This window comes from Mastigoproctus giganteus, chromosome 1 (genome assembly GCF_048544385.1).
Source record: "Mastigoproctus giganteus isolate SK-2022 chromosome 1, ASM4854438v1, whole genome shotgun sequence".
In the NCBI taxonomy this organism is placed as follows: domain Eukaryota; kingdom Metazoa; phylum Arthropoda; class Arachnida; order Uropygi; family Thelyphonidae; genus Mastigoproctus; species Mastigoproctus giganteus.
In genome coordinates, this window is record NC_143575.1 from 237,832,460 (window position 1) to 237,976,638 (window position 144,179).

General features: G+C 37.1%; 2 protein-coding genes across 2 annotated transcripts; one reads left to right on the plus strand and one right to left on the minus strand.

Annotated features, from left to right (window-relative positions):
- Positions 1-3,900: 3,900 nt before the first annotated feature.
- Csp (Cysteine string protein) lies at positions 3,901-98,981 on the minus strand. Its single transcript, XM_090385075.1, has 6 exons — positions 98,879-98,981; positions 56,362-56,443; positions 50,356-50,412; positions 38,988-39,140; positions 22,277-22,408; positions 3,901-4,846 (listed from the first exon to the last, which is right to left on the minus strand). The coding sequence occupies exons 1-6, from the start codon at positions 98,902-98,904 to the stop codon at positions 4,661-4,663; spliced, it is 636 nt and encodes a 211-aa protein (XP_090241201.1). The 5' UTR covers positions 98,905-98,981; the 3' UTR covers positions 3,901-4,660.
- Positions 98,982-115,771: 16,790 nt separating this feature from the next.
- Positions 115,772-116,321, plus strand: Polr2H (DNA-directed RNA polymerases I, II, and III subunit Rpb8). The gene has a single exon (XM_090385088.1). The coding sequence runs from the start codon at positions 115,801-115,803 to the stop codon at positions 116,248-116,250; it is 450 nt and encodes a 149-aa protein (XP_090241214.1). The 5' UTR covers positions 115,772-115,800; the 3' UTR covers positions 116,251-116,321.
- Positions 116,322-144,179: the final 27,858 nt, after the last annotated feature.

The following is a 144,179-nucleotide window of genomic DNA, read 5'->3' on the forward strand; positions in this document are numbered from 1 at the left end:
CTAATAAGTTAAACTGCAGATAAATGAGAATTCATAATGAATGTTCTCACAAATTAATGAATTAAAGGTAGTGTTATACAGTTCTCAAACTTTTTTTTTTTTTTTTTTTTTTTTTGACTATTGAAACTCTTTTATAGACCTAAGTCTTCTGTGGAGCCCTTTTGGCTCCACAGAAGACTTAGGTCTATAAAAGAGCTCTATATGTTTGGGTTTATAAAAGAATTATAGTTCTACAGAAAATTTGGACAAATCCAATTTTCTGAAATACCCTGTAATATCTGTAAAAACAGTAAATATTAAAATTAATTAAGAACACCAATATATGAGGAAGAATTAAATACAAAATCAATGATAAAAAAATTTATGTTTGAACATTTCCGGAACCCCATCATTTGCAGAAAACACTGTGAAAACTACTGCTTTAGACAATTCTGAATCCTAGATATTTCTTAATCTGTATTAAATATTGTCAATATTCTCAAAAACCTTTATCTTAGACTTTTTTTCTATGTCATTTTCCCTCATTCTCTCTCTCTCTCTCTCTCTCTCTCTCTTAAAAAAAAAAAAAAAAAAAAAAAAATAAGATCAACCTATCCTCTACCCTCTATCTTAAAAAAACTCACGAAATTCCAACAAGCTCTCTTGCAGAACCTTTGTTTGAAAACCTATCGTATTATAGTGATGTCTGCAAATGACACTAAAACAGTGTGCATTTAACAGAACATTATGAACACCAAAATATTTCTAGTTCAGTTTTAACAATGTTGAATAGTAACTAAAATTAGAAGAAAAAAGCAAATCTAAGAACAATGATTTATTATATGATCAGACTGGAATGTGAATGATCAAACTACTTAATGAATGACCAGATTGTTCCTTGTGCAGCAAATTAAGTCAAATGTCTTTAAATTTTTAATAATATTTAATTTATTATTAATTTAATTATATGCACTTAAAATACTCCATAAAATTCCTTCTATGTATTTGAATACTATGATCTATCCTACAGAAAATTATATATATTCAACCTATGGTTTCATGAAGCAGATCTGCTCACATCTATTGTGTATGCCATTAAGATATTAGTAAATATTAAAATAACAAATATCCAAATTATACAACAAGTGCATGGCATGTGACTATAATATTTTAATAATTGTTAAATGAAAGAATTTCACAGACCAAAATTCACTGTCTAATACAGAAACTGGACAATGAAGCTGTAAACATATTTTTCTAAATTACAATAAATAACTAGAATCCTAAAAACCACACAATTCCATAATTTAAGAAAAATTTCCATCTTTTTCGCTTAAATGTTTAAGTGTAAGGCATGGAAAATGTACCATTTCTACTTATATTTTCAGATAAAAATAATTTTGCATTTCACTGAATATTACAAAGGATGTAAAAATATTAGAAATGTACCCATCAAATTAAATTATTAACAGTGATAATGTAATAAGAATTTTAAAAACTTTGCATTTAACTTTAATGAGATAAAACAAAATACTCAGAAATTATTATGAACAATAGTCTTATTGTTAAATGATCTTTTCAATATGGATTATACAAATCTTGTGGTGGATCACAAAAAATTTCAGGTATTATAAAAATACTTATGTATACACAAGTATTTTTTTTTATTTTGCCTGTTTATAGAAATATACAAGTACTATAATCTTTAAATTAAATAAAATTTATTTATAAAATATAAATTAGAATAAAATTCAATATTACTTGAATGGAAAACTTATCTCCCCTCTCCTCTCCTGACATTCAAAAAAAGCACAACCAGAAAATTTTCTATCATGTTAACTGAAATATTGTGATAGATAAATATTCAAATGAGATTTGGGCCAGCCATGACCAGAAGAAATGAGGTTATGGGTTTGAGCCTTCATGCTACCAAGAAAATTGCACAACCCATTGTGAATTGTAGCACCACAAAATCCTGGCTTAATTCTGTACATATACTGCCATAAAGAACATGTAAACTCTTCTGGCATTGGCTGTCATGAGAATAAGCAGAAATTATTATTTTTTTTATTATCATTTATTTATTTATATGACTGAAGATTATAGTAACACTTACATTTAATAATGTATTTATATTTTAACCACATCTTACATGAATCAATATGAATGAATGTATCACATACTTCAGAATTATGTAAGCTGTGTGTTCGCAGCTACAAAATACAGCAATATTCTTGTAAACTTCATCTATATAGGTAGCCGTGTTTTGAAGTATAAACAGAAAGTATTCATTCTTAATATAAATTCAAGCTTAAACAGAGAGAGAGAGAGAGAGAGAGAGAGAGAGAGAGAGAGAGAGAGAGAGAGAGAGAGAGAGAGTAGCAGCAGTGCAACTTTTCTTCGGAATGGGGGGGGGGGCACAGTGTCAAATTGCCCTGACCGGTGTGCTTTACTGGAAAAAACTTACAATATATAATTCCATGGCAGTATATAGTGGAATATGCTGTTTGCCATCCACTTGGAAAAATTTGGGTTCAAATCTCACTGCTAACCAGAAGAATTTATGAGGCTATTCTTACTATACATGTATTAGCTAATTGGTTTCAAGCAGAAGTGTAGGACTTTTCTCCCAGATTTCTTCTGAACTTTTCATCCTGTAAACAAGCAAGACACAAGGCAATCTTTTCATCATGACAACCAGCAAAACAGTAACAGGCTTGTTTGCCTGTCTGCCAGCAAACAGGCAAAACTAGCTTGTACAAAAACACATTATTGCACAAAAAAAAAAAAAACAGGGGGCAAAGCATATTCATCTCCCAGTGTTAAATACCTCTTAGGCTAAAAAAAAAAAAAAAAAAAAAAAAAAAAAAAAAATTAACAAACAGGACACATTATGTTTAACAGTACTTTAAATGCTTCTATAATTTAATTTTTAATGTACAAATACGATAGAATCATTCAATACATGCATTTGTATATAATTCAAAGTCCACTGAACACATTTACAACTGTAGCTGTCAAAAGAGGGCCACAAAACATCAGCAGGCCATTGGTTATGTGTAACTGCATTATGATATCTACTCTTTCAATGCGGATAACACTGTGCTTCAATTTGTGAGAAAAATAAGAAATAAATGCAAAGCAAACCCTAATTATTACTAAATTTCATGAAAGAATGTATATGGTATGTACTACTACTGCACAAAAATTGTTTATATAAATAATGTTCAAGAATTCCATGTTTCATTTCACAGCACATCTTATGATTACAATAATGTGAATTAATAAAACTAATATTTTTATACAACTAATGTAATGAACTTATAAGACTCTGATATATAATCAAAAAAATAGAATAAAATAAAAATGGAATGGCATTGTATTTGTTATCAATAAGACTACTAGATATATATATATATAAAAAATTATGCACACACCCAAATCTGGCTATAATACATTCAATGAAAATAAGCGCAGTCCAGTGCATTATTTAAATTCAAATTCCTTTATATTTAACAAAAATATAAATAAATAAAAAGTACATTGGTAAAAAAAAAGAATTGTTTACTCCCTCTTTAAAAAAATAGTTCTAGCCTTATCATTTTCAAATTATAGTCATGAAACAACTCAGAGTTAAAATATATATTTTCCTTTATTTTAAAATAATATAACTATTTATTCTCTTTTTAGATCCAGATAATCAGTCATATTCAAAGTGCTTCATCTCTATTACTTGTCATATTTTTGCTTTTACACAAGATAGCCATACACACATTATTAAATTATCTTTTTTTTTTTAAGACATGATTTACCATCCTAATATCTATAACAACTGTTGTTTTAATAATTCCAATATTAAAGTTAGGTGAAAACCTGTGTAGGTGACATAGTATTTAATGGGCATTTACAGAATAAAAAAGTACAGGAAATTTAACTTCATTCCACATTCAATTATAATTTTCCAATGTTAAGGTTGTTTTGTGAAATTCAGTTAAGTGTACCAAATTATATTCATTATAAACAGAAATATATTATTACATTTGGTACAGGTTTTGGCCTATGCAGTCATTTAAGAGGTAAACAGACTTGATAGTTTTGTGGCCTTCAACAAAAGGCATTTTATACCCTTACAAAATATATCCAAACAAAGGGGGAAAGGAGAGACTAACAAATAAAAAATCTCCTGAGTATTAAATATCAATTATAAAAATAAACCCTCTGAACCCTAATCAAAGGAAACTTTGGAACATTTTTGTTTCGGCTTGCAAAACTCTAGATAACTACCACAATTAACAATTCTAAACTAGTTATAATTAAAACATTATCAGTATAAACTACTTAGCACTATAAGAATGAAACTAAAATCTCATTCCAAATAAAGTTGCAATTCCATACAAATACACAGCTATTTCCTTGAGTCCCACACACAATACTGAAACATGTCTAGAAATCTCCCTTCAAAAGAACAATAATGCAACTGAAGTTTGCAAATACAAAGGACTAGGTAATCATACTTTATGAAGATAGAAGAATGTCATGTCTTTTTCAACCTTTTCTTAACATCTTGCTCTGCAAGAAATTAGAACTACCTTCCATCTCCACCAACAATGATTAATTCTTGATGTCAGAGAATAAACATGTTGGAGGGGGGGAGAAAGCTAGGATTACTGGAGGAAAAAAATTACTGATTTTGCAAAGGTGTAGTGTGCTCCGTCATATAAGTAACTCTTTGTGAAGTATTAAGCCCTGTGGTCTCAGTAACATTAGGGTCACCTGCAGCAGGCATTGGTATTGCAGCTGATTCAGAACCCTGTGGCTGAGATCTGACTGGGGATGAAGGATTACTTTCCTCACTGCTGTATTCTTCCTAAAGACAAAAATCAAAGCACACAGTAATTACTGAATTATAATTTTTTATTATATGAATTTTTCTGAATACTGAAGTACAACAATGCTCAGAGTGTCTTTTATTTTAAACCATTATCAAATATAAATCTTGAAAATAAAAATTCATCATGTAAAATTGATCATAAATACAGGGCAGATCAAAAGAAAGAGAACTGACTCCTGGTTGGCTGCTTTACTTGATTACTGCAAATGCAACTGAGGTAACAAATGCATTTCATATTTAAATTTTTGCAAAAAATTAAGAAAAGACAAGGAAAATCAGATTCTGGGTTATTTTTTACTCAAAAATCAACTTAAAAGCTGATTTTTTACAAAAATCAGCTTATGAGTTGATAAAACCTGATCAAGCTGATAAAAACTGCACACCCTGCCTGAGACTGGTTGCTATATGATTAGTGTAAAACTGTAGGAAAGGTTGTGTCATAGTATTCATTATCCCTTGCAAATTCAAGATTGGTTTCGAATAATATTCAAACCAGTCTTGAATATCCTGGATAATATCGTGGCTTAAGGGTTGTTTTTTTTTTTTTTCCTTTCATCTTTGCAAGCTTAGTATGAACCTAGGTAAAGACAGTGTTGCTTATCAGAATTATAAATAAACAATTTTGTATTTATTTTCCATTCTACATTTATAAAACTATTCATAATGTCAGAAAACTTCTAGCTTGGGGGGGGGGAATACACAGACTAATAGACTAACAGGAGCTGCTGGCAGAGATGAAAGTGACTCTTGCACTGCTTCTATTGGAATGAGCAGCAGCCTGGAAAACAAGGTGCGGGGGAGGGAGATTTCAGAGACTGCTGGGAGTCATCATGGAACAAGTAAATACATGGGCTGTGTAAGGGTTTGTTTGTTTCGGGATTTATTAGGCGCATCGGCAACTATGGCCATAGTGTGCCAAACTGCTGTGTTAGGGTAGCTAAGAATAAGACCAAGTACTTGTATACTTCCATATACACCAATGCTAGGAGTTTAGTAAATAAATTTGAGGTGTTGGCAAAAACATCAAAGGCAGACATTGTTGGGATATCGCAGACATGGTGTCACATAGACAAAGAACTGGAATTGGGGAGTACAATGTGTACAGAAAGGATAGACAGGATAGGAAGGGAGGAGGGTTTATGCTATTAGTTAAGAAACACGTGAAATCTAAGGAAGTGGAGCCAGTTGACATGGGTGGACTATGCAGTATTGAGTCAGTTTGGTGTGATAAAAGCACCGGGAAAGCAAAATTGAGAGTAGGAGTGTGCTATAGGTCTAATGACTCTGATGGGTATAATGTACAACTGTACAGAGAAATTAAGTGGGCTAGTAAATCAGACTGTCTTATAATGGGGAATTTTAATTTCCTAGCTATTGACTGGAACTTGTGGGTTGATCACTCGCACACTAGCAAGGCTTTTGCGGATTTATTGGATGATTGTTTTCTACAGCAGCATGTTCGGGAGGCAACCAGAGGAAGTAATACTCTTGATCTGATTATTAGATTAAAGAAATTTTACGTTGTTTTTCGCTCTACTTTTTTGCCGTACTACTGGCTGATGTTTTTTTTTTTTTTTTTAATTTTATTTTAAATATCAGATTTATTTTAATTATCAGATATAATTAGGCTTCATGTGGAGGATTTGCATTTGCTGCCTCTAATGATAGCTTTATATTTATTTATTTTTATTACTCTTGTCTAACTTTTATATTACATCATATAATTAGTGGCAGTAGTGGGTTGATATGCTAATAAGCAGCGCCTATGCCGCCATCTATTCTTTTCTTTCTATTATATAAGCTGGTTAAGCTTACATTATGTCAGTGGTGTGGCTCTGATCTAGAGTGCTGTCTGTTCTATAGATTATTTCTCGCTGCATAAGGACCACCGCCATGCAAATCCTCTGCATTGGTTGATCTATCGGAGAATGGTAGGGTGGTATGGTTCTTCGATATTTCCGCCTTTGCGATGGTTTGTATGACGATTGAAATGCAGCGATTCCATGACCATTATTGGCCTCGTGGTCCTCTGTCGATATGGGGCATGATGGTCAGTCTATCATTTCGATATTTTAATTTTTTGTAGTTTCTTTAACCCCCATTTTTGGTGATATTTCACGTCTTTTGGAACTGGTACCTTCTGGGGAGGAACCGCTAAATTATTTATAATTGGCATTAATTTAAAATTACATCGTTTTTATTAATTGGGTTTAATGACTAAATTATACAGGGGATTATCGACTACTTTTTTGTCTTATTATTACTCTTACTTTCCCTTCCCTGTTTGTTTATTTTATATTATTTTACGTTGTTTTTCGCTCTACTTTTTTGCCGTACTACTGGCTGATGTTTTTTTTTTTTTTTTTTTTTATTTTAAATATCAGATTTATTTTAATTATCAGATATAATTAGGCTTCATGTGGAGGATTTGCATTTGCTGCCTCTAATGATAGCTTTATATTTATTTATTTTTATTACTCTTGTCTAACTTTTATATTACATCATATATATATATATATATATATATATATATATATATATATATATATATATATATATATATATATATCAAAAAGCTACAAAAGAAGTGGTTAGAAATAAGAAAATAATAACATATTGTAATATAATGCACAAACCTTGGTGTTGTTATCAAGAGTCAACTACCAAAAGTGCAAGAAAATGTGGCAATACATAGAATTCTATTTCTGACAAATATTATGAAGTAAATAGTAATTAGATTTTGAATATAGAATTACAAATAAATCACGGTTAGGGAAGGAAACACTTAAGAAAGAAAATACTATTAATAACAAGCATGCAGTTCATAATTTACCCGACATAGGATCAAATAGAATAAGTAAAAATAAACGAAAAAATAATAAAAAGAACTCACTCTTTCCAAAGTCAAATATATATTTAAAAATATAGAAAATTATTAGTGCCTAAAGTAAAAAGACGAATATAACAACTTCATGCAGAGAAAACAAGAGGAATCAGTAAATTCTAGAGGAAACATAAATAACTTTGTTGTTAATGTGTAATTAAATTCATGATAAACATAAAAGCTAGAAAAGGAAGTAAAGAACAAACAAAGTAGCAAAATAAAGGATGATAAATTCTGTGAAGGAGAAAAAGTTAATAAAGAAGAGCATAGCTTTTTGTTACTCATTCATAAAACTAATGAACATGAGAAATAAAAAGAATATAGAAAAGTTAAAAAATAAAGGATATATTTATACACATTTTATATAATAATGATAAAGATGAGATGAGATGTAATGAAATACTGAAAGTCTTAGCAAACAAGAAAGGTATTAAAAATGAAAAATTAAAAATATTAAACTGGATTATGGATCTGGGATACTATAGAAATTGTAGAAAAAAACGGCAACCATAATGAAATATAGATAAAAATGTTATTATCAGTGTATTAGGCAGGGGAGCTGAATTGTCAGGTGTAATTACCATGGAAGAATTGAAAGCACCTGTATGCCAAAAAACAAATTACCTGAAATAAAATGCAATTAACATAAGCATAATTAATGTAAGTACCTAAAGCCGTGGGTCCTGGACTTTAACTACTTCTTTATGGGGTTGGCAGCAAAAACCGTAGGAGCCACTGCAATTTTATTTATTTTTTATTCTTTAATTCTTCCTTTTGGTCTCTGTCGGGTTGGCTATGATGTATACGTGTACTTTAATGTGTACATCATAACAGGTACAGAGACCTGGCTTATTGCAGTGGCTCCTATGATTTTCACTGCTGACCCCATGAAGAAGTAGTTAAAGTCCTGGGACCCATAGCTTTAGGTACTTATATTAATTATGCTTAAGTTAATTGCATTTTATTTCAGGTAATTTGTTTTTTGGCATACAGGTGCTCTCAATTCTTCCATGGTAATTACACCTGACAGTTCAGCTCCCCTACCTAATACACTGATAATAACATTTTTGTCTACACATTATATATATATATATATATATATATATATATATATATATATATATATATATATATATATATATATATATATAGTGCCTAAATTAAAATTAAAACAGAAAACCTCAACATTCTAAAGTATAAATCACTTTATCCATATGGGCTCAAAAACAAATTCAATGGACAATGTTTTAAAAGCAATAAGCATGACCAATGTGTTTACAAAATTTTCCAATTGGTGAAAAGACCAACATTAAGATACACACATATCAGAAATACAGTTAATAATACTGATAAAAAAAACTTGGAGTCCAAAGACAGGCAACTTGCATGGTGAGAATGGCACAAGGTAGACAGTATGAGGTAAGATTTCAATTATATGGGCTGCAGAGCTTAACAACCAGGCATTTTAGAGGGAACCTGCTGATTGAGGCTTATAAGACTCCAAGAGAGAGAGAGAGTTGGTAAAATGAATGGCTTTTCCAGAATTTCCAATGTTATAAAGAATTCCAAAACTAGTAGCCATAAACTGAAATTACAGGTGAAGAGGTTTAGACTAAATTTTTTTTTTATCTACTTTTTTTTTTAGTTAGTGAAGCAAAAGCCTGTGGCTTCCTTGCACTATATGGCAAATAATTAATAATGCACACAACTTTTAACAAAGTAACTTTTAATTTTTCCTTGCCCACAGATCAAATTTCTTTTCTGATTACATCTCTCCCAAATCCTCAATGATGTCTAAGTCATCATCATCATCATCAGCCATTTTCAATCCACTGCAGGATGAAGGCCTCTCCAGCAACTTTCCAGTTCCTTCTGTTTTGAGCACTGGCCATCCATTTACTACTCAAAAACTCATGAATTTCATCTATCCATCTCCGCCTTTGTCTTCCAGGTTTTCTTCTAGCTCCTCTTGGGTACCATTCTGTTATTTTCTTAGTCCATCTGTCGTCATGTTCGAGCTATGTGTCCTGCCCAAGACCATTTTAGTTCTTTAGTTTTGATAAGAATGTCCTTTACTTGAGTTTGCTGCCTAATCCATGTGTTTCTCTTCTTATCTAACAGTCTGATTCCCAATATAATTCGTTCCATTCTTCGCTGTGTAGTTCTTAGCTTCTCTTCCATTCTTTTGGTGAGTGCCCAAGTTTCACTTCCATAAGTCATGGTGGGGAGTATACATTGATTCATTATTTTACGTTTCAGACAAACTGGGATATTGCTCTTCAGTATGTGACTATATTTCCTGAATGCTATCCATCCAAAATTTATCCTTCTCTTGACTTCCAGCCATTTATCATTATTACAGCTAATAACTTGTCCCAGATAAGTATATGACTCCACCTTTTCAATTACTGCTCCATCAATAATTATTTCCCTTTCCGTGGCATACTTGTTCATCATTACTTTTGTTTTAGCCATATTCATCTTTAGTCCAAAATCCTTACTAACTGTGCATAACTGATTAAGATTTTCCTCTAATTCTTTGGGATCGTGGCTTATGACCACAATGTCATCTGCAAATCGTAAATGGTTTAGGTACTCTCCGTTCACATTGACTCCTTTCTGCGACCAGTCTAATCTTCTGAAAGCTTCCTCAAGGGCAGCAGTAAACAGCTTCGGAGATATTGTGTCTCCTTGTCGAACTCCTTTCTCGATTTTAAATTTGCTACTGTCTTTGTCTAGTCTAATAAAGGATGTAGCACTCTCATATATTTTCTTCAAAATTTTGATGTCTAAGTACACAGTCTTAACATTATGACCTAGTATAAAATCAACGAATTATGCATTTATAGTCAAAAAAATAATTCTACCATAACTTTACCTTTACAACAGTCAATCCAATTATTTTTTTCATTCTGGAGACACAGGAGATCTCCATTCAGAACACTGATATTTTGTCTGTGGGTAGTCTAAATAACACCACAGTTCATCTCCTATAACTATTGTTTTCCTAAATTAGGGATCGCTATCACAAAATTCAAGTAGTTCTGAAAGTTCAACTCTTGTTTCCACCAAATCTGCTGTTAAAAACTTGGGAACAAAGAAATTGTATAATCTTTTCATTTCAAAAATATCAGATATGATGGCTGGAAATTACTATGTGATATATTCCAACCCTGCAAGGTTACATCTTCAATCCTTATCTGACAACTGGCCCGAATTCTATATGGGAGACAAGTTTGTCATTTGTTGATGTGAAAGATCTCACACACCTTACATCATCTTCAATGATAATGGGCACAACAAAGAGCAAAATTTTATATTTTTGTTCCAGAAGAGTCATTCTAAGAAAAACAGTGATGCAAAATTACCATTAACATATAAAAACAAACTTTCACCTACCACAAAAATTTTAAATGTACTAAGTTATAAAATAAAATAAGTTTTTCTTATTCGACTGTTCAAATATTTTTTAACAAATTCAAACCTTGAACTTTTTGAGCCTACCCTGTACACACATACAGTGTGTGTGTGTGTGTGTGTGTGTGTGTGAGAGAGAGAGAGAGAGAGAGAGAGAGAGAGAGAGAGAGAGAGAGAGAGAGAGAGAGAGAGAGAGAGAGAGAGAGAGAGAGAGAGCGAGAGAGAGAGAGCGAGAGAGAGAGAGCGAGAGAGAGAGAGCGAGAGAGAGAGAGAGAGCGAGAGCGCGAGAGAGAGAGAGCGCGAGAGAGAGAGAGAGAGCGAGAAAGAGAGAGCGAGAAAGAGAGAGAGAGAGAGAGAGAGCGAGTCAAAAAGTTCACTCGCATATTAAATGCAACTAAGACTAGGATAGTACTTTGGCACTTTCAAAGTACTTTCTTTGAGCAGTAATGCCCTTTTGAAACTAAGTACAACTCTGATAGCAGCTCTCAAATGGCTCTAGAGCTGCATTACTACATCCCCCTTACCTGTTTGACCTCTCACTGTGGTGTCCCTCCCCACTAATAAATAAATGTTCATCTGTGGTGGGGGAGGGACATAAATGTACATTTTTGCTCGTAAATGTACATTTTTGGTGGGGGGAGGGACACCACAGTGAGAGGTCAAACAGGTAAGCAGGATGTAATAATACAGCAGGATTATGTTTAGTCAGCTTGCCAAAACTTTTTTTGATAGTGGAGAATTAGGTGCAAGTCATCACTGTTAATGAGCAACAGAAAAAACACCAAGTTTAGGCTTGTCCTGGGGGATGATTGATTCTAGGAATAATGGATTATCAGGTGGCATCTATTATCAGTATGTATCTGAAGTGAGGCACCACATGCAATATTTAAACTTTCTGCAAGTTAATATTAGTAGTGGCAAATGAAACAAGGAAGGAAGTTTTTTTATTGCAGCTTGTCTTGCAACCATCCTTCCAGAATTTAAATTTATGCCCAATTATGTGTATCATCCCAGAAAGGGTTGGGATGCAATGCACATTTAATTTACTCAATTTAAGGCCTTACACCTCAATCACATTTTCTCGCAGATGCCCAATTTCTAGATGCTACAAATTGCAGAAAAGTTTTTTATGGTAAAAATACCCTTTTGTGTCCTTGGCTAATCTCGTTGCTCTTCTCTGTGCCTGTTCCAATGGATCTAGTGGCTTCCAAACATGTTTTCAGTACTCAAGGTGCAGCATACTCATTGCCTTATACAATGGGACAACACTTTCTTGCAACTGCTGAAAAAATTTCTGTATATATCACTGACAGTACTCCATAAGCTGTCCTAGCTGTGTGACTACACTGCTCAGAAAAATTCATGTCAGTGTTCAATTACCCCACCAGGTATTTTCTTTCTCCACTAACATCAATGTAGTACCACCTAATTGGTATTTTAATATGGGAATACAGTACCTTTCATTTGTCAATGTTAAACTGTCTGCAACTTCTCAGCCCACCTAGAAAATTTTTTTAGGTTTGTTGCAGCATAATGCCATGACTGCTGTCATTAACCACACTGTCAACCTTCATATCACCTGCAAACTTGGACATTAAACTTGATATATTTTCATCAATATCATTAATAAATATTGAATACAATAAAGGGCAGAGCACTGAACTGTGAGAGTCTCTGCTTATAACAGTGGTCCACAAAGAGCAGTTACCATTAACAACCACTCACTGCCTTCCACCATATAACCATCTCTATATTCATAGCATTCAATCAGTGTCTAATCACTTGTCCCTAATGTCACACTACTCCTATTTCATGCAGAACAGTATCAAAAGCTTTGCTGAAATCTAAGTATATGTTAAATTTTTTTTTTTGTTTTTCTGTTGCCACAAAAGTCAATCAAATTGATCACACAAGAACTTCCCTTAATGATTCTGTGCTATGATTTCTGTATAACTGCAATCCTATCAAGATGATCCAGCATTACTTCTTTGATCACTAACTCCATAATTTTTCCTGGAACAGAAGTCAAGCCTACTGGTCTATAATTACTCACTTCTCTCTTTGATACCCCTGTATGAATAGAGAAGACATGTACATCTTCAAACTATACAGAACCTGTCCTGAATCAAGGGTGCTCTCAATTATCACATTGCACATGAGTTCAGTTTATTTAGTCATAATTAGGACTAAAAGTTTACATGCCTGTTTTGCCGCTTCATTTAATATAATCAGATATATTTCATTGCCCCAGGTGCCTTATTTATGTTTAATCTGAACAATTTCTCTTTGACTTTCCTTCAGTTATAGTTCCCTGCTGTAAGTTGGTATACTTCTGGTATGTCCATCCCTAACTCCTTCATATGTGAATGTAGATTCAAAATATTTATTCAGTTTGTTAGCAATTAGAACAGGAGCATCAACAGGTATGCCATTCATAGCTAGTGGACCACTGCAGTTCATTTCTCTCCTTCTCGTGTTTATTAAATATCACAAGTGGCTCTGGCTCATGAATTGTCTATCCGTTTCAATTTCTTCAGGCATATGAGTAGTTAAAGGTCTTCCAAAGTCATTGTCTGCTAAACTTTTTCTACCCTCATTTCATCTATGATGGCATTCAAACACAGTAGTATGAGATGGAGATTCCTCTCCATAAATGTGATATACCATTTCCATTTCAAAAGCAGATTTCACTAAAGAAAAATTTGATGTTTGTGGGATGTTCCAAGTTGGCATTTTCACACTCAAAATTATGATAAAATAAACATGTTTCAAACAGACAAACAAATGAAATACGTACTGAAAGAGTCACAAATTCTATGTATGTTCAGAGGACACTGAAGCTTGCAATTTTGACAATGGAAAACTGCTGTTTAACTGATCATTGCACTAAGCAGCCAGTCTAGGAACTTCTTAACTGTATTTAGATATAGATATGTATGCAGTTGACTTAGCATTATGTGTGGGGAAAGGCAAGTAGTCTGGGCTTTGGAGATGTCCTGGGACTTTCCAGTGATTCTGTTCTTTAAGACAACAGTATTTCAGGGAATCATAACCTCACTCACATTACAGCAAAAGAAAAATACTTTTAAAAGCAATGACAAAATTAACTCTAATCACACAGAATAGGTTCTGTCACCTTAACACTAAAATTGGAATTTTAATTTCTTGAGTGACATTTTATTGTCTGTTAAAATAAATTACAAAACATTCTTAGGTATAGCAACTAGTTTATTTGTATTTATATTAAATCAATATGTTGATCTTGATTTATATATAACTAAATATATCCTGACTTCCTGTATGTGTATTGATCTTTTGCAGATGAAAGGCCCTTCATAGTGAGAAGAGGCTGTGTGAGTAGAGTAAAGTAGTACAACATCAGCAACAGTGAAATTATGGGCAACTGTTTATCAGAAAACTTTCTAGCCTAAAGGCAAGTAAGGCTGTTGGAACTGATGGCATATACTTAGTAATTTTTAAGGAGGCAGCAAGAAAGACGGTGATATATACTGATGATAGATCAAAGGGTGATATATAGTGGCATTTTCCCAATCCTCTGGATTGGAGAAGTGCCAATGAATCATCAATACATAAAGGTGAACCTAAGACTGAAGTGGGAAACTCCAGACCAGTCAGTCAGTCTAGCCTCAGTGGTAGGAAAATTATGAAAGCAATACAATGATAAAGATTGTTATTGTTGTTATTTAGTTTTTTTTAGGAGCATTAGCAACTAAGGCTATATTGCTCCGGGAATATGCGGTGGTCATTCCCTGACCTTTCCGCACCCTCCGTATTTGGTGGTGACGGGCTCGAACCCCGGTCTAATCAAGAAGCGTGTGCTACGCACTGCTGCTCCTTCCCACCTGGCTACAGAGGCGCCATACAATGATAAAGAGTACAATACAGGGACTTATACATAGAAATAAAATTCTGAAGGATACACACCATTTAGTTAGGGAAAAATCAGGTATAACTAACCTGATTAGTTATTTTGACACAGTTATGCATAAGTTAGATGTAGGAAATAATATAAACATTGTTTATGTGGATTTTAGAAAGGCACTTCACTCAGTCCCCCTTGAGCAGTTACTGTATAAGCTGGAATATGATGGGATTACCAGTAAGGTTTTAAGATAGCTCATAGGGTGGCTGCAGAGCAGGAAGCAGAGGGTTATGATTAAGAGTTACACTTCCAATTTATCTAATGTTAGAAATGAGGTCCACAAAGGATCAGTTCTGGGACTACTGGAGTTTCTGATTTTCATAAAATACACTGACAAACAGTGACAAAGGCTGTGATGTCAAAATTTGTAGATGATGTGAAAATTGAGAGTGGTTAATGATCAGCACTGCAAAGCACTCTTTCAGGATAACTTGGATAGACTTCAAGGATGGTTAGAAAAGTGGTGGCTATATTTTAATGCAACAAAATTCAAGGTCTTACACTTGAGGAATAGCAACCACAAAATAATTTATACACTTGGCAGGTGGGTGGAGGAAGGAATTAAAAACAGTAGAGAAAGAAAGAAATTTGGGAATTACAATACAGGTGGACATGGAGTTCTCTAAGCAGTGTAAACAGTCAGCAAAGAAGGCCCACAATGTCCTATTGATTATTTATCAAACATTTGCTTGTAGAGATAGGGATATAAATATGTGAGTTACAGAACTTGGCAATCAGATATCAGATGGACCTGATTGAGGTCTATGAGGCTCTGAGAGGGAAGAGTAAAATGAATCTCACTCATAATCCCACTGCATAAAGCAACTGTAAAACTGCACTTGGAATACTGTGTTCCAAGTATGATGAACTTACAAAAAGACACTGAGCTTCTTGGAAGGGTCCAAAAATGGGCAACCTATTTGGTTGGTTGGTTTAATGGAAGTTTATTGGCACAAGGGCAACTAAGGCGAAATTGTGCCTGTCACAGTAATTCTGAAAATGATATATATATATATATTTTTTTTTTTTCATGTCAGATAAGTTCATATAAATGAATTTGTTTTAAAAAATTAAATAAATCGGATAAATTTGCGTCATCACTGAGAATATGGTTCATCTCTAATGAATTGTTTTGAGTTAAAACCGATTTAAAATTTGTTAGTCGAGCAGCATGATTGTAGGGACACTCGAGGAGAATGGTTTCACTGTAAGTAGGGCAGAACAATGACGACAGTGAGGAGGTTCATCCCCTGTCAACAAATGGAGGTGGGTCAGATAGGAATGGCCAATGCATGTCCTTGCAAGGACAACCTCTTCTCGTCTGTTTAATCGCGAACTAGATTTCCAGTATTGTGGCTTTTGCTTTATTTGGAAAAGTTTGTTATGGGTCTGTTGCTGCCATACTGATGTCCATTGGTTAATACATAACTGTTTTATGATGAGTTTACAGTCCATATAAGGAATCGAGGCAAGTGAAGACACTGGGTTGATTGGATTTTTTCTGCTTGATCTGCTTTTTCATTTCCCTGGATTCCAGCATGCCCGGGAATCCAGCAGAATCTTATGTCTGTGTTATGCTCTGTGAGATTAATTAACTCTGCTCTGATTTCTTTCAGGATAGGGTGAGAGTTCGGACATTTATGTTGTAAAGAGGTTACTGCACTCAAGGAATCAGTATAGATTATTATCTCTTCATTAGACCTGTTTTTGATGTGTTCAATAGCCATTTTTATTGCATGAAGTTCAGCGGTGTAAATACTGCAACTTGGGAAAATTTTTTGAGAGATTGCACAAGTGGGAAGAATTACTGCAGTGCCCACATCTGTATCGGATTTGGATCCATCAGTATATATTTGCAGATAGTGTTTGTTTGCTGATGCATGAGCTAAATGTAGCTGCTGTATATTTTCATTGTTCAGCGCCTGTTTTCCCCATTTTCGAAAAAAAGTCATCACATAAAGTTTTAAAAGTGGACCATGGAGGTTCTATTTCTCCGGTATCTTGGTGGATATTGTTGAGTGGGACACTCCAATACTGAGCAACATACTTCAATCTGATTCCAGCAGGTTTATTTTCATTTGGTTTATTCCTGTAGAAATTTATGAAAGACGGGTTAAAGAGGTAAGGACAGATAGGATGTGAGGGCATACTCCTAAGTTTTGCAGCGTACGTAAACAGCATCTGTCTCCTTAAGGATAATGGAGGTTCACGTGCGTCAATATATAGACTATGCACTGGAGATGTTCGGAAGGCACCTAGAGCTATTCTAAGTGCATTATGTTAAATGGTATTTAGGGACTGTAATGCTGACTTTCTAGCTGAGTCATATACAGGTGCACCATAGTCTAGTCTGGATCGGATTATGGTTTTATATAAGTGAAGAAGGGAATATCGGTCAGCTCCCCAGGATATTGCAGAAAGAACTCTAAGGATATTCATTTTTTCTAAACAAATAGTTTGTACATGCTGTATGTGTTTCAGGAAGTTTAATTTCTTGTCCAATATTAAACCTAGGAATTTAATATTGTCATTGACTGGAAAAGCATGATTTCCCAGGCGCAATTCAGGATCAGAGTGCAGTTTTCGTTTCTTACAGAAGTGTATAGCAAACGTTTTCTGAGGTGATAGTTGGTAGCCATTTTGTAACATCCATGATTGTGTTTTGTTTATTGAGAGTTGGAGTTTCCTTTCAATGGAGAACATATTTTGCGAGTGACTGGATACAGTGAGATCGTCAGCATAAAGATAAGTTTCTACTGAATTTGGGATGGCTGTTGTTAGAGTGTGTATTCTAACTGCGAAGAGTGTGGCACTGAGGACTGACCCTTGTGGGACTCCTTCCTCCTGTATGCAGATTTTTGAGAGTGAACTTTGGAAATGAACTTGAAACGTTCGATATTCGAGAAAGCTCTGAATTAATGCATGCCTTAGTCCTAGGGCATGTAAGTCACGAAGGATGCCATGATGCCACGTGGTTTCAAAAGCTTTCTCTATATCTAAGCTCACCATGACCAAATGTTCGTTCTTTATGAATGCATTTCGCACATTTGCCTCAGCCTTAATCATAAGATCTAGGGTAGACCTGTTTTTACGAAATCCAAACTGATCGTTGTTCATAGTAGTTTGAGTTTCAAGATACCAGGTGAGGCGACTGTGTACCATTTTTTCCAGTCTTACCCAGACAGCTAGTAAGTGAGATTGGTCTATAATTATGCGGGTCTGATTGGTCTTTTCCTGGTTTTGGAATGGGTAGAACAACAGAATGTCTCCAGGAAATAGGAAAATAATTTGCAACAAATATTCGATTGAAAAGTTTTAAGAGAGAGTAACGTGTGCCCTCATTTAGATTCTTTAACATTAGGTAGTATATGCCGTCTGGACCAGGTGCACTATTGGCTGAATTTTTTAAGGATTCTTCTAATTCATACATGGTTAGTGGTTTATTATAAGAGAGGACTGATTTCGTTCCAAAATTTATTTTATATTTTTCAGTTATCGTTTTGGCTTTTAGGAAAGTTTGATCATATGCGGTTGAGGCAGAATGGTGAGCAAAAGATTCCACGAGGATGTTTGCAATATCCTCTGGAAGGGTTATCTCCTGTCCTTTATAGACGATGATTGGGGAAGGAATTGATGGAAACTTACCAGTAAGGCATCTTATTTTCCGCCAGATTAGTCCTGCACTTGTGTCTTTAGTGACAGATGAAGCAAAACGAATCCAAGATTCCTTTTTTAGCTTTTTGCCGGGTGTAGCAGGCATGGGCTTTTAGTTTCTTGTATATAATGAGATTAGCAGTGGTTGGATTCTTTCGAGGTTGGATTCTTTCGAAACTGATTCCACGCCTTGTTCTTCTCTCTCTTAGCAGTGTTACATGCTGAATTCCACCAATAGTTTTTGTGTGTGAATCCTTTATTTGAAGTTCGAGGAATGGTAGTAGCAGCAGCTGTCAACATTTGTTCTGTGATATGTTTAACGGCGTTATCTATGGAGTGATGTTGGATAATATCATCCTCTAGTGTAATACTAGATGCATATTTATTCCAGTCAGCTTTTGAGAATTTCCATTCAGATCGACTGCTTACTGGTAAGTTTGTCCTTGTGCAGAGCTTACAGATTATAGGAAAATGATCACTATTTAATGGGTTCTCTTAGACTCTCCAATCGAAGTCTGGAAATAATGTGGGTGAGCATATCGACAGGTCTATAGCAGAGGTTGAGCCTGTTGGAAAATGGACATAGGTGTGGGAGCCTGTGTTAAGCAGAGTGAAATTATTCTTTACAAGAAAAGCCTCTATCGTGCGTCCCCGATTGTCTGTCTGCAAAGATCCCCATAACTGGTGATTGTTATTGTTATATTTGGTTTTTAGGAGCATTAGCAACTAAGGCCATATTGCTCCGGAGATATGCGGTGGTCATTCCCTGACCTTTCCTCATCCTCCGTATTTGGTGGGCACGGGCTCGAACCCCAGTCTAATCAAGAAGCGTGTACTACGCACTGCCGCTCCTGCCCACCTGGCTACGGAGACGCCATAACTGGTGATGCGCATTAAAATCGCCCAACAGGCAGAATGGAGAGGGTAGATGTAGGATAAGGTCATTTAGTTCAGTTATTGAGCAGTTCTGATTTGGTGAGATATATATTGATACAAGTGTAAGCGTTTTACCAAGAGCAAGGCGTACTGCAACAACTTCTAAAGTGGTTTGTAGGGGTATACTTCTGGAAAGGATTTTACTATCAATCAGTATAGCTACACCACCATGTGGAAAGATCCTGTCATGCCTGAATATTGTATAGTTTTTAACTGAAAGTGTCACTTGCGGAGAAAGATTCGTTTCTTGTAGACAGATGCCTACTGGATGATGCTGATTTATCAAATCGTGAATATCATCTATGTTGCTACGGAGGCCTCTACAATTCCATTGAATCAACCGATCCATTATTTAGTTTTTGAAGTAGGCGTTTCTGACTGTTTTTAGATCCAATCTGTTTATGGCGTTCCAATTTTATTTTATCTTTTCTCGGGAAAGTGGGTCGTGCAGTATCCATGCCTTCTTCAGCATGTATTCCTAAAACTGTTTCATTGTTTTGAATTTTGTCATCGATTTCCATATCTGCGGTTAGAATCTTTTGAGGTTTAATATTTCTCCTACTCTCAGTATCTGAGTGTGATGGAGTAATAGTTGGTGGTACAGTGACTGGGGTATTATTTGCTTGGTCTTTTACATGTTCTTTAGGGGACTCCAGTGGACTCGCTAGGGCAGCTCATGCCCAGTCGGAAATGGATGTAGCTGGTGGTATGGACACTTCAGTTTGAGTTCCTTCCGATTTGTGTTTTTGTGTTGCAGCTGCATATGTGAGTTTCGGTACTGAGAGTAAAACTTGTTTCCTTGCTTCTTGGTAAGTCACTTTGTTTTCTATTTTGTACTTTTGTATCTTCTTTCCAGGTTTCACAGATTTTCGAGTAAGCTGGATGGTTACCATTACAGTTTGGACATACTAATGTTTGTGTTGGGCAGTCTGTTTGTGTGTGTTCCTTAGATCCACAGTTGGAGCACACTGAAACCACTCTACACACTGTTTGAGCATGGCCAAATTTTTGGCACTTGAAGCACCTGAGAGGATTGGGGATATAAGGTCGAATATGGCAGTTCAGATATCCAACCTTAACTGTAGCTGGAAGGATTGGTGTAGAAAAGGTCAGTATAACACTGCGAGTGGGAACTAATTCACCGTCTTTCTTGATTTTAATTCGTTTTGCCTGTACAACTTTTTGGTCTTGTAGCTCTTGGACTAATTCCTCTTCGGTAACATTTATTAAGTCCCATTCAGACAGCACTCCTTTGGATGAATTTAAGGTGGAATGTGGAGTTACTGTGACAGGAAAATTCGCGAATTTTGAAATTCTTTGCAGGGCTTCAGAGTGCCTGTTATTCATTGTCTCTATAAGTAGATCTCCAGAGCGGAGTCTTTTCATCATTTTAGGTGGCCCAGCAGCATTCTCGAGACATTTCTGGATAAGAAATGGAGAAAGTGCACCTACTTGTTGACTTGTTTGAGAATGTATAATAAGAAACAGTGGTTTCCTTTTTGGATCCTTCTGTTCTTTGTTTCTTGGGATGGGAAGTGTCAAAGTCGGTTTGGTCTGTCCTTGAATAAGTTGAGGCATGAGGCTCAACAGATGGATTACGGACTTCGTGATCCATGTTAGCTCCTTTTAGCCCTTGGCAGAGAACCTTTTCTGACAAGGTTACCGGCCCCGACACGGGGAGGCAGGAGCAGTGCCGCTAGAGTGACCAAGCAGTGTAAGTTAGTTTGTTAGTTTTAAGGAAAAGAAAAGAAAGGTGGTTTTCCTTTCTTAAACTTACTTACAAATCGTAAGAATAAGTTAATGGTAAGTTACCTTAAATGGAAGAAAACTTTCGAAAATTAACAAGATCTATCGCACTGAGAAGACGCTCTGTAAATCGCTCAAAGAATCGCTCGATCACAATAACGCTTGGCACCCGGGGCCAACCTATTTGGTGAGATCTGCAAACAGGCACCAGTATGAGGAAGGACTCTGAATATTGAGTTACAGAGCTTGGCAACCAGATATCAGATGGACCTGATTGAGGTCTATAAGGCTCTGAGAGGGGAGGTAAAATGAATGAAAGTGAAATTTTTACTGTCATAAATGATTCCAGAAATACAGGCTATAAGTTCAAATTATAGGAAAAGAGATTTGAACAAGGCTACAGGAAATTTTCTTCTTTTAGTCAACAAGAGCTGCTAATTACTGAATAAGTTACCTCCAGGGGTAGTCGAAGCTGACAACTTGAGAAATTCAAAGGTCAGCTAGGTAGTTACATACATGAGTAGGGAAACACATAGGTTGCTTATTTTATTTCTTATTTTTATTATTTATTTTTTTTTGGCTAGTGAGGCAGCCAGTGGCTTCCTTGCACTATATGGTTAATACTAAAATGGTATCATTTAATCCTTGTCCACCTCTCTCTCTCTCTCTCTCTCTCTCTCTCTCTCTCTCCTCCCCACCCCCAAACAAAATATTACAATGCAGTACAATCATAATAACTTGTGTCTGAAATTTGCATAACACTGTATGTGTACATGAGTTCACCAAATAAACATAAACAGAAAAGGTAATACAAAAGGAGTCATACTTTTAAGTTGCAGTAATCTCCTGAATCTTCAGGAGGTCGAGGCTTACACTTTCCACAACAGAAGTTACAACAGCAACAGAAGCAGCAACAGAGGTAGCAACCAGTAATAATGCCACAGAAAATGAAAAGTGCCTAAAGAAACAAAAGAATCATTTTATTCAAATCATATTTAATTTTATTTAATTGAAATTTAAATCTGATTAAAATTAGATTTAATCATAAATAATCTCTGCAAAAGTCTCTCACTGAGAGCCCATTTACAAAACAGTAATATATTTTTGGTCAGTAATTTCTGGAAAGTGTAACTGACTCACTGACATTCACTTTTTATTATATAGGATGCAAACAATGTAGGATAAATCCAAACATTTATCTTTACAACTTTACTGCTATATTAAAAAATAAGTGCAAGGAAGCAGCATGTATTTTTCATTAAAATCATAACAAGGTAAGATATATGTATGATAGGGAAGGAACCATGCTAGTACATGCAAATGAAATTAAAGTATAATTGACACTTGACAACAGTAACCCAATGAATGAATTTTTAAATTTAATGCATTAAATTTCAATAGATGCAAGACATTGGGTATAATGTAAATTCTTATTAGGTGAGAAGTTCTCGATTGACTGATGGAACAGGAAACACAAAATAAATAAAATAGAATTTATTATAATTTGTACACAAAGAAATATGATGGGCTTTAAAATCCAATAAATAAATAAAAGAAAACATTTGGAACATTTATAGCTCTGGTTATCTTTATCAATAAGACACAATGTCTTAGATAATATACCAAATTTAGCAGATGTTTAATTTCCTAAATAAATTCAGCATTTTTCATTCATTTATATATATCATATGGAAATTATTACTAAGTTGGAATTTTAACAAGAATAATCTTCCTAATCTATGATAGCAAGAGTTGTAATTTATGATATTCAAAGTAGTTTGTCTAAATTTTAATGCTGTACTATAGAATATTTTTACAGAGTACTTGTTCATTTTTAAGTAAATATCATCTTAAATATCTCTTACATATAACTACAATTAATATGTGAGCCATGCCTTCCTGTGTCATGGTTAATACACAAGGTTCTCATAAAACTAGGGAAGTTGGCAGGGATTCAAGTGTCTAATGATATACAAGGAGGTATATTCCTAATTCAGGCCCCGCCATGAAACATCTCAAACTTCTATCACAATTACTTCTGGGTGTATTCACCCAGAAGAAGCGGTGATAGAAGTTTGAAAAAAACACCATGCATTATGTTGAAACAAATGCCATTCTGGGTACACACAGAAGTAGTTGATAGAAGGTCAAACGAAACACTAAAACGAAACGAGCTTTGGTGTAGGCAGAAAATGAAACTGGAGAATTAGAAACAAGCCAATTACGATAAGCAACGTTCTCTTGAACAGCCTTAGCACATTTATTGGAAAACCAAGGTTTAGATAAAGGACAAGATTTTAAAGTGGAGTGTGGGATAAAGGATTCCATTCCTGCAAGAATAATTTCACTGACATGATCTGAGCAAACGTTGACATCAGAAGTTTTGAAACAGTAATCTGACCAAGGAAAAGAAGAAAAGAAGTCTCACAGGTCATCCCATTTTTCATTCTTGTAATGCCAAACAACACAAGGTTGGGAATAGCCATGAGATAAAGGTTCCATTGGAGAAGAGACAATCACCAAGTTGTGATCTGAAGTGCCTAAAGGACCTTTCACTCCGACCGTGTACTTAGAAGGGCTGTTTGTGAGAAAAAGATCAAGTATTGGCTGTATGATTAGGATTGTCCAGTATTCTTGTAGGTAAATGAACAATCTGTGCAAGGTCATTAGTAATTACAAAAGCCTCAGCATCTCGACCAGCTGGGTCGGTGTGACTAGAAAACGGAAGCCAGCTGCAGTTGTGAATATTAAAATCACCGAGGAAAATTACCTCACTGTTAGGAAAGTTGGACTGGAGAAAGTCAAGTTGCAAAGAGAGGAAGTCAAAGAGCGGTCCAAGTGATTAGTGGAGTTGGGAGAACGGTAGAGACAACTAATGAATTTGACACAATGAGATAGAGCGATTTTAAGCCAGAGAAGATCAAAGAGAGGAGATTCCAAATTGCCAAGTCTCTGACAGGGAATATCGGAATGGACATATGCACAAGTATCACCTTTGAGGCGAAAGGAATCATACAGCCAATAATTTGGGCATCTGAGATGAGCAGTAGTTGAATCAACCGATAACTGAGATTCTGTCAAAAAAGTTCCTGGGGTTTGGCAGACTGCAAGTGGAAATGGACATTGTTGAGATTAGAATTGAGACCACGTATATTTGTAAAATGAATTAGGAAGTGCTCGGGAGGTTAGATCTTTTCGCAGATAAGCTTACTCTATTAGTTTGGCAATTCATTGTGTATTCAATAGTAAGAAAAAGTGAGTGGGACATGTTGTATGAAGTAATGAAATTTTTGGATATGGCGTATACATGGTAAGAATATACCCAGATCCTTGACATAACGTGGCCTCGACAATGCTCCCCGCATACGCACTACTCGGACTCCCTCCAGTCACTATCTGGCAGAGTAGATGTAGCAAGATTATACACTAGCTGAACCGGAAGCCTCCTAGAGAGTTAACAATAGGTTCAGTCCGGTGTACTAACTAGCGGCCGGCCTGCAAACACCGTTTTAGAGCTGTACCCTCGAAATGTAAGGAATATTGGATCTCGCCATGATGTTCATCATAACCTCAAAAGTCATCAATCATACTGCATGATGGAAGAGATAGGGAAGGGTTGACCGGAACTTAGCTCTAGAGACTAAACATGGGTTCCATCACTTCAAGCCTCCAATAAGCAAAGTGGTGGTATTGCACCGGTTGATGAGAGTCATCTACCACCTAGTACTACCTGGTAACATAGAGGGGCAGCATTCCTCCATGTGGTGTGGGCATCACACCTCAACCTCTGCTTATGTTGGTTCACACTGGGTGGTCACCCACCATATACTTGTGCATGGAGGTTATACCCAGGATTACTAACAGTCCCAGCATCGTGAAGGTGCAAGCAGAGGATTTAGCTGTCACAGACCGTCCGGACTTCGCCGAATTTGGGTCCACTTGACTTGAGTGTCACCCGAATATCAGTTCCATCAGCGTTTTAGACCCCCAGGTAGCAAGTACAGCTTGTCTGGCATATCTGAGAGAATGTCTGTGACAACATCAAGGACCAACATTTGGTGCTATCAAAGGAGACTGCCCTGGTTGAATAGAAGGAATTCACTTTGCAGGGGCACATATATGAACAGAAGGGGTGCAAGGGTTCTCTGAAGGGATTTTAAGGGCTCAGGGACTGTTAGTGGGAGTAGAGCATAGATATCAACCCTTTCTGGAGTGAGTTTTCGGGTAGCAGTCATCTCTGTGAGTTTCTTCATGGAGTTTTTAAAATTTGTAAAAATGAAAATTTTGTAAGTAAATGCTATTAAATATTAGTTCTAATTTTGAATTGGTTGTTCAAAACTAGGGTGAAACTGTCAAAAATCAAATTGGAATTTAAAAACATTACTTTTTTTTTCTTTTTATGTAAAAATATCTTCATCTAATTATATATCTCTTGATTCAATTTCATCAACTTGATATGAGTTTCAAAGAATTTGTCTTTGTTAGCTCAAATTGGAGAGCAAAAAAAAAAAAAAAGGTTTGCAGATGCAATCGCCACCTTTTAAAAGCTTTTTTCATGCTGCTATGTATTATAAACTGTGTCTATAATTACTTGAAAACACAGATAACAGATGGCACATAGACGCTCCTCAGGGCCCCCATGTGAAAAACATATATACAGGTCGACCATCACTAATCTGGCAATTGGGACCTGTGGGGGTGCCAGATCACCAGTGGTTATTTTAGCACATACAGTTTACCCAACAGCTAACCACCTCATCCTACCTTTAACATGTTGACTGCCAAGCTAGTTTAAGAAAAAAAATTAACCAGGGGCCAAAAAATATTTAGCAAATAATTTGATCAATAATTCAAAAATAAATATTGTAATGTCAGTGTCATTTTTTCGCTGTCGTTTTAATATTAAAAAAAAAAAAAAAAGTCTTTTTTTTATGTCGCATATGTGGCCGACATGGCCCAGTAGGTTACTTTATTTCTTGAGAAGCCGTGTGTTGGCTACATACGTGTGACGCTATTACGGCATACATATGAAGGTTGTTTGTGATTAGTTTACTGCATGTGCGGCAAGCGCTGCAATAAAACTAATTGCTATAAAATAAACTCTCAAACGTCACAATAAGTTTGTCAGTAATGTTGGAAGTTTTGTGAAAACAAGTTCGTTAGTGCACTTGTATTATCCATCATATACTGTGTTGTGTTTTTCCACAAGTGCACTGTAAAAAAAAAAATGAATAAATCTAAAAAGGAATGGCTAAAAGAAAATTACTAAAATAAGAGGAACTGAGAGAAATTGCTAGAAAGAATTTACAACTAAGCAGAGTTACACTTCTCACAGACACACCGCTGTTGAGTTTTTTCAGAAGTTCAACTTTATCTGTTATGGACAATGAACGGTGTTTACGCTTTACACCATGAGAGGTACTTCCTTTATGCACTGGAACCATGGCTGGGACTAAATGTGAGCAGGTTATAATAACAAATACAGAAAAACAAGTAGGAATGGCTTGCCAGTGTTTATCAGTTTGCGCCAACAGCTAGTGCTGCAAGCAACACCACCAAAACAGTAGTGACAAGTCGGTGCGTCGACCCGGGAAATTTGAAATTACGTTTGTGGAAATTATGTCCGAATTAGCAGTGGAACCGGATTACCGGTTTACTGAGGGTCGACCTGTGTATATATATATATACAAAGGGTACTAGGAAAGTTTTGCAATACAGCTTTGTTTATTTAATTTTTTCAAAGTAATTTCCTCTACATTCAATACACCTCTCCATTCTCCGAAACCAATCTTTAAACCAGTTCTGCCAAGTTTCACTAGGGAGTAAAGCACACTCGTAGTCCCAAGCCCGTAGAAGGTCCTCATCACTGGAAAACCGCCTCCCTTTTAGCTTCATTTTCACATGTGAGAACAGTGCAAAGTTGCAGGGAGCAAGGTCTGGACTGTAGAGAGGGTGCTCGAGAAGTTTCAGTCCTGTCGTGGTCAAATATTCGGTGCAGGCTTTGGCGCGGTGAGCTGCAGCATTATCGTGATGGAGGTACCAGGTGTCCATTCTTGACTTTGGCCGCAGGTTCTTCATAGATCCAATGACTTTAGGCAGGCATTGTTCAGTATACCACTTAGCTGTGACTGTCTTCTGCGTGTCCAAAACGACACGTTCCACAATTCCACTCGATTTGAAAAATACAGCTATCATTTTCTTCTTTACAGATCGGGATTTTCTGACAATTACGGGTGTGTCGTCATCATCAAAGACCCAAACTTTGTTTTGAGCCTTGGTCGGCAGATCGTAATAGTACAGCCAAGTCTCGTCACCTGTCACGATGTTGTTCACATACAGAGATTGTCCCTTATCAAACTTTTTTAACATCTCCCGGCACCAAGTCACACGTCGTGTTATCTGCTCTTCAGTCAGTTGATGCGGCACCCAGAGAGAACAAAGTTTCTTCACGTGCAAATGATCTTGCAGAATCGAACGAATTGCTGGTGCATTTAGGCCCAAAGTATCCTCTATCTGTTGATAGGTCACTCGCCTGTTTTCGTCAAGCATTTTCCTCACAGCAGTAACGTTTTCCTCCGTAACTGACGTTCGTGGCCTTCCTGGCCTCTCAGAATCCTCCAGAGTGAAATTTCCCGTTTGGAATTCTCTATACCACCTGAATATCGTTGTACGATGTGGACAATCATCATCTAGTGCAAGAGTCATTTCTTCTGAGCACTGGTCTATGGTTAAACCATGCACGAAATTATACCGCAAAACTGTCCTTATCTCATTTCGTGACCACGATGCCATCGCAAGCACTTTACACTCTCACTACTAATGAATAACTGAGCCCATCGACTTGGCGCGGCGGCTACTATGCACGTATGAACATGTCTCAACATGCAGCAACAAGCAGCTTCCTGTGATTCATTGTTGCGTCATATCGCAAAACTTTCCTAGTACCCTTTGTATATATATATATATATTTTTTTTTTTTTTTTTTAATTGTGGATTGTTACCGATTATTGGTGTTTTTCATATAAGTATTAGTCTTCATACAAATTTGTAATCAAGTTATCTTAGTTTGGTTATCTTCATTCCATATGGCCTATACATTTTGAGTTAAGATAAAAAGTATAATGCTAAATGATAATGATTTTTCATAACATTTTACTAATGAAAACATTTTATCTGTAGCAAGATAATTATTAAATCTTAATTCTGTATAAATTTATATAATAATACTAAATCTTAAAGACTGTACAAATTTATATAATACATAACATATTTGCTGAAGAGATCGATAAAAAATAAACTAGTAATATTCAAATAAATAAAAATGAAGTATTAATTAAAAAATTTAAGAAAATTAACCTAAAAATAGAAGAAATTAGGAAAATAAATAATATTAAAATTTAAAAAAAAAAATTTAAGAAAATGAACCTGAAAATATAAACTAAAATAGCAAAACTGGTATAGGTACAGACAGAAACGAGTAAGTATGAGGCATTACGTCGAAAAGGGCTGTCAATCCACTCAAAGCCCCCAATGAAGTAGGGGGATTGACGGCTACGTGGTGTAATGCAATACGTTATATTATTATATAAATTTGTACAGTCTTTAAGATTTAGTATTATTATATAAATTTATACAGAAATTAAGATTTAATAATTATCTTGCTACAGATAAAATGTTTTCATTAGTAAAATGTTATGAAAAATCATTATCATTTAGCATTATACTTTTTATCTTAACTCAAAATGTATAGGCCATATGGAATGAAGATAACCAAACTAGGATAACTTGATTACAAATTTGTATGAACACTAATACTTATATGAAAAACACCAATAATCGGTAACAATCTACGGTAATAAACGAATATATAGTGGCGCGTATAATGTACAATTGGCCTATGGAAAAATACAATGGCATTAACGCAGCACAGAAGAACACGCAAATCTAAAAGAATACATACATCTTAAACGTAATAACCACATTATATATATATATATATATATATACACACACACACACACACATAATCTGGGAAAAGTTATTGGTATGGGTCACTCACTAATCATTAAGTGACACATTATAACAATTTAAGTCATTAACCACTTCATGAATTATCCCGAGATATCACATTTTTAGTTTTAAAAGTTATTTGGAACTACACGAAATATCTCGGTATACAACAATACCCGAAGCAAACAATAATATCTCTAAATTTAGGACTGAAACGTATTTTCTCTGGCATTTATCTGGCTAATTTTGCATTATGCAGGTAATTCCGAGTTTTCTCAGGATTTTCTTATGCCTGGCAGCAAATGACTGAAAATAATTCACAAAAATACTATCAAAAAATATTTCGGCATCCTCTTGAACTTCCTCCCCATAAGCGACGCTTCCCTCGCCTGTCCATGTGGCGGCTGTGTGTAAGAATGTAGTTAGTTTGCGATTACTGCTTGTGCATTCCACTTTATTTTTAAATTTATTTATATAATCAGTAATGAAGACTTTTTCTGTGCCTTTCTTTTAGCTCAAGTGCTAATTTATTAAAAAAAAATCTGTATAATTTGTACACTTTTTGGCGTACACGAGATAACTCGGGATAGCCCAAATGGGTTAATTACTCCTATGTATTTTCTACGAAAAAATTAATGAAAAACAGAAAAAACTATATAATGAGTATTCACATGATGCATACTTTTAATCTGTAAAATAAAAAAGTTACTGATTTGGTATGGTTGTTAAAGATCATTTGGGGGGGCCCATTTAGCAATCTGAAAGCAGAATTTCTAATTTCACCTGGGCAAAGATGGGTTATGCTTGCTATCAAAAGCAGCCTGAATGCACTAAGACTGGGTCTGTGTGATGAGAAATAATAGTGGTAAAGGGAAATTGAAAATGTGTGTGGGGTGGGATGCTACAGGCCACATAAAGAGTCTCAGTATACAACTTAAATGAACAAGTAAGTCTGAGTACTTTATCAGCAATTGTTAACTTATCACTCATTAATGGAAAACTGAGGACTGGTAACTCGAACTGCGGAATAATTGTTTTGAATCAACTGGATGCCAGTAGATGGATGATGGATGAATCAACTGGATGACTGTAGCAATATGTTGGGATAAGCATAAGGGACATGAATTTCCTAAGGAACTTCTTGTACTCTAACAATCAGAATGCAGTATACAAGAGGGGAAAGTACAGTTGCATTATAGGGAACTTTCAAGACTTATCATCAAAATCAAGATTACTTCCTGAAGTGCACTGACTGCTGCATTTCAGGAAGTACTTTAAAAAGAAAAGTCAAAATGGATGTGGAAAGGGTATTAGCAAGTTTGATAGAATAGAAGGTAGTATGGGATGGTTGCAGAGTAATTCGTATTCATATAATAAGTATAGGATGATTTGTAACAAAAACCACAGATGGACTTATGCAAGTGAAACCAGAGTATGAGAAATCACTAACCAAGAGAACCAAGTATGGGAAACAAGGCATTTTATTCTTATGTAAATATGAAGAGCAGAAGAGTAAACAAGATAAAACTGGAGTCCAAGGGCAAACTGTGGCACCAGTATTTGCTTCGAACATTTGCAGATGACCAGTGACTGATCACTTGTGGACCTTTAATTATATAAGGTTGCAACAAAACCAAATACATAACAGGCTTCAGTACTTACAAGGGATAATCATGACAGTAAATCCATGGCATGAAGGCAAATAGCTATCCATAGCACAAAGGCCCAGTTAGGAGATTTGTGCCACGGAAACAGAATAATCAAAAATAATCTAACAGACAAGACTGGTGAACAAAGTAGATACTTTTTATCAATCTTCATAAGCAGAAATTTCCTTTTGGGCTGGGAGAAATTTTGCTAAAGTACCTGAGCATAGTAAGATAAACAGCTAGCTTGGGGAGATTCACAGACTAATAGATTAACAGTAGCCACTGGCAGAGGTGAAAGTGATTCTTGCATTGCTTCTATTGGAATGAGCAGCAGCCTGGAAAGTGAGGTGCTGCGGATTTCAAAGACTACTGGGAATAATCATGGAACAAGTAAACACATGGGTTGTGTTAGGGTAACTAAGAGTAAGAATAGGTGCAGGTATACTTGCATGTACACCACTGCTAGGAGTACAGGAGTATAGTAAATAAATTTAATGAATTTAAGGTGCTGGTGAAGATATCAAAGGTGGATATTGTCGGGATATCAGAGACATGATGTCACACAGAGATAAGGAATGCAGAATTGGAATTTGAGGAGTCCAAAGTGTACAGAAAGGATAGAAGGGGAGGAAGGGGTCATGCTGTTAGTTAAGAAACAAAATCTAAGGAAGTGCATCCAGTTGTGACATAAGCACTGGGAAATCAAAGTGAGAGTAGGAGTGTGTTATAGGCCTAATGACTCTGAAGACTACAAGAAACAACTGTACAGAGAAATAGAGTGGGCCAGTAAATCAGATTGTCTTATAATGGGGAATTTTAATTTCCCAGATAGAGACTGTAACTTGTAGGTAGGTCACTCTCACACTAACAAGACTTTTGTTGTGGATTTATTGGATTAATGTTTAATACAGCAGCATTTTCAAGAGGCAACCAGATGGAGTAATCAAGGGCAGTCCATCCCGAGGGTGCAAACGACGGACTGCACCCGGGTGCCAACATTCAAGGAGCGCCTGAAAACCTCAAACTTACATACACATATGAAAAAAATTTTAAAGGGAATGCCAAATTTCAATTGGCACTCGGGCACTACATACCCTAGGATTGGTTGGTTGGTTGGTTTTTAGGAGCATTAGCAACTAAGGCCATATTGCTCCGGGAAATGCGGTGGTCATTCTCTGACCTTTCCTCATCCTCCGTATTTGGTGGTGACGGGCTCGAACCCCGGTCTAATCAAGAAGTGTGTGCTATGCACTGCTGCTCCTTCCCACCTGGCTACGGAGGCGGCACCCATATCCTAGGAATATCCCTGGGAATAATACTCTTGATCTGATTATCAGTGATTGTTCATGCATTAAGAATCTGCAGATAAAGGAACCACTAGGTGGCAGTAATGTAGGATTTACTCAAAGATGTAACTACAATCAGGGATAAATGGAAGGTTATTTGCTTTCGTAAAGGTGACTACAGTGGCCTCAGACAGTTTTTAAATTCTATACAGCGGGACAAACTGATGTTTAGACAACAAATTCTAAATTGGAGGCATTCAAGGAATTAATCTTGGGAGCTACTAGGTTTTTCATACCAACTAAGAAATACTGTTCAAAGTTTAGACCAAAATGGATGTCAGATGAACTAATGAGACTCTTGGCAGAGAAGAACAATGCATTGGACACACAAATTATCAGGAAACACAGATGCCTATGATAGATATAAGATAGTCCGTAATCAAATCACAAAGGAGGTTATGCAAGCAAAGGCAGATTATGAGAAATCTTTGGCAAAGGATGCAAAGAAAAACAGTAAAGTCTTCTTTATTTATGCAAACTCTAGAAGGAAGGGGGGGATGAATCGGATTGGTCCATTTGATATTGATGGTTCAATTGTCAATGATTCTGCTCAGGTAGCTGACGAACTGAATGAGTATTTTGCATCTACATTCACACATGTGGAATTCTGTAGAGAAGTGTAGGTGAGAAGCTTATCAAACTCTAACAGGGAGTTAGAGTTTGATAAGGTTTCCTTGGGTGGATGGAATTCACCCAAGGAAAGTACCTCGGGTAGTAGCAGTAGTGGCATGTGATGCAAGAAAGCTTATGCAGCATTAGCCAAAAAAAAAAAAAAAAAAAAAAATTACAAAACAATTCTCTCTAAATGTTTGTCCAGTTCCTCCTTAAATTTATTTAACCTATCTACTTCCTCAATGACAGATGGAAGTTTGTTCCAGCAATTAACCACGTGCTGGCCAAAGGCAAATTTCCACACATCTATTCTACATCCGTCTTTCCTCAATTTGAATTTATGTCGCTTAGTCTGAACAAGTAGAAGAATCCCATCAGAATTCAGCGTGCTCAACCCACTCAAGGCCTTATACACCTCAATCAAATCACCTTGCAGGTGCTTAGTCTCCAGCCGCTGCAATTTGCACAACATAAGCCTCTCTTGGTAAAGGATCCCTTCATTCCCCTCACCAATCTTGTTGCCCTTCTCTGTACACGTTCAAGCAAATCTACATCCTTCTTAAAATGAGGCCTCCAGACCTGTATGCAATACTCAAGGTGTAGCCTGACCACTGTCTTATACAGAGGGATAATTGCCTCCTTTTCCCTGCTAGCATAATTCCTGTATATCATTGACAAAATCCCAGGACCTGCCCTGGCAGCCTGTCTGCCAGGGCAGGTCATGGGGTTTACTCCCAGGTCTTTTTAATTTTCTACCAACTTAAGTATAGTATCACACAGTTGGTATGTTTCTCTGGGGTTACTTCTACCCATATGCAGTACTTTGCATTTGTCAATGTTAAACTTCAGTTGCCACTTCTCAGCCCATCTGCCCAAATTTTCTAGATGCTGTTGCAGTAACACACTGCCATTACTGTCATTAACAACCATGCCAACCTTTGTATCATATGCTGCAAATTTCAACACAGCCTGATATACCTTCATCAATATCATTGATAAATATGGAAAACAACATTGGACCCAACACCGAACTCTGTGGTGAATTTCATGCACTAATAACATTAGTCCATGAAGAGCAGCACCCATTGATTACCACCCTCTGTCTTCTCCCACTCAACCATCCTTTTATCCATTGTAGCAACTTATCCTTAATACCATTCTGCTCCAATTTGTACACTAGTCTTCCATGCACAACAGTGTCAAAAGCTTTCCTGAAATCCAAGTATATGCTATCAAAATTATTTTTTTCATCCAGTTTCTTTGTAACCACATCATAATATCCTATCAAATTTGTCAGACAAGACTTTTCCTTAACAAACCCATGCTGTGTCTGAATTATTGCTGCAGTCTTGTCTAGATGATCCTGCAATGCATCTTTAACCAGTGACTCCATTATTTTACCCAGAACAGAAGTTAAACTAACTGGTCTGTAATTACTTGTGTCACCCTTCGATCCCCCTTTGTGAATTGGGGATACATTTGCACTTCTCCAGTCCGTGGGGACCTCCCCCGAGTCCAAGGATGCTCTCATGATTATGGCTAATGGTTTGCTTACTTCCTCTGCTGCCTCCTTTCATATAACTGGATAGATCCCATCCACCCCAGGTGCCTTTCTTATGTTTATCTTCAACAATTTCTCCTCCACTTTGCTCTCAGTTATTACAAAATCATTAAGCACCCTGCTACAATTTGATAACCTTCTTGCATTTTCAAACCTTAATAACTCCTCATGTGTGAATGTAGAGGCAAAATACTCATTCAGTTTGTTTGCTATCTGAGCAGGATCATCAACAGTCGAACTATCGATACCAAGTGGACCAATCAGATTCATCCCCTTCCTTTTAGAGTTTATATAAGTAAAGATATTGTTTTTCTTAGCATCCCTTGCCAAATATTTCTTGTAATCTGCCTTCGCCTGCCTATCCTCCTTTGTAACTTGATTACAGACTAGCTGATATCTGCCATCACGTGTTAATTTGTACAAATGTATCCCATGCATTTTTCTTCTCTGCCATATGTCTCATTAGTCCATCTGACATCCACTTAGGCCTGAACCTTGAACAATATTTCTTCGTTGGTATGTAAAGCTACGAAAGCAATAACCCTTCCCTTTACCCCTAATGGTAGTTACCTCTTTGAGTAAATCCCACTTTAGCACACTGTGATCACTGCCACCTAGTGGTTCATTTACCTGCAGATTCTTAATGCATGAAGAATCACTACTGATAATCAAATCAAGAGTATTACTCCCTCTAGTGCCTCCTGAACATGCTGATGTAGAAAACAATCATCCAATAAATCCACAAAAGCCTTGCTAGTGTGTTAGTGACCAGCCCCCAAATTCCAGTCCATATCTGGGAAATTAAAATCCCCCATTATAAGACTCTCTGATTTACTGGCCCACTCTATTTCCCCGTACAGTTTCTTATTATACTCATCAGAGTCATTAGGCCTATAGCACACTCCTACTCTCAATTTTGATCTCCCAATGCTTATGTCACACCAAACTGACTCAACACTGCACTGTCCAGCAATGTCGACTGGCTTCACTTCCTTCACTTCCTTACAGATTATATATAATCTGTAAAACTAAATCTATGTTTATTGATGTTTATATTCTATTATTAAGTGCAGATGTCATTATTTTTTTGAGTCCTCTTTCAGTCAGATGTTGTGGCGCCGAGAATATTGACATCTCCAATTGCGAAATTTGTTTGCCTGTTGTGCTGGCTCAATCACTGTGCTGTCATCCATTTATACTTCTTATAAACAATCTGAAAAAAATAACTGATGTTTATATTCAATAGTTAATGGCAGGCTGCTTTTTGTTTGTTTTTTTTTCCTGTTCTCAAGTTCAATGTAGAAACTGATGTGACTATCAGCATTTCTGATTATAAAATTTATTTTCCCATTGCACTGCCACCCATTTATACTTGATATAAATGACTTGAAAAACTCAGTTTATGTTTACTGATGTTAATATTCAATTGTTTACAGCAGGTAGCATTGTTTTTTTCAGTATAGAAGTCACAAAGTAACTTCTATACTGAAACATGCCGTCAAGATCTAACAAAGGACTTTTTGATGGAAAAATTGAGAAACATTACACCTTTCTGAAGAAATTAAGGTGAAAAAAAGAAAGGAAACTCTTACGAATAAGATGGTTTCCAAGTGTTCCATATGGTGTGAGTGGGTTTCAGTTTCACTAAATGAACTAAAGGAGTTTAGTTTTTTGGAATAATTATAAACATGGGACTAAATGAAAAAACTGAAATGATATAAATAATGGTCTGAAGAATACACAGAGAGAATTGTTTGTTTGTTATTTGGTTTTTAGGAGCATCAGCAACTAAGGCCATATTGCTCCAGGAATATGTAGTGGTCGTTCCCTGACCTTTCTGCATCCTCCGTATTTGGTGGTGATGGGCTTGAACCTCGGTCTAATCAAGAAGCGTGTGCCATGCACTGCTGCTCCTTCCCACCTGGCTACAGAGGCGGCCCCAGAGAGAATTAAATTTTTCAATAATGTATTTAGAAGGAATAGATTTCTGCAGATATTTTGGATGTTGCATCTCTGGCCACACACAAAAGGACAAACAAGGGATTCAACACAGAAGTTCTAAAGTGAAAAAAAAAGAAAAGAAAAAAACCATTGTTCATTATCTGGATGGAAGGTTTTGTGAATATTTTCTTCCAGGAAGGAATACTATATTAGGGCTTTTAAATTGTTTTGCCATGCTGTTTTATATATTGGCTCATGTAAACTTGAAAATAATTAATTTTTTAACATCACATTTCAACCAGTCATTTTTCTGATTGATAGAGCTGGACTGCATGGGGAAGACAGTGAAAAAAATGCTGAACTGCAAAGGGATAAGTAATATATTAAAAAGCCAATGAACTCATTCTTCCTCTTTGAAAGCTATTAAATAACATACTAAGCTATTTGTGCTTAGAATCATATGTCTTCTCTCTCTCTCTCTCTCTCTCTCTCTCTCTCGTAATCTTTTCTATACTTTGGGAACAAAACAAAAGAAGCTGCATACTGTTGCAGCATTGGAATAGTATGCAGTCGGCAATTTAAAGAGAAAGAACAAAAAGGGTGGGGTGTCAAATTTTACAAACTCTGGGTGGAAGGGTTGAATTATTTTTAGCACATACATAATGTGTTAATGCCAAAAAAGTTAGGAAAGCACTGATCTAAGCACCTGAATTGATTGGGATCAAAAACCCAACTTGTTTTGAAAAAAGCTGTTCCAAATTGGAGAAATATTTTTTTCCTTTACTAAAATATTATGCAGTTTTTTTCCTAAGAAGGGGTTCCTATATTAATAGGAAAGAAAATGCAACTGTGGATTGCATCTTTATCAACAAATGCTCAGGATTTCATTCTATAAAATATACTGTTATTTCCTGAAATGTAAGATGCAATATAATAACAGAGGTTATTATATTGTATTTTTATCAATTATAATTTAGAAAAGGGAAATTTAGAAAAGCGGACAATTTCATGAAACTCTGAAGAAAACAATTTGTAGATGCTGCAAACTTTTTGCCTCCCATGAAAAGTTTGATCCAAGAACCATGGGATAACATCACTGTAAACAATGTGGCATTCATTGGTGTAATATATTGTTTGTAAACAGCTCTCCTATGAAAACCCATCTTACAGACCACAGACAAACTTATAGACACTCACATGGATATCTAACAAACAATGTTCTCCAAGGATGCTACTCAATTTACTATTACCACTTTCTTGAAGGATCTGCAATTTCTACCTAGCAGGAATTTTTTTTTTTTTTCCCCCTATCTGGTCATTTGCACACACATCAAATTCAATGTTTCATCTCTTTCATTGTACTGGCTACAGATCACTGTGAGGTTCAAATGCAAGCAACAACAAATTACTTTGGCACTTGACAACCAAGACTCACTGGTAGATGCATATTCTATCATCAGAATAAAAGTGTGCTTACACTATCCAACAGAACATTTCCCCCCCCCCTCCAATACCAGTTTTCCTAGCAGAGAACTCTCATCATCGTGCATAAGTAATGATCACTGTGTGCCTATACAATGAATTCACTGTATGAAATAATACAATTTTGAACTGACCTGGAGATATGTGTTAATGTGATATGTGTTAATGAGATATGTGCTAAGCCTCTGGAATTTGTTGTAAATAATTGCTGTAATACGGCACCATTTATATTAAGACAGGTGCACAAACCACAGCCCATGGGCTGAACAAGGTTTTATCCAGATTATTTCATTATTTCATTCTGCAGTTCACCCTAAAATCTTCTGGCTTGAAGTAGCAAAAAAATAAAAGTTGACTTCCAGCATTATATATTTAATGAACAGTGAGAGAATAAATATTTCTTTAAGCGTTGGAAATGAAAAGGTTTGCGAGTAATTTTTAAAGAAACAGTAGCTGTGTTATAGAAGCATAACTTAAAATACATATCATGCATCTTCATTATCTCTTATGGATAAAACCATACAAATAAAATAGTACAATGTCAAATCAATCCTTTCTTTATAAAGCAAGCATAGTCTCACAAAATCCTCAACCCAGCCTTTTGACATAAAAGATTGAGGACCACTGCATTAAGGCATGTGAGCACTGTTTCTCATAGAATAATAATGTGGTCTATCTGTTTTCAATTCAAAACCACTGAACTCTGCTCCAAAATGTACTTAATAACAAAACAGTAGACTGGGATGGCTCATTTTGCAGAAATACAGGTTGAAGCTCTCCTAACACTTTTTTAACAAAATACAACACCAGTATTAGAAATCAAATATATTTTCATAATTCACTGCACTATATTATCTTTCCTATAATAAATTGAAAATATTCAACAAATATAAGAAAGACAGTTATGTTGTACAAAATGCAAAAGAGAACTCTTACCTTGCACCAGCCACTAGTAAGAACAAAATATGTGTTAACATTCTCTTCTCCAAACTGTTCGGCAATATAAAGTCCTAAGGATCCATAATTATCATATATATTTCTCTTTGTTAAGTCGCTAAGTATGCTGTGTGCTCGATTAATATCCTTGAACTAAAATGTATATGTAAACAGAACTCAGTTAATCAAAATGGAATCAACAAATTTTATATATATATATATATATATATATATATATATAAAGAATTTCTGATATTTTCAGTAAACAAACTTGAAAATTTTCAAAAATAAACACAATTACAGGCCATATTATAAAAATAAGTAATTTTATCTAATTACAGTTATTTGGTTTTTAGGAGAATTAGCAACTAAGGCCATATTGCTCCGCGGCTATGTGGTGGTCATTCCCTGACCTTTCCGCCTCCTCCGTATTTGGTGGTCACGGGCTCGAAACCCGGTCTAATCAAGAAGCGGGTGCTATGCACTGCTGCTCCTGCCCACCTGGCTACGGAGGCGCCATCTAATTACAACTGGAATTTTATTTAAATTTAATTTGAAATAAAATTCCAGCTTGAAAATTGTATGCATCCCTGCATTCAATTTTCAAATTATTTCAATGCTGGCACATTGAAATACTACACTGCCACCTTTCACTACTAATGAAATTAGATATTCTAAAGGCAAAATGCAGGGATGTTTTAAATTCAATTTTTATAGACAAAAGGTAGTGCCAGTTATTTTGTTAACTGATTAATTTCCAATAAATAAGGGTAAAAAAAAGTGTAAATTTGTGCTTTACATTTTCGTTTTTATAGCCTGTGGATAATTTTGCTCTGATTTCCGCATATTAAAATTGCCATTTAATATAATCAAAATTCAATTTGCAAACATGATCACAATAACTGGCACTCACTGTAATTATTTTAAGGCACCAGCATAAAAAAATAAAATAAATGCTGGCTTATTCAGATTTTCGACGCTCTACTGCATTAGAAAATAAAACAAGTTTTAATTAATTAAATGTGAATAATGCTAATAAAACCATGTCATCTGTTTTTAAGTGAATTTTACTGTTTAAAAAGTATTACATAAGGTAAGTTCAATGTTATAACAATGTTACCGCATCCGGGGTAGCCGATGCGCCAGCACTGGGGACCCAGGGTGCTGGTGTGAAGTGGATCACTGGCCACAGCAATAAGCTTACTACGCCAAAAAGGACAATTAACATTGGCGAATGGAATGTTCGAACGGGGCACCACGTTGGACAAAAGGAAATCATTGCCCAAGAACTACTTAGGCGCAAGATATCAATCGCGGCATTATCCGAATTAAGGCTCACCGGGTCTGGAACGATGATCATCCAACCACCAGCACCTAATGAAGCGGTTATGCTATTCTATTCTGGTGGTGAGAAACGAGAAGCAGGAGTGGGCTTTATGGTCGATGCTCAGGCCACCAGTAGTGTGATCGCTTTCCAACCAATATCGGACCGCCTGGCAGTCCTTACTGTCAAGGGCACCATCAAGACCCATATTATCTCCGCCTATGCGCCAACTGAGACTAGCCTGGACCCGACCAAGAATGACTTCTACAACCAGCTCCAACATACGCTGGATTCAATTCTGCAGACAGAAGTGATCATCCTCACAGGGGACTTTAATGCCCATATTGGCGTGGACAGATCTGGTTGGGAAACAACAATGGGCAAGTTTGGCCATGGGAAGATCAATGACAACGGCTTACGTTTGTTGTCCTTTGCCGCATCTAACAACCTGATCATTGGAAACAGCCATTTCCAGCACCCTCAAAAACATCAACTTACATGGCGAAATCCATCTGGCAAGGACTCAGCAATCCTGGACTACATTTTGATCAATGCCAGATTTCGCTCATCACTCATGGACGTTCGTGCCATGAGGGGACCTGATTGCGGATCTGATCACTACCTCATCCGGGCTAAGGTGCAGCTCAAATTACGGCATGCAAAAAGATCATCTCGGTCAGCCAAGCTGGACTGGAGGCAGCTAATGAATGCTGCCAACAAACAGGCATATCAGATCGCCCTATCCAACCGCTTCGAGATGCTGGCCGTGCCCGAGGATATAAATGAAGAAGAAAAGCAGATCTCTGATGCCATCCTGGAATGTGCCAAGCCCCTATGTCCACCTGCCCGACGTCGAACGCAACCATGGATATCAGATGAGTGCCTCGACCTCGTGGACAAACGGAAACAGGCAAAGTTGGTCGACTTTGAACAGTACCGGCAGCTAAACCGAGAAGTCCGACAAAGAATGACAGCAGAAAGAGAAGCATACTGGAACCAAGTGGCAGACGATCTTGAAGTGGCGGCATCCAAAAACGAGTACCGCACTCTCTACCGCACCCTCAGATGTCTGAGTGGAAAGACCAAATTGACTAGTGACAACATCAAGAATGCTAATGGGACCTTCGTGCGATCACCATCCGAACGCCTGCAACGGTGGAGTGAATTCTTCAAAGCTTTGTATAATCACGACCCACCTCAGGGACCGCCAGCAACAGCACTCTCGATCGACCCCCCTGAGGTCTCCATGGTCGATGTTGAGCCTTCAGTAGAAGAAGTGAAAGCAGCCATACAATCCCTGAAGCATGGCAGGGCACCAGGAGTGGACCAAGTCACCACAGAAGCGATCAAAGCCGGGGGAGATGTACTGCTTTGCCGACTACACTCACTCCTCAAAACCATCTGGTGCACTGAACAAATTCCGTTAACATGGAGGAAAGCCATTATCGTACCGATCCACAAGAAAGGTGATAACCGGGACTGCAAGAACTACCGTGGCATCAGCCTCCTTTCCATCATCGGAAAGGTCTTTATGAAGATCATCCAGTCAAGACTGCAAAAACATCGCGAGCAAACCAGTCGAGAAGAACAGGCAGGATTTAGACCCGGGCGAGGATGCTGTGATCAAATCTTTGCCATTCGTCAGCTGATGGAGGAGAGGATCCGGTGTGGACAGCGAACTGTCATTGTTTTCATTGACTTTAAGTCTGCTTTCGACTGTGTCCACCGGCCTGCCTTATGGAAACTACTAGAGGTTGAACATGTACCTCGAAAAGTCATCACACTCCTCCAAACTGCATACAACGGTTTAACCAGCCAGGTGCGCATCCAGAACGATTTATCAGAGGAATTTACCATCCAAACTGGAGTCCGCCAAGGGGATGTAGTCTCCCCGTTGCTTTTCAACATCGTGGTTGACGCCATTATGAGGCAAGCATTCAGAAACAGACAGGGCATACAATATGACAAGGATCACTATGTGACTGACCTGATGTTTGCTGATGATAGTGCTATCCTTGCCGGTAACGACGCTGAAGCCACGGACATCCTCTACGACATTGCCCGGCCATACGGTTTGAAGATCAATGCTGGTAAGACAAAGGCCCTGACAACAGATGGGTCGCAAGCCACCATCTATCTCGAAGGCGTCCAAGATCGAGCAAGTGCAGGACTTTAAATATCTTGGGTCGCTGGTCCAGGAGAAGAAAGTTGCATCCACCATGGAAATCCACAGCAGAATTGGACAGGCGGCCACTGCGTTCGCCTCGCTCAAATGGTGTCTGTGGAAGAGGACCAACATTTCCACAAAGACTAAAATCCGACTCTTCCGGACTTTGATCCTGCCCATTCTTCTTTACGGATCGGAAACATGGATTTGTCTCAAGTTAGATTTGAACAAACTTGAGGTATTCCAAATGCGATGCCTGCGGCAGATCTTGGGCATCTCTCTTCGCGACCGCATCACTAATGATACCATCCGCGCCAGATGCCAACAGCAACCAACCATTGCCGACCAAATCCAGAAGCGAAGGCTCAGATGGTTTGGCCACGTATGTAGAATGGGCACGAACAGAATACCATCCACACTCCTTTGGAGACAACGACCCACCCAATGGAGCATCCAACGGACCGCGCCTAGGAAAACGTGGGCCAAGCAAGTGGAAGATGACTTGAAGAGCCGACGTCTCGACCTTAACCAGGCCAGGACTGAAGCCATGGATCGTAAGGTATGGAAGAACATCACAGAGCAAGTCCGAAACCCTGCGGCACCTACAGCAGCATACTGGTTCCGTGGCCAACCGCCTCCCCCAGCTGCCAGCTAAGGACCAAAGAAGAAGAAGAAGAAGTTCAATTCCCACACGAAAGAACTACTTAACTAGTAATGTTTTTGGATTCCTTACCGTATCTCATCACCAGGTCTAATCAGGAAATATTTGGTAGCGCTATTCCTAACCTTATGATATAGAAGACCCATCCGAAAGTCCACTCTCCTATACTCTAAAAGAGGAACAGCCACCAAATTTTTCTTGGTTAGGCCTGATAACAGAATTCAAAAATGAATCTTGAAACATTGCCAGTTATTAAGTCAGTGGTTTTCAACCAGGGTGCTGCAACACCTTAGGGCACCACAACAACATTCCAGGGGTGCCGTGTAATTTGGATTTAAGTTGCTTAAACTAATTTTTTTAATTTATATATTTATTTCATTTTAAAAAGGCGTACGGTACTTTTTAATTTTGTGGTTATCTATAATTGATGTTTATTTAGTACCTCTATATAAAGAATAAAATTATATATATATATAATGTAATGTAAAAGTTAGGCAAAAGTAATAAAAATAAATAAATATGAATATTTTAATCATCAGATATATATATATATATATATATATATATATATATATATATATATATATATATAAGCAAAGTAATTATATATATATATATTCATTTTGCTTATACAGCAAACCCCCGCTATTCGCGGTATCTGTATTCGCGGTTTCGCGTATTCGCGATCGCCGATTTAATATAAAATGAAACCTTAAAAAAATGTGAATTTTAAAGCGCCGTGAATATTTTCCGCCATAAAAAACATGGGCGTGGCTAAAATTATCTTTCCCGGTCAAAACAGCGCTCAGTGGGTGGGGGAGAGGGGTGAAAAAATCGCGAGCGTGGATGTTTCTCGGTAATCCTTGTTCAGTATGTGTTAGTCATGGAAGGTTTCGTCGTTTACTTTTAATTTATATGCTTATAAACAATAAATTTATCAATTTATAAATTGATATGCTTCCAAAAGTGATAAATCTACCGTTTTGCAGTGTAAAACAGAGTTTTTCGAGTGTGTTAACGGAAGAAAGTGACTTTATTGTGGACAAGTTCTTTCTAACCCCTACAACCCTACAAAAATATGGCTACGAATAAAAAGAGAAATGTGAAAATATCAAAGAAGGTGATAACATTAGCGAATAAAATTGAGTTATTAGACAAAATTTCTAATGGTGAAAGTGTCTCCTCAGTGGAAAAACATTATAAAATCAATGAGTCAATGGTACAATCAATCAAGAAATCGGAAGAAAAAATCCGCCGTAGTGTTCGTGAAAACGCGCTAATTGCTTCAAAAATTTGCTCTGTAACTCGTGATGTTAAATTAGAAAAAATGGAAAAGGCTTTAAATCTGTGGATAGAAGACCGAACTCGAAATAAAATTCCGTTAAGTTCACTCATCATTCGCGAAAAGGCAAAACTCCTTTATCAACACTTTAGCGAAACTGGTGATAGCACTGGCGGGACGTTTTTTTTTGCTAGCAAAGGCGCTGGTTTGAAATTTCTAATAAATATTACATTTAATATTAAATTGTTTCTTATTTTCATTTCGATGCCATATGCTTGCATTTCACTATGTACATAGTCATAATATGAAGGTACATATAATACATACATAGACAAAATTTTAGACTAGTTTTTCTTATATATTTCATACTTTGGAATGGAACCCCTTTATTACTATAGGAGCCATAACTCAGTATTCGCGTTTTCGGTATTCGCGACATTTCTCAGGAACGTAACCCCCGCGAATAGCGGGGGTTTACTGTATATACATATAAGCAAAATAAGCAGAAAAGGAAAATAACACAAGTTATAGTATGTCTAATGTTCCAAAACATGCAGTGCAGTAGTAAAGGAAGCAAAAGGATATAAATAATGTGTGGTTTGTAAAATAGAGTGAGAGTCTGGGAAAATGGAAATGAAAAGTACACAAGGTACCTGAACTAAGAGAAGTTTAAGGGATAGTCGAAAATGGAAGTGAAGTAGTGGTTAAACAGGTGAAAGAATCTGAAAAACCTAGTACAAAAATGAACTGGGACTGAGGAAGCAAAAAATAATAATAATAAATAACAAATAAATAAATAACAAATTCAGATATGGGCAATTTTAGCAAGAGGTTGAATCAGGGGATGGCAAATATGCAAAATCTGAATATAGTAAAAACCGATACATAGTCAAGAGATTCATCAGGGGACTACTGACCATGTACCAGGCACTGCGTTTCCAAACTTGTCTGTAGTATTAGAAAAAGGGGAAGCAAATATGCAGCCTTTATCATAATATTAATAGACAAGGTAGTCTCTATGCACTGTAAAATTAAAGTTAATAATGTAAATTAAAATAAATACAAATTTACAAAAGTGTAATGTGAAATATAATACAAATGTGATGTGCAGAAGGGGTGAAAGGTTGTTAAATTAACATGGTAGAAAATTAAAATTCAGAGAAATTTGAAAGAAAAAGTGTAGACAAGCCAATGGTATAAGGAATGGTAAAATACTTGGGGAGGAAAAGATGGTCAAAAGAAGGCAAAAATAGCGATAGGATTGAGGATAGACGGAGCATTCGTATCGCCCTCGTATTACACTAATAGTTCTATGAACGGGAAAAAATAGAAAAAGAAAGTATAAAGATAAAAAGTGTAGAAAAAGTCATTAAAAATACTGGGCTTACTGGGTGTGTAAGGCCCAACCTTAAAGAAAGGGTTCTGGTATAAGCAAGCGTTAATAAAAATGGGTGTTAATACCACAGGCTTGCAGAGAGGAAGGGAAATCGAAACCAAAACTAAAAGTGACTCCAGGTAACTCCCACTTTTAGTTTCGGTTTCAAAAAAATAATATAGTGTTTGAAATTTTGAATATAGTAGATGAAAAAAAATTTATAATTTTTTCTTCTGCTATATTCAGATTTTGCATATTTGTCATCCCCTGATTCGACCTATTGCTAAAATTGCCCTCCCATATCTGAATACAGTAAACCCCCGCGAATAGTGGGGGGTTACGTTCCTGAGAACTGCCGTGAATACCGAAAACGCGAATACTGAGTTATGGCTCCCAAAGTCATAAAGGGGTTCCGTTCCAAAGTATAAAATATATAAGAAAAACTAGTCTAAAATTTTGTCTATATATGTCTTATATGTACCTTCATAATATGACTATGTACATAGACAGTACATAGTGAAATGCAAGCATATGGCATCGAAATGAAAATAAGAAACAATTTAATATTAAATGTAATATTTATTAGAAATTTCAAGCAAAGCTTTCAAACCAGTGCCTTTGCTAACTAAAAAACTTATCCCGTCAGTGCTATCCTGTTTTGCTAAAGTGTTGATAAAGGAGTTTTGCCTTTTCATGAATGATGAGTGAACTTAACGGAATTTTATTTTGAGTATGGTCTTCTATCCACAGATTTAAAGCTTTTACAATTTTTTCTAATTTAACATCACATGTTACAGAGCAAATTTTTTAAGCAATTAGCGCATTTTCACGGACACTACAGTGGATTTTTTCTTCATTGATCATACCGTTGACTCATTGATTTTATAATATTTTGCCACTGAGGAGACACTTTCACAATTAGAAATTTTGTCTAATAACTCAATTTTATTTGCTAATGTCATCACCTTCTTTGATATTTTCACATTTCCCTTGTTATTCGTAGCCATATTTTTGTACGGGTTAGAAAGAATTTGTCCACAATAAAGTCACTTTCTTCCGTTAACACACTCGAAAAAGTCTGTTTTACACTGCAAAACGGTAGATTTATCACTTTTGTAAGCATATCAAATTATAAATTGATAAATAATTTATTCAATTTATAAGCATATAAATTAAAAGCAAAAGATGAAACCTTCCATGACAAGCGCATAACACATACTGAACAAGGATTAGCGAGAAACATCCACACTCGCGATTTTGTCACCCTTCTCCCCTCCCCCACCCACCGAGCGCTGTTTTGACCAGGAAAGATAATTTTAGCCATGCTCATGTTTTTTTATGGCGGAAAATGTTCACAGCACTTTAAAATTCACATTTTTTTAGGTTTCATTTTATATTAAATCAGCGACCACGAATACGCGAAACCGCAAATACAGATACTGCGAATAGTGGGGGTTTACTGTATAGTGTTATTTACTTATTTGTTATTTATTATTATTATTTTTTGCTTCCTCAGTCCCAGTTAATTTTTGTACTAGGTTTTTCAAATTCTTTCGCCTGTTTAACCACTACTTCACTTCCATTTTCAACTATCCCTTAAACTTCTCTTAGTTCAGGCACCTTGTATACTTTTCTTTTCCATTTTCCCAGACTATCTATTTTACAAACCACACATTATATACATATATATATATATATATATACACACACACAGAGAGAGAATCGGATCTAACAGGCAGAAAATTGAGTAGGGGTGCCACAAAATAAAATAAATTACTTAGGGGGTGCCATTATTAAAAAAAGGTCAAAAACCACTGTATTAAGTAATTCTGTTATGTGGAGTTTCTAACTTATTTTATTTAATAGTTTTTATAAAATAATATTGACTTCACAAATCACAATGGTTTAATTAGTGTTATTCATTTTTAATTAATTCATGCTGAAGAACCTTTAAATGTTACATGGGCTTGGCACACCCAGGGTCCTCAGCTGGATATCATCATTCTTCTCTTTCTTGGTGATTTCCTTCTATCTCTCTCTCTCTCTCTCTCTCTCTCTCTCTCTCTCTCTCTCTCTCTCTCTCTCTCTCTCTCTCTCTCTCTCTCTCTCTCTCTCTCACACACACACACACACACTCAGAAATTTTTTTTTGGCTGGTGCAGCATAAGCCTCAGGCTTCCTTGCACCACATGGCTAATAATAATAATAATTAACACATTAAAACAAGCTTCACTGCAATTGCATCAGCTTTTGAAGGGGAGAGAGCCCACCCCCCCTTCAAAAGTTGTTTTTAAATTGCTCTACTTCAAACATATACCGTATTTCCCCATGTATAAGACGCACCTTAATTTTGGGGCCTGAAATTTGAAAAAAAAAAAATGTATTACATAAAGTTATTGAACTCATGTTTTATTCATCATAAAATTCATACAACTCATCACTGTCAAAACTCCCATCCATTAGCTTGTCCTCATCTGTGTCTGATGACGAATCACTGTCTTCATATATTGCCTCATCCTCAGTTCCATCTATGGCATTTGAAATGCCACACTTCTTAAATGACTTGACAATAATCTCAATCTTTATATATTATCCCACTATCTTTTCACCCAGGTACAAACTTCTCCTATAGTTGGTTTCTTCACTCTTCCTGCTGGTGTCAAATTGTCCCCAGAAGACTTCATCCATTGGTTCCATTTGTCTCTCATGTCAGCTTTGAAGGGTTTGTTAATGCTGATATCAAGTGGTTAGAGCTGGGATGTCAAGGTATGACGGCAAGTTTTGTTTTTTGCTCTGCAGCAATCTTCTTTGTATTTTTTGTTATGTGTGCCCTGAACTGATCAAGCACCAATAGGGCAGGTTTGCGTAAGAGCCCACCTGGTCTCCTGCTCCAAACTTTCTCAAACCAGATCTTCATCCCATCCTGATCCATCCAACCCTTGTCATGAACGTGGACAATCACTCCTCGAGGAATGTCTTCTTTTGGCATTGTTTTGCGTTTGAAAATCGGCATAGGAGGCAACTTGGTTCCGTTGGCACAACAAGCTAGAACAACCATATAATGGCTCTTTTCATGTCCACTTGTCTTCACAGTTACAGTTTTCATCCCCTTCTTATCAACAGTTCTGTTACTTGGGACATCAAACTGAAGGGGGACTTTGTCCATATTTGCAATCTGTCCCAACTGAAACTGATGTGTCTTCCGACATTAAATGACAAAATGATGAAATTCAAGGACCTTCTGCTCATAGCTTTCAGGCATCTTTTGGGCAAGTCTGGTGCGTGTACGCATGCTTAGTCCATTCCGTTTCATGAACCTGAAGCACAAATTCTGTCCTCCTTTGAAATCAGTAACTTCTTTTTCATCAGCAATTCTTCTTGCCTCATGCTGAACCATCTTTGTGGATACAGGAATTCCAATTGCCCTTTGCTCCTCAATCTATATCTTCAATTCCCTCTCTAAATTAGGCTATTTTGCTGACTTGCCTCTAATGGCCTTCTTCTGCAGTGGCGTTTTCAGTAGGGTTTCTTCATCCCCTAGCCAGTCTCGGATTGTTTTCTCAGTTGGAGGAGGAACAAACTTACGTTCAGCAGCACGATTTCCATTCACTTTTGCAAACTGGATCACTTTTAACTTGAATTCAGCACTGTACGAAAATCTTTTCTGAGCCATTTCTGGGCAGAACGTGGCAAAACGTAACCTAATATACCAGTAACAAGTGCGAAACAATGAGCGCAAAGACAACAAGCGTGAAAAAGCGGGAAATGCAAGTAAAAAAAAATCTACAACCACTGTATAAGATGCACCCAGTTTTTAGACCCCAAATTTTTTGAAAAAAGGTGTGTCTTATACATTGGGAAATACAGTAGATCCTTATTAAGCAAGAAATCACCACATCCAATGCAAGTTGCCTCAGTATAACACTAATTCCAATACTGAGATTAAAGAAAATGAGAAAAATAAGGACACTATAAACCTTCAAAACAAGTTGCCTCAATAATGCACAGCTTCAATGGGAGTGTTGTTTCTTTCAAGCAGTGCAACCTTTCTAAGAATATAGAAAAAAATTTTTCTATATTCTTATAGTAACCTTTAAAGAGGTGAGGTTATCTTGTCAAAGGGTTATACACATAAATAAATAAAATGCAGTATAAGAATAAAAATAAATTGTATTATTTTATATATGAGTTTAAAATTTTACGACAGAGTTACCTCAATCTATTTCCATAGAGTGACTTCTCTTCAAAACTCTCCAAAGGTTTTTCTTAGAAAGATTTTTACAAAATAAGGGGTTTTTTTCCTTTTTTTTTTGTAATGGCATGGGGTAGAGTGAAAGGGAGGAGAATAAAACTTAAAAAAATTAAAAATCGTAAAGATCAAGATAGAATTAAAAAAAAAAAAAAAAATTTTTTCTTAATTGAGAAACCCACACAAGTAATAAGTTCACACACTCAATAAAAGTATTAAGTAGATAATGAAATAAAACAAATCAAAATTAACAAGCAAATAAAAACCAAACTACAGAAAATTAGTTTTCACAGTTGACAAAAGAACTCACCTTCTCAGCAGCTGCAGGATCATCGGGATTTTTATCAGGATGGTACTTCAGTGCTAACTGTAAAAACAGTGTATAGTCAGTTTTATATATGATTCTAATATAAATATTTTATTCACCAAATCATTTTTTCTGTTTATAAAAATGAATTTCAAGAACTATCAACTAAAAGTATCAATAGCCATAGGAAATACAGTACAGCCCTTAATAAAATCATTTTTGATACTACTCCCTCTTTTATTCAATGAAATATCAAAGGTGGACTATGAAATTCCAAAGTGTAATTAGCAAAGAATCTGTAGAGTACTCCTTTTCTGCTGTATTACCACATTCAAATAATCAACTGAGGTGATTTGATTTGATTTTAATGGTGCAAAAATGATGAGAGTTATAATGTGCCAGAACAAAGTTAAAATTTCAAAAAAGATCAAGGTTATAGTAACCTTTAAAGAGATGAGGTTATCTTGTCAAAGGGTTATACACATAAATAAATAAAATGCAGTATAAGAATAAAAATAAATTGTATTATTTTTATATATGAGTTTAAAATTTTACAACAGAGTTACCTCAATCTATTTCCATAGAGTGACTTCTCTTAAAACTCTCCAAATCTGACATTTATTACGTTCGGTTTAAAATGATTAAAATTATATATACTTCATTAAAATATTTAAATGAGTTCAATCTTCTAAGCTCATAACTGATCAGATACCACCGGGATCATAGCTGAAGGCCTCCCACCTGACCCCAGACCTATCCAATCCATCATGAAACCTTGAGTGACTGAAGACATTGTGTCAAAGTTTAAAATAAATACCGCTAAAATCACGAAATACACTAAAATACAATGATGAATAATTTCATAAAACCAATGATGAATGATTTATTAAAAACTTTCCTTCCTTAAGGTACAAAACTTTTCAAAGTACTGTCGTGATCACAGGTAGGAAAAAAACTGCCTAATGCTAACTCTCTCTGACAACTATTTATTTTCGAGAGATTATTTGTTAACACACGTGTGCAAAGTTCCACAAATCCGAGATGAGAAATGATCGTCATACATTTATTATGTTATTTTATACTCTCATTTCTATAGTTTCTGCAATTAAAAGTTTTGTGTAATTATGCTGTACGTTTAAAATATGTTACAGAATTATATGACGTAGCATATAACATTCCAGGCGGCAACTGTGACTCCTCGTACATGGGAACGACAAGGTGTCTTTTGGAAATGCAACTTAAGCAGCATGCAGCGTCGGTTAGGGCTTGAGGGCCACGGCATCTGAATTAGACTTCTATTCGATAAACGAGGATCACGTTTTTTTTGTTTAAAGGCTAATTTTAAACGTACAGCATAATTACACAAAACTTTTATTTGCAGAAATTATAGAAATGAGAGTACAAAATAACGCAATAAACGTACGATGACCATTTCTCATTTCTGAGTTGTAGACTTTTGGCTCATGGTATTAACAAATAATCTCTCGAATATAAATAGTGTGTGTGTGGGGGGGGGGGGTAAGTTAGCATTAGCCAGTTTGTTTCCTACCTGAAAAGTTTTGTCCCTTTAAGGAAGGAAAGTTTTTAGTAAATCATTCATCATTGTTTTTATGAAATTATTCATCATCATATTTTCGTATATCACATGATTTTAGCAGCGTTTATTTTAGACTTTAACACAATGTCTTCAGTCACTTGAGGTTTTGTGGTGCATTGGATAGGTCTGGGGTCGGGTGGGGGCCTTCAGTTATGAACCCTAGGGATTTAATCGCGATATATAAGTAGCTTGAAGGTTTTAATTACTTTTGGGCATATATCTTTTGTATTTAGCTAAGGATATAACTAATTTAACATTGTAATTGTTACAGTACAGCATAACTTCATAGTGTATATCTCGTAATTGTTAACGTAAGAATTAGATAGCGTAATACGTACAGCTGCATTAGCTTAGCGCAGTATTGTAAATTAAATTTATCAACCTTATTCTTCTCATTGTTAATCAATTCAGTAGTATTTAAATGGAAATCATGCAAGCAACAAGCACAAAGTAGCAGGAGTGCTGTGGCTTGGGGAGAACCAAAGGGGATGATTCTCCAACACATCGCAGCCTAAAAAAATATGCAACTTGTGGGATGTTCATGGACTTTCAGGAACAGGGCACAATCTAGCCATGGAGGATGTCTTTATATGTGCTAGGTGTAGAGTGTCAAGAAATTAGGCACCAACTCGGTGTTCTGATGGGCATTTATAATAAGAGTTTGAAGAATAGGGTAGATGCCCTCAAAGGAATTAAAATGGGAGACCCATCAAGCTCTCAGCAGCAATCTTCTGGGCAGAATGTGCTGGTTCCACAGGAGCTAGTTATTGTGAGGGAGATAGGAAATATCTTAAGCAAAAAGGATAAGTGGACTATAACATTGAGGTTGTAGAACAGATATCAGATTTTAAGGGCACAAAGGGTGATACTGCTGTGCACATTGGCACTAATGATATTAAGAGTAGGAGATTGGCAGAATTACTTAACAAGTACAGGTAAATATTGAAAAAAAGCCACCAGTTAGGGTTGAATTTGAAAGTGCAATTCTGCCCAGACACAATAGGAGGGAGTAAATGATGACAGCCTTGTCAATCAATTTGGCCCTGGAGAGACTGTGCAAGGCTCAAGGGGTAGAATTTTTCTCAGTCTGGTCTGTGCTTGTTAACAGGAGAGATTGCTTTTACAGGGATGGGATACACTTAAATAGAAAGGGTGCAAGAATATTTGCTGATGCTATCGAGGCAGAGTTAGGTGGGTCGGAAAACTGCTAGCTTGGAGGAATACACGGACTAATAGATTAACAGTAGCCGTTGGCAGAGGTGAAAGTGATTCTTGCACTGCTTCTATTGAAATGCAATTGAGCAGCAGCCTGGAAAGAAAGGCAATAGGGATTACCAGGACTGCTGGGAGTCATAGTGGAACAAGTAAATACATTACATGGGCTGTGTTAGGGTAACTAAGAGTAGAAAAAGGTGCATGTATACTTGTGTGTACACCAATGCTAGGAATATAGTTAATAAATTTGATGAGCTTGAAGTGCTAGTCAAGACATCAAAGGCAGATATTGTTGAGATATCAGAGATGTGGTGTCACGCATACGTAAGCTATACAGAATTGGAATTTGGGGAGTACAATGTGTATAGAAAGGGAGATTTGTTTGTTTTTTTTGGTTTTTAGGAGCATTAGCAACTAAAGCCATATTGCTCCAGGGATATGCGGTGGTCATTCTCTGACTTTTCCGCATCCTCCATATTTGGTGGTCACGGACTCGAACCCCGGTCTAATCAAGAAGCGTGTGCTACGCACTGCTGCTCCTGCTCACCTGGCTACAGAGGCGCCAGGACAGGAAAGGAGGAGGGGGTTATGCTGTTAGTTATGCTGTTAGTTCGATGCACCACCGTTTACAGTGGTGCATCGAACACAAGGACTGGGCAGCAGCGCCATGGGGGTAAGGTACTCTTTACTGATGAGATTAGATTCAGTCTCAGCAGTGATTCTGGACGTCGGCTAATCTGGCAAGAGGTTGGCACATGGTATTACACCGCAAACATCACTGAAAGGGATCGATATGGCGGTTGAGGTGTTCTCGTCTGGGGAGGCGTTATCTTGGATGGATGTACACAACTCCAGATACTGGGAAGGTGGTACTGTAACCGGTGCATGCTACTGTACTGAGGTAATCCTTCTCCATGTGCGTCTGTTCCGAAGTGCCATTGGCCCCAAGTTCATGTTTATGGATGATAACGCCACACCCAATCGCACTGCAGCTGTTGATATGCTTTTGGAAAGTGACGACATTCTTCGTATGGACTGGCATGCCCGTTCCACCGATCTAAATCCCATCGAACACATACGGGATGCTCTGGGGAGACGCCTAATGTCACATCCACACCCACCAGAAAATGTTCACCATGAAGATGGCGCTGACAGAGGAATTGACGATGTCACCGCAAGAACTTATCAACAACATTGTTCTAAGTATGGACAGGCAGTGCAATGCCTGCATCGACATTAGGGGTGGCCATATCGCCTACTGAGGACCACCTCTTCCCTTTGTTCCATCTTTGGCAATGATGCATCTGTATCATGGCAACATAGTACTGATAGCCAGTACTATGTTGCCATTTTTGAATAAAGTCCCTCTGTACCGTTTTGTTTCCATTGTTGTGTTGGTGTTGTTTCCTTCATCATTTCTGTACATCACAAGGTTCCTTTGGTATACTTTTCCCATATCCAGGCACTCCTATAAGAAGCTACAGGTGAAAACTTAACTGGTCCTTAAGTTTTGCACACCAATGTAGTACAAAACTGGCCCTCTTGGCCTGTAGGAATATATAGTGGTCATCACTGGGCATTGTTTTTCATGGACAACTACCACCACTGGTCCTTCAAACAGCTGTACCTGTTGTTCTGAAGGCCGATCATGCACATGAGATGATGCTATGGGGGATATCGAACTCAGCAGCCACACTCCTCGCAATTCAACCTTCCTCGAGCTTCCCAATTATTCAACCCCAGATAAAGTCATCCAGATGTTGTCTACTAGCCATTTCGTTGTCTGTAGCACTGTATGAAACTAATCGCACGTCTGCAACAATCGTGCTCACCATTTGGTAATTTACACAACTGCTGAACTGCTGCTTTTATCTGTTTATGTGAGCCACCTCATCACGATTTTTTCACCAGCTTTCTACTGAACGGCCACAGTTATGCAAATCGCCATAGGCTGTTTTATTTGATTTTGTGGTTGTAACGTCCATTGTTCCAAAAAAAAAATAATAATAATTATAATAATAAAACTCTGCTAACAATTGTGAAATTTTCTCAACGGGTAAAATAAAATTGGAATTTTTAAATTTTAACAATTTTGTGCACACCTAGGAAGAAATAGCTTCAATTTGAGACCACTTCCAGCCTAATCAGTTAAGCCTATCGTTCACACTGACTGTCAAAATAAAACGACTTCAGTATTAAATATATAAATAATAATCAGGTTTTCCTGATCCTTTGTTAGACAGCAGGCGGCCTCTTTCAGGTAAATGACAAGGAAAAACAAAACAAAAAACCATTTGGTGATTTGGCAACTGGAAACACATTGCGACGGAAATGTTTTCGGCTGTGAGCAATGTCTAAACTACACAATTTAAATATGTTGGCATATGTGCTTATAGGAAACAGTAAACAAAACAATGATGTATCTATTTTTGCAATTTTCTCACTCAGGAATGCCAACAACTGAAAACTACGTATAGTAATACAAAAAGCAAATTTTGGGATACTTTCTGTTAAGTGAAATTTATAACGAAAAAAAAAAAAAAAACTTAGAATGCTGATAAGCATTGGATGAACTTCCAACAATGATGTCTCTTTTGTGATTTTACTTTTAAATAGAAACAGAATGCTGGCACACAACCAATCTGAAAGAAATCCATTTCAGTATTGCTAATGATGCAAGAAAGCAAGTTTAAGAGCATCAGCCAAAAAAAACAAAAAAAAACACCATCTACCTCACCCACCCCTCCAAGATCAACATAATACATACTTCCACACATCTATGGAATATACACTTCCACACATCTGTGGAATACACACTTCCACACATCTACCCTGCACCCATCCTCCATTTGAATTTATGCCCCCTAATGTGTTGTAATCTCAACAAGAGGAAGACTGCAATAAACACTGAGCTTACTCAATCCATTCAAGGTATTAAATCCTTCAATCAGATCTTTTCGCAGGTGCCACTTTGAGACTGACAAAAACACCAGTGTAGTTCAGCACGTCATGTTACAAGATCATCTAGTTTCGCGCAATGATCTTACAGAACACACATAAATATTGTATGCTACACGTGCAATTTTAATTGTTTATGTCTCATAACATTCATACATTAAATTTGATTATATAATTTATAATATTTAATAATAAATAATATTTTTAGTATTATTTGTAAAATTAATTGTTATACTTACCTTTCTGTAGGTTTTCTTTATATCATCTGATGTAGCTGTCTTGGGTAATCCCAAGACTTGGTAGAGTGTATCACCAGAAGTTCTGTTATATATTAAAAAAATAAAAAAAGATAATTAATGGAAAAAATAGTATGCAGATTATGGCTTTTGCATACAAAACACAGGAACTCCATTAGACCAGTTTAAATTTGAATTATAGATAAATTAATACGTCTCAATTTTTCTTTAAAAAGGATTTTGGCTCTTGATTATTTGGAGGGGAGAAATTAGTATTAATAATAGCAAATGATGCAAGCTTATAGAGCAGCAGGGGGGGGGGGGGGGAAACTTCCCATATCACAAGTCTATCCCTCTAATCTATCTATTCTTCCTTAAATGTATTCTATAAAATATCAGTGTAAATACACCATAGTGAACTCAATGAAAAACTACACAAGTAGTGTACAGGCATCAATTTAATTGTATCTCATATTGTGACTACCTTCACACAACAAGTTATCATGTATTGCACTACTTCGAATAAGTAATTCTTCACTAATAGGGAAGACTACTGTTACTTATTCTCAGTGGGCACCACCCCCAAATGGCACCGTTTCAAGGCTTATTGGCCTCTTTTATATTTAGCATTTATATTTTATTTAAGTATTATCTTGCACACCTTTTGGCACCTCATACTGTGGAAATAACTTCACAACAGGGTTGGCATGATTGCAACACCAGGGTACCTGCCCACTCACTGAGGATAGACCGATAAGCCTTGAAACGGTGCCATCTGGGTGGTGGTGCCCACTGAGAATAAGTAACAATAGTCTTCTCTATTAGTGAAGCGTTACTTATTCGAGGTAGTGCAATACATGGTAACTCACTGTAAAGGCAGTCACAATATGAGATACAATTAAATCGATGCCTTTAGACTACTTATGGAGTTTTTCATTATGAGTTCGCTATGTATTTACGCCGATATTTTATAGTGCATTTTAAACTCATAATATATTATGACTTGAGCATTTATATTTTAAGAATTAAATTTATTCAAACTACACTTTTCCACAACAACAGATGGAAGTTTGTTCCAACAATCAACTACCCTCCAGCTGAAAACAAATTTCTGCACATCTAACCTACAAACATCCTACTCAATTTAAATTTATGCCCCCACGTGTGTTGTCTGAGCAAGAGAAAGGATGCCATCAACAATTAGATTACTTAGTCATTCAAAGCTTTAAAGACCATAATTAGACCATTTCCCAGATGCTGCAATTTGCAGAACAGAAGCATTTCTTGGTAAGAGTACCCTTTTGTTCCACCTCACTAATCTTGTTGTTCTTCTCCCATACAGTCCAACAGACTAACATCATTCTAAAATGAGGCTTTCACACAACTGTATGCAGATTACTCAAGGTTTGGCCTGAGTATTGCCTTATACAATAGAATAATTACCTCTCATTGCTGCTGGAAAAATTCCTGTATGGTATTGACAAAATCCCATCATCCATCCAAGCAGCCTGTCTGTAATGCTCAGAGAACTTCATGTCTGACTGCACAATTACCTCCAGTGGTAAACAAGTTTTTTTCCATCCTCCACTACCTTCAGTTGGTATGTCCTTCACTAGGATTACTGATACTCATATGCAGTACCTTGCATTTGTCAATGTTAACCTTCAATTGTCACTTTCAGCCAACCCATCTAATTTTTTGGGATCTTGTTGCAGTAGCATACCTTGATTAATGTCATTAACAACCTTATCAACCTTTGTACGATCTGCAAACTTAGACATTACACCTGATATGCTTTCAACAATATTAATTAAATACATGTACTGAAAACAACAGGCCCATCAGCAAATCCTGGGGAACTCCACTCATGACATTTGTTCAAGAAGAGCAGTGCCCAGTGATAACAACTCACTGTCTTCTCCCACTCAACAATCCCTTTATCCAATAGCAGTAACTTGTTCTTGATGTTCCAATTTGTATAGCAGTCTTTTATAAGCAACAGTATGAAAATCTTTTCTGACATCTAAGTATATGATTTAAAAATTATTTTTTGCATCCAGTTCGTTTGTCGCTGTGTCATAGGGTCTGATCAGATTGGTCAGACAAGACCGCCCCTGAAATATCCGTGCTGTGACTACAATATAAATACATTCTTGTCTAGATAATCCTGCATTACTTCTTTTCCCTGGAACAGAAGTCAAGCTACCATCTCTATAATTACTCATGTTACCCCTTGATCCCCCCTTTACAAACTAGGATGATATTTTCAAATCCCAATCCATAGTGACTTCCCCTGGATCCAAAGATACACACACACACACACACACACACACACACACACACACACACACACACACACACACACACACACACACACACACATAATTATGACTAAGAGTTTGCTTATCTCTTTTAATATAACTGAATGGATTCCATCTGTTCAGATACCTTATTTACTTTTAGCTTCAATAATTTCTCTTCCGCTTTACTCTCAGTTATCACAAAATTATTTAGCTCACTGGACTTTGATATACTTCTGGTATTCACATCACTAAAAAATTTCTCCAATGCAAACACAGAGGCAAAAATCTATTCAGTTTGTCAATGACCTGAGGAAGATCATCAACTGTTATACCATTTATATCTAGCAGATTATTATTATTATAAGCCATACGGTACAAGGAAGCCTGAGACTTATGCTGTACCAGACAAAAAAAAACTGAGTTAGCCTGAGAGAGAGAGAGAGAGAGAGAGAGAGAGAGAGAAAATGATGATGATGTTAGATATCCAGCTCTGGATCATAGGTGTGCCAAGCATGGGTTTTTTATCTATTATTCTTAATGCATAAAGAGTCACTGCTGATAATCAGATCAGGAGTACTGCTTTCTCTCAATACCTAACATACTGGTGTAGAAAACAGTTATCCCATAAATCCACAAAAGTTTTTTTATTGTGTGACTGACCAACCCAGATGTTCAAGTTAATATCTGGAAAATTAAAATCTCCCGTCACAAGATTCTGATACAGTGGCCCACTCTATTTGTCTGTTTAACTGTTCATTATGCTCATCAGGCCTATAACACACTCCTAGTCTCACTTTTGTTTTCCCAGTAGTTATGTCACACCAACCTGACTCAAATCGTTGCACTGATCTAAAATCTGACAGAAAACGGCCTTTAGACCAAACAGGTGGTGCAGACTCATGTACTTTCATTAAGACAAAGTACAGTTGTTGCACACTAGAGTTCACTCAGTACTTGTTTGCTATAGCATTCTGTATTTATTTTTATACCCCCTACCCCCAGAGTTTCACTCTGTTCCCCTGAAATAGTATTATTCACTCCAAACAACTTGGGAAGGGTTTACACAAGAGCAGGTTTTTTTCTGGGTGCCTGAGAAGCCCCATTGGAAAAAAAAAAAAAAAAAATTTTAATGCTCTTCAATTTTCCAATAAACTGCAATTCACAGTGCTTGCTTTTACTGAAAGGCTTTGATTTTAAGTCAAATTTTAACCAATGCTGTAATTAATGAGAAAACGTTGAACTGCCAACCAAACTGGAAATGCTACAAAGAATTTCCAATTTATGACAAGGAGAAACTTTGAAAGCATTTTTTTATTGTCCCAAAAAAGTTATTTTTTCTGTTCATGGGTAATTTATATCTCTGTGTTTATTGGCTGTTTGTTTTGGCACAAGTTTCCTTTGTATGCAGCTGTAAAAAATGATAGTCAATAGGTACCACCTCTTGCATATCACAAAAATATAAACTTTATACATCCTCCTGCCCATTAGTGTCACAGGAAAGGCACCCACACTGTGGTTCTAATTAACTGAAGTGTTGTTTATAAAACTTCTTGATGGGGATTGCTTTTAGCTGCACACTGTGCAACAACACTGCTCAGCAATGCTGTTTCACTTCAGTTTGGTTTCCAGTCATGTACACCTACTGTTTATGCACATTTTGCATCCATGATTGATATCTGTGCACTTTTAGTCTAAAGTGCAGGTATGTTTCTACCTCTTTTTTTAAAACAGACTAAAAGAGATCAAGTGAGTCAGCTAGTGCTAATAACATGGAGAAGGCAAAAAGCTAGATTAGAAACTACAAAACCATGCTGAGTATCCTTGAGAATTTCAATTCGATCCAAATGATCCCGAATTCCACCCTTGATCATTGCCTCCATGATTTTCCCTACCACTGAAGTCAGACTGACAGGTCAATAATTTCCCACTCTTAGAGCCACCCTTATGTATTGGAGATACACTGGCACTTTTCCAATCCAAGGGAATCTCCCCAGAGTCTAGTGATGCTCGCATAATTAACCTCAATGGTTCAATGCACTCACTTGCCACCTCCCTTAAGATTATAGGTATATTCCATCAACTCCAGGAGCCTTACTGGCCTGAAGGCTCGAAAGTTTTCTCATTAAATAATCTTGCGAAATTTCAATATCACTAATTACATATTTTTCAACTTCGCTCCCACAATTTCCCATTGCCACAAAAGATTTTTCATTTGTAAATATCGATGCAAAATAACTGTTGAGTTCATCTGCAATGGCAGCTGGTGTATTTAATACTATCCCCTTTCACTTACGTAAAGGTCCGATCTGGTTTGTCCTGCTCTTCTTGGCATTTATATATGTGAAGAATTCCTTATCCCCCCTCTTTGCTCTGTTTGCTAGTGATTTCTCATAAACTTCCTTTGCCTGTCGAACCTTTTCTGTGGCTCTATTACAGATCACCTTGTAGCTGTATAGGCTTCAGTACTTTTTATTGCTCTGTAACTTTTCCATGCCACCTTTTTCTGGTCAAGTAATGTGGCAATTTCACTCTTCATCCAACTTGGAACCCCTCCTCGTGGAGTATTTTTTTAATGGTATATACGCATTCAAGGCATCTGTGATTAATGTTTTAAAAGCATACCACAGTTCAAATGTATTCATTCTCTGCGCGATATCTACCCAGTTAATAGAGGCCAGGTAGTACCTTAAGGCATCATAATTTCCTTTCCTGAAATTAAAACCCATTCCTTTGCCTTTTAATACTGCTACCTCTCTCATCATCATCCACCGTAGAACTCCGTGATCACTTCCAGCTACTGGTTCCTCTACTGTCAGCCCTGTTATGTCATCTGATTCATGGGTGATGATGAGGTCTAGGATATTCTTTTCTCTAGTACTTTCCCTGACATGTTGATACAAACAACAGTCATCTAGTTGATTTAAAAATTTTGTTCTCCACGTCGAGTTTCCTTCCCATTTACTCCAATCAATTAGAGGCAAATTGAAATCACTAATATACTCAGCATACCTGTAATTGTCCTTAAAAATGTTTGCTACTAAGGGATTTTCTTTTGTATTACTGCTTACTCTTCCTGACAAGGAACCAGCAGTAATCCCCCATCATTACAGGATCCCAGCAACTTTGGTACCGCTTTCCCTTTGTGGAAATATCTTGATGAAACCACTCCCCTTGTTCATCTCCCAAATTTTTGGGGAAAAATTAGAGGTGGCAATGAAGAAAATGAATTTTCAATGACATTTGACAGCCCGTGTTTTTGTAGCACTCGAGTAAATTAGACACCAACATTCCATAGTTTTCTTGTTTTCTGTTACCCAAAAAACCATGTACTACTGCCTTAAATGATTGTCAAGCTGCCAATTTAAATTCCTTTAACTAGGTTTCAAACACATTGTCTTTTAGGAGCTTCCTAATGGGGGTCCTATGGAAATTCCTTCCTTAAGTTTGGCATATGTTAAATTTGGAAACACGCTTCTCAAGCATGCAAATCCGTTACTTTCTTTATGTAGTCCCTTTATGAAATTTTTCATCAATCCAAGTTTGATGTGCAGGGGTCGAAGAAGAACCTCGTTTGATTGCACTAAAGGAATATATTTTACGTTACATTGTCCTGGTATGAACCCAATGTTGCTCTGCTGCATGGCTGTCCCACAAACACAAAAAACAACAATATTTTGTTCTGAAAACCAACAAGCAAACCAATAACCTTAAGATCACTGCATATGTTCCAACCATAATCCTGGTATTTTAGAATCTTAGTATGTAGAACCTTAGACATGCTTTCAAGACATTCTTTAAGTCCAACTGAATGAAACACACAAATTGATGGAAATTCGTTGCCATTATGAAGCAAAACTGCTTTTAAACTTAATTCTGAGTTTATCTATGATCAAACTCCATTCATCTGACTTATGCACGACACAGAGTTCTTTCAGCAGTCCAATAATGTCTTTGCAAAAACACTTCTCCGTAGAAAAATATTAAGAAAACTTTTCATGTCTTTTTCAAAACACTGAAATCTTTGTTTCTGTTGTGAGTCTGTTCCACTGCTGTAACCTAGAACCTAACAGTTTAGCTTGTTCTTTTGGCAAATTTAAGTCTCGAACCAAATTATCTATCTTGTTTGATTAAATGCACCTCACTACCCGAACTTACTGGCTTGATAGTTAACATCTTGTGCAGTGGTAAGAGGGTGCGACCCTTCTACTCTCGAGGGGCTGTTTATGTTTGGAGTATAGATTTACAATCAGTGGTGAGCTGTGAATATTTTAACAATGGGCTCGCATTTTTCCGACTTTCTACCGAATAAATTTGATCGGTCACGGAAGTGATGTCATCAGTGACTTCCACTAGAGGTGCTTCCCACGCTCGCACTACTAGTAGTGTGATTAGAGCATGTGACACATTTTTCGTGACTGGTATGATATCTCGAGTCAGGGGCTGATTTAGGGGGTGGACAGATGCGGCTTATTGCTCCCCTTAACCATGCGAATAAGTGAATGTGTAAAACATTTCATTGTTAGGTTCCTCTAACAGCTGCGTATAAGCTTCAAATACACAATCGGGTACATCAATTGGTGCTGTTTTACAGAGATATTTAGATACGTTGTACTTGCAAGTATACATCTCTTACTATAGTTATCATAAATCCATTGTATCTTGTCTTCCAGAAATTATGAAAATCTGTGAATGATCAATAAAATAATTACAATAAAAAAGCTCTTTTATTTATATACAAATCAAAATTCCTAAAAGAAACGCGAAGGATGTTTCTCGTAAACCATCTACCGCACGTGCTCGGCACACGTGCAACTTTTTTATTGGTCTTTTTTTTTTTTTTTTTAACAACTAGGGAAACATAATGGATACGTTTTTTTGTGTTAAAATTTTAATAATGCGAATAAAAATTAACATGAAATATTTCCCACATCACAAATAACATAAAAATTGTCAAAAAATATTGCACAATATAAAAACAAATATTGCATAAAAAACAAACTTTCTAGAAAAAAAAAAAAATCACAGATTTCATGAAAAAAAAATTATTTCACAAATATTCAAGAAAAATTTATTCTAAAAATTGCCAATTTACTTCTTCATTAATATTTGTTGTCGATCTTCTGCTTTGCTCAATAGCTGAACGATGATTACAGAGGAATGATTTGACGTAACGATCCAGATCAAATTGAAGAAATGGTTTTCAATTTAGAAATTCAATTCATCAATTTAAGTCAACATAATCTGCAACGCGTTTAATTGTCAACGTTATTTATTCATTCATTCATTCATTCACGCAACATTATTCATTACGCTGAAAGCTCGCTCAGCTTCAGCACTACTAACTGGAATGGTTTCGAAGATATTTCTGGCTTTCTTAATTGAGAAGGGAATTTCATTCGATTTTAAAGATAAACTGTCTTTGACAAAATCTCTAAAATCATTAATTTTTATTTCATATTATCAGAAAACTTAAAAATTTTTTATTCGGTTTACACCGCCTTGCCACCGAGACGAAAGTTATTTTATATTCTACGAATTCGAGTAACGTATGTTTAAATTTTCTTTCAATGGTATTGTTATTTTCTTTATTTAATTCAAAATCACCATGTTGCATTAATAATTTATCCTTAAGGATAAAACAATGCATTTAATAACTTGTCACAAGGTAATTTTTTTACTTTCGATTTTGATTTCTTCAAATTCTTTCCACTTCAACACGCTCTCAATTTTAGCTTCATAATTTTTCAAATTAGCAATAGCATTGATAGTTCAAATAATTAATTTATCTGCTTTAACCATAGTCAATATGTAAAGCTTCTGAAAGGTAAGAGAGCTCCTGCAGGATGTCGATCATTAGTGCTAAATGGTTAAGAAATTCCAAATTTAAAAGTAGATTTAATAATCCGGAATACTTAATTTCTGGTTCAAAATGTTTGCACAAAACGGAGTGATTCCTCCAACCCACAACTGTCGCCCGCAAGCTAAAAGCTGCTCATTGTGGCCCGAACACATGACCAATCTTTATAGTTTCCACATCAAGTTCTTTAGCAATGATCCTTAATTCGCGCTAGTTTTTTGGAGATTGGTGATACAGTTTTTTTGTTTTTAATTATTGCCTGTATATCATTATATTTTAGAACATTTTCTACACAGTGAAAGGCTCGACAAAGTTTCAAAATCTGCCAACATTTCATCTTAAAGTTTATATACAGGGTGATGATCCACTGCCGGTGCGGCAGGCTTGAGGGGGGGGTTGGAGTCGCGTGGCATTGCGGGGTCTGGGGTACCTTCGTCGTGCGGTGGGGGCATTGAGCGGGGGAGTCGCATGGGCAGCGGTCCCGCCGGAGGTCAGCATTTGCGAACCATTTCTGTTGAAGAAACCAAGTAGCAAAAGTCCTCCAGAGTGGATAATCCGCAGGCTCCAATGATTCGATGCATTGCAGATGGTATGAATTCATTTGGTTTGTTGACAGTATCCTCCATACAGTGGATTGGGAAATACCCAATCGTTGGCCTATTGCTCAAGTACTTGTACTCAGATTGCCTTCTGCAAGACGCAGGACATTCTCCTCATTGTCTGGCATCCTCATCGTTCACTCTCGATTCATGGTACCTCTCGTGAAACAACCAGTCTCACGTAACCTTCTGTGCACACGTGCGAAAATCGTATGATGAGGAGCACGCCTGTGCGGGAAACGTTCCTGGTACAAGCGCAGAGCGGCGTGCCTGTTACAGTCTGCAGCTCCATACGCGAGGTGCATGTCGGCCAGTTCAATGCTTGAATACTCGTCCATCCTACTGCCTCGGGAACCGGTTTGCAAATGCTGACTTCCGGCGGGATCGCTGTTTGCGCGGCCTCCCGTTCGGCGTCCTCTGCCGCGTGGCGGGGCGTTTCGGGCCCTGCAGTGCTGTGTGGTTCCGATTCGTCTTTGTGCCCCCTGTGGCTCCTGAAAATTTGTTGCGCTGGTGGTGAATCACCCTGTGTATATATATATATATATATATATATATATTCCCCCCCCCCAATTAATCTCATTTATAATGTAAAACTCCTGGCCATGTCGCCGTGATAAGTATTATTGTCTCTAGTACATGTTCTGTACTTATCAGCAATAAAGAATTTATATAATATCTTAGTTGCCTCAATCGCCCCCTCCACTTTGCTACTGTCACTAGTTCTTTGAATACTGTGCAAAATGTCGGAATCACACGGATATTCAGCTACTGTGGCCATGTAAACATAGACAGGAGAAATTTACTGGAAGACATGGAACACTCACTGCTCCTAAAAACATACACCTGTTTGTCAGAGTAAAGGGGAACCACAACACAGGTTGACCAGAGGCTATAATCCATGTCAGGAATCTTCTTAATCCTCTGACTGGCTATGGAAAGCATACTGACTAGAGCGACCTCTGGTATGTGACTGCTTAGATTTTACTGACACCACTAACATTGTGAAATGGTAATCCTTTTCACCCTTCATTCGCACTTCCTAATTACCTAAAGGCCAGAGGTAAGAACAATACATACAAAGTTGTCTCTCCTAATCCGTTCATTACATGGAAATTTTCTTCCTTCAACGGAAACTATTTCAAATGCAATTACCAAGGAGAATCAAAAAAATCCACAATAAAGAAGTTCGTGAAACAGAAGTCGGACTGTCATTAAATCAAAAATTAAGCAATTTTAAAATGCGTAACTCATCGATTGCGCCATTAAAATGCTGGGATTGGTGCCCCCCTCGCCCCGCCACAGTTTCGGCTCTGGATACTCAATAATTGCATTCAGGATTTCATTTGTAAAATAAATGATCATCTCAACAATGGGCTCGCAAATTTTCAAAAAAAGTAACAATGCGAGCCCACTATAGCTCACCACTGGACTTATGTGTTGCCTGAAAATTTATATGCATCCCATATCCTTTTCTGGCACGAGTCTCATTAGTTCATCTGACATCCATTTAGGCCTAGACCTTGAACAGATTTCTGAATCAGTATGAAAAGCTTAGTAGCTTCCACAATTAATTCCTTGAATGCTTCCTATTCAGAATCTGCTGTTGGTAACATCATCAGTTGGTTCCATTGTATAGAATTTAAAACCTTTATGAGACCATTGTAGTCACCTTTATGAAAGCAAAAACCTTACTCTTAACCCCTGATGGCACTTATATCTTTAAGTAAATCCCACATCAGTACACTGTGATTACTGCCACTTAGTGGTTCCTTCTGGTAAGTATGGGCTTGGCACGCCCAGAGTCCTGAGCTGGATATCATCATTCTTCTCTTTCTTGATTCTCTTGATTCCCTTGTCTCTCTCTCTCTCTCTCTCTCTTAGGGTAACTTGGGAATTTTTTTTTTGGCTGGTGCAGCATAAGCCTCAGGCTTCCTTGCACCATATAGCTAATAATAATAATAAATTGGCATCCTAAAAATACTGCATTCAGGAGACAGCATTTGCAAAAACTCTGGTTTTGAGCGATCTGAAAATTACCAATAATGTAAATATAATATACAAGAAAATTATAAAGTTCCATAATATTATGGAACTTTATAATTTTCTTGAACATACACTGTATTTGTGTTTTATTGCATAATTCATGCATTTAAAGTATAAGATTTAAATACTATTCATTCATGTGGAACATTATCAAACTGGTTACTGCTATGGAAAAAGGGATGGCTGAGTAGCACAAGACAAAGTAGTTATTAATGGCCTCTTCTCTCATAGACACTAATATTATTAGCACAGTCTCTTGGGGTTTGGTCCCCTACTATGTTCAATATTTATTAATGATACCGATATAGACATATCAAGTTTCATGTCTAAGTTTGCTGTGATACAAAGCAGAAAACAGTGGTTAATAACAGTTAAGCTACTCCAACAAGGAAGGGATGGGCTGAAAAATGGCAATAGAAGCATAATACTGATAAATGCAAGGTACAGCTGCATTCAGGTAGTAATTATTCCAAAATAACATGCCATTAAGGGTGGTGCCAAACTTAAGGTAGTGGAGAATCTGATAAAAAAAAAAATAGTTTAACCCAGTTCCAGCCCCCAGAGATTACTGTATAGTCTAATGTGAAGTTCTCTAAGCAGTTTGGAAACACCTCACAGGAATTCTGTCAATGACATACAGGAATTTTGTCAGCAAAAAACAAAGAAGAGATTATCCCATTGAATATATAATGCAGCAGTTAGCTTGCACCTAATTACTGCATTCAAGGCTGGGACCTTCATTTTAGAAAGGACACAGATCTGTTGGGACAGGTGCAGAGAAGAGTAACAGAATTAGTCTTATGCACAAAAGGGTACTCTTAAAGAAAGACTTAAATCTGTAAATTGCAATGTCTGGAAACTAGGCATCTGCACCTGACTGAAGTGTTCAAGGTTTTTAACGGATTCAGCAAACTAAATGCTAATAGCTTCCTTAATCTTTCTCAGATGATACACACAACAGGACAAATTGAAAAAGGATAGTTACAAGAGAGATACAGTATAGAAATTTACTTTCAGCAAGACTAACTGATTGGAATAAACAGTTGCTCTCTGGCGTTGTGAAAAAAAGGTAGTTTAAATAAATTTAAAGACAGAAGGGGCAAATTATTAGAAGAGAGAGGGACTGTTTTTTTTTTTTTTTTTTTTGCTAATGTTGTAAAAGCTTGCTTCCATGCATCATTTTGTCACCGATAATACTAAAACTTTTAACAATGTATAATTGAAGTCGCCAAACTTACTACAACATTTAATGTAAAATTCATCTGCTAGGAGTAGATTGAAATATGCTCAATTATTTGCCATTGATTTTAAACTGTCAGATATGCCAATCAGAAGTAACACATCTCATATGTAATGCGTTCCTTGATTTGTGTTTTTCAGACTATTACTGACTTTAAAGAACAGGGCACATGAACAAAGATTTTTTAAATCATTTTTTTTTTTTTTTTTTTCAAAATATACATTTTCAATATAAAAAATTGATTTTTCACAGTTGTGTTCATAAAAGATTGAAAATAAAGGTGGCATCAAAAAGTGAACAATTTTTACTTATTTCTTAACTTAAGGTTATAAATGGGATAACTTTTTATCCCATTAAACAACCGTGCATGAGAGGCAGAGAAAAATAACTTGTGTGCCCAATTACGGGTTAGCATTAGCATTAGTAGAGGCATTTGATGCAAGAAAGCAAGCTTATGCAGCATCAGCCAAAAAAATTAAAGTAAAATAAATAAATAAAAAAATAACCACTTCACCCCTCTGTTCGTTCGAAATATCTGTCCAGCCGAGCCTTAAACTTATTTAGGCTATCAACTTCCACGACAAGAGATGGAAGTCTGTTCCACCTACCAACCACCCGCTGGCTAAAGACAAATTTCCGCACATCTATCCTACATCTGTCTTTCCTCAATTTGAATTTATGCCCTCTCAGGTGATTATTCTGAGCAAGAGGAAGAATCCCATCAGCATTGAGCATGCTCAAACCATTCAAGGCTTTGTACACCTCTATCAGATCACCTCGCTGCTGCCTAGTCTCCAGACACTGTAATTCGCAAAACTTAAGCCTTTCTTCGTAAGAGCACCCCTTTGTTCCATTCACTAATCTTGTTGCCCTTCTCTGTACTCATTCCAGCAGCTCTACATCCTTCTTGAAATGAGGTCTCCAGGCCTGTATACAGTACTCTAGGTGTGGCCTGACCATTGCCTTATACAAGGGAATAATCACCTCCTTATCCCTGCTAGAAAAATTCCTATATATCATTGACAATACACCATGAGCTACTCTTGCAGCCCATCTGCACTGCTCAGAGAACTTCATATCTGCCTGCACAACCACCCCCAGGTCCCTTTCATTCTCTACCACTGTCAGTGTAGTACCACAGCGTTGATACGTTGCTCTGGAGTTGCTGTTTCCCATATGTAGTACTTTACATTTGTCAATGTTAAACTTCATTTGCCACCTCTCAACCCATCTGCTCAACCTTTCCAGATCCTGTTGCAGCAGCATAGTGTCAGTAGTGTCCTTGACAACCCTGCCAACCTTTGTATCGTCTGCAAACTTGGATATTAAGCTTGATATACCATCATCAATATCATTTATAAATACAGAAAACAATAAAGGACCCAATACTGAACCCTGAGCGACTCCACTAATAACATTACTCCACGATGAGCGGTGTCCATTGATTACCACTCTGTCTTCTCCCCCTCAACCACCCCTTTATCCATAGCAGCAATTTGCCTCCAATGCCACACTGCTCCAATTTGTGCAGCAGTTCTTCCATGTGCAACAGTATCAAAAGCCTTTCTAAGATCCAAGTATATAATATCAAAGTTATTCCCTGCATCCAGTTCTTTTGTGACTGCATCATAGTATCCAATTGGTCAGGCAAGACTTCCCCTTAACAAAACCATGCTGTGTCTGAGCTATAACTGAAGTCTTGTCTAGATGATCCTGCAGTGCTTCTTTAACCAGTGCCTCCATTAATTTTCCGGGAACAGAAGTTAAACTGACAGGTCTATAATTACTTGTGTTAGCCTTTGATCCTCCTTTGTGAATTGGGGTCACATTTGCACATCTCCAGTCCATGGGTGCCTCCCCTGAGTCCAAGGAAGCTCTCATAATTATGGCTAAGGGTTTGCTTACTTCCATTGCTGCCTCCTTTAATATAACTGGATAGATTCCATCCACCCCAGGTGCCTTTCTTGTGTTAATCTTCAACAATTTCTCCTCCACTTTACTCTCAGTTATTACAAGATTCTCTAGCTTACTGCCAGAGTTGAATACACCTCTGGCATTCCCCTCACTGAATAACTCCTCATGTGTGAATGTCGATGCAAAATATTCATTTAGTTTGTTAGCTACCTGAGCAGGATCATCAACAGTTGACCCATCGATATCAAGTGGACCAATCTGATTCATCCCCTTCCTTCTAGACTTTACATAAGTAAAGAACTCTTTGCTGTTTTTCTTCGCATCCTTTGCCAAGGATTTCTCGTAATCTGCCTTCGCCTGCCTAACCTCCTTCGTAACTTGGTTAAAGATCAACTTGTATCTATCATAGGCTTCTGTGTCACGTGTTAATTTGTATGTATCCCATGCATTTTTCTTCTCTGCCATATGCCTCATTAGTTCATCTGACATCCATTTAGGCCTAAGCCTTGAACAATATTTCTTAGTTGGTATGTAAAGCCTAGTAGCTTCCAAGATAAGTTCTTTGAATGCTTCCCATTTTGAATTTGCTGTTGGTAACATCATCAGTTGATCCCACTGTATAGAATTTAAATACTGTCTCAGTCCACCGTAGTCGCCTTTACAAAAGCAATACCCCTTCCCTTTACCCCTAATGGTAGTTACCTCTTTGAGTAAATCCCACTTCAGAACACTGTGATCACTGCCACCTAGTGGTTCATTTATCTGCAGATTCTTAATGCATGAAGAATCACTACTGATAATCAAATCAAGAGTAATACTCCCTCTAGTTGCCTCCAGAACATGCTGATGTAGAAAACAATCATCCAATAAATCCACAAAAGCCTTGCTAGTGTGTGAATGACCAGCCCCCAAATTCCAGTCAATATCTGGGAAATTAAAATCCCCCATAATAAGACTCTCTGATTTACTGGCCCACTCTATTTCTCTGTACAGTTTCTTATTATACTCATCAGAGTCATTAGGCCTATAGCACACTCCTACTCTCAATTTTGATCTCCCAATGCTTATGTCACACCAAACTGACTCGACACTGCACTGTCCAGCGATATCGACTGGCTTCACTTCCTTGGATTTTATGTGTTTTTTAACTAATAGCATAAACCCTCCTTCCTTCCTATCCTGTCTATCCTTTCTGTAGACATTGTACTCCCCAAATTCCAGTTCTGCATTCCTTATATCTGTGTGACACCACGTCTCTGAAATCCCAACAATATCTGCCTTTGATGTTTTGAGCAATACCTCAAATTCATCAAATTTATTTACTAGACTCCTAGCATTGGTGTACACGCAAGTATACATGCACCTGCTCTTCCTCTTAGCCACCGTAACACAACCCATGTGTTTACTTGTACCCCAATGATTCCCAGCAGTCTCTGAAATATCCTGCATCTTATTTTCCAAGCTTCTGCTCATTCCAATAGAAGCAGTGCAAGAATCACTTTCTCCTCTGCCAGTGGCTACTGTTAATCTATTAGTCCTTGAATCCCCCCAATCTAGCAGTTTTCCGACCCTCCTAACGCTGCTTCGATAGCATCAGCAAACATTCTTGCACCCTTTCTATTCAAGTGTATCCCATTCCTATAGAAGCAGTCTCTCCTGTTAACAAGTACAGACCAGGCTGAAAAAAATTCTACCCCTTGAGCCCTGCACAATCTTTCCAGGGCCGAATTGATCGACAGGGCTCTCATCATATACTCCCTCCTATCGTGTCTGGGCAGAATTGCAGACACTTTCAAATTCAACCCTAATTCACGGCTTTTTTTTCATCAGTGACCTGTACTTGTCCTCAAACAGTTTCATGGCTCATTCTGGAAACAGCATGGTACTCAGAAGTATATTATACTGAGTCTGATCTTCAATACAAATAAGTCAATAGTCTTTTCAGCTTTGCTATCAAGTTCGTTCTCTCTCTCTCTCTCTCTCTCTCTCTCTCTCTCTCTCTCTCTCTCTCTCTCTCTCTCTCCCTCCCTCCCTCCCTCCCTCCCTCCCTCCCTCTCTTCAGCCTTAGAAATTACTTTTTTAGCATAGGCAAGAAGGGATTCACAATATGAGATGTTATAAAACAATACCCTTTATGCAAACTCTTGATTGCTTTTCATTTATAAATCTATGTACAATGTGAGGCTTAACCCTTTAAACAATATATCTACAGAGGTTTTCATATATAGACTGTGGAAAGTGTGTACCACATAGACAGGGCCATACAAATCAGAAGAATGCTGGATGCAACACACCTAGGCCCCAATACAGGAGGGGTGCAAAATTATTTCTTAAATGGTAATAATATAGCTATAACAAAAGAAAAGGTGGGCCAAAACCAACCATGCATCTGGGTCTCCAGATATAAATGCATGATCCTGCACATATATCTACATTTGGAAGGTTGCTTCAAAAGTATCCATGAATAAATTGCCCAAATTTTTTTCAGGTAGTGCTGCTATCTCTTAACTGTATTTCCTACTAAAACCCATTTGTTTTTAAAATAAGGAAGAGATTGCATCCTTTGACTGATTTGGGTTTACAAAAGCTAAAAGTAAAGAATTTCTCTAGGATTCAAATCCGGAAGTTCATAAAATGCAATAAGTAATATATAATAGATGTAAAGGATATTACTGAATTAAAAAAAAAAAAAAAAGGTTTATTTTACAATATTTTTTTACAAATTTTATTTTACATTTAATTTTTTTATGAATTCTTTAATATTTTGATTTGATTTTTGACTGACTATTTTATTCTATCATTGGGCAATAAAGTCAAAATAAGAACAAATTTATATTTTTGGGCATTTATACAATTTTTCAGTTTTACAAAATTTCAAAATTCCACAGAGATGGACAAGCCTTATTCCCCTCTACCATCTTCATCCATGATTTGGACCTTAAGCTAATGATGTATTTATGACTTTACTTTTTTCAGTGTTAAGGGTAACCAAAGCCTACTTATCCATGGTACCTGAAAAGGCTTCTCATGCAAAAATTAATAAGGGAATGGTAGTGCTATCTTTCCTGACCAACATTAGTGACATGAGAGAAAAAGTACTCTGCATGTTATTTTATATCAAGAAAGCACAAACTGGTGAAAGAATGGCAAAAAAATTATTGTAAGCTTAAGGACAGATGTGTGTGTCTCTCTTACTCTTTTGAATTATAACAGAATGATAACATTAAGAGGCATTCAAACAAACAAAATATAAGTATACACATGAATTCAAAATACTCCTACATGGATTTTTATATAAATAAAGCTTACTTTCAAAAAAAGTATAGAGTAACTGAAAAATATAGATATAATATCGAGCATCCTTGAGAACTTACAATTGAGATTTTTAGTCCACCTTTGAGACCACAAACAATAATTAGCTTAAATAAAACTTCATTGTGAGTTTAATATTAGTATTAGCAAATGATGCAAGAAAGCAAGCTTATAGAGCATCAGCCCAAAAAAAAAAAAAAAACAACCACTCTCACATCACCTATGCAATCTCTCTAATAATTTGTCTATCCACTTCCACAGCACTGGATGGAAGTTGCCTCCAACAATCAACTACCTGCTGGCCAAAGGCAAATTTCCACACATTTGGCTTACTCCATCCATTCAAAGTTCAGAACTTGCAGGGGGACTAGTTTCCAGATGCCACAATTTACAGAAACTGAGAAACTGAAGCATTCTTTGGAAAGAGTACCCATCAGTTTCCCTGACTAATCTCATTTCCCTTACCTGCACCCATTCCAAGAGATCGATATCCTTTCTTAGGTTTAATTTTGAAAGACTCACTTAGACAGCACTAATAAGGCTCTTAGTTCTTGCATATTTTGACTGCAGAATTTACATAGCACTTTTTTGTACATTTCACAAAATTTTGTTCCTTGTTTTTTAAGTAAAAGCTTTTTAAAGTAAATTTGTCAAAATGACTCTAACTTCATATATATCAGGACCAATGCCAACCCCAGACAATTTTATCATTCCTTTTCATGATTCTTAATTAGGCACTAAAATCAAACCAAACTAGAGAATACACAAATAAATTTTAGTCCAATATTAGTGCTGGCGTGGGAAAATTTCTACCTTAAAACTAAATATATATGAAGAAAACTCTCTGTACAGAAAAATTGGTAAGTCAGAAATAAGTGGTAATAATATTCACACATAGAGGAAGGTCAAATATAGAAATTTTAGTAAGAAAAGATTCCACAAAAATTGGAATCTAAAAAATGCGCTGGGGTACTTTTACTTCCCATGATACCAATCCCAGGTGAAACTCTCCAAAACTAAAATCCATCACTGTTCAATTGGCATCTTCCATTGACCTTTATATCAGAACTGTCTCATACAGTGATGCATTATACAGGGGATTCAGAAAGTCACTATGCACTTATATATTTATTTACAGACGTGTTTCAATATAGAATACAGGAGGCAAATATGAATGACAATTATAAACAACGTTGAAAGTGAGCCCCCTTAGCATCAATACAGGCTTGGATCCTTCTTATTTTGTTTCTAAACACCGCTATCAGTTGCTCGCTTGAAATAGACTGAATGAATGCTGTTATTGCTGCTTTCAAGTCATCCAGCGTGCACGGACAAGTTCGATACACTGCATATTTTGCTGCTCCCCATAGATAAAAGGTCTGGTGGATTTAGATCTGGTGAGCATGGGGGCCACACGTCTGTCGAAATAATGCGGTCTCCAAAACATTCCTTTAATAACTGCATAGATCTGTGAGATATGTGGGCAGTAGCACCATCCTGTTGAAACCATGATTAATTGATTTCATCACTTGTCATCTGACCGATGAAGGTGTGAAGAATCTCCAAACAATAGCGTGCTCTGTTTATTGTGTTCATAAAGAAAATAGGGCCAACAATTCGACGTCTGGAAATTGCAACCCACACACCAACCTTGAAATCATGTAGGGGTGTTTCGTGCAAAGTGTGAGGATTATCGGATGACCACAATCTTGAATTTTGCGAATTAACATAACCCGAGAGATGGAACCATTCGTCAGTGAAAAAGGTCACATCCAACACATTAGCTATATTCTCTTTGATAAATCGGTTAAACCATCTGCAATAGCATATTCGTTTTTCATGATCAGTTGCTTTCAGTTCATGTACCGCCATTATTTTGTATGGGAAGAGCTTTAATTTCTTTCTGACAGCTTTATGAGCAGTTCCAAGACCAATATCATGCTGCTGAGCTAACTTTCATAATGATTTTGATGGACTCTGCAGCATACTGTCAGAAATATCCAACAGTTTCTCCTCCGATAGCTTTTCTGGCCTTCCACAGCGTTTGACATCATCCACTGCTCCTGTTTCTCGAAACTTATCGACAAGGTTACAAACTGTATTGCAATGTGGAACAGGTGTATCTGGGAATTTGTCAGCAAATCGCTGTTGCACATCTGTGTATCTACCACCTTCTCGGAACGTGTTCGACGAGCCATACACGTTCTTCAGTTGTTAAAACCATATTGGGATCAAAATCTGAAATATAAACAAAATATGATTAGAGAAGTGCACAATGACTTTCCGAACACCCTGTACCTTCATGGGGCCCAAGGCAAAATGGAATTTGGGGACCCAATCTAAAGAAGAAACTAATAAAGAACGTTTTCAATTTCATTTTATTGTGACAGCAAAACAAACAAATTATATGACAAAAGAACTAAATATAAAATTTCATCAAAATCGGTAAAACCATTTTTGAAAAAAATGTAATTTTCAAATTAATCTTCAAGTAAAGTTCATTGACCTTGGCCGGTAGAAAGTTCAGTTTCAATAAAAATCACTTAAAAATATTAGTAAAAAATCGCAATGAGTTTTTGAAACAGTAATTTTGGGGGCCCCTCTGATCGGGGTCCCTAGGCAGATGTCTTTTTTGCTTATAGGATAACACGCCACTGGTCTCATACCAAATTATAATAAAAATTATATAAACTATTATTGTAGAGTACATATTAATACTTTATATTTTCTGAATTAGTCTTTTCTAAGTGAGACTGTTTCAAAATTCAACCTAAGAAATGATATGGATCTCTTGGAATGGGTGCAGATAAAGAATAATCAATATAATACTTAATATTTTATTTTCTAAATCACGCTATTGGACTCTTTTTTCCTCTCCCCCTCTTCTCTCCACTGTGAAGGAGTACAATAGCCTAATTCAGAACATAATCCAGCCTTGTTATATTATTTTCTGTGAGAATATCATTTGTCTGAAATGATATTGTGATTCTTTTCTTCTTACTTTTTTGTGTGTGTACAATAAAGTAAGAAGAAAAGTACACCAAAAAAAAATTAAAAAAGATCAGTTGGCAGCATTCCTAGAATATTTTACCTTTAGAATGCAGCTGGTTCTGTTCAGAATTAAATATTCCCTTTACCACTATATCACAATTAACCTTACAAACAGCAGCAATCTTTATGCTGTATTCAACATAAGTGAGAATGAAAAACAAGCCACCATGGCAGTGCAATATTTACACCACTAAGGGAAACCCATCATAGCTTTGGGTCTACCACCACAGATGCCCAATGACTAGTATATAATTTTTAATGAGTGGACATGGGGAGGAGGCACAATTCATAAATCTCATGGGGACGAAAAGGGCAGAACTTGTTTTTCTACTGTACACCACCTTACCACTCATTTGAAAAAAAAATTTAAATGATTAGTTCATAAGAGGAACAACCTGAGGATCAATTCCTGTTAGAACTGGAGATACTTTAAAGGCTTCTTTCACTAAGGCCTAGAGTCAAGGTTCTTCCCCCTAGCAGCAGAGACTGACCTAGGATTTTCTAAAGGAAGGGAGCTAAAGCAGTGTTCCAAGGAATCATTAAGCTAAACTTTAATCATCATGTAGCAGCAAAAAAAATATATTTTGATCATAGGTAGGATGATAGCACTACCTGAGACTCCCCCTAACTTGCAGGTATTCAAGGTTTTTTATTAAGGGAAATATGCAGGATGTTTGGGATAGAGTGGGCCAGTAAATCAGAGAGTCTTATAATGGGAGATTTTAATTTCCCAGATATTGACTGCAATTTGGGGGCTGGTCACTCACACACTAGCAAGGCTTTTGTGGATTTATTGGATGATTGTTTTCTACACCAGCATGTTCGGGAGGCAACTAGAGGGAGTAATACTCTTGATCTGATTATCAGCAGTGATTCTTCATGCATTAAGAATCTGCAGATAAATGAACCACTAGGTGGCAGTGATCACAGTGTGCTGAAGTGGGATTTACTCAAAGAGGTAACTACCATTAGGGGTAAAGGGAAGGGTTATTGCTTTCGTAAAGGCGACTACGATGGACTGAGACAGTATTTAAATTCTATACAGTGGGACCAACTGATGATGTTACCAACAGCAAATGCAAAATGGGAAGCATTCAAAGAACTTATCATGGAAGCTACCAGGCTTTACATACCAACTAAGAAATACTGTTCAAGGTTTAGGCCTAAATGGATGTCAGATGAACTGATGAAGCATATGGCAGAGAAGAAACATGCATGGGATACATACAAATTAACACATGACACAGAAGCCTATGATAGATTCAAGTTGATCTGTAACCAAGTTACAAAGGAGGTTAGGCAGGCAAAGGCATATTACGAGAAATCTTTGCAAAGGGATGCAAAGAAAAACAGCAAAGAGTTCTTTACTTATGTAAACTCTAGAAGGAAGGGGATGAATCAGATTGGTCCACTTGATATCGATGGGTCAACTGTTGATGATCCTGCTCAGGTAGCTAACAAACTAAATGAATATTTTGCATCGACATTCACACATGAGGAGTTATTTAGCGAGGGGAAAGCCAGAGGTGTATTCAACTCTAGCAGTAAGCTCGAGAATCTTGTAATAACTGAGAGTAAAGTGGAGGAGAAATTGTTGAAGATAAACACAAGAAAGGCACCTGGGGTGGATGGGATCTATCCAGTTATATTAAAGGAGGCAGCAAAGGAAGTAAGCAAACCCTTAGCCATAATTATGAGAGCTTCCTTGGACTCAGGGGAGGTACCCACAGACTGGAGATGTGCAAATGTGACCCCAATTCACAAAGGAGGATCAAAGGCTAACACAAGTAATTATAGACCTGTCAGTTTAACTTCTGTTCCAGGAAAATTAATGGAGGCACTAGTTAAAGAAGCACTGCAGGATCATTTAGACAAGACTTCAGTTATAGCTCGGACACAGCATGGTTTTGTTAAGGGGAAGTCTTGCCTGACCAATTTGATTGGATACTATGATGCAGTCACAAAGGAACTGGATGCAGGGAATAACTTTGATATTATATACTTGGATCTTAGAAAGGCTTTTGATACTGTTGCACATGGAAGACTGCTGCATAAATTGGAGCGGTGTGACATTGAAGGCAAATTGCTGCTGTGGTAAAGGGGTCGCTGAGGGGGAGAAGACAGAGAGTGGTAATCAATGGACACTGCTCGTCGTGGACTAATGTTATCAGTGGAGTCCCTCAGGGCTCACTGTTGGGTCCATTATTGTTTTCTGTATTCATAAATGATATTGATGATGGTATATCAAGCTTAATGTCGAAGTTTGCAGACGATACAAAGGTAGGCAGGGTTGTCAAGGACACTACTGACACTGTGCTGCTGCAACTGGATCTGGAAAGGTTGAGCAGATGGGCTGAGAGGTGGCAAATGAAGTTTAACATCGACAAATGTAAAGTACTACACATGGGAAACAGCAACCCCAGAGCAACATATCAACTCTGTGGTACTACACTGACAGTGGTAGAGAATGAAAGGGACCTGGGAGTGGTTATGCAGGCAGATATGAAGTTCTCTGAGCAGTGCAGACGGGCTGCAAGAATAGCTCATGGTGTATTGTCAATGATATATAGGAATTTTTCTAGCAGGGATAAGGAAGTGATTATTCCCTTGTATAAGGCAATGGTCAGGCCACACCTAGAGTACTGTATACAGGTCTGGAGGCCTCATTTCAAGAAGGATGTAGAGCTGCTGGAACGAGTACAGAGAAGGGCAACAAGATTAGTGAATGGAACAAAGGGGTGCTCTCTTACGAAGAAAGGCTTAAGTTTTGCAAATTACAGTGTCTGGAGACTAGGCACCAGCGAGGTGATCTGATAGAGGTGTATAAAGCCTTGAATGGTTTGAGCATGCTCAATGCTGATGGGATTCTTCCTCTCGCTCAGAATAATCACCTGAGAGGGCATAAATTCAAATTGAGGAAAGGCAGATGTAGGATAGACGTGCGGAAATTTGCCTTTAGCCAGCAGGTGGTTGGTTGGCGGAACAGACTTCCATCCCTTGTCGTGGAAGTTGATAGCCTAAATACGTTTAAGGCTCAGCTGGACAGGTATTTCGAACGAACAGAGGGGTGAAGTGGAAGTGGTTATTTTTATTTATTTATGTTACTTTTTTTTTTTTGGCTGTTGCTGCATAAGCTTGCTTTCTTGCATCAAATGCCTCTACTAATGGTAATGCTAATATGAATTAAGAAAGGAGAAGATCAAAACATGGTTGCATGAACTCAGAGTTACAAACAAGCTCTTTGAAGTGGTTTGTCTGCATTAGTGAGGGGAACCTCCCTTAAAATAATACCTAACAACAGGTTGTACAGCATCAGCATGGCTCTGGCTACCAATCATTGCAAGAAAAAAAAAAAAAAGTATGTTTTCATGTAATTATAAATTGAATTTATTAAAAAGAGGAATCATGAACAAAAAAAAATGTGATTTGGTTTTTTTTAATAAATTATCAATAAATTTCAAATCCACAAAAAAATTTCTAACTTATATTAACAATGCACTTGGAAAACAGATAATGATAGCTGAAGCCAAATTATCACATTATATAAATGAGGCCCCCTTGAGTAATTATGTGAAAATGACAAATGAAAAAGGTTTGACAATGTACTTTTTACATAATAACCATATCTAAAGAACATCAAAATGTCATCCTTCTACTTTTATACAAGACTTCTTATGAGTGGCCCAATCTCAAATGCAGTACACATGACATTGCTGAAGAAGTTGGCCCGTTACAAAAGCGCTGGATGTGGTCCCTAAGGCAATGTGTGTCAGCATTGTTATGAACACTGCACGATTAAGCCAAACCAAAATTTAAATTTTGTCATCTTTCTAAGTTCAAATTTTACCTATATAATGGTTGTTACAAGATCCACTTACAATACAGGCTAAGGTAAGGAAAGACAACACGAGAACAAAGGGAGACTTACCTGGCAAACTCTCCCTGCATTCTCGGTAAACAGATGGTGGGTGTTATCGGTAGTGGCAGCAGAAGTCGATAACAATGTATTGATTAGTTTTTTCTCATTATTAAAAGCAGATTATTGGAGTTCATGAGTGGGCTGAAATTTACTTACAGGTACACCTTCCAGACTCCCTCAGTCTTAAGATGTTTATTCCCCCCATTCCCGCTGTTTTAAAAAAGGAAAAACGACTTCTACTGCCACTACCGATAACACGCACCATCTACAGAAGTCATTTTCCTATTTTAAAACAGCAGAATGGGGATAAATATCCTAAGACTGGGGCAGTCTCGATGGTGTACCCGTCATAAATAAACTTCAGCCGAGAAGGCATTACACTCATGAACTCCAATAATCTGCTTTTAATAATGAGAAAAAACTAATCAATGCATCGTTATCAACTTCTACTGCCACTACCGATAACACGTATCTTCTGTTTACCGAGAATGCAGGGAGAAACTGTAGTAGAGGGAAATGAGTTTGCCTGGTAAGTTTCCCGTGGTTCTCGTGTTGGCTTCCTTTATCTTTGCCAAAATACAAAGTCTAAGGACATCACGACCCAGACAAAAATTTCTGCGGGCATTTTAAATGCAAGTTATGAGTTCGTCAATTGCATAGCCAGTGGCACGTATTCTAAGGTCAGTCAAGAAGACAAAGCAAGCTCAAATGATGATTATTTTCTCTGCATTTGATGTAAGGAGTGAATCACAAATTAGAACTTGGTGCATTATGATAAAAATGCATGTCACTGAAGAAACAGGGGCTTGCCCTAGAAACAAATGTAACTGAGAGCTCACCAGGCACTTAAGTATCTTATGAACTGACAAAGTGATGCCCCAATTCAGGTCTCAGAAAAGAACAGTCAAGTGCATACTGCTCTGGTTGAAGGAGATTTAGTTTTATTGGGACTCTCTTTTTAGGGAAATGGGTATAACATTTTTTGTAATAAAGATAAGTCCACCTATCTTTGTTTATGTTTGCTGGGAGCAACTATTAATGATGTTACCAACAGATTGTCAGATTTTAAGGGGGATAAAGACAGTATTATTATTCATATGAGTACTAAAGATATTAAATCGTTAGTCCCCAAGATTATATTGTCGATCAATTCGGCCCTGGGGAGACTGTGCAAGACTCAAGGGGTAGAATTTTTCTCAGCCTGGTCTGTGCTTGTTAACAGGAGAGACTGCTTCTACAGGGATGGGATACACTTAAATAGAAAGGGTGCAAGAATATTTGCTGATGTTATCAAGGCAGTGTTAGATGGGTTGGAAAACTGCTAGCTTGGGAGGGATACATGGACCAATAGCTCGACAGCAGCTTCTGGCAGAGGTGAAAGTGATTCTTGCACTGCTTCTATTGGAATGAGCAGCATCCTGGAAAACAAGATGCAGGGGATTTCAGAGACTGCTGGGAGTCACTGCAGTACAAGGAAACACATGGGTTGTGTTAGGTAGCTAAGAATAGGAACAGGTGCACGTATACTTGTGTATACACCAATGCTAGGAGTTTAGAAATAAATTTGATGAATCTGAGGTGTTGGTCAAAACATTAAGGGCAGATATTGTTGAGATATCAGAGCCATGGTGTCACACAGATATAAGGAATGCAGAACTGGAATTTGGGGAGTACAATGTGTACAGGAAAGATATACAGGATAGGAAGGGAGGAGGGGTGATGTTATTAGTTAAGAAACACAAAATCCAAATAAGTGCAGCCAGTCGACATCGCTGAACAGTGCAGTGTCGACTCAGTTTGGAGTGACATAAGTACTGGGAAATCAAAACTGAGAGTAGGAGACTGCAATAGGCCTAATGACTCTGATGAGTGTAATAAAAAACTGTACAGGGAAATAGAGTGGGGCAGTAAATCAGAGAGTGTTTATATAATGGGGGATTTTAATTTCACAGATACTGACTGGAATTTGTGGTTTCATCACTCACACACTAGCAAGGCTTTTCTGGATTTATTGGATGATTGTTTTCTACATCAGCATGCTCAGGAGGCAACTAGAGGGAGTAATACTCTTGATCTGATTATCAGTAGTGATTCTTCATGCATTAAGAGTCTGCAGATAAAGGAACCACTAGGTGGCAGGGATCACAGTGTGCTCAAGTGAGATTTACTCAAAGAGGTAACTATCATCAAGGGTAAAGGGAAGAGTTTTTTTTCTTTCATAAAGGCGACTACGGAGGTCTGAGATGGTATTTAAATTCTATAAGGTGGGACGAACTGATGATGTTACCACCAGCAAATTCAAAATGGGAAGCATTCAAAGAACATCTTGGAAGCTACTAGGCTTTACATACCAACTAAGAAATATTGTTCAAGGTTTAGGCCTAAATGAATGTCATGAACTAATGAGACATGTGGCAGAGAAGAAAAATGCATGGGATACATATAAATTAATGGGTGACATGGAAACCTGCAATAGATGTAAGCTTGTCTGTAACCAAGTCATAAAGGAGGTTAGGCAGGCAAAGACAGATTATGAGAAATCGTTGGCAAAGGATGCAAAGAAAAACAGCAAAGAGTTCTTTACGTATATAAACTCTAGAATGAAGGGGATTAATCAGATTGGTCCACTGGATACCAATGGTTCAACTGTTGATGATCCTGCTCAGGTGGCTAACAAACTAAATGAGTATTTTCCATCTACGTTCACACATGAGGAGTTATTCAGAGAGGTGAATGCCAGAGGTGAACTAAACTCTGGCAGTGAGCTAGATGATTTTATAATAACTGAGAGGAAAGTGGAGGAGAAATTGTTGAAGATAAACATAAGAAAGGCACCTGGAGTGGATAGGATCTATCCAGTTATATTAGAGGCAGCAAAGGAAGTTGTTGTTGTTGTTGTTGTTTGGTTTATAGGCGCATTAGCAACTAAGGCCATATTGCTCCAGGATGTGCGGTGGTCATTCCATGACCTTTCCGCATCCTCCGTATTTGGTGGTGACGGGCTCGAACCCCGGTCTAATCAAGAAGCGTGTGCTACGCACTGTTGCTCCTTCCCACCTGGCTACAGCAAAGGAAGTAAGCAAACCATTAGCCATAATCATAAGAGCTTCCTTGGACTCAGGGGAGGTACCCATGGACTGGAGATGTGCAAATGTGACCCCAATTCACAGAGGAGGATCAAATGGCGACACAAGTAATTATAGACCTGTTAGTTTAACTTCTGTTCCAGGGAAATTAATGGAGGCATTGGTTAAAGAAGCATTGCAGGAACATCTAGACAAGACTTCAATTATAGCTTGAACACAGCATGAGTTTGTTAAGGGGAGTCTTGTCTGACCAATTTGATTGGACACTATGATGTAGTCACAAAGCAACTAGATGCAAGGAATAACTTTGATATCATAAATTTGGATCTTAGAAAGGCTTTTGATACAGTTGCATATGGAAGACTGCTGCACAAATTGGAGCAATGCGGCATTAGAGGTAAATTGCTGCTATGGATAAAGGGATGATTGAATGAGGGTAGACAGAGTGGTAATAAATGGACACTGCTCTTCGTGGACTAATGTTATTAGTGGAGTCCCTCAGGGTTTAGTGTTGGGTCCATTTTTGTTTTCTGTATTTATAAATGGTAATGATGATGGTATATCATGCTTAATGTCCATGTTTGCAGACAATACGGAGGTTGGCAGGATTATTAATACACTAATGACAGTATGCTGCTGCAACAGGATCTAGTAAAGTTGAGCAGATGGGCTGAGAGGTGGCAAATGAAGTTTAACATTGACAAATGTAAAGTACTACAAATGGGAAGCAGTAACCCCAGAGTAACGTATCAACTCTTGGTACTACACTGACAGTGGTAGAGAATGAAAAGGACCTGGGGGTAATTGTGCAGGCAGATATGAAGTTTTCTGAGCAGTGCATATGGTCTGCAAGACTAGCTCATGGTGTCTTGTCAACAATATATAGGAATTTTTCTAGCATGGATAAGGAGGTGATTATCCCCTTTTATAAGGTAATGGTCAGACCACACCTTGAGTACTGTATACAGGTCTGGAGGCCTCATTTTAAGAAGGATGTAGAGCTGTTGGAGCGAATACAGAGAAGGGCTAACAAACTAAATGAGTATTTTCCATCTACGTTCACACATGAGGAGTTATTCAGGGAGGGGAATGCCAGAGGTGAACTAAACTCTGGCAGTGAGCTAGATAATTTTATAATAACTGAGAGGAAAGTGGAGGAGAAATTGTTGAAGATAAACATAAGAAAGGCACCTGGAGTGAATAGGATCTATCCAGTTATATTAGAGGCAGCAAAGGAAGTAAGCAAACCATTAGCCATAATCATAAGAGCTTCCTTGGAAGCTTTTATGATTATGGCTAATGAATTAGTGAATGGAACTAAGGGTTGCTCTTACGAAGAAAGGCTAAATTTTTGCAAACTACAGTGTTTGGAGACTAGGCACCTGCAAGGCGTTCTGATTGAGGGTATAAAGCCTTTAATGGTTTGAGTATGCTCAATGCTCGGATTAATCACCTAAGAGGGCATAAATTCAAATTGAGGAAAGACAGTTGTAGGATAGATGTGCGGAAGTTTGCCTTTAGCCAGCGGGTAGATACCTGCGGGTAATAGACTTCCATCTTTTATTGTTGAAGTTGATAGCTTAGATAATTTAAGGCTGAACTGGACAGGTATTTGCAACAAACGGAGGGGTGAAATCAGAGCATTTTTTTTGGCTGATGCTGCATAAGCTTGCTTTCTTGCATCATATGCTTCTACTAATGCTAATGCTAAACAAATATGACCCTGACACTTTCTTGGATAAATATAGGACCATGGTGGTGAAATTATGCCGCAAGGTAGGTCAGAATGTGTATGGATCTGAAATTCTGCCCAGACGGATTATATGCAGAAAGACTTGTGGATTAACTCAAGACCTGAGAAAATCTGAAGGACTCTGGGCGTAGGGGAATTTTTATCAGCATGGTCCACACTTGTAGATAAAAGGAATTATTTTATAGAGATGGCAATCATTTAAACAAAAGTGGTGCAAGGATTTTTGCCAGTACCATTGAAGAAACTTTAAGGGTTCAGGAAAACTGCTAGTTAGGGGGAGGAGGAAGGATAACATAAATCCACATTTATCTGATGATATGGGTCAAAGTAATGTTTGCACTGATCTCAAAAATTCTTGTTTCTTGCAACAACAGTCCAGTCAACGTTGGCAAGATGCTGAGGGTAGCAACAACATTTCAAATGAGCAGGATGATACAGCTAGGGAAACAGTCCTAAATAAGTCCAAAATAATTGCGGTACAAGTAAACACATGGGTTGTGTTAGGGTAGCTAAGAATAGAAACAGGTGCATGTATACTTGCGCATACACCAATGCTAGGAGTTTAGTAAATAAATTTGATGAATTTGGGGTATTGCTCAAAACATCAAAGGCAGATATTGTTGGGATATCAGAGACATGGTGTCACACAGATATAAGGAATGCAGAACTGGAATTTGGGGAGTACAACGTCTACAGAAAGGATATACAGGATAGGAAGGGAGGGGGGGTTATGCTATTAGTTAAGAAACACATAAAATCCAAGGAAAAGAAGCCAGTCGACATCGCTGAACAGTGCAGTGTCGAGTCAGTTTGGTGTGACATAAGCATTGGTAGATCAAAATTGAGAGTAGGAATGTGCTATAGGCCTAATGACTCCGATGAGTATAAAAAGAAACTGTACAGGGAAATCAAGTGGGCCAGTACATCAGAGAGTCTTATAATGGGAGATTTTAATTTCCCAGATATTGACTGGAATTTGGGGGCTGGTCACTCAAATACTAGCAAGGCTTTGGTGGATTTATTGGATGATTGTTTTCTACATCAGCATGTTTGGGAGGCAACTAGAGGGAGTAATACTCTTGATTTGATTATCAGTAGTGATTCTTCATGCATTAAGAATCTGCAGATAAACGAACTAGGTGGCAGTGATCAAAGTGTGCTGAAGTGGGCCTTACTCAAAGAGGTAACTAACATTAGGGGTAAAGGGAAGGCTTATTGCTTTCGTAAAGGCAACTACGATGGTCTGAGACAGTACTTAAATTCTATACAGTGGGACCAACTGATAATGTTACCAACAGCAAATTCAAAATGGGAAGCATTCAAAGAACTTATCTTGGAAGCTACTAGGCTTTACATACCAACTAAGAAATATTGTTCAAGGTTTAGGCCTAAATGGATGTCAGATGAACTAATGAGACATATGGCAGAGAAGAAAAATGTATGGGGTACATACAAATTAACACGTGACACAGAAGCCTATGATAGATACAAGTTGATCTGTAATTAAGTTAGAAAGGAGGTTAGGCAGGCAAAGGCAGATTACGAGAAATCTTTGGCAAGGGGTGCAAAGAAAAACAGCAAAGAGTTCTTTAGTTATGTAAACTCTAGAAGGAAGGGGATGAATCAGATTGGTCCACTTGATATCGATGGGTCAACTGTAGATGATCCTGCTCAGGTAGCTAACAAACTAAATGAATATTTTGCATCGACATTCACACATGAGGAGTTATTCAGCAAGGGGTTTTTTATTTTGGTTTTTAGGAGCATTAGCAACTAAGGCCACATTGCTCCAGGGATATGCGGTGGTCATTCCCTGACCTTTCCACATCCTCCGTATTTGGTGGTGACGGGATCGAACCCCGGTCTAATCAAGAAGCGTGTGCTACGCACTGCTGCTCCTTCCCACCTGGCTACGGAGGTGCCTATATTCAGCGAGGGGAATGCCAGAGGTGTATTCAATTCTGGCAGTAAGCTAGAGAATCTAGTAATAACTGAGAGTAAAGTGGAGGAGAAATTGTTGAAGATAAACACAAGAAAGGCACCTGGGGTGGATGGGATCTATCCAGTTATATTAAAGGAGGCAGTAAAGGAAGTAAGCAAACCCTTAGCCATAATTATGAGAGCTTCCTTGGACTCAGGGTAGGTACCCACAGACTGGAGATGTGCAAATGTGACCCCAATTCACAAAGGAGGATCAAAGGCTGACACAAGTAATTATAGACCTGTGAGTTTAACTTCTGTTCTAGGAAAATTAATGGAGGCACTGGTTAAAGAAGCACTGCAGGATCATCTAGACAAGACTTCAGTTATAGCTCGGACAGAGCATGGTTTTGTTAAGGGGTAGTCTTGCATGACCAATTTGATTGGATACTACAATGCAGTCACAAAAGAACTGGATGCAGGGAATAACTTTGATATTATATACTTGGATCTTAGAAAGGCTTTTGATACTGTTGCACATGGAAGACTGCTGCACAAATTGGAGCAGTGTGGCATTGGAGGCAAATTGCTGCTATGGATAAAGGGGTGGTTGAGGAGGAGAAGACAGAGTGGTAATCAATGGACACTGCTCATCGTGGACTAATGTTATTAGTGGCGTCCCTCAGGGTTGAGTGTTGGGTCCATTATTGTTTTCTGTATTTATAAATGATATTGATGATGGTATATCAAGCTTAATGTCCAAGTTTGCGGATGATACAAAGGTTGGCAGGGTTGTCAAGGACACTACTGACACTATGCTGCTGCAACAGGATCTGGAAAAGTTGAGCAGATGGGCTGAGAGGTGGTAAATGAAGTTTAACATTGACAAATGTAAAGTATTACATATGGAAACAGCAACCTCAGAGCAATGTATCAACTCTGTGGTACTACACTGACAGTGGTAGAGAATGAAAAGGAACTGGGGGTAATTGTGTAGGCAGATATGAAGTTCTCTGAGCAGTGCAGACGGGCAACAAGAGTAACTCATGGTGTATTGTCAATGATATACAGGAATTTTTCTAGCAGGGATAAGGAGGTGATTATTCCCTTCTATAAGGCAATGGTCAGGCCACTCCTAGAGTACTATATACCGGTCTGGAGGCCTCATTTCAAGAAGGATGTAGAGCTGCTGGAACGAGTACAGAGAAGGGCAACAAAATTAGTGAATGGAACAAAGGCTTAGTTTTGCAAATTACAGTGTCTGGAGACTAGGCATCAGCGAGGTGATCTGATAGAGGTGTATAAAGCCTTGAATGGTTTGAGCATGCTCAATGCTAATGGGATTCTTCCTCTTGCTCAGAATAATCACCTGAGAGGGCATAAATTCAAATTGAGGAAAGACAGATGTAGGATAGATGTGCGGAAATTTGCCTTTAGCCAGGGGGTAGTTGGTTGGTGGAACAGACTTCCATCCCTTGTCATGGAAGTTGATAGCCTAAATAAATTTAAGGCTCAGCTGGACAGATATTTCGAACGAACAGAGGGCTGAAGTGGAAGTGGTTTTTTTTTTTTTTTTTGCTGATGCTGCATAAGCTTGCTTTCTTACATCAAATGTCTCTACTAATGCTGAGTTCAAGGGGTGTGTTGGGGTTGTAAACTATAAAAAAATACTTAGTCTTAACTGTATCTGCAATAATATGAGGAGCATTGTCAATAAAATTACTGAATTCAAACTCCCAGTTAGGACAACTAATGATGACATAATAGGCCTAACAGAAACATGGTGCCATGTGGAAATTGGGGATGGCAAGTTCCACTACTCCATGTACAATGTATTTAGGAAAAACAGGGAAGATAGGATGCATGAGTCATGTTTCTTATCAAAAGTAGCATGAGTGTTAAAAGAGCTTTTGCTGAGTCAGAATTTACATCTGCCAGTATAGAATCTGTGTGGTGTGAGTTAGTTGAAAGCAAGGTATAATGAGAGTGGAAGTATTCTAAAGACCAGAAGATTATGAAGAGTATGACGAGAGTCTGGCTACATGCAGACATAATAGACAAGCAAGCATGAATGTCTTATGAGTGACTTCAATTTGCCCCTAATTGACTGGAATAAGCATTAGGGAAACTCACTATGAAGAACAAACTTTTTAAATAAACTAGATAGTTATTGTATGTACCAGCATGTTAGAGAAAATATTAGGGGTGAGAATATTCTTGACCTCATCATTATTCATAAATCAGATGATACTAGCACTAGTAGAGGCATATGAGACAAGAAAGCATGCTTATACAGCATCAGCCAAAAAAAAAAAAAAAAAAAATTTCCCATTTCACCCATCCATTTACTCCAAACGTTTGTCTAGTTCTTCCTTTAATTTATTTAAGCTATCAACTACCCACTAGTTAAAGGCAAATTTCCACATCTATTCTGCAATTGTCTTTCCTCGATTTGAATTTATGCCCCCGCAGGTGCATAATCTTGCTGAAACTGATCTTGCTCAAACTATTCAAGGCCATATACCCTGCAATCAGATCACCTTGCAGTGCCTAATCTCCAAATGCAGAAATTTTCAGAACTTAAGCCTTTCTTGGTAAGAGCAACCCTTTGTTCCTCTCACCAATCTCATTGCCCTTCGCTGTACTCGTTCCAGCAGCTCTACATCCATCTGAAAATGAGGCGTCCATACCTGTATGCAAGTACTCAAGGTGTGGCCTGACCATCACCTTATACTAAGGGATAATCATCTCCTTATCCCTGCTAGCAAAATTCTTGTATATTATTGACAAGACCCCATGACTTGCTCTGGCAGCCTGCCTGCACTGTTCGGAAAACTTCTTATCTGGCTGCACAATAACCCCTATGTCTTTTTCATTCTCCAATACCCTGAATGTAGTACCATACAGTTGGTACATTACTCTGGGGTTACTGCTACCTATATGCAGTAGTTTGCATTTGTCAAGGTTAAACTTCAGTTGCCACTTCTCAGCCTATCTGCCCAACTTTTCTGGATCCTGTTGCAGTAGCATACTGCCATTAACAACTCTGCCAACCTTTGTATCATCTGCAAACTTCAACATTAAGCCTGACATACCTTCATCAATACATATAGAATTAATAATAAATATTTTCATATTTATATGTATTTTTTATATAAATTTAATTAATGAGAAGGATGAAGCTGTTTTAAAGAAACCAGTTCAAAAATATTTGGCTCGGTGGTACTAATTTGTACTCTCAATCAGGTTCTATGTTTACCTTATTCCTGTATTTTGATTCTTTGTATAAGAGAGCTGAGAATGTCTTTTCACACAAATATGTTGTGGAAAAGTGTGTTAAACGTTTGAGTGCCTTATTTGCTAATTATGCATGTTCAGCTCTTACATTTAATTAGAAATCAGTCAATATAATTTTTAAAATTTTATTTTACAGCTGTATAGCAAGAATTTTTCACTAAGCTACTTTTTTCATTCGCTGTCAGATCTTTAACCTCTGATATTTATACTGAATGGTCTCAAATCTAAAGTTTATCACGAAGGAAAATAATTTCTAAAGTTATTATTTAATGTCTATAAACGCCTAATAATATCTTTACAGATTTTGTGGACATTATTTTTTGTTATCTCTAAAAAGTCCTTTAAAGTGGGAAAATGCAAAATCATATTTTCTGTAACTCTATGTCCCCATAAATCCATTTTCTTTATAAATGCTTCAATATTATCTTTCATATTAAATATAGTTACACTTCCTCCTTCCTTGTAATTTTAAAGTAAGCTAATATAATATACTAATATTAAATTTAACATACTAATCGTATCGAAAATAAGTAATGCTCAATAAAACTCGTGATTTTATCAGTATATTTTTAGGGAAAAAAACACATACTACAGTAAACCCCTGCTATTTGCGGGGGTTACGTTCCTGAGAAATGTCGCGAATAACGAAAACGTGAATACTGAGTTATGGCTCCCATAGTAATAAAGGGGTTCCATTCCAAAGTATGAAATATATAAGAAAAACTAGTCTAAAATTTTGTCTATGTATGTATTATATGTACCTTCATATTATGACTATGTACATAGTGAAATGCAAGCATATGGCATCGAAATGAAAATAAGAAACAATTTAATATTAAATGTAATATTTATTAGAAATTTCAAACAACTCTTTCAAACCAGTGCCTTTGCTAGCAAAAAAAACTTATCCCACCAGTGCTATCACCAGTTTCGCTAAAGTGTTGATAAAGGAGTTTTGCCTTTTCACGAATGATGAGTGAACTTAACGTAATTTTATTTTGAGTTCGGTCTTCTATCCACAGATTTAAAGCTTTTTCCATTTTTTCTAATTTAACATCACGAGTTACAGAGCAAATTTTTGAAGCAATTAGCGCGTTTTCACGGACACTACGGCGGATTTTTTCTTCCGATTTTTTGATTGATCGTACCGTTGACTCATTGATTTTATAATGTTTTGCCACTGAGGAGACACTTTCACCATTAGATATTTTGTCTAATAACTCAATTTTATTCGCTAATGTCATCACCACCTTCTTTGATCTTTTCACATTTCCCTTGTTATTCGTAGCCATATTTTTGTAGGGTTAGAAAGAATTTGTCCACAATAAAGTCACTTTCTTCCATTAACACACTCGAAAAAGTCTGTTTTACATTGCAAAACGGTAGATTTATCATTTTTGTAAGCATATCAATTTATAAATTGATAAATTTATTCAATTTATAAGCATATAAATTAAAAGCAAACGACGAAACCTTCCATGACAAGCGCATAACACATACTGAACAAGCATTAGCGAGAAACATCCACAATCGCGATTTTGTCACCCCCCCCCCCACTGAGCGCTGTTTTGACTGGGAAAGATAATTCTAGCCACGCCCATGTTTTTTTATGGTGGAAAATATTCACGGCGCTTTAAAATTCAAATTTTTTAAGGTTTCATTTTATATTAAATCGGCGATCGCGAATAGCAGGGATTTACTGTACTTGATACCCCTTCTGAATGTTTGTGGACCCTCTGGAACTGGACTACAGATGCCCATGGGTTGGCAAACCCCCTGTTTGGGAAAAGCTGGTCTGTATGTTCCTGCAATGCTTCTTTAACCTTTCCATTATTCTCCCTGGAACGGAATTTAAACTAAAGGTCTGTAATTACTTGTGTCACCCTTTAATCCCCCCCTTGTGAACTGGGGACACATCTGCACATCTCCAGTCCATGAGGACAACCCCTTAATCCAGAGATGCTCTCATAATAATAGTTAAGGGTTTGCTTACTTCCTTTATTGCTTCCTTTAACATAACTGGATAGATCCCCTCCACCCCAGTGCCTTTCTTAAGTTTAACTTCAACAATTTCTCCTCCACTTTGCTCTCAGTTATTACAAAATCCTTTAGCTCCCTGTTAGAGTTTAATAAACTTCTGGCATTCCCCTCCCTAAATAACTCCTTGTGTGTGAATGTAGATGCAAAATAGCATTCAGTTTATCAGCTACCTGAGTAGGATCATTAACAGTCAAACCATTGATATCAAGTGGACCAATCTGGTTCATTCCCTTCCTTCTAGAGTTTACATAAGTAAAGAAGAGTCTGCTGTTCCTCTTTGCATCCTTTGCCAAAGATTTCTTGTAATCTGCCTTTACTTGCCTAACCTCTTTTGTGGCTTGATTAGGCTACCTTATATCTACTATAGTCTTCTGAGTCACCTGATAATTTATACATATTCCATGCATTTTTCTTCTCTGCCACAAGTCTCATTAATTCATCTGACATCCATTTGGGCCTAAACCTTGAACAGTATTTCTCAGTTGGTATGAAAAGCCTAGTAACTTCCAAGATTAATTCCTTGAATGCTTCCTAAATTCCCATTTAGAATTTGATGTTGGTAACATCATCAGTTGGTCCCACTGTACAGAACTTAAAAACTGTCTGAGACCACTGTAGTCATCTTTACAAAGCAAAAACCCTTTCATTTACCTTTGATGGTAGTTACATCTTTAATTAAATCCAACATCAGCACACTGTGATCACTGCCACCTAATGGTTCCTTTATCTGCAGATTCTTAATGTACAAATAATCACTGCTGATATCAGATCCAGAGTATTACTCCCTCTGGTTGCCTCTCGAACATTGACTTTTTGACTTGATTACAGACTAAAATATATATACTATAGGCGTCTATATCACCTGATAATTTATATGCATTTTCCTTCTTTGCCACAAGTCTCATCAGTTCATCTGACATCATTTAAGTGTAAGCCTGGCTTGGTATTTCTTGTTTGTTACTTCTACAATTACTTCCCTGAGTACTTCCCATTTAGAATTTGTTGTTGGTAACATCATCAGTTGGTCCCACTGCATAGAATTTAAAACCTGGCTGAGACCACTGTAGCCACCCTTAAAAAAAGCAAAAGCCCTTCCCTTTACCCTTGACAGTACTTGTCTTTAAGTAAATCCCATATCAGCACACCGTGATCACTGTCACCCAGAAGTTCTTTTACCTCCATATTCTTAATGCATGAAGGTCGCTTGAACATGCTGCTGTAGAAAACAATCCTCCAATAAATCCACAAAAGTCTTGCTAGTGTGCGAGTGACTAATGCACAAGTTCCAGTCAATATCCGGAAAGTTAAAATCCCCCCCCGCCCCTATACGACATTCTAATTTGCTGGCCCACTATTTCTCTGTTCAGTTGTTTGTTGTACTCATCAGAGTCATTAGGCCTATAACACTCCTACTCTCGTTTTTCCTTTCCCAGTGCTTATGTCACACCAAACTGACTCAACATTGCACTCTCCATCATGGGACTTAAAGTACAGGAACCATTGGCAGGTAGTAATCACACAATCATTAGTATCAGTATTAGTAATGGCCATATGGTGCAAGGAAGCCTAAGGCTTATGAGGCACCAGCCAAAAAATAAATAAAAATAATAACAATAAAATAAATAAATAATAATAAGAGAAAAGGAAATAGACAACCTATACATTTCCCTACTCCTGTAACTAACTATCCAGCTGACCTACGAATTTCCCGAAACTGTCAGCCTCTACCACCCATGTAGGTAACTTATTCCAGTAATTTATAACTAGCTGGCTAAAATAAAACTTCCTGCAATCCAGTCTAAACATCTCCCCCTACCATAACTTTAATTTATGGCCCCTAGCTCTAGAATCATTTATAAATGTGAAAATTTCATCCTCATTCATTTCATTGTTGCCTCTCGGAGCCTTAAACACCTTAATCAAGTCACCTCTAAGGTGCCTAGTTTCCAAGCTGTTGCAACCCACATATTCGAAGTCGTTCCTCATATGGACGTCCTTTTGCCGATCTCACCAGGTGAGTAACCCACCTCTGGACTCCTTCAAGAAGCCTGATGTCTTTTTTTAGGTGTGATCTCCACATTTGAACACAGTATTCGAAGTGTGGTCTAACAATAGCCTTATATAATGTGATTATGACATCCTTATCTCTACTAACACGTGTTCAGTAAATCATCAAATGTAAAGTCCCTTTTTTCCACTACTGACTTTAGTTCACCTCCACCAAGTGTATAAGTTATTTTGGGATTACTGTTCCCTTGCACTTTGCTGGATTAAAGCATAGCTGCCACTTTTCTGTTTGTGTTTGTTTGTTTGTTTGGTTTTTAGGAGCATTAGCAACTAAGGCCATATTGCTCCGGGAATGTGTGGTGGTCATTCCCTGACCTTTCCACATCCTCCATATTTGGTGGTGACGGGCTCGAACCCCGGTCTAATCAAGAAGCATGTGCTATGCACTGTTGCTCCTTCCCACCTGGCTACAGAGGCGCCGCCACTTTTCTGACCATCCCTGAAGTCTATCTAGGTAACTCTGAAGAAGCTCTGCTTTGCAGTGATCATTAACTACTCTACCAATCTTTACATCATCTGCAAATTTAGAAATTACGGCTTCTATCCCTTCACTGATGTCATTTAAGAAAATCAAAAACAACAGTGGTCCCAATACTGATCCTTCGGGAGCCCCACTCCTTACATTAACTCAATCTCAGGAATAACCATTTATTACAACCCTCTGCTTCCTACCCCAAAGCCATCATTAACTGGAAGATGAAGAAAGATGTTAAGTAGTTAAAGGCATGGTTTTAATTTAAGAAGAGGAGACTGGCAGTTTAAGGTGCTATATGATGTCTATTAATTGGACAGATTGAATAGGAAGGGCAAATACATTTGAATTACGGAATACCTCTAAAGCAAAAATCACAGAAGCCACAAATGTATATATACCATTAAGAAAATACTGCACAAGAAGGATGCCGAAATGGATAAATATGACAAAAACTAGAGACTATCATAACATTATGAAATTTGAAAATTTTTCTAAGTTAACAAAAGAAAAACTAATACCAACTTTCTCAGCTATGTAACTGTAATGGATAACACTAGTTATCACTGTTCAACCAAATAAAAATCCAATAGAGCATCTCTGAAAACAGATATGCAGAAATTATTACAGGAGAACATCAAATACAACAACAATCTGAGAAAATCACAATCCCTATAACTGATCAAAATGATAAATAAAAACATCACATATAAAATTTATGAAATTTTTAAGGTCCATGGGCATACTATTTATTTAGTTCCTGTGTATCAATGCAGATTTGAATCTAGTTGGGCTTGTCTGGGGGAAGGGGAGGGGAATCAACTGGTGAATTATCTTAGAAATCACTGCATTTACCCTGAATGCTATGAAAATAGCAGCAGAGAAAGTGCCTGAAAAATATAAGCAAGATAAACGAAAAAGAGCTGCTTTTATTTTCATTATATATCTTTATCATTCATTTATTAACTGGAGTGCAACTGCAATTGTTTTAATATTTTATTCTGTAAATACAGTTTATTTTTTTTTATGAATACCATTTAAGTTTTCAAAAATAAAGTTGGTTTCTCTGAAAGACATTTCTATTTAATCTTTTCACATACATGTGCCTATAATTATGAAGTTCTGATAAGCTTAGAGCAAAAAATTTGCACATTCTCACTTGGACTCTCCCCCTCTCTGTTCTTATATTACATCCAAACTCCTGCGAGTTCACTTTATGTCAATTAAGTAAAGGTCACTATTTAAATTGTTGAGCTATGACAATTCATCTGAAAAAATAACTGAATGCCTCACCAAAGGTGACATAACTTTGAAAACACTAATCAAAAAAAAATTATAAAATTGACAAGAGACATGCAAGACAATTAGCACATATATAAAATATTATTTATAGACTAATGCAGTGATCTCCAAACTTTTTTGGTCACACACCCTTATTTTACTTAAAAGCACTAGCTTGCACCCCAGAATAAAAAATTAAATATATAAGTTTAATACTTTTTTATTTATAAATCATTTACATGGAAGGCATTATAACTAAAAGCACATTTATAAAATGACATAATTTTAAAATATCAGAAATAAAAAAATACAAAACAAAATTAAATTGAAATTCAAGCACAAAATGATATGAAATCATTAATGTAACAAGTGTAGTAAATGTAATGTAATACTATTTGTTTTATTTATAAATAATTTACATGGTATGCATTATATCTAGAATCACATATAACTTGAAAAGATCAAAAAAGATCACAGCATTCTTTAGTGGAAACAATGTGCTTGAATATTTTTCATTATTGCTGTGCATCTTGGTTTCATATTTTGAGACACACCTACCTGAAAATCTGGTTCCAAGTTAAGTTAATTTCTAAACGTGGTTTTAATAATAGTCATTGCAGAGAAAGTCACCTCACACAAGTACGTTGATCCAAATGGAAAGATTGAATCACACACCCACTTTGGAGACCACTGGACTAATGAATAACTGGAACATCTATTGGTAAAATTTCAAAACAGGGTGCACACTCCAGTGTAACATAACAACCTTTTTTTCACCAACCTGCTTGAATCTGTCCTGAATTAGTGGTGTAAACATGGCCGCATTAATGTTACGGCCAAACCAGCCACAGCCCTCACTGAAAGAGGGGCCTCATTTTCAGTGTAAAAATTTTCTAAAGTAGTGATAAAAATTTCTATTAATAATAAAAGTTTTTATGGATGATGTAAAAATATCTATCAATGTATGGATGAATAAAACTCTCTAAAAACAAGTTTTTTTTTAAACCTATGTAGTATTTGTATTTATATGTATGTGTGCGTAATATATATATTAACGGGGACCTCAAATTTAAATATGGCCGGGGGGTCTATTTCATCCTTAATTCCTTGAATCCATCCAAAATTAGTGGTGTAAACTAACCTAACCTTTTTTTCACTAGCCAAAAATGGAAGTCTATTAAAAAACCCAAACTGACAACCCACATAACCCCAGGGGCTCACATCTGGTGAGTATGGGCTTGGCAGACCCAGGGTCCTGCGCTGGATATCATCATTCTTCTCTTTCTTGGTGACTCCTTTCTACCTCTGACTCACTCACACTCTCTCTCTCAGGGTACTGGGAAATTTTTTTTTTTTTTTGGGCTGGTGCAGCATAAGCCTCAAGCTTCCTTGCACCATATGGCTAATAATAATAATAATTAAAAAATGCTGATAGTCTGGAGTGCACACCTTGTTCAGAAGTTTTAGACCATCTATTTTTTTGTCAAGTGTAAATAGCATTTACAGGTATTATTCTACAAAAATCTCACTAATAGCTACTTCTCCGTCTCAGGATATTCGGTGCTTGAGCTAGGCATTTAATTTTCATAATGACCAGAAACTTTCAGTTGTTAATTTTGCTTACTCACAAAGCTCACTGAAGAGAAACACTATTCTGTATAACAAACTACGTGACAATTCAGAAATTCTATTTAAAATTTTATTTTGTACAAATGAACTTTGAAAATAATTATATAATAAATTCTACAAATTTCTTGGCATTATGTAAACAGGAATACTGTATTAATTTCCAAAACTCAAGTGGTAACGTGATAACCGACAAAAGCTTTAAAGCAATTATATTCTACTAATCAAAACCCGCTTCGACACCAAATATCGCAAAACTATTTGTTGTTTATTGGCTCTGGAGATTTCTCTAGGACGGTATCTTTCAACACTAAATCCGACAAAGTTCTGCTTATAGTAGTCCGTACACAATGTGGGGGTCACCTCCTAAAAACAATTGAATACTTCATTGGGACAGTAACAAATGGGCCATATCACGAAAAACAGAATCCAAAAATCAATTAGAAGTGGCCCAAAATCATTCTTTTTATCCATAAAATATCAATTTAACTTGAAAGTGTATATTACCGGCGGGACAATTTATGTCCTTGTGTAATTGATACATTTTCGCTGAATCCAAGTGCTGGTGTTCACTGAGATATAAATGTTAGGCAACTGACGGCTGTAAATGTTCTCTTTATTTATTTATTTATTTATTTATATATATATATATATTTTTTTTTTTTTTTTTTTTACTACGTGTGTGTTTATTTTTTCGTGTTTCACAACCTGGAATATTATTAAGATGTAAAAAAACTTACGATAGCTTTCGTGTTGCCGTCGCCATACCCTGCAGTCAATGTAACTGTCACTGGACAGTAAATGCCCAGTAGAGATCAAAACAGGAGGGAAAAAAAAAGAAAAGAAAAAAAATTGGTAGAATTCTTTTTAAATAGTCCAGTCAATATTTATATATCAGCTATTCGTAGCTTTCGATCAACCGAAATAAACAAACAATATTCATGCTATTTTCTGAAATATGTAAGCATCTGCAGACATATGACAGAAACCAGACATGTTCAAGTGTGACGTCATTAATACGAAACACAGGAAGGAATAATCTCCACACAGTAATCACAAAACGGAAATTCCGGATTTACATGAAAACAGTTCGGAAAAAAATTATTTTGTTTGATGACAGTTTACCAATAGCAATCTAAGGATTTCGGTACATTACCTTAGATTCCATCTTGAAATTTTTAATTTAACTCGAGTTACATTCCCTTAAAGAATAACGGTTGTAAGTGTTTGATTCATTAACACCAACAGCAGTGACCCGTTATACAGGAATTTGGGGGGGGGGGGAGGAGCATCTAAAGAAAAAACTAACAAAGAACATTTTCAATTTCATTGTGACAACAAAACAAACAACAAACAAATTATATGACATGAGAACTAAATACAAAATTTCAGCAAAATCGGTAAAACTATTTTTGAAAAAAACGTAATTTTCAAATTAATCTACAAGTAAAGTTCATTGACCTTGGCAGGTAGAAAGTCAAGGCTCCGATAAAAATCACTTAAAAATATTAGTAAAAAATAGCAATGAGTTTTTGAAACAGTGAATTTGGGGCTCCACCTCTAATCGGGGCCCCTAGGCAGATGTCTTTTTTGCCTATAGGATAACGCGCCATTCACCAACAGCCAGGATTAATTTTTATATGTAATTATTTTTTTAAAAAATTTAAGGTAGATTCATTTTTAAAATTTTTAAAAAAATAAAAAAAGTCAACAATTCGCGAAATGAATACCGTGGAAACATGCAGAATGGATGGAATATTTCAGCCCCATTATTTTTAATCTAAGTTGAACACACGATAAAGTTCTACTTAACGCGGTCTTCGCGCTCCTAGAGCCAACTTTACCCTTTCAACGTGTTCACATAGTATTTCACTAGATTCAAATTAGAATATTATTAGGGGTGTTGGGGGTTTCAGGGACGGATGGCAGTCATCATGGAATAGTTGGGTATATGGGATGTGTTAGGGTAACAAGGAATAGGCATAGGAGCATGTATGCTTGCATGTATACCAATGCTAGAAGTATAGTAAATAAATTTGATGAATTTGAAGTGTTGGTCAAGACATCAAAGGCGGATATTGTTGGGATAGCAGAGACGTGGTGTCACAAAGATATAAGGAATGCAGAACTGGAATTTGGGGAGTACAATGTGTACAGAAAGGATAGACAGGACATAAAGGGAGGGGGTGTTATGCTGTTAATTAAGAAAAACATAAAATCAAAGAAAGTGCACCCAGTTAATACAGATGAACAGTGCTCTGTTGAGTCAGTTTGGTGTGAGATAAGCACTGCGAAAGGAAAAATAAGAGTAGGAGTGTGTTATAGGCCTAATGACTTGAATGAGTACCATGAACAATTGTACAGAGAAATAGAGTGGACCATTAAATCAGAATGTCTTATAATGGGGAATTTTAACTTCCCAGATATTGACTGGAACTTGTGGGTTGGTCACTCACACACTAGTCAGACTTTTGTGGATTTATTGGATGATTGTTTTCTGCAGCAGCATGTTCGAGAGGCAACCAGAGAAAGTAACACTCTTGATCTGGTTATCGGCAGTGATCATTCGTGTATTAAGAATTTGCAGATAAAGGAACCACTAGGTGGCAGTGATCACTGATCACAGTGTGCTGAAGTGGGATTTACTCAAAGAGGTAACTACCGTCAGGGGTAAAGGAAAGGGTTTTTGCTTCCGCAAAGGGGAGTCCAGTGGTCTCAGACAGTTTTTAAGTTCTGTACAGTGGGATCAACTGACGATGTTACAAACAGTAAATTCTAAGTGGGAAGCATTCAAACAATTAATCGTGGAAGCTACTAGACTTTATATACCGATTAAGAAATATCGTTCAAGGTTTAGGCCTAAATGGTTATCAAATGAACTAATGAGACTCGTGACAGAGAAGAAAAATGCATGGGATGCATATAAATTATCAGGTGACGCAGAAGCCTGTGGCAGATATAAGCTAGTCTGTAATCAGGTCACAAAGGAGGTTCGGCAGGCGAAGGCGGATTACGAGAAATCTGTGGCAAAAGATGCTAAGAAAAACAGCAAGGATTTCTTTACTTATATAAACTCTAAAAGGAAGGGGCTGAATATGATTGGTCCACTTGACATCGATGGTTCGACTGTTGATGATCCTGCTCAGATTGCAAACAAACTGAATGAGTATTTTGCATCTACATTCACACGTGAGGAATTATTACAATTTGAAAATGGAAGAAGGTTATCAAATTGTAGCAGTGTGCTTAATGATTTTGTAATAACTGAGAGCAAAGTGGAGGAGAAATTGTTGAAGTTAAACACAAGAAAGGCACCTGGGGTGGATGGGATCTATCCAGTTATTTTAAAGGAGGCGGCAAAGCAACTAAGCAAACCATTAGCCATAATTATGAGAGCATCGTGGGAACCTCCAGTCCGTGGGAGGTTCCCACGGACTGGAGATGTGCAAATGTGTCCCCAATTCACAAAGGTGGATCGAAGGGTGACAAGAGTAATTACAGACCAGTTAGTTTAACTTCTGTTCCGGGTAAAATAATGGAGTCGCTGGTTAAAGATGCATTGCAGGATCATCTAGACAAGACTGCAGCAATAATTCAAACACAGCATGGGTTTGTTAAGGGAAAGTCTTGTCTGACAAATTTGATTGGTTATTATGATGTGGTCACAAAGGAACTGGATGCAAAAAATAATTTTGATATAATATACTTGGATTTCAGGAAAGCTTTTGACACTGTTGCGCATGGAAGACTACTGTACAAATTGGAGCAGAATGGTATTAAGCGTAAGTTGCTACAATGGATAAAAGGATGGTTAAGTGGAAGAAGACAGAGGGTGGTAATCAATGGGTGCTGCTCTTCGTGGACTAATGTTATTAGTGGAGTCCCACAGGGTTCGGTGTTGGGTTGTTAATGACAGTAATGGCAGTGTGCTACTGCAACAGGATCTAGATAATTTGGGCAGATGGGCTAAGAAGTGGCAACTGAAATTCAACCTTGACAAATGCAAAGTACTGCATATGGGTAGAAGTAACCCCAGAGAAACGTACCAACTGTGTGGTACTACACTTAAGGTGGTAGAAAATGAAAAAGACCTGGGAGTAATTGTGCAGTCAGATATGAAGTTTTCTGAGCAGTGCAGACAGGCTGCTAGGGCGGGTCACGGGGTTTTGTCAATGATATATAGGAATTTTGCTAGCAGGGGAAAGGAGGTGATTGTCCCTCTGTATAAGGCAATGGTCAGGCCACGCCTTGAGTACTGCGTACAGGTCTGGAGGCCTCATTTTAGGAAGGATGTAGATTTGCTTGAGCGTGTACAGAGAAGAGCAACACGATTGGTGAGGGGAATGAAGGGATTCTCTTACCAAGAGAGGTTTAAGTTCTGCAAATTGCAGTGGCTGGAGACTAGGCACCTGCGCGGTGATCTGATTGAGGTCTATAAGGCCTTGAATGGGTTGAGCACGCTGAATTCTGATGGGATCCTACCACTTGTTCAGATTACCAACCTACGGGGACATAAGTTCAAATTAAGAAAGGACAGATGTAGAATAGATGTGCGGAAATTTGCCTTTAGCCAGCGGGTGGTTAATTGCTGGAACAAACTTCCATCTGTCGTTGTGGAAGCTGATAGTTTGAATAAATTTAAGGAGGAACTGGACAGGCATTTGGAGGGAATGGTGTGATTTTTTTTTTTTTTTTTTGGCTGATGCTGCATAAGCTCCTACACTTGCTTTCTTGCATCATGTGCCACTACTACTACTACTACTACTACTACTACATAGCACTACCAAAGGAAAACTATTTCGCTATTAATTTTTTAAAAGTCAGAATGACTGCTTGGACCAATTTTTAAAGGTTACTCCAATATGTCCTCTAGGTTCCTAGAGGACATATTTTTAAGTGTTAAAAATAAGATAGTGCGCAAAGCAAGGAACCACACTAATAGTGTTCTGCACCAATGAGCCAAAACATTATGACCAGCGAGAGTCGTTATGCAATTCGAAGCAACTGCAGGTGAACTATGATGCGGGTCGGGACACAGTACAAAAAACACCTGACACTAAGCTCCGTTAACCAGTATTACTCTTGTTCTTCAGATGGGAACATCTGAAGAGATGTTCCCATCTCTTCAGACTTAAGCGAGTTTGACAAAGGCCAAATGTGTAATGGCCAGACAACTGGGTCAGAGCATATCCAAAAGGGCACGGCTGGTGGGAAGTACACGGTCAGCCGTGATTAGTAATCACGAAAATAGCCCGAGGAGGAGAAATCTACGAACTGCCGGCAAGGTGTGAGAAAACCGAGGTTCATCGATGCTCGAGGTCAGCGAAGGCTCTCCTGGATGGTATGTGACAACAGAAAGGCGACTGTGGCGCAACTCTCCGGTAATTGGAATGCTGGTGACGGGAGTAATGTGTCACAACATACAGTACATCGAACTCTGCTGAAAATGAGGCAGCGTAGCCGCAGGCCGCTCCCAGTGCCCATGCTAACCACGGTTCACTGGCAACAGCGCCTACAGTGAGCACGTGAACATCGAAACTGGACCTTGAGTGATTGGAAGAAGGTCAGCCTGTCCGATGAATCAAATTTCTTGTTGCAATGGATGGCCAGATACGTGTGCGTCGTTTACCTCGTGAAGTGATGGCGCCTGGATGCACCACGGGATGAAAACAAGTCGGTGTCATGCTTGCTTTGGGCGATGTTCCGCTGGGATACTGTGGGTCCAGTCATCCATGTGCCGGGCACCTCTGATGTCTACCACCTACCTAAACATGTATATATAGATTTATTTATTTATTTTATTTTATTTTTTATTTATTATTTTATTATTTTTTTTTAAAGATTCTAGCCACTGAAATCTCAGGAAATTAGTTGGCAAGACCTGCCAAAGTAAATAAAAACTATTAGGTACCTGGTCTGCCTCCATGGGGCAAAGTGCGGGCAACGTCGGGGCTCAGTAGAGATCTGGCGGCTAAATGGCCAGAAGAACAACGATACACAACACCACACATTCCAAGATCCACACACTTTTAAATCTCTGGCCTTTACAGAGAACTGTATCACACCACAATGTAAACTACGCGGAGATGGAGGAAACCCCTGGTGCCGTCTGACCCTAAATACACTTTACACTTTATCTAAACATTATTGCTGACCAGGTACACTCGTTCATGGCAACGGTCTTACCATTTGGCGTTGCCGTCTTTCAGCAGGATAATGCGCCATGCCACACCACCTGGATTGTTCGAGACTGGTTCGCGGAACATGAAGACTTTCAGGTATTGCCCTGGTCTCCAAATTCTCCAGATATCAATCCCATCGAGCATCTGTGGTTCGTGTTGGAACAGCAATTCTGATCTGCGGCGTCTCCACCACAGACCTGACAGGAGTTAATGGGTCTGCTGGTTACGTGTTGGTACCGGATACCACAAGACAGGTTTCGAAATCTTGTAGCGTCCATGCTCCACTGAAGACGCTATGAACAATCTCCTCAACACAGCAAACTCAACCACAGCAAAATATCTACTGGCTATCTCCATTGACTTTGCTGGTGGCTTCGATTCAGTAACTGTTCAAACAAATTTTCAGAAAACCTCCCGACCAGTTGTAAGAGGGTGTCCACAGGGCACAGTTATTTGGCCCTACTTCTGGAATTTAATACTAGATGAATTTCGTCTTATGGATCTAGGTCCTGTGGACTGCATGACCTATGCAGATGACCTCATCCTCCTTATCAAAGCTGATTCTAGAACTCAGCTTGAGCAAATTGCCTCCCCTGCCTTAACGATCCTCCAAAATTGGGCAAACAACCACAAGTTAGTCATCTCTGGGGAAAAAACGAAGACTATCCTCCTCAAAGGATCCTTGGACATAAGAAGACCACCCCAAATTAAAATCTCTGGCAGACATTGTAACTCAAAACAGAACTAAAATATCTAGGAGTAACCTTCGACTCCCGATTAACATTCTTACCTCATCTTAATTACATCACCAACAAAATACTTCATTATACTGCCATGATCGTAAGAATTAGCAGAGCAGACTGGGGTTTGAAGAGGAGGACTCTCATGCTACTTTACAAAACCATCTTCTTACCAGCTGTGTGCTATGGTGCAGCCATGTGGTTCCCTCGTGCCATCATTGCACGTAATAAAGCAAAACTACATAAAATTCAACGCAATATCCTACTCACCGTGATTAGAGCTTGCTGCACAATCAGTAATCCTGCTCTGCAGGTCTTAGCACGTACTCTTCCTCTGGACCTGGAGGTTATTCGTCGCGGCCTTGCATACCGCATAAAGAGAGAAATTCCCACCACCATTCTGGATATAACACTCGATCTAGCTAATGATCCAAAAAACGAAATGAAACAGATTTACTCTAAGCTCTTCCAGCATTGGCAAAGATCTTGGGAGCAAACAGCCAAAGGTGAAACAACTAAAAGATTTCTTCCACAAGTTATGATAACTCCACCAAAACCTCCTCCATGATACTCACCAGGCCTTCACGTCTCGTTCTTCCTCACTGGTCATGGATCGTTTCGGGCCAAGCTGCATGCCCTGGGTCTCACCGATTCTCCTCTCTGCACATGCGGTGACAATGAAGACTGGATTCACCTCATGTATAATTGCCCTCTTTATGATTTACCTAGAAGTCTCCTAATTACCAGAACTGGAAATATACCCAGTGGGCAGGAACATCTCTACATAATTGACGAAACCAACTACAAAGCCTTCACTACTTTTGCCCAGACTGTATTTGAAATGCGTCAAAGTCACCTACAGCAAACTGTTCAGCGCACCCCCATCTTATAATGAACCCAAAACTCAATTCACAGAACATATCCTGAATGGAATCAAAGAAAACACCAACAGGATATTGATCTTTATCCTGACCTAACAGGAATCTCTCGACGTTCACAAAGGAAGCTATCTGACAAATCCACCAACCCAAAAAAGGATTTTTCTACAATAGACACAAGAACTCCAAGCAATCCTTGAGCTTCATGAATCCATGTGCCTCCTCTCATCCCCTAATAGAAGATTATCCAAGTCCTCTACCCAGTGTGGGACACTGCTCATTGCCTACAAGTCACCCTTGGCTGAAGATTAAATTGCTGACACTGGGCTCTTGCCCAATGTGGGACCCACTCACTTGCTGGCACCTCTTCTCTTCGAGGTGTAGGACAATACTGATTTTCCTACCTGTGTAGGAACTCACATATATACTCCTCTGGGTGTGGGACTGGCATTTGACTTTTCAAATGCAGGGTCATGCTATTAGGCAACCTGACTTTGTGGGTCACTTGACCTCACAAAATCTTTTCTCTTCCTCCTGAGGTAGGGTGGAGCCCACCCTATCTCGCCCTCTTTCTTCTGCTTACCTTCTTTCTTCTCCTCAATCTCTTACTCCTTCTCCTATTTCAAAAAATATATATATTATTTATTTTTTTAAATTTTTTTATTATTTTATTAAATATATATATATATATTTATATATATATATATATATATATGTATATATATTTATATATATGTGTATATATATGTTTTTATTATTATTTTTTTAAATTTATTTATTATATATATATATATATATATATATATATATATATTTTTTTTTTTTTTTAATATATATATATATATATATATATGAATATGAGTTAAGTTGATAGTGGTAAGAGTTTTTAAAAGTAAAATATGATATACTAGCTTATCAGACAAACCATAAACCATGGCGGGTACCCAACGTGACCTGGAAAAAATCAATCTATGCTGTGGCATAAGCAATAAATTATAAACATATATAAAAATACCATTAAAATGTTAATTATGGCAATAAGATACATTGAAAGGGACTTTTTCGAGGGCTAACCCTTTCAATGTATCAACCATAATTAACGAGCTATCCGTTTCTGTAGTCATCGTCCAGCATAATATATGCTACACGTGCCAATACACGTGGTTTTCTAGTACCTTGGCTATACGGTGGTAAGCATTCTTATTTTAATCTTAAAGCATTCTAACCAGGATACCTTACTATAAGGTTACATCCTATGTTAATTATTTTGCTTTTTCTTTGCTGTTTAACTTTCACTTTCTTATCCCTATTTATTCATACCTCATGAACTATTAGAGTATTCGAGGGGGATTGAGGTACTATATCTATTCTTATACCTTTTTCCGTTCGCTTTGGTTAGCGATAGCTCGCACTTTTATTTTTTGCTTAGACTACCGTGACTGCATTTACTATCAACTACGCACATATGCCTAACAATAATTATAGCTCTTTCTATAATTTTAATTTAAAATTTTGGCTATCCGTCGGGCTAACAGTCATCTTGCCAGCTTACTGCTAAATTTGGGATTAATTAACAAATTTTATTACTACCATTTGGCTCTAACTTACTACAAAATTTTATTCTCGTCACTACCTTTTGGCTCTAACTTACTACTATTTTACATATATTTGGACATAGTTATGCTGGACGATGACTACAGAAACGGATAGCTCGTTAATTATGGTTGATACATTGAAAGGGTTAGCCCTCGAAAGAGTCCCTTTCAATGTATCTTATTGCCATAATTAACATTTTAATGGTATTTTTATATATGTTTATAATTTATTGCTTATGTCACGGCATAGATTGATTTTTTCCAGGTCACGTTGGGTACCCGCCATGATTTATGGTTTGTCTGATAAGCTAGTATATCATATTTTACCTTTAAAAACTCTTACCACTATCAACTTAACTCATATTCATATTTATACAGACCGATGTAATGTTTATTCGTCCTAGATGGCATTAATTGGTTATGTGACTGCTTAATATTTATTATAATATTTATATTTATTATAACATTTAATATTTGCTTTTTCATGCTTGGAGATATATATATATATATATATATATATATATATGCATATATATATGTGTATATATTTTTTTATTATTTTATTTATTTATTATTTATTTATTATTATTTATTATTATTATTTTATTTATTTATTATTTATTTATTATTATTATTATTATTATTATTTTATTATATTATTATTATATTTTAAAATTTTTTTTTAAAATTTATTATTATATATTTTTCTTTCTTTTTATTTATTATATATATATATATATATATATATATATATATATATATATATATATATATTTTTTTTTATATATTTTTATTTATTTATTTTTATTTATTTATTTATTTATTTTTATTTTTTTGGCCCTCCCTGGGAAGCTCAGGCTAACCTCAGGATCGGCCAGCCAGAGTTCTCTTCCCACTTATCTGGTCCGGCTCCCAGTGCCAGTGATGGTAACTAGCAGTCTAGGGTGTTCCACAGACCCTAGGCTAAGCGGCCAGATGAACAACATAACCCGCACTAAGCAAACATGAACATACACTAACATATGCTATCTGGCCTTGACAGTACTGTCTTACTTCACAAGAGATTCAAATGCGGAGTTGTGCGAAAGCACGGGTGCCGCCTGTCAAAAAACACTATGTCACTATGCCTTAATCATCATGTGAAGAATGATGTGTAGCAAGCACACTATAACAGAAAGGCCTATAGAACATCTCCCCATATGGTGTTGCCGTCTTTCAGCAGGATAATGTGTCACGCCACACCATCCGCATTGTTCAAGACTGCTTCACAGAGCATGAAGAAGACTTCCAGGTTTTGCCGTGGCCTCCCGATTCTCCAGACATCAATCCCATCGAGCATCTGTGGTTTGTGTTGGACCAGCAACTCCAATCTGCGGGGTCTCAACCACGGGCCTTATAGGAGTTAAAGGATCTGCTGGTTACATGTTGGTACCAGATACCACAAGACACATTTAGAAATCTTGTAGCATTCATGCCTCGCCGCATACAAACTGTTTTGGCTGCACGTGGAGGCCCAACATCATATTTTGTAGGTGGTCATAATGTTTTGACGGTGTATATACAAAATAATAAAATAATTTTAATACCAATGTATATGAACAATATAATATTAAAACCGATTAAGTGCATATCATGGACAGCAAAGAAGCGATTCGGCAGTTTAGCCTGAAGGCAATGAACAGCGCGTTGCATCGTCTAAGGCGTTCAGTTACCATCCCTATCTCTCTGGTGGACTAGTGTCATCTGATGGGGTTTTTCACAAATAGGAAAATTACAATCAAGACTTCATTCCATCGGATTACAAGGAACACCGCTAAAGGCTGCTCTCAAGGTTCCATTTTCGGTCCAGCTATGTGGAACACGGTCTTATACACCTTCGAGAATTCATTTGTGTTCTCCTGTTTCACACTTCTACGCTGATGACTTCATTATCCTGATAGATGTACCCATTAGTGCCTCGACCGAGACGAGAGTAAATCATGTCATTAAAGGCCTCATCACATGAGTTTAAACCCACAAGTTGACCATCACCACAACACTCGTGTTAAAGGGTACTCATTCTTCATGTGCACAGACATTCCACGATTAGACTGCATGGCAGTCCTCTCCAATATGAAAGGTCAGTTAAGTTCCTGGACCTAACCTCGGACAATAAGTGAACTTTCGTAGTTCACCTCAACTCCCTCAGAAAAAAAAAAAAAAAAACTAACCGCTACACAGACATGATGGCCCATGGTACCAGCACCGACTGGGAACTAAAAGGAAGAACTCTGCACCACATTTACAGCGCTGTCTTCATATGCATCATAACTTATGGATCTCGCATATAGTTTCATTGTGTGGACAAGGAGACCATCGTCAACTGGTGGTGACAGATCCATCACAGAGAAACGTCCTCTAGATCTGCATATCGCTTTTTGCTGTCTAACTGAACTTACGAAAAAGAACATAATAACAAATTTTCTATGTATAAGCACCAGAACTGAAAGTAGAATGGAAGCGTATTTCTCAAGAAGTGAATATCCTGTGTCAATCCCGATGGTGCATCTAATTAAGGTGTTATAACAAAGATCTTTATCCCCACCATCCAACACTCCGTCCGCTGCACCCTGATCTGGTTCACCGCCGTGAGACGACATATATCCTCTGCGTAGATGGGTGAGTCAAGGCCAAATTACAGGAACTGGGCCTCTCCAACGATAATCTTTGCATCTATGGTGACGTGCAAGATTGAAGTCATATCATATTTAACTGGGTTGTCCGTTTAGACCTCAGACCACAACTTGTTCTGGAGAGTGAACTACTAAACCTACAACCTGTCCACTCCCTAACTGCAACAGAAACAGCCTTCCTTGCCTTTCTTAATTTCGCTACGGTGTTCAAGCAGAGAAGAAACGTCTTGGCAGCGCTCCCAAAACTACCATAGTAGACAATTCAACTGCTGGAACCATATATATCATAATCAAGGCCATGGATTTAAATCTACAATCTGCCGACCCTCTACTGTACCTGGACTCTTGTTGGCCTGGCCTGGCCAGATAATCTATCTGGACATTCCAGATAGGATACTTCACTGACAACGGCCTTGGGGATTTGGTTCCGGCAACCTTGTGGGATATGGCAAATGCTTGAACCCCTGAGTGGGATAAATAGGCAGCCCCTGCCAAGTGGATTATTTCCACTCCCTGCTAACCCCACTTGGGGTAGGATATTTACTTGCTATCCTGACATGCCAGGTGGGCTTAAATATGAACCCTGGATCCCCCAGTGTGAAATCTATTTCAACAGGGAGACCCAACGCATGCCTTTGGAGTTGGATCTCCTGGTCTCGTGTTCCCCTGGCAGTATACTCACCCACCCCTCCACCTTCCACAGATTCTTAGACTCCCCTCATGAATTAAACATCATCCATGAGGGGAGTCTAAGAATCTTTTTACAGAAGAGACCACCTGTCAGTGACAAAGCTTATGCTCTCCAGCATGCTGCTGCGTCTGAAGAAGATCCTATTGAATTAAATCCAATCACACGTAGGAACTTTTACTCTCTTTCTCAGCCATCCCAACTTTTCTTGAGGGCACTCCACCTACTATAGGTTTTCCTAGCTCCTACTCGCATCGGAAGCATCTCGGTGGTGTCCCCTTTTCTCCACTGTCTCCATTTTTCTCTTCGTTTCGGGTTCCTCCTGGCTCTGTCAGGTGCGAAGCCCATCAGACATCCTATCTGCTCCGGCCCGGCTCGTCGTGCTGTGGACCGATTCCGGAAAGTGCCTCGATTGGTGATCTTACCTCCCAGTTACTAAGTGGCAGATGAACAACACAAACAACACACCAGCACATAACTTACGGTACCCAACATAACTCAAGCTCATCTGGCTTTGTAGAGTCTCATATCTTCACATTGCCAATAAGTGCGATTTTGTTGTAAACCACTGACACCGCATAACAATCACACGAGATAATTTTGTATTCTTTGATAGGCGATGTGTTTATCTGCATGAAAAATCTAAATGTCTGTGAGTAAATTTCACCTTGTTAATTTCAACTGCGACAGAAAAACTCGGCCATAGTGCAAAAAACACATATAAACCCTTTATGCTTAAAGTGGAAATAGGCATTTTTTCTTTCTTTCTAGGCTTAAAGTGGAAATTTTTTTCAACTTAGGATACCCTACTGCTTGGAATCTTCTGCATAGATCAGCATTAAACTACTAATTGCTAAACTACTGGAGGTAGTTTAGCAATTAGCAGGCTAAGTACAATGTTCAATCGAGCAGTCCATCTCAAATCATATGATCCATATTTTTTAATGAACCCACAGTGTGAAATAAGTATAAACGAAACATGACATGACCATATTTACATAGTGCACAATAAATACGACTTACGAAACTTCCCAAAATATAAAAATTTAAAAATTAAAACAACTTCTGAGTAAATACGCAACGCTTATATTCAGGTTTTTTTTTTTAATTTTCCATGGCTGATAAGCATAACTATACATACGAGGCGTGATTGAGAAACTGAATTTTGATCCAAAATGTCAGACAAGTCGCAACATCATCTTCAGTCTGAATTGAACAAAAGATATTTTGTGTTTCGTCGCATTTTTGAAGCCAAATTTGAATCAAATTAACTTATTTTGGTTAAAACAGTGGGAACTGTTTTAGTAATCCGCAACGGCAAGTAAGGCCGCAGTTCACCATTCGAAACCACGAAATGAATTTAAAAATTCGTTTTCGGAAATGTTATGTCAATCATAGGCTTTTAAGTGATTCGAAAGGTTTAAAGAGAGCCCCTTTAGAATCCTCGTTCTCGACGTCCTCTAATTCAAAAATCAGTGATTCAATTGCCCTGTTTTCTCATCTGATCAGAAGTTATCGATGTTTTACTCCCTTGGTTTTTAATGGGAAATATCTATGAAGTTATTAGTGAAAATGGTCTTATAAGATATTTTTATAATTATTACTTAGCCACATGCTGCAAGGAAGCCTGAGGCTTATCCTGCACCAGCCGCAAAAAATTCCCGAATTACCGTGAGAGAGACCAAGAAAGAGAAGGATGATGATATCCAGCTCAGGACCCTGCATGTGCCAAGGCCATCTCACCAAATGTTTGCCCCTGTGGTGATATGTCAACAGTTGTAACTGAAGTTAGTCATCTAAACGGTTAGACTTCTTACAAGCCACAAACATATGTTGAATGTTTGAAACAAACTTCCATCTTCGCTTGTGGAAGTGCGAATTTGGAATAAATTCAAATAGTTGGAGATGGTGGGTGATGGATTTGGAGTGAGGTGGGTATTTTATTTATTTATTTTTTTTTCTTTCTTTCTCGGCTGATTCTTTGTATCAGTCTTAGTATTATTGGTAGCAAACGATGCAAAAGAGCAAACCTATACAGCATACATATTTTTCGGCAAAGCTAGCCGGAAAAAAAAAGAAAATACCATTTCACCTATCCATTCCCTCCAATAGTTTGTCTAGTTCTTTCTTGAATTTATTCAAACTACCCACTTCTTCAACAACGGATGGAAGCTTGTTCCAGCAGTCAACCATTAGTTGGCTGAAGGCAAACTTCCACAGATCTATTCTGCAACCATCCCCCCGTCAATTGAAATTAATAGTCTGAGCAAGAAGAAAAATCTCATTAGCATTGAGTTCGCCTCCGTTGCAGCACAGTGGCATTTTAACCATCCTTCCCTCATTGGGTGCAAAGACCCGGGTTCGAATCTCATCAATACGCGAGGAACTTTTATGGGCTTTTTCTTCTCTCACTCCATGGCCGAGTTAGTCGGTCTTAGGCGTAAATAGTAGTAGTGGCATGTGATGCAAGAAAGCATGTGTATGAGCTTATGCAGCATCAGCCAAAAAAAAAAAAAAAAATCACACCATTCCCTCCAAATGCCTGTCCAGTTCCTCCTAAAATTTATTCAACCTATCAACTTCCACAACGACAGATGGAAGTTTGTTCCAGCAATTAACCACCCGCTGGCTAAAGGCAAATTTCCGCACATCTATTTTACATATGTCTTTTCTTACTTTGAATTTATGCCCCCTTAGGTTCGTAATCCGAACAATTTTTTGTATAAGGATCCCATCAGAATTAAGAGTGTTCAACCCGTTCAAGGCCTTATACACCTCAATCAGATCACCGTGCTGGTGCCTAGTCTCCAGCCACTGCAATTTGCAGAACTTAAGCCTCTCTTGGTAAGAGGATCCCTTCATTCCCCTCATCAATCTTGTTGCCCTTCTCTGTACACGCTCAAGTAAATCTACATCCTTCCTAAAATGAGGCCTCCAGATCTGTACGCAGTACTCAAGGAGTGGCCTGACCACTGTCTTATACAGAGGGATAATCAGCTCCTTTTCCCTGCTAGCAAAATTCCTATATATCATTGACAAAACCCCATGACCTGCCCTGGCAGACTGTCTGCATTGCTCAGAAAACTTCATATCTGACTGACTAATTACTCCCAGATCTTTTTCATTTTCTACCACCTCAAGTGTAGTACCACACAGTTGGTACGTTTCCCTGGGGTTACTTCTACCCATATGCAGTACTTTGCATTTGTCAAAGTTAAACTTCAGTTGTCACATCTTAGGCCATCTGCCCAAATTATCTAGATCCTGTTGCAGTAGCACACTGTCATTAACAACCCTGCCAACCTTTGTATCATCTGCAAACTTCGACATTAAGCCTGCTATACCTTCATCAATATCATTGATAAATATACAAAACAACAGTGGATCCAACACCGAATCCTGTGCGACTCCATTAATAACATTAGTCCACGAAGATTAGCACCCATTGATTACCACCCTCTGTCTTCTCCCACTTAACCATCCTTTTATCCATTGTAGCAACTTACCTTTAATACCATTCTGCTCCAATTTGTACAATAGTCTTTTATGCACAACAGTGCCAAAAGCTTTCCTGAAATCCAAATATATGATATCAAAATTATCTTTTGCATATCCAGTTCCTTTGTAACCACATCATAATATCCTATCAAATTTGTCAGACAAGACTTTCCCTTAACAAACCCATGCTGTGTCTGAATTATTGCTGCAGCCCTGTCTAGATGATTCTGCAATGCATCTTTAATCAGTTGTCTCCTCCCCGCACAGAAATTCGGGGTTTTCTTTCAGAAAACAGGCAAATTTACAAGAGAACATGGGCAATTCTATAATAACTATTATTTCTAGACAACCCGAATAATTAAATTCATCTGTCTTTCATTGTGTATTCTGTCCATAAATTGCGTGTTCTATGGTCGATTTGCCTGTTTTGCTAGATGAAAAACCCGAGTTACCGTCGGAAAAAAATCTTGCTATCTACGTCTGAGACAGACTAATTCAGCCAGAGTGAAAAAAGCCCATTAAACTTCCTCGTGTCATCGACTGGATTCTAACCCGAGCCTTTTACACCATGTGTGAGGAGGACGGTGACAATACCGCTGTGCTATCCGCGCAGGCAGAGAACATGTGTAAAAAAAATAATATATATATTATGGTCCCCTGTAAATGATTACACATACACATATATTTATTTTGTCTGTAAATTGCTTGTGTTCTCTGGTCGATTTGCGTTTTGCTGGACGAAAAAACCCCAGGGTCTGGGAGAAAAAACCTTGCTATCTACGGCTGAGATTGCCTAACTCAGCCACGAAGTGAAAAAATTATCGGATTATCGACAGGATTTGAACCCTGGCCTTTTCCACCCGGTGTGGGGTGGACAGTGACGATACCATAGTCATAATGGTTTCGGTGAGAATTATTAAAGCAACTCAACAGGAGCCTTCCACCCATACTTTTCTGGTTTTTTGAACTTCTTCAGGGGGTGTTGTGCAGCTGCCCCATCTACACCCGAGTTCAAATCTCACCAAACGCAAATAATTTTTGTCCTTTCATTTCGCCACGTGGCATAGTCGGTCAATTTCAGGAGGTATTGCGTGGTGGTTTTCCTTCCAGCCAAAATGCAAACCTAACCAACATAATACAAATATAATAAGTACAAGAAGTGCAAACATAATATGGACGCCTTAATGACTTTGGATTTTTATGTATCCTGTTCGTTAAACATATTTCCTGTTGTTCAGCAACCTTCATCTTCCATTATAAATATTTTTTTTTTCTAAATATATTTTTTTCTAAATATTGCGTTTCATTTTATTATTATAGAGGCGCTTTAGATCACCATGCTCGCTTATTTTCCAAACGAAGTGTCAGCTTTTAATTGTGTAATGGTATTATGTTAATATTATTTTAGAATGGCAGGTGTGCTGTTTGAAGATATATTTGATGTAAAAGATATAGATCCGGAAGGAAAAAAGTTCGATCGTGTAAGTCGTCTTCATTGTGAAAGTGAGTCATTTAAGATGGATCTCATTCTTGATGTTAATACTCAGATATATCCAATGGACCTCGGCGACAAATTTCGACTTGTTGTTGCTTCTACTTTACGAGAAGATGGTTATCCGGATGATGGCGAATGGAATCCTGTTGATACTGGACCCTCCAGAGCTGACAGTTTTGAGTATGTTATGTATGGGAAAATCTATCGTATTGAGGGAGATGATGGAACAGGTGAAGCAACACGATTAGCAGCTTATGTTTCGTATGGTGGACTACTGATGCGCCTTCAAGGGGATCCAAATAACCTTCATGGATTTGAAGTAGACAATCATGTTTATTTGCTAATGAAAAAATTAGCATTCTAAGTATAAATTCTTTTTTTGTAATGATTTTGTTTAAGTTTTTGAAACAATAAATTTGGTTACAGTTTATAAAAGTTTTTCGGCTTGCAAATTATACTTTTAACGGTGTCCTATATATATATATATAATTTTATTTATTTTTTTTTTTTGTTGACTTCACATAAGTCTTAATGCCCATTATTTTTCCAGTACATTTACATTTTTGGAAAAATAATAGTAATAGTATTTGCTATATAGTGCAATGAGCCCACAAGCTCCTTCTACACTGATAAAAAAAAAAAAAAAAAAAAAACAAGTACACAAGAAAATAAAAATTATGTGCTTCCCTTGTCACACAGAGCTAGTTGACCTTTGAATTTATTCAAACTGTCAGCCTCAACTGCAAGGGCAACTTGTTCGAGCAATCAATGACATGCTGGCTAAAAAAAGCTTCCTACAATCTAATCTAAACCTCAACTCCTGTAATTTGAGTTTATGACTCCTATTTCTGAAATTATAACAGTGAGAATTCCAACTTCATTCATTTTACTAATCCCTCTCAGAGCTTTATAAACCTCAATCAGGTCACATCTGAGGTGCCTGGTTACCAAGCTCTGTAGCCCACATAATCAGTCTTTCCTCATACGGTTGTTCTTCTGCTGATCTCACCATTTGAGTTGCCCATCTTTGGACCCTTTCAAGAAGCTCAGTGTCTTATTTCAGATGAGGTCTCCATACTTCAACACAGTATTCCAAATGTGGTCTGTAAGACCACATTTGAACCACATTGCCTTGTACAGTGGGATTATGACCTCCTTATCTTTACAGGATAACTTTTGATAAATCATCGATATGACACTATGGGCTTTCCTGGCTGTTCACACTGTTCAGAAGACTTCATATCTGCCCGTATTGTAACTCCCAGCTTCCTTTCCTCTTCCACTGTTTTTAATTCAACCCCACCAATTGTATAGTTTATTTGTGAGTTGCTGTTCCCCAAGTGTTGTAAGGCCTTACATTTAGTAGCATTAAAACACACTTTTCTCACTATCTTTGAGGTCTGTTCAAGTCATCCTAAGGGAGCATTGCTTGGAACTGATCATTAATGACTCTGCCAATCTTAATGTCATCTGCAAATTTTGACATCATGCCTTCTAACCATTCATCAATGTCATTTATGAAAATGAGAAACAACAGTGGTCCAAGAACTGATCTTTGAGGGACCCCCACTCCTGTTGTTATGCCAATCTGAAGAATATCCATTAATCATAATTCTCTGCCTTCTGAGCTGCAGCCACCCAGCAATCCATCTTAGAATCTTACCAGTAATCTCAACCTGTTCAAGCTTATACAGTAACTTCTCATGAGGGGCTCAGTGCAATGCTTTGCAAAAATCCAAATAAACTGTCAAGATTGTTCCCTACATCCAGTAACTGTGTCAATATAGCCTACTAAGCTAGTTAAGCATGATTTTCCCTTAAGAAAGCCATGTTGTGTGTCTCGGAATGCCATATCTATCTAAATGTCCCTGGATTGCACTCTTAATCATTTCCTCTAAGATTGTTTATTTTGTAATTACAGATGTTTGTTTATTTTTCTAATAAACAATCATCTGTAATTACGAAACTAATTTCATATGGCTCTGCCTCACTTGCACAGTCTCTTCTCAGCGTGAAGGTCTTTCATCAGTAAATACCAATGCAAAATACCTATTCAATTCATCTGTAACATCGGCTAGGTTATCTAAAGCTTTCCCACACCCAGTGCACATGGATCTGATCTGATTTCTGATTAGCTTTCTTCTTTGTTGTGTTCACATACATGAAAAATTCACATATATGATCAGTGATTATAATAAATTGAATTAATCATAGTCCATAGCATGTTAATATTGAATATATGCAAATGCAGTAACAAGTAAATAATTACTGTTTACTGGCTTATTTCCATTAGTAATACAGCTATTCCCAGGGAACTCTGTAGAAAGTCAATTTTCAATATGTGATTTCAAAAATTCTGATTTACTTTAGGCTCAATTCAGTTTTATATACAGCTTATATTAGAACTACATACATGCATACATACTGCTACTACTACTACTACTATGTGCATACAGCTTATGTTAGAATACATCACAGTGGCTTCATCACTGTGATGTATGCTAGCTGCAAAATAAATAAATATATACCTTAATAATAGTGCTACATCTGTTCTTATTTGCAAAGATCAGAAAAACAATTAGAGAAGACAAAATTCTAGGATGCTCTATCATGGGGAATATATTCCTTAAATGTACTGTTTGATAAAACCACAGCTGCCTAGACAAGGTCCTACAGAAAATAATGCATTGGGGGCAAACAATAAATATGCCAATAAAATATATGAAAAACGCAATAAACGTTATTTTCAGTTTATACAACATAAAAAGAATGACAAGGTTGACAGTACAATAAGAAATAAAGTAAGACCAAGTGATGGAACAATATAAATACATACATATACCAATATATTTATTCTCCTCCTAGGTTCCTCCATCATTTGATATGGTGAAACTTTGTTCACTTCAAAGTGTTACAAAAACAAGTTAAAAACACATATATGAAAAACATAAATTGTTAGTCTAAAACACAATTTGGAGAGATGTGACATGTAATTTGGACATGTATTTATGTAACAGTGATGGTAATAAGGATAAATGAAATGTAAAAATGGGTAGGTAAGTACAGTGATCAATGTATAGATTGCCAATCCTAAAGGACAGTGAGAAGTATATTAAGAAAAATAAAAGATTGAAGAAGGTGAACAACTAAGTCTGTTTTATGCATTTAAAAAAAAAAAAAGGAAAATCAAAATCAAATGCAAACAGTAATAACAAAACAATAAATTATAGAACATGGTATAAATGCCACAGGGTGGTGGGGGGGGTATTATAATATTTTTACTTTTATTTTTAACACTGAGTTTGGTACACAGAGTCATAGGCAGTGGTGTAGGAATGCCTTGGCATTGGGGCAGGTGCCAAGGGCACTGGTATCAAAGCCACTGACAGACCATATCAGTTACGTGTCAAGCTATTTCGACACCCAAGGCTAGCTGATGAAATGCCGCACCTAGATATCGCATCAGGATGAGAGCAGAGGGCGGGGTGAAAATTAATTTTTGCCAAATGGCGTGTTTTCAGAGGGCGATTCAAGCCTGCATGCATCCTTAAATCTGAGTACATACTGCATAGCAGCATACATCTATTTGCCATCCAGAACGCAACTTTTAAGGGACCAATCAGGTGACCGCTTCATCGGTACATGCTCGAATGCACAGCACTTCACCATTCAAGAACTGTGTACGTTCTGAGATACTGAATAAGTTTGAAGTTATAAATAACGTGTATATACTGTTTTTGTGCTATATAAACAGATGATCGCAAATATTGTGATTGAATACGGTACATGCTCACAGCACTTCGCCATTCAAGAACTGTGTACATTCTGAGATACTGAATAAGTTTGAAGTTATAATGTGTGTATATACTGTTTTTGTGCTATATAAACAGATGGTGAATATTGTGATTTTTAATTTAGGTGATACAGAAGCCTATGGTAGATATATGCTGGTCTGTAATCAAGTTAAAAAGGAGGTTACGCAGGCAAAGGCATATTACGAGAAATCTTTGGCAAAAGATGCAATGAGTAACTTATGTAAACTTTAGAAGGAAGGGGATGAATCAGATTGGTCCATTTCATGTCGAGGGTTCAACTGTTGATGTTCCTGCTTAGGTAGGTAACAAACTGAATCAGTATTTTGCATCTACATTTACAAATGAGGAGTTATTCTGGGAGGGGTGCCAGAGGTGTATTAAATCCTGGCAATGAGCTAAACGATTTCTTAATAAATTAAAATTTTATTATGAGAGCCAAATGGAGCAGAAATTGTTGAAGATAAACATAAGAAAGGCACTTGGGGTGGATTGGATCTATCCAGTTATATTGAAGGAGGCAGCAAAGGAAGTAAGCAAACCCTTGGCCATAATTATGACAGGTTCCTTGAACTCAGGGGAGGTACCCATGCACTGGAGATGTGCAAATTTGACCCCAATTCACAAAGGAGGATCAAAGGGTGACACAAGTAATTACAGACCTGTTAGTTTAACTTCTGTTCCAGGGAAATTAATGGAAGCACTGGTTAAAGAAGCACTGCAGGATCATCTAGACAAGACTTCAGTTATATCTCAGACACAGCATGGTTTTGTTAAGGGGAAGTCTTGTCTGACCAATTTGATTGGATGCAAAAAATTATTTTGATATCATATACTTGGATCTTAGGAAAGCTTTTGATACTGTTGCACATGGGATCTGGAAAAGTGGCCCCTCGCATTTCGCCTCCTGTAGATATTGAGTAGGCTACAGAAATGTAAATGATTCACCTAATTTTTTAATAATTCTAATTTATTTTGTTTTAATAGAATAAATGCACATTATTATTTTTTAAAACTCAAAGTTGTATACAATGCCTCTAAGGTAATCATTCACGTTACGATTTTGAAATCTTGGACTATTCTTTTGATTCTAGCAAAAATTGCAGCATACTTCTTGTTTCTTTGATTTCCTGAATTACCGGCAATTAGTTGTGTAATTTCGAAATTGCGTAGCCCTTGTTGTTTCTCTAAAGAATCAATGAATCGGTAAATATTTGGGAATAAAGTAGCACAATTTACCTGAAATCCCCTGTGCCGCCCCTCCACGCCGTTGTTGGTACGTTGCTGATCATTCAGTGTTTGTGTGTAAACATTCCACAATTCGATGGCAAAAATGGGTAATTGCTGGCCTCTCCACTGTCTTCTTCCAATATATGTATCTTCAAAGTAGTTTGCAATCACCATAGCTTCAATGGGGAAGTCATCAGCTTCAACTAAATCTTCAAATGCTTGAATAATGTTAGCAGGAGGAATAAATGCCAATGCCGGAATCATTCGGATCCAACAAGCAAATTCGTGGTCTTGTTCGTATCGGGCTTTTAAACCTTCATTCTGTACCTTTCGCCAAATGCTTTGGGAAAGATGAAAAAAACAACTGGTATTTACAATACCAGGAAATTCTTGTTGGAAGGCTTGCACGGCACCGTGTTCGAAATCTGTAATAAGTCACTGAGGTTGGAGACCCAGTTGTAGATTTTTAACTTCTTGAAGAAACTTGACGTATGTGGTGCCTAAGTTTTGTTTGGCAGAAGCGCGTAGACCACTGGAATAACTGTATTGAATTGAACCACATGAATTGTATAAAGCTGCTGGAAATGAGTGGGTACTGTGCTAAAAGTTCCATCAGAAAACCACTCCTGGCTATGCGCCAATAACTGAAGATTGTTACTAGTGGAAAAAATAAGCATGCGACCCGGAAGCAGTGCATCCTGAGAATCATACATCAAAAATGGTTGTACATTGCCATCGATAATAATTTTGTGGATTTGTGCCGTATTTGATCAATCAATTGCAATGCTTCCGACTTTGCAGCTTGAGCTGCATGGTTATGTTTAGTTACGACTTTCACAACTGGACCTTCCAAACCCTCTGTCCAAACACGCCCTTTGCAGGTGGAACTTTTTCACAAACCCAGATTCCATGTTTTTCATCTAGAGAAAACATCTCTAAAGACACGTAAATGTGGTTGCCATCATCTACCAATTTTCTTTTGCCTCTTATTGACGAAAAACACTTTTTGCCATTGTACACACAGGATTAATCAATCAAGATACAAAAATAATATGCAGATTTTTGTCTGCATATTATTTTTGTCACTGCCTGCGACGCTCAGCTTGTTCACGCGATGCACCACCGATAATGAGGCGGAGAAAACAGCAAATGTGCGCTGTCCACTGCGCCAGGAAATGTGAGGAGAGCCAGATGCAGGAACTTTTATTCTTTGAATTTAGACAAATCAGAATAAGATTCACTTGTTACTGAAAAGACTCCTATAAGATTAGTCACTGTTCCCTCACCCCATGTCCGTCACTAACCATGTGACTCTCGCCCTCGTGGTCGAGTATGTATTCTTTCCATTGTGAAAGGATTAACAGTTCCAGTTAATCCTTTCACAATGGAAAGAGAATCCTGAAGACAAACAAAAGTGGAGAAATTAGTTTAAAGGCTACGTGACAAATTTGTACACAAATGTAATTTTGAAAATTTGTTCAGAAAAGTTAGAGTTATCGGAAGTTCAGTTCGAGTAATCGGGAGAGTTTAACATTGAATCTCCACTAAAGGAACTGGGACTTCAATAAAAATTTGAGTTATCGAGAAATGACTATATTTACATTTTTCTAACCTACTCATTATCTGCTGGGGGTGAAATGTGCCGGGGCGAGATGCGAGGGGCTACTTTTTCGTAAAGCATTGCACATGGAAGGCTACTGTACAAATTGGAGCGGTGTGGCATTAAGGGCAAGTTGCTAGAATGGATAAAGGGATGGTTGAGTGGGAGAAGATAGCGTGGTAATCAATGGACAATGCTCTTCGTGGACTATTGTTATTAGTGGAGTCCCCCAGGGTTTGGTGTTGGTTCCATTGTTGTTTTCTGTATTTATTAATGTTGTTTTTATTTGGTTTTTAGAAGCATTAGCAACTAAGGCCATATTGCTCCAGGGATATGCGGTGGTCATTCCCCGACCTTTCTGCATCCTCCGTATTTGGTGGTCATTCCCTGACCTTTCCGCATCCTCCGTATTTGGTGGTCACGGGCTCGAACCCCAGTCTAATCAAGAAGCGTGTGCTACACACTGCCGCTCCAGCCCACCTAGCTACGGTGGCGTCCTGTATTTATTAATGATATTGATGAAGGTATATCAGGCTTAATGTCTAAGTTTGCAGACAATTCAGATAATCACTTCAGCGAAACAACAGATTACCCTTTGTTGGGGTATAGGAAAACCACTCTCTTATAAAACTCGAACAGGGTGCTTACAGTAGAAGACTGACCAGAGCCTATTGTCCAAATGTGGAATACCCTTGATCTGCCCACTGGCTGTGGATGCACAGAAAGTAGTTGACCAGCTCGACTTCTCGGTATGTAGTAGTAGTAGTAGAGGTATGTGATACAAGAAAGTAAGCTTATGTAACATCAGCCAAAAAAAAAAAAAAAAAAAACCATTTCACACATCTGTTCTCTAAAAGTTTGTCGAGTTCCTCCTTGAATTTATTTAAGCTATCAATTTCTATAAGGCAAATTTCCATACATTTATTCTGTAACTGTCTTTCTCAGTTTGAATTTATGCTCTCTCAGGCTCATAATCTGAACAATAGGAAGATCTTAATCCCATCAGAATTAAGCCTGCTTAACCCATTTAAGCCTTATATGCCTCAATCAGATCACCCCCTTGTAAGTGCCTACTCTCCAGAAGCTGCAATTTGCAGAACTTGAGCCTTTCTTGGTAAGAGAGAGAGAGAACCCCTTCGTTCCCCTCACCAATCTTGTTGCCTTTCTTTCTGCTTGCCCAAACAGCTGTGCATCCTTTCTAAATTGAGGTCTCCAGACCTGTACGCAGTACTTAAGGTGTGGCCTGACCATTGCCTTATACACGGGAATAATCACTTCCTTATCCCTGCTCGCAAAATTCTTGTACATCATTGACAAGATCCTGCTCCGGCAGCCTGTCCGCAAAACCTCATAATTGATTGCACATTTACTCCTAGATCTTTTTCATTTTCTATCAGCCTAAGTATCATACCACACAGTTGGTACGTTTCTCTGGGGTTCCTTCTCAACCCATATGCAGTACTTTGCATTTGTCAATGTTAAAACTTCAGTTGCCACATCTCAACCCATTTGCCCAAATTTTCTAGATCCTGTTGCAGTAGCACACTGCCATTACTGTCATTAACAACTCTGTTATCCGTTGTATTTTCTGCATACTTGGACATTAAGCCTGATATACCTACAATAATATCATTGATAAATATACAAAACAACTTTGGGCCCAATACCGCACCCTGTGGGACTCCACTAATAATATTATTTCACAAAGAGCAGCATCCATTGTTTACCACTCTCTGTCATCTCCCACTCAATCACCCTTTTATTCATTGTAGCAACTTGCCCTTAATACCATACTGCTCCAATTTGTTCCACGTGCAACAGTATCAAAAGCTTTCTTGAAATCCAAGTGTATCACATCAAAATTATTTTTTGCCTCCAGCTCTTTTGTGACCGTATCATAGTATCCAATCAAATGTGGGACAGGAAGGATAGGTTTTATGGGTACCACTAAGTTGGTAATCTTTTAAGCCAAAGAGATTACCATTGTGCTTAGCAACAGCACTGTTGCCTAAATTTCTTGAAGGTGAGAGGGGCGAACAATGCGTACCCAATTAAGTCTCTCATAATCCGTTAACCACGTAATCTCACATAAAAAATTTTCTTTGTTCTACAAACACTATTTTAAATGTAATTGCGAAGAGGAATTCAAAAAAAATCACTCAACAGAAAAATCTGGTATAAAGAAGTTTGTTAAACAAAGGTCAGGCGGTACTTATTATTATTTATTATGATAATTTTATTTACACGCCTTTTTACGATGGTTTTACTAATTATCATAAAAAGGCGCGTAGTCACGAATTTGCCAAGGGCGCCAGAAACCTAGCTACGCCTCTGGTCAGAGGTGACAGGCACACATTTGCAGTGATATTGATCAACTTGGTTCACAGAACCATAACTCACAATACCTGTCAACAAAAGATTCCATAATTTTCAAATGAATCATCCATTCTATGGATGATTCTTTATTACTAAATAAATACGTACTAAATTAGATGAATGGCTATATAATGACTGCATCCAATTACTGCATAACCTTCCTAAAACAATGTCTCCAAACAATGTCTGGAGACATTGTTTTAGGAAGGAGAGGAATCTGTTGGAATGGGCACAGAGATGAGCACTGAGATTAGCGAGAGGAACAAAAGGTTACTCAGGAAAGTCTTTAGCTCTACAAACTAGGCAACTGTGAGAAGATCTCATTGGGATGTTTAAGGCTCTTAATGGACTGAGTAAGTTCAATGCTGATGGGATCATCCTCTTGTTCAGACTACATGCATGGTATCGAATAAATTAAAACTGAGAAAGATGTGTAGGTCGATGTGTTCCACTCTTCAGCCAGCAGGTGGTCGATTGTTGGAATAACCTCCCATCTGGTATAGTAGAAGTGGGTAGTTTAAGCTGTTAAAAGGGATGGACAGGTGAAATGGGAAGTATTGGCTTTTTTTTTTTGGCAACTGTATAAACTTGCTTGCTTCCATCTTTTGCCACTACTAATGCTAATAATAACTATTTAAAGCTAAATCTCTTAAAATATGTAATTTCACATTATAATGTATATAAAGTTAATCCCTTGAAATATGTCTATACTCTTGGTACTACTCTGATATTCAGAAACAGTTCAGTTCGTGAACTTAGGTGTAAATTTTTTTTTATGCCAGCAGTATATCATATTAAATGAATTCATAAGAAAGCAGAGACAACTTGGATTAATTAAAAGATCTTGCTTGGAATTTCAGTAATCTAGTATTTTTGACTGAAATATTTAAAATTACTGTTCTGTAAATACTTGAGTATAATTCACCACTTTGGAATACAGTTGAATCTAGAAATCAGTATATTTTAGAACAAATACAGATAATTGTATTAGAAACCTTTGTTGTAAACCAAAAAAGTGAGCCAGTAAATCAGAATATGTTGTAATCTGGGATTTTAACTTTCCCCATATTGACTGGAACTTATGGTTTGGTCACTCACACTAACAAGATTTCTGTGGATTTAGTGGCTGACCATTATCTACAGCAGTATGTTAGAGAGGCAACAAGAGAGAGAGAGTGAGAGCGAGCACGTGATAATCTATATCTGATTATCATCAGTGATTATTCATGCATTAAGAATCTGAAAATAAAAGAACCGCTAGGTGGCAGTAATTACAGTGTATTTGTATGGGATATACTTCAAGATGTAACTACAAAGGAAAGGATTTTGCTTTTGTAAAGATTTTATATTTAATAGTGGGACCAACTAATGTTACCAACAACAAACTCTAAACGGGAAGCATTCAGGGAATTAATCATAGAAGCTACTAGGCTTTTCATGTCAACTAAGAAATACAGTTCAAGGCTTAGTTCTAAATGGATGTCAGATGAATTAATAAGACCCATGACAGAGGAGAAAAATGCATGGGATGCATATAAATTATCAGTTGATACAAAAGTCACAAAGGAAGTTAGGCAATCCAAGGCAGATTACGAGAAGCCTTTGGCAAATGCCAGTAAAGACTTCTTTACTTATATTAACAGTAGAAGGAAATGGCTGAATCACATTGGTACACTTGATGTCCACGGTTTAACTGTGGATGATCCTGCTCAGATTGCTGACAGGCTGAATAGGTATTTTGCATCTACATTCACATGTGAGGAATTCTTTAGAAAGGGGGATGTCATACATGTATCAAACTCTCATAGGGAGCTAAACCATTTTGTGATAACTGAAAGGAAAGTGGAACAGAAATTGTTGAATTTTAAACGTAAAAAAGACATATGAGGGGGATGTATCTATCTAATTATAATAAGGAAGACAGCAAAGGAGTTAAGCAAACCCTTAGTCATAGTTATGATAGCATCTTTGGATTCAGAAGAGGTCCCTGCGGACTGTAGATGTGCAAATGTAACAGGTTGTCATCCTTTGATCCCCCAATTCACAAAGAGGGATCAAAGGGTGACAACCTATTAGCTTCACTTCTGTTCCAGAGAAAATAATGGAGTCATTGATTAAAGAAGTAATGCAGACCCATCTAGACAGCAGTGCAGCTGTACTTCAGTCACAGCATAGGTTTGTTATGGGGAGATCTTGTGTGACCAATTTGATTGGATACTATGATGCAATGACAGAGGAAATGGATGCAAAAAAATAGTTTTGATATTATATACTTAGGGTTCAGAAATACTTTTGATACTGTTGGACATAAAGGACTGCTGTAGAAATTGGAGCAGTGTGGCATAAAGGGATACTATGGAAAAAGAGATGGTTGAGTGGGAGAAGATAGAGTGGTTATCAGTGGTCACTGCTCTTTGTGGACTAATGTTATTAGTGGAGTTCCCCAGGGTCCATTGTTGTTTTCAATATTTATCAATCAAGCTTAATATCTAAGTTTACAGATGATACAAAGATTAGCAGGGTAGTTGACACTAATGAAGGTATGCTGCTGCCACAAGGTCTAGAAAAATTAGGCAGGTGGGCTGAGAAATGGCAATTGAAGTTTAACATTGACAAATTCTAGGTAGTGCATACGAGTAGCTACTGTAATACCAGAGTAATGTATAAACTGTGTAGTACTACACTCGGGGTAATGGAAAATGATAAAAGACCTGGGGATAATTGTGCAGTCTGATATGAAGTTCTCTGATCAGTACAGACAGGCTGCCAGGACAGCTCATGGAGTTTTATCAATGATATACCGAAATTTTGTTAGCATGGATAAGGGGGTGATTATCCTGTTGTATAAGGCAATGGTCACGCTACGTCTTGAGTACTGTATGCAGGTCTGGAGGCCTCATTTTAGGAAAGATATAGAGCTGCTGGACAGGTACAGAGAAGGGCAACAAGATTGGTGAGGAGAACAAACAGGTGATCTTACCAAGAAAGGCTTCAGTTCTGCAAATTGCAGCATCTGGAGACTTTGCACCTGCAAGGTGATCTGATTGAGGTATTTAAAGCTTTGAATGGCTTGAACAAATTCAATGCTAATGGGATTCTTCCTGTTACTCAGACTAAGCACATTAGGGGTTATGAATTCTAACTGAAGAAGGAAGGTTGCATGTGAAGAAGTTTGCCATCAGCCAACAGGTCACTGATTGCTGAAACAGGCTGCCGTCCATTGTTTTGGAAGTGGATAGTTTGAATAAATTCATGAATAAAAACAAGTCAAACTATTGGAGTTGGTGGATGGGTGAAATTTTTTTTTTTAGCTGATACTGTATAAGCTTGCTTTCTTGCATCATTTGTCACTATTAATACTAATCCTATACTGAAACTAGATTTTACAGAAGTTATCTTGACAGGTAAAAAAAAAATTGGTTGATTAATCTTGAGGATTTGAAGAAATCTTTTAGACCTTTGTTTTCTTTAAAATTATTTATGTATACTATGACAATAGCATTTATAATCACCTTTTAACATTAAATGCCTCCCTAGATTAAATAGAAAAAAAAAAAAACAGAACAATTGAAACCAAAAAATGCCACAAAAATTTATCAGTAGGGTTATGAGATTAAACAACTAAGATTGGATTTGTTTGACAACTTTAATAATTTTAATCTGTACTAAAAGTTTTGTAAATGTTGATTTTATTTGTGCTTTATTTTTAACATTATATATTTGTGTTATTTTGTTAACTATATTTTGGTATTTTTTATATGCATTTCTTCATATTCAATTTGGATTTATTTTGTAAGGTTGAATAATTTGAATAAAAAAAGAGAAAAGGGGGTGTTTTTCTTGCATTTCTCCATTGAAAATTCCAGAAATTCCAAAGTTACTGGGCAAACAGGAAAAAATGAAAGATCAAGTTAAGCCTAATTATAGGTTGATGTGTTGAGAGCATCCTTCGTGTCCAATTACTGAAGCATGCTAGCTTTATGATCTAAGTGGTACCTCCGTTAGTTACCCTCTCTGGCTTTGTGACATTAAAATGTCTGGTTGATGTCCGGTGGATGAAGCATGTGCAGTAGCTTCAGGTGTTAGTGACTGTGTTAGTTTTTATTATTTCACTCATCAACAAGTGGAAAGTGCAGAAGGGGTTTTATTTTCTAAAAATAATTAAAAATATATATTTTCAATATAAAATAAAAATGTTTTTTTCACAGTTATGTTCTTAATAGATTGAAAATAAAGGTGGCATCAAAAAGTGATCAGTTTTGAATTATTTCTTGCTAATTTTTAAAATTGCATGTGCTTAGAGTCACTTACATCCCTGAACCTAGAGGAATATCAATTCTTAGCATGATTGGTTACTAGTTAAATTAAAACCAAAGATGGTTAGTGCAGTATGAAAGATAATGTGAACATCAATACCAATATTAATTAATGAGATAGATTATTATTGTCATCATCTTCTCAGGATTACAGCCATTATAATCTATTTGAGTCAATGTGCACTTCAAACCTCCAGACTAATGTTGAAAACGAGTCTAAAGAAGTATATAGTGTCTAGCAATAAGCTGCTGACCGGGCTAGCTGGGTGGGTAAAATTGCCTGCCTGTCAACCCAAAGGTCGTGGGTTCGAATCCTGCGTTGGGCTTGGATATTACGATGGTGCCATACTCTCCGGTTGGACCTCACAGCCACAATAAATGAAGAAAGCAGGAAAAAACTGGTTCCTTTGTGTATTGCTCACATCATACGATTAAAAAAAAAAAAAAAAAGCAATAAGCTAACTGTACGTCACTTGAATTAGTATTAGCAGTAGGATGGTAGTCCTGATGGTATGTAAGTAATTATGAGTTTTAATCAGGGCTGCATTAATGCTATGGCCGGGGTCCTCACCCAAAAGGGGGCTTCATTTTTGGTCTAAATATTTTCAAAGGTAGTGATAAAAATTTCTAATAATAATAATAAACCAAGAAAACATGTAATATAAAAGCATACTTAAACTTAACTTGTGAAGTATTTAAATTTTATTCTTATACCATTTTATTGTACAATAATTAAGTTAAAATTTTCTATTAAAATTGTTTTTATTGTTACTTTATTTTTCAAGTCAAAAACACATAAAACATTTTTGACCTCTTATTTTACATTTTTATCAAGGAATTATTTTTCACAATATAAATATAAAAACCTATGCAGTATTTGTATTTATATGTATGTGCAATATATATATATTAAAGGGGCCTCAAATTTAAATATGGCTGGGGATATATTTCATCCTTAATCCTGGTTTTAATTAAATTAAACAATTTGATAGAGTTAGGTACTTGAACATATGTCATTAAACTGTATATTTATACTGCTGGTAGATGTAAATAGGGACAGAGACAGAATGTCAAGATATGATGAGAAAAGGCAAAGATTGAAGTTACAGCAGGCTGCAAAATAAATAATCAAAATGGAATAGCAGTGCACTGCTAATAAAGATAAGTACTCAGGCATGTTTAAGGCACAAAACCTAACCTCTAAATAATGGCCTTGGTGTCAGAGTGAATAAATAGAAGAAAGGCATTTAATAGTATCAGTGTATAGGTATATATATGGTAATAGTATAGGAGTTGACTTTGAGACTAAGGAAGGTTAAAAGAAAATGGATTAAGGAAGGAGAAAATAAAAGAAAGAACAGAATTGGTGCTAAAATTTCCCTCAAGTGATCTAATTGGCAGGTTAGCATTTTGTGATAGTTTATAGAAAAGAATTTGTGATAGTTTAGAGAAAAGTGAAGAAGAGCATTGTTAGGGGGTACTCCGAGGACAGACAGACGCTTTCGTCATGGTGCCAAAAGGAAGGGGGCTTATTAAGTTGCATTTGTTTGATTGAAATTCCCTCCTTAATCAGTACCCCTCAAACACAGTTATGGCGTTATGTGTGCCTTGTGGTTTAGGACTAGGTCTTGTATACCCTCAACATAAGAGAGAGAAGAGTAACTCATCTTTTTGTGCGTATGGGCACAACATTACCTCCAATCCCACAAACAGTAACCTCAGGAGGTCTTTGTTTTAAAGATCTATCATGTCGAATTTTATTAAAAGTTCCTGCACTAATTAAAGATACTGACGCACCACTATCAATTAAAAATTTAGTTGGGACTTCCTGAATTAAACCAGCAACTAGAGGTAAGTCCATGTCATTTTCGGCAGTCAAAACGCCATGTTCTGCTCTAGGATATCTTAAATGTCGTTTAGATGGAAAGGGTCTTTTTAGTCAACTTGATTGGTGATTAGGTTGCCATTGTGAATTAACTCCCATGTGGTTTACCTGCCTACCATTTATTATTCTGGGCGGTCGTCGTCCTCTGTTGGTATTATATGTTTCTCCTCTATCTCTAACATAGGATAAATTAGGATTTGTATTGACTGAAAGGCGATTGTTTGCCCTATCATTAAAGGACCTCCAAACTTGTGTTACCCCAGTGTAGTTACTTCTGTCTGGCACTCTCCGGCAGTAAATAGGCTCTTGACATTGCCTGTGAACGTGTGGTTTCTCAGCAGGATATTGACACCGTTCATCCCTATCACTGTTTACAGGTCTTTGAGTTTTCCCTTGCCATCCACTGTTATATCTCGCGTAATTTGATACGCTTTGATTACGAGCTCCATGATTACTCCATCTCTCCCCTTGTGGAACAGGGTAAGAAATCGGTCTAACTGCTGTATCTTGCTATACGTTAGGTAAGTAATAAGGCCTATATTGATTTTGTCTCATTTCTCCTAACTGTTGGTTAATTCCCTCTGCATACTGCTGAAACCTGTTATTAAGTGAAGCCACTTGTTTTTCTAAACCATTCAGGTCTGCATTGTTAGTCATTAACCTATCTAGTGAATGTTGTAACGACAGAATTTGTTCTTGTACTTGTCCCTACATATGTTTAATCTGATGTTCAGTTGTTTGTACTGCGCTTATGGTTACATGTTTCCCTGTAAGAGCCTATCATTCTGTTCTTCACGCATCGCTGTGTCTAAGGCTAGTTGGAAAGTGGCCGGATTTTGGCTTAGTACTAATCGCTTCAGTTTTGCATTCAATCCACTCAAAAATTGTGCCAAGAGGGTTTGATCTCTCAAAGTAATGACCTCTTGTGTTTCGCTTTCAGTTTTGAAAGCTGCTCTGCACAAATTTTTCAGACGAGTGCCAAACTGGATAACTGATTCGTCTGTTCCCTGTCTAGCATTGCTGAATTGCTGTAATTGTGATATCACTGGTTGTGTACGTTCAAATCTTGTCAAGAATGTTTCTTTAATTTTACTATAATCCTTTTCTGATCTTAACCCAATTGAGTGAAACAAGAACTCAGCAGCACAATCTCTAAGTTGACTTTTAACAACTGCAATTTTCTCCCTATCTGACCACTTAGCAATGACCGCGATTTCTTCTAATATCTCGAAAAAGTAAGAGATCATCATAACTTTGTCATCTTTACCGTGGTACATCGGGACCAGATTAAGAAAACCAGAGATTTGAGGTGGATACACCCTCGCAGGTGTTGGCTCGGGTTGGGTGGGAAATAATGGTTCAGACATTTCTAAATTTGGCCCTTCTAAACTTGGTCCTTCCATTTTTTTTTTTTTTTTTTTTTAAATCAACCTTTATATCAGACACTTTTGTCATGGCGCCAAAATGTTAGGGTCACGAAGGGATCTTACTTTCTTTAGTCACGGATCCCATTGAAAAGGGGATCTCCGAGGTGGTTACAGCTCCAATCATAAGGGGGTTTATTCAGTTGTATTTGTTTGATTGAAATTCCATCCTTAATCAGTACCCCTCAAACACAGTTATGGCCTTATCTGTGTGCCTTGTGGTTTTTGTTTAGGACTAGGTCTCATAGCTAAAGAGGAATCTAATGAAATTAAGTTCCGTCCTTAGGCAATAACATTAATTGAACTTAATCAACTCAGGCGATTACTGATGTGAGCTGGAGTTTAGCAACGAAGCAAAATTGCAACAAAACAATCATTTATTACTATATATATAAAAAACACATTACAAAGGAAAATACACATACACATATCACTCTTGTTCCCATAATATTATTCTTCTTCTCATTAAAGTTATTACAGTTTCACTTATACCAGTTTAGCATTACAATGATTCCAATATATATAGTATCCTAATACATGTATATATGTGGCTATTGCCCTTGCTAGATATCAACTGGATATCAACATCTCTTTCTCCATTTGCCTCTCCGTTTAATTTTTAAAATATTTAATGTTTAATACATTTAATAGTTAAAGTGCATACATTGGATTATCAAGCTTTTACGTTAACCATTTAATATTCATGATACTACACTACTGTACCGTGACATATAATGTATCTCGTGAATAACATACATAAAACATAGAAAGGAATCATCTTTTAAAGCTAGGTCCGTCTGCTGTTTCATTAGAATAACCTATCACTTTCATACACAAATGATAAAGCATTTCAGCTTACCCTTTTACTGTATCTTCTCCCTTGCTTCCTTGAGATGTCTCCTCTATCTGGGCATCTCTCTCTCTGCTTCCTTCTGCTGGCTGGAACTACTTGCTTCTTTCAATATGATCGCACTGGCACCTTTTTTACTAGTACTATCACTACAACCAGAAATCATGACTCTCCAAATTTACTATCTAGGTTTATCTGTAATCTACTTGTCTACTTCCCTCTTTCTGTCTGTCTCTCCTCTGCTTTTATATCAGGGTCAAATCCCCCTTTTCCTTTTTTGTTCATCTTCCTACTCGTCTCATTGGATGTTCCAGTTCCAAGGCCAAAATTCCAGATGGTCTGAGTATCATGTCATGGCCAAAGAATCTGTTGACTCATCTTCTAAACCTCTTAACGAGCAACGAACCATAGGTACGTCATGATTTTCTATGGTCGCTAAGGAGGCGCTTTTGTCGTGGATGCTACTCTTGACCATCTTTGGCAAGCGAGATTGTTACCCAATATCCAGATCATTCAGAAAGAGCTCAAAGTATTTGCTGTTTATGCAGGAAGCAACTTTTTATCCCTTGCTCTAGTATCATCTCATACTTGTGGAGCACTTGCATGTTTACAAGGGAAGATAGTTTCCCTTGACCTTTTCTGACCTTACAACGGAAATTTACCGCTGTACTGTACATAGTTTCTTCTATGCTAGTTACAAGTGGGCGGGCTTTTCTTAAAGTTTTTGATATTATTTTAACTCCAATTTTGAATAATAATTGCTTGATTCTACTGGTTTCCGTCCTTGTTGATGGTATTAACAGTTTTATGAATATCAGCAATAGATATCAGCAATTAGGGAAACCAGACTAATACTGATTATATCAATTACTAAAGATTTGATCTATCCAAAAAGAGAAAGGTGGGATTTTTACCACTCGTAACATCATGGAAAAATATTTAATCAACTGATTTAATTAGTTACATAACAGTATAACTACTTTTCACACTACTGCTGATACTTATTCAAACTATGTACAACTAGCTTATTGCTTGACACCATATACTTATATAGGTTATTTTTTGACATTAGTCTGGAGGTTTGAAACACCCATATAGATTATTATGGCTGCAGTCCTCTGAAGAAGTTGGCAGTAATAATTTATTCCATTAATTAATATTAGTATTAAAGTTTATATTATACTTATACTAACTACCTTTGTTTTTAATTTAAAAATAAAGATATGATATCCCCCTGTGGCATTAATTCCATGATCTGTAATTTATTGTTGTACATAATTAGCATTTGCATTTACTTTCTAAATGTATATAACGTTCTCAGTTGCTCACCTTTTCTTTTAATTCTTATATTCTTATTATTCTTTTACTATCCTTTCTAGGTTTGGAAATCAATGCATTGACCATTACATAACAACTTATACTATATGTTAATATCATTTTACAGCAACATGTTTTGTTGACTGTTTGCCTTTCCCACTTTATATGAATACTATTTAAATACCATTAAATTACTCTATATTCTCATTGTTCACTTTATTAGGTAATCCAAGGTCATATGGTGAGTTGATACATCATATGATTGTGATACATGACTTGTGCTATATAACCAAAATTAATAGAAGCTTCCCCAGAATTCATGGAGAAAAGACAGTGTAGAAGATGCATATGACAAATGACATACCTTGCAACCTTTGGATATGAAATGCCTGTAGGTGAATTGGAAAACATGTATAACCATGTCATGTATAATCAGATGCCAGCATTTCATCAACATCTGAAAGTGGTGGGATATGCAAGGACAACAATGGTTAGTGTGCACAAGGAATGCCAGACAGTGAGGGAGGGAGAAAGAGAGGGTGTATTATATTTGTAGAATCTCCAGAATTGTACAGGCCATCACATGTGCCACCATGATGGAAATAGCAGCTATTTCAGTCAGGGAGCACAGTGGTAGGCATTTGTGCTTGTGATGCATCACCTAAGCTACAGCAGAAGATGACCTTGCCATCTGCAATAGGAATTGAGCATCAGTAACGGACAGTAGCAGAATGGAAAAGTATTTAGTACTCCACAGAATACTGCTTTCAAATGCATCATTCCTGCTGGTAGAGTTAGGGATGGAGACAACATAAAGCCATAGATATAGATCTGTCATGTATAACCAGGACACCACAGTCCTTATATACTTCAATCAGCCTCTACCACAAATGTGTGGATTTTAAACATTATAACTTGCACAACTCAAGCCTTCATAAGAATACTACTTTGCGCCATTATCCAATCTTGTTACTTTTATGTACCCTTTCCAACAGATCTGCACCTCCAAGCCTGTATGCAGTATTCAAGAAGTAGCTTTGCACTTACAATTAATGTGGGTAGCTTTTTTTCTGATGCTGTATAAGCTTTCTTTCTTGCATCATATGCAACTACTAATACTAATTGCTATATATATATTAGTAATAGTATTAGTACTGGAAAATGATGCAAGTTAGAAGTTTATACACTGTTAGCCGAAAAGGGAAAAAAACCCCACTACCTACTTCATCTGTCCATCTACTCTAATAATATGTCTAATTCTTCCTTAAATTTATTCAGACTACCAATTTCACAATACCAGATAGCACATTTGTCTCAACAAGCAATTACTCTCTGTCTGAAATCAAATTTTCACACATCTGTCTTGCAGCCATCCTTTTTCAATTAAAGTTTACATCCTTTGTGTGTGTGTGTGTGCTTTCCTAGAAAGATTTAGAATACCATCATCACTAAGTTTAATCAACCCATTTAAAGCCTTAAAAACATTTCAGTCAGGTCTCCTCACAGGTGGCCAGTTTCCAAGTACTGCAATTTGCAGAACCAAAGTCTTTTGTGGTAAGAATTCTCCCATGCTAATCTGGTTGCTTTTCTCTGCATCCATTTCAAGAGATTTCCATCTTTCTTAATGCTAGAACTGTCAGCTAGCAAAAATACCTGACACTGCCATAACTGGTCATTTTGACCGCCTTGCATAAAATAGAATTTTTTAAGTTGTGTTTTCAACATTTTATTATAAGCATTGATATAAAGTAACTGGCAACAGTACATAGTGTTATGCTTATGTTAATACACATAAAAGTAATATTTCTGATAGCAAAAATTTGAATGCAAAACTTTTTTGTGTAGGAAATAAACTGGTTTAAAAATTAATTTGCACAGTTTAAACAAATGACAGTTTTTTTTCAACAGTTCCTGTACACTTATCACATATATACTTTTATGCACACAGTGCACATTTCGGTAGTTTTGTTTGCCATGCATCACCTAATTTGGCATTGATACCTTTTGAGAGGTTTGATATGGCTGCTATTGGTACTTGTTTGAGCTGCTGCTGCTTTCTATGAATCTACATATTCTTTTTTGAGTTCTTCAGCTAGATTCCATATAAAATGTCTTCCCTTCATAACTTTCCCCTGTCACTTCTTTATAAATAATCCAAGCATTGATTACTGCAAGATCTAATATATTATAAAAGATGTAAACCTGCTTTTGGTGAATATTTTTTAGCCATTTGGTCTAAAACATCAACCCCATACTTTGTTTCAATGTAATATAATACCGTGTCAGGCGTCTTCTTTGTACCATTACTAATTGCAACACTTGTATGAACTAGACTCACGATTATGACATTTTTATTTGTTTTAGCCTGATAATTTGTCAGAATATAATCATTAAGTTTGAAAACTGAAGTGGAATTATACAGTCTTCTTTCTTGTGGATGTTGGAACTTCTTTACAAGCACAATTCACAGTTTCCACTGTAGTAGTGGAAACTGTATTTGTTTGGACTAATTTCTTTGGCAATTTAAAACTGATAAAAAAGTTAACAGTGGTTATATTTTTATACCAACTAATTAATTAATGATTTTGCATTAGCTTGAATAATGTTTCCTACTTAATACATAATATCACCTCCTTTATTTAATTTCACTGATGATAATATAGGTGTTATGAAGAGTTTCAAGTGTCTAGGTAGTCTTAAGACATAAGTTTACAGCTCTAGAATGTTTACAGTTCTTTAGTGGTATGGGAGAAGTCTACAGAGAAGTCTACTTTATCAGCTGTGTGTGTGTGTGTGTGTGTGTGTGTGCGCGCGCGCGCACACGCACGCATGCATGCATGCGTGCAATGGTAAAATTACTGTATTAGAAAATTGATCTTATAGAGAGGGATGTACAAAATTAGTGTATACGATTAGAATAGGGTTTTTTCTAATCGAGCCCAATAAATATATTTCGATTTTAACAGTTTATTTTAGGAAAATGGAAAACTTAACATGAAAAAATGAAAATGAATTGGAAAAATAATTTATTCTAGCTTTTAGGATATATAATCATAAGATTATTGATACAGTGTAGTATGAGTTTGCAATTCCGTAAACATGTTCTCCAGTTGTGTTTTAGTTACTGCAATAATTGTATTTGTGATCCTGATACAAAAATTGGTTAAACAGAGTTTTCAGGAGTAAACTTTAACTATGCTTCCATAGAAAAAAGTCTACCGGGGTCAAACTTGGTAAGCGAGCTGGCTAAGGAATTGGCCACCATCTCTTTGGGAAAATTCATTTAAAAATTGTTGAACATTCCAAGCGAGGCGGCAAGATGCGTCCTCTTGCATGAAAACCGTAGTGGCTTCATTCCTTAATTCAGTGATAAAAAAAAAAAAAAAAAAAAAACATCATTGCAAGATAATTATTACCATTAACCAATGTTTCTTCAAAAAAGGAATGTTCAATTATGCACGTTTCTCCCAAGATTTTAGCCACTCAGTTATAAATTACTGGAATAGGCATAGATTGTCTATTTCCTTTTCTCTTATTATTATTTTATTTTGTGGATGGTGCAGCATAAGCCTTAGGCTTCCTTGCACTATATGGCCATTACTAATACTAATATACTCCAGACACTGACGATGTTCACAAACTTGTGGTTTCTCTGTCTGCCTAATGCTGCAATTATTGCAATTAACCTTACCACTAGACCAGTGATTCTCAATATTTTTTTATTTTTTTTCCCCTGGTGGCCGCATAAATCTAGAACCTTTGTTAAATGCTAGTACTCTGGATGAAAACCCATGTCTCATACCATTGAATATTGCTTTTATAAAAGTCCATATGATATTTTATTGTATAAAAATTTATTTTTTTTAATGTTGAAATTTAACAAATAAAAAATTTTGTTATTTATGAAAATTGTCTGGTGGTCGCACTTGAGAACCACTGCACTAGACTGAAATGATCCTTCCTCATTAAACATAGTGACACCCTATGGACATACAACATATGTCCATAATGCGCATAGTGCACACTGTGCACTATAAAAAACCTCTAAATCTGGGGAAAGAATCATTACCCCAAACAGACATTTACAAGATTAAGATTTTCGCAGTATGGTATTAGGCTTCTTTTTTTCGTCGTCAATGTGTGAATGCTAATTTACGAAGGTGGATCATTTTTCCAACTGAAAGCTGTTTCCCCTGGAGGAATGGGACAATGCTAGGGCAATAGTTCCCTAGTAATTTATTAGGGAACCCAGCATTCGCTTGAGACAATTTTTACTGAAAGCGGGTCCTTTAAGATCGGCATTTAATGAATAAGCAACTAATTTTAGAAACACCAGAAATTGTACAAAACTTTGATAGGTTGTCTGGCGACCGAAATAAAAACATTGATAAAATCTACAAGAAAAAGTTTGGAGAAATTAACAGAATCTGCAAGAATTCTCAATTATAAATTACACACACCAAGAAATCACCTCTACATTGATATTGGTAATACCAATTGGTGATTCTGATAATTGAAGAATTTCACCATTATTTTAAAATTTGTAGAATTGCCAAGCATTTGTAGAATTGCCACCAATACAGCTGATTTCTTAAATGGTACATACTATATGCCATAAGATAAAATATGACTTTAAAAGTGGCATAATTTTAATGTAGAATCTTATTTTTCTTTCTGTGAGGTAAGGAAATACAATAGGATCTGACTGCATGAAATGTGACCGTGCCTAGAGAAATGTAAGTAAAATTTCATTTCAGATATAGGTAGTGTCATTGTGCAACTCGGATGAGGAATTAGTAAACGCTGGCTATGTTTGTCACTACTTCATTGTTTAATAGTTTGTTCAAATTTATGATTTTGTTAGCAAAGAAACAATGGAAGTACGACCATCTAGTGTATATCTAATAATGCAACAGGGAAAAGTTTACATAGTCAGGATAAAACATTATATTTAATCTGAATTATTTTGATAAGGAAGCACTAACTGGAGTTCCAAGCTTGCAATTAAACAACATACAAAGCATGTCGTCGCCGGATTTTTGGAAATAATCATTTAAAAAATTAGAAGGGTAGGGAAAGATAACAAGATCCCTCTTTCAAATCTCAAAAAAGCTAACTAAAACAGGTGTAGCTTCTGTGGACAGATTCAATTGAGAAGTTTAGGAGGCGAACTGGGCAGAACGTTTACATAATGTAAAAATTTAACTTTTTACATATCAAATTTGAAAATTTTATTAAATATTAAATTTTTACAATGTAAACATTTAAAAGGATGTTGAGTTGCTAGAACGAGTACAGAGAAGGGCAAGAAGATTGGTGAGAGGAACATTGGTGATTTATGCCTCTCCTTACCAGGAGAGGCATAAATTTTGCAAGATGCAGCATCTGGAGACTAGGCACCTGCGAGGTGATCTGATTGAGGTGTATAAGGCTTGAATGGTTTGAGCAGGCTCAATGCTGACGGAACACTTCCACTTGCTCAGATTAAGAACCTGAGGGGGTATAGATTCAACAGGAAAGACAGTTGTAGAATAGATGCACCAAAGTTTGCCTTTAGCCAGCGGGTTGTTCATTGCTGGAACAAACTTCCATCTGTTGTGAAAGTTGATAGCTTAAATAAATTTAAGGCTGAACTAGACAAACATTTGGAGTGACCGGTGAAATGGGAAGGTTTTCTTTTTTTTTTTTTTTTGGCTGATGCTGTATAAGCTTGCTTTCTTGCATAATATGCCTCAACTAATGATGCTAATACTAATAAATGGCAAAAGAATTCCAACAATACTTAAATTAATTTCAATTCTGAAAGAGATAATAAATTTTACTTTTAAAAGAGAATCTCTTCGAAAATCCTTCGTGAAATTGGATATTGAAAAAAATCTTAAAGCAAAAGAAAGCTTTTAATGTAAAAAATGAAATTAAACCTAAAAGGACAAGATATTTGAGGAAAATAAGGAGACTTGAAGAAACATTCAAAAAACAGGAAATAATAGATTGGTTTTCTCTTAATTTCACTACTTCCAGTGTAGATCTCAGAAAAGTTGATCTTAGAAAAGTTTTAGATTTGGCAAAACAGTATTTTCAAAATAAATATAAATTTTATTCTATGATTAAACAAAAAGGATTCCTAGCTTTGAGTATGCCTGTCATACCACTGCGATATTAATGCAATTCAATATGTATGGGTAGATTTAAAATATATTACAAATTTTAATATTACTGGAATATATCTATGAATAATCGTTAGAATTAACTATTCGTGGAATAACTTCGATCAGCGAAAAAACTTGTAAAAACTATTTTGTTCATGTATCGATTTGGAAGAAGAATATTGGAGAAAAGGTTTCGTAAAGGATGAATCTTGCTATCCTCTAATAAGTCTGCACAGTTAGCAACAGTGGTATCGTCACCGTCCTCCCCACACCGGGTGGAAAAGGCCCAGGTTCAAATCCCTTCGATGATGCAAGGAACTTTAATGGGCTTTTTTTTTTATTTTTTTCACTCCGTGGCTGAGTTAGTCGGTTTCAGGCGTAGACGGCAAGGTTTTTCCCCCAGAAACTGTGGTTTTTCGTCCAGCAAACAGACAAATCAACCATAGAACACATGCAATTAACAGACATAAGACACAGCACGGCAGATGAATTTAATTATTCAGATGGTCTACATATAATAGTTTGGTTTTTTACCCTCTAATAATACCAACTGACGAGAGTGATAAAGATAAAATATAAAATTTATGGTTCGGACAGAAACAACAGTTAAATACTAGTCCGGTTTGGTCTAAAAATTAAAGATGGATAGAAAAGATGAAACAGACTGAATTTCATTGAATAAGTAATAGTAATAAAATGTCTAGTTTAAATTATATAGTATAGTACAATTACAGTACAGTTCTGCAAAGCGTTTAAAATAGTTGCACGTTTAATGCAATCCCTCTTTTTCAGCAAAATGATCACGTCGATTTCACCATTCGCATATGAATTCGGGGTCAGATTTCATACTGTTGGACAGTAATATATTTCTAGGTCCTCTTGTACATAATGAAGACACCATATAATTTGATGTCTTCTAGATCTCAATTGTATCCTCTGTATTGAATCATAGGTATTGCTTAAAACATCAAAGACAGATATTGTTGGGATATCAAGAGACGTGGTGTCACACAGATATAAGGAATCCAAAACTGGAATTTGGGGAGTACAATGTGTACAGGAAGGATAGAAAGGGGGGAGGAGTTATGCTGTTAGTTAAGAAACACATAAAATCCAAGAAGTTCAGCCAATCAACATCGCTGGACAGTGCAGTGTTGAGTCAGTTTGGAGTGACACAAGCACTGGGAAATCAAAATTGAGAGGGTGTGTGTGTGTTATAGGCCTAATGACTCTGATGAGTATAAAAAGAAACTGTACAGGGAAATAGAGTGGGGCAGTAAATCAGCGAGTGTTTATAATGGGGGATTTTAATTTCCCAGATACTGACTGGAATTTTTGGGTTGGTCAGTCACACACTAGCAAAGCTTTTGCGGAATAATTGGATGATTGTTTTCTACATCAGCATGTTTGGGAGGCAACTAGAGGGAGTAATACTCTTGATCTGATTATCAGTAGTGATTCTTTATTCATTAAGAATTTGCAGATAAAGGAACCACTAGGTGGCAGTGAACACAGTGTGCTGAAGTGCGATTTACTCAAAGAGGTAACTACCATCAGGGGTAAAGGGAAGGGTTTTTGTTTTCGTAAAGGCGAATATTGTGGTCTGCGACAGTATCTAAATTCTATACGGTAGGACCAACTGATCATGTTACCAACAGCAAATTCAAAATGGGAAGCATTCAAAGATTTAATCTTGGAAGCTACTAGGCTTTACATACCAACTAAGAAATATTGTTCAAGGTTTAGGCCTAAATGGATGTCAGATGAATTAATGAGACATATGGCAGAGAAGAAAAATACATGGGATACATATAAATTAACGGGTGACATTGAAGCCTATGATAGATATCATCTGGTTTGTAACCAAGTCACAAAGGAGATTAGGCAGATTATGAGAAATCTTTGGCAAAGGATGCAAAGAAAAACAGCAAAGAGTTCTTTACCTATGTAAACTCTAGAAGGAAAGGGATGAATCAGATTGGTCCACTGGATATTGATGGTTCAACTGTTGATGATCTGCTCAGGTGCCTAACAAACCCCAGGGGCTCACATCTGGTGAGTATGGGCTTGGCACACTCAGGGTCCTGAGCTGGATATCATCATTCTTCTCTTTCTTGGTGATTCCTCTCTCTCTCTCTCTCTCTCTCTCTCTCTCTCTCTCTCTCTCTCTCTCTCTCTCTCTCTCTCACACACACACACACACACACACACACACACAGGGTAATTTGGGAAATTTTTTTGGCTGGTTCAGCATAAGCCTCAGGCTTCCTTGTACCATATGACTAATAATAATAATAAAAAACTAAATGAGTATTTTGCATCTACATTCACACATGAGGAGTTATTCAGGGAGGGGAATGCCAGAGGTGAATTATAAACTCTGGCAGTGAGCTAGATGATTTTGTAATAGCTGAGAGGAAAGTGGAGGAGAAATTGTTGAAGATAAACAAAAAATGCACCCGGGATGGATGGGATCTATCCAGTTATATTAAAGGAGGCAGCAAAGGTAGTAAGCAAACCCCTAGCCATGATTATGAGAGCTTCTTTGGACTGAGGGGAGGTACCCATGGGTGACCCTAATTCACAAAGGAAGATCAAAGGGCGACACAAGTAATTATAGACCTGTTAGTTTAACTTCTGTTCCAGGAAAATTAATGGAGGCACTGGTTAAAGAATCACTGCAGGATCATCTAGACAAGGCTTCTGTTATAGCTCGGTCATAGCATGGTTTTGTTAAGGAAAAGTCTTGCCTGAACAATTTGATTGGATACTATGATGTGGTCACAAAGGAACTGGATGCAGGGAATAACTTTGATATCATATATTTGGATCTTAGAAAGGCTTTTGATACTATTGCACAAATTGAAGCAGTGTGGAATTGGAGGCAAATTGCTGCTATGAATAAATGGATGGTTGAGTGGGAGAAGACAGAGAGTAGTAATCAATGGACACTGCTCATCGTGGACTAATGTTATTTGTGGAGTCCCTCAGGGTTCAGTGTTGGGTCCATTGTTGTTTTCTGTATTTATAAATGATATTGATGATGGTATATCAAGCTTAATGTCTTAGTTTGCAGACAATGCGAATGTTGGCATGGTTTTTAAGGACACTAATGACAGTACGCTGCTGCAACAGGATGTAGAAAAGTTGAGCAGATGGGGTGGCAAATGAAGTTTAACATTGACAAATGTAAAATACTACAAATGGGAAGCAGTAACCCCAGAGTAACGTATCAACTCTGTGGTACTGCACTGGCAGTGGTAGAGAATGAAAAGGACTTGGGGGTAATTGTGCAGGCAGATATGAAGTTTTCTGAGCAGTGCAGACGGTCTGC

What these genes read in the sequence shown, in the direction of transcription:
- Csp (XM_090385075.1), bottom strand. Translation starts at nt 98,904, where the DNA reads ATGGCGACGGCAACACGAAAGCTATC. An exon ending in TTACTAGTGGCTGGTGCAAG is followed by an intron (nt 22,409 to 38,987) that starts GTAAGAGTTCTC and finishes TTGTTTCTTTAG; the next exon opens with GCACTTTTCATTTTCTGTGG. An exon ending in GAGATTACTGCAACTTAAAA is followed by an intron (nt 4,847 to 22,276) that starts GTATGACTCCTT and finishes TTTTGTCTTTAG; the next exon opens with GAAGAATACAGCAGTGAGGA.
- Polr2H (XM_090385088.1), top strand. Translation starts at nt 115,801, where the DNA reads ATGGCAGGTGTGCTGTTTGAAGATATATTTGATGTAAAAGATATAGAT.